Genomic DNA, 144,179 nt, shown 5'->3' with positions numbered 1-144,179 from the left:
TGTGTGTGTGTGTGTGTGTGTGTGTGTGTGTGTGTGTGTGTGTCAGTGTGTGTGTGTGTGTGTGTGTGTCAGAGTGTGTGTGTGTGTGTGTGTGTCAGAGTGTGTGTGTCAGTGTGTGTGTGTCAGAGTGTGTGTGTGTGTGTGGGTGGGTGGGTGGGTGTGCTTGTTTGTGAGTGTTGTGTGGTTGTGTGAGTGTTGTGTGTACATGGCAGCAGTGGGCTGTTCCCCAGCAGGACTGGTTACCGAGGATCGCGTCCCTTGTCGCCCCCCCCCCTACATCTCAGCCAGCGAGGCTGCACATCACTGAGTCCGTATCAGCATGGAGGACACGGGCTGGCTCGGCCCACACAGGGCTGGGTCCACACACAGGGCTGGGTCCACACACAGGGCCAGCTCCGCCCACACAGGGCCAGCTCCGCCCACACAGGACTGGGTCCACACACAGGGCCGGCTCGGCCCACACAGGGCTGGATCCACACACAGGGCTGGATCCACACACAGGGCCAGCTCCACCCACACAGGGCCGGCTCCGCCCACACAGGACTGGGTCCACACACAGGGCTGGCTCCACACACAGGGCCGGCTCCACCCACACAGGGCCGGCTCCGCCCACACAGGACTGGGTCCACACACAGGGCCGGCTCGGCCCACACAGGGCTGGATCCACACACAGGGCTGGCTCGGCCCACACAGGGCTGGATCCACACACAGGGCTGGCTCCACACACAGGGCTGGCTCCACACACAGGGCTGGCTCCGCCCACACAGGACTGGGTCCACACACAGGGCCGGCTCCACCCACACAGGACTGGGTCCACACACAGGGCCGGCTCGGCCCACACAGGGCTGGATCCACACACAGGGCTGGCTCGGCCCACACAGGGCTGGCTCTACACACAGGGCCGGCTCGGCCCCTACAGGGTTGGGTCCACACACAGGGCTGGCTCCGCCCACACAGGGCCGGCTCGGCCCCCACAGGGCCGGCTCCACACATGGGGCCGGCTCAGCCCACACAGGGCCGGCTCGGCCCCTACAGGGTTGGATCCACACACAGGGCTGGCTCCACACACAGGGCTGGCTCCGCCCACACAGGACTGGGTCCACACACAGGGCCGGCTCCACCCACACAGGACTGGGTCCACACACAGGGCCGGCTCGGCCCACACAGGGCTGGATCCACACACAGGGCCGGCTCGGCCCCTACAGGGTTGGGTCCACACACAGGGCTGGCTCCGCCCACACAGGGCCGGCTCAGCCCACACAGGGCCGGCTCCACACATGGGGCCTGTGAAGCTGGGAAGTCCGTCATCTTGAGCTGTCAAAACTCTTGTGTGTGAACAAGGATACCCCTGACAAAGTAAATGAGATGATGGATGGGGTAATGATGGATGGGGTAAGTGACTCTAAGTTGAGCTGAACTTTTGGATCCTTTCTTAATTGGCCATGGGCTTGATCATGTGTTCTTGTCACATCCTGTAATCACATCAGCACAAGTTACAGCAACACCCCACTTTCATCCGATTCTGCAGAATGTTTCCATGCTGCACAACCTCCTTCTCCTGACGCCCCACGCTGACACACAAACACAAAACCCGATCTGAGCGCAGTGTCACGTTGACATGAATTACACTGGCATCGCTCGGGCGTCCGGGGTGGCGTGGTGGTCTATTCCTTTGTCTACCAATACAGGGATCCTTTTCCCGGGCAAAATAACCACAAAAATATGGTGCCCAAAATCACAAAACTTGCTCCCATTGCTGGCTAACCATGAGTTTGGTAAACCCAGCCATATCATCATCCATACTGGCACCAGTGACCTCCAACAGGAGCAAGAGAGAGCGGGAGGACTGGTCTGCAGAGTGGCAGAGAGAGCCACTGAGGTCTTCCCCAATGCAAACATCACCATCTCTACTCTTCTGCCACGCATGGACTGCCACCCTGCCACCATCCAGAGAGTCAACGTGGACATTTCCAGAGGATGTGCACTCCTGCCCAACGTGCACTTGGCTCACCTCTCCACCATCGCACCACAGCACCTGTATGACCATGTGCACCTGAGCAAACATGCAGTGAATGTATTTGCTAAAACTATAAAAGATGTGGCACTGGGAAGACATCCTGACACAGGAAGAAACGACAGCAGACAGTATCCAAGACCTCAGTACTACCATGGCCACACAACCAGCAGGGGCCCACCTGACCACAAACCCTGCTGGGGACCCAGGCCCCACCAGGCCTTCACCCAAGACAACACGGCCATGCCAGACCAGACCAGCGCACCCAGCAACCCAGACCAGCTGCCTGGACACACCCCCAGCCAACAGGACCTGCTCACCGCCCCCAGCTGGCTGGTCCTGCTCGCTGTCCCCAGCCAACTAGACCTGCCCACCGTCCCCAGCCAACTGGACCTGCTCGCTGTCCCCGGCCAACTAGACCTGCCCACCGTCCCCAGCCAACAGGACCTGCTCACCGCCCCCAGCTGGCTGGTCCTGCTCGCTGTCCCCAGCCAACTAGACCTGCCCACCGTCCCCAGCCAACTGGACCTGCTCGCTGTCCCCAGCCAACTAGACCTGCCCACCGTCCCCAGCCAACTAGACCTGCTCACCGCCCCCAGCCGGCTGGTCCAGCTCGCTGTCCCCAGCCAACTAGACCTGCCCACCGTCCCCAGCCAACTGGACCTGCTCGCTGTCCCCGGCCAACTGGACCCCAGCCAACTAGACCAGTCGGTAGGCCCCAGTCAGCCAGTGCACCCAGAGCCGCCCAGCTGCCCCAGCAGCCCAGTCTACAGGGCCCCAGCTATGCAGGCACCCCCAGAAGACCACAGAACTTCATGGGTACCAGTATGGGTGAAATCAAAGAACTACTGCAGTACATCTGTACCAAACTCATATAATATCAGTACAAACAAGGTTAAGGTTTTCCTCTAAGTAAACACATGCATGAATACATAAATTAAGATTAGCCCAATTATGCATCAACAGTTTAATAGTAATTAAAAAAGAAGTTCAGCCAAAGTTCAGTCATTCTCTTTTCAATATCTGATGTATATGTATATGTATGCATGTGTATACGTATGTGTGTGTGTGTGTGTGTGTGTGTGTGCACAAGTACTGTATTTGTATGCGTACATACATGGATGCAAGTAAGTGCGCCTGTATGTGTACATGGATATGTGCTGTATATTTATATGTTGTGGCAGGATGAGGAAAAACACAGGAGACGAAGGCGAGTTTGATGTTTATTCCTCAGCTCCAAAACCAACTACAGCAGGAACAACCCTGCACCAGCGAGCCCGGGAACATAAACCACGCCCCCAGCTCACAGTCCTGCTGGGTGAGAGGCATAGCCCCTAGTGTCTGCCACACAGCCCCCCCCCCTGAACACCCAGAAGGGACTCCTGGAAAGAAAATCAGTGTCTCACTGGAGGCTTAAGCAGCCTGCCATAACGGCTGCGCCGTCCCTCAGCCGAAACAGTAGGGGAAACACAGTCCAAAGCCGGCTGAGAAGCAGAACGCTGAACCTGTGAAGACACTGCCGGGGTCCTGGAAGGAGGACGACCCCGACGGGGAACCTGGGCCGGAAACACAACTTCATCTGCCACCCTGTGCGCCGGTTTAAGCCTATCAAGCGTGACACGCTCCCTACGCCCACCCATATCCAGCACAAAACCCTTAGGACCCGTCTCAAGAACCCGAAATGGGCCATCGTATGGGGGTTGGAGGGGCGAGCGGTGAGCATCATGCCGGACAAAAACAAAACGAGCCGACATGAGCTCCGCAGGCACGAACGACCGCGGAAAACAGTGGTGAAGGGGGCCTGGAACCCGAGTGCTGTCGGACAGAAAAGGATAGACGGCCGGACGGGGTCGAGGAGCGGAACTCCCAGGCAAAAATTCCCCAGGGACGCGGAGCGGCTGACTGAGCACCAGCTCAGCGGGCGAAGCGTCGAGGTCCTCCTTAGGAGCCGAAAGCAACCCGAGCATAACCCAAGGTAAACGGTCCACCCAGTTACCATCCGAGAGCGCAGCGCTGCCTTGAGCGACCGGTGAAAAGTCATCTTACTGGGAGAGGAGAAGACAAACTAGCCATCCTACTGGGAGAGGAGAAGACAAACTAGCCATCCTACTGGGAGAGGAGAAGACAAACTAGCCATCTTACTGGGAGAGGAGAAGACAAACTAGCCATCCTACTGGGAGAGGAGAAGACAAACTAGCCATCCTACTGGGAGAGGAGAAGACAAACTAGCCATCCTACTGGGAGAGGAGAAGACAAACTAGCCATCCTACTGGGAGAGGAGAAGACAAACCAGCCATCCTACTGGGAGAGGAGAAGACAAACCAGCCATCCTACTGGGAGAGGAGAAGACAAACTAGCCATCCTACTGGGAGAGGAGAAGACAAAGTAGCCATCCTACTGGGAGAGGAGAAGACAAACTAGTCATCCTACTGGGAGAGGAGAAGACAAACTAGTCATCCTACTGGGAGATGAGAAAACAAACTAGTCATCCTACTGGGAGAGGAGAAGACAAACTAGTCATCCTACTGGGAGAGGAGAAGACAAACTAGTCATCCTACTGGGAGAGGAGAAGACAAGCTAGCCATCCTACTGGGAGATGAGAAAACAAACTAGTCATCCTACTGGGAGAGGAGAAGACAAACTAGTCATCCTACTGGGAGAGGAGATGACAAACTAGCCATCCTACTGGGAGAGGAGAAGGCAAACTAGCCATCCTACTGGGAGAGGAGAAGACAAACTAGCCATCCTACTGGGAGAGGAGAAGACAAACTAGCCATCCTACTGGGAGAGGAGATGGCAAACTAGCCATCCTACTGGGAGAGGAGAAGGCAAACTAGCCATCCTACTGGGAGAGGAGAAGGCAAACTAGCCATCCTACTGGGAGAGGAGAAGACAAACTAGCCATCCTACTGGGAGAGGAGAAGACAAACTAGCCATCCTACTGGGAGAGGAGAAGACAAACTAGCCATCCTACTGGGAGAGGAGAAGACAAACTAGCCATCCTACTGGGAGAGGGGAAGACAAACTAGCCATCCTACTGGGAGAGGAGAAGACAAACTAGCCATCCTACTGGGAGATGAGAAAAAAAACTAGCCATCCTGCTGGGAGAGGAGAAGACAAACTAGCCATCCTACTGGGAGATGAGAAAACAAACTAGCCATCCTACTGGGAGAGGAGATGACAAACTAGCCATCCTACTGGGAGAGGAGAAGGCAAACTAGCCATCCTACTGGGAGAGGAGAAGGCAAACTAGCCATCCTACTGGGAGAGGAGAAGACAAACTAGCCATCCTACTGGGAGAGGAGAAGACAAACTAGCCATCCTACTGGGAGAGGAGAAGACAAACTAGCCATCCTACTGGGAGAGGAGAAGACAAACTAGCCATCCTACTGGGAGAGGAGAAGACAAGCTAGCCATCCTACTGGGAGATGAGAAAACAAACTAGTCATCCTACTGGGAGAGGAGAAGACAAACTAGTCATCCTACTGGGAGAGGAGATGACAAACTAGCCATCCTACTGGGAGAGGAGAAGGCAAACTAGCCATCCTACTGGGAGAGGAGAAGACAAACTAGCCATCCTACTGGGAGAGGAGAAGACAAACTAGCCATCCTACTGGGAGAGGAGATGGCAAACTAGCCATCCTACTGGGAGAGGAGAAGGCAAACTAGCCATCCTACTGGGAGAGGAGAAGGCAAACTAGCCATCCTACTGGGAGAGGAGAAGACAAACTAGCCATCCTACTGGGAGAGGAGAAGACAAACTAGCCATCCTACTGGGAGAGGAGAAGACAAACTAGCCATCCTACTGGGAGAGGAGAAGACAAACTAGCCATCCTACTGGGAGAGGGGAAGACAAACTAGCCATCCTACTGGGAGAGGAGAAGACAAACTAGCCATCCTACTGGGAGATGAGAAAAAAAACTAGCCATCCTGCTGGGAGAGGAGAAGACAAACTAGCCATCCTACTGGGAGATGAGAAAACAAACTAGCCATCCTACTGGGAGAGGAGATGACAAACTAGCCATCCTACTGGGAGAGGAGAAGGCAAACTAGCCATCCTACTGGGAGAGGAGAAGGCAAACTAGCCATCCTACTGGGAGAGGAGAAGACAAACTAGCCATCCTACTGGGAGAGGAGAAGACAAACTAGCCATCCTACTGGGAGAGGAGAAGACAAACTAGCCATCCTACTGGGAGAGGAGAAGACAAACTAGCCATCCTACTGGGAGAGGAGAAGACAAACCAGCCATCCTACTGGGAGAGGAGAAGACAAACTAGCCATCCTACTGGGAGAGGAGAAGACAAACTAGCCATCCTACTGGGAGAGGAGAAGACAAACTAGCCATCCTACTGGGAGAGGAGAAGACAAACTAGCCATCCTACTGGGAGAGGAGAAGACAAACTAGCCATCCTACTGGGAGAGGAGAAGACAAACTAGCCATCCTACTGGGAGAGGAGAAGACAAACTAGCCATCCTACTGGGAGAGGAGAAGACAAACCAGCCATCCTACTGGGAGAGGAGAAGACAAACCAGCCATCCTACTGGGAGAGGAGAAGACAAACTAGCCATCCTACTGGGAGATGAGAAAACAAACTAGCCATCCTACTGGGAGAGGAGAAGACAAACTAGTCATCCTACTGGGAGAGGAGATGACAAACTAGCCATCCTACTGGGAGAGGAGAAGGCAAACTAGCCATCCAACTGGGAGAGGAGAAGGCAAACTAGCCATCCTACTGGGAGAGGAGAAGACAAACTAGCCATCCTACTGGGAGAGGAGAAGACAAACTAGCCATCCTACTGGGAGAGGAGAAGACAAACTAGCCATCCTACTGGGAGAGGAGAAGACAAACTAGCCATCCTACTGGGAGAGGAGAAGACAAACTAGCCATCCTACTGGGAGAGGAGAAGACAAACTAGCCATCCTACTGGGAGAGGAGAAGACAAACTAGCCATCCTACTGGGAGAGGAGAAGACAAACCAGCCATCCTACTGGGAGAGGAGAAGACAAACCAGCCATCCTACTGGGAGAGGAGAAGACAAACTAGCCATCCTACTGGGAGAGGAGAAGACAAAGTAGCCATCCTACTGGGAGAGGAGAAGACAAAGTAGCCATCCTACTGGGAGAGGAGAAGACAAACTAGCCATCCTACTGGGAGAGGAGAAGACAAACTAGCCATCCTACTGGGAGAGGAGAAGACAAACTAGCCATCCTACTGGGAGAGGAGAAGACAAACCAGCCATCCTACTGGGAGAGGAGAAGACAAACCAGCCATCCTACTGGGAGAGGAGAAGACAAACTAGTCATCCTACTGGGAGAGGAGAAGACAAACTAGCCATCCTACTGGGAGAGGAGAAGACAAACCAGCCATCCTACTGGGAGAGGAGAAGACAAACCACCCATCCTACTGGGAGAGGAGAAGACAAACCAGCCATCCTACTGGGAGAGGAGAAGACAAACCAGCCATCCTACTGGGAGAGGAGAAGACATGCTGCAACACAGCAGCCAAATATATGTTGCATGTCACAATCTGAGGGACAGTGAGTGAGCACCCCGTCCACACACACACACACACACACACACACACACACACACATGCACCCACACAGGTTTCTTCCTTTTCTATTTTTTGTTCTTCTGCTCTTTAGGTTAACGTTTGCACTATTACATTTATTGTTAAATTGGTTGTTTTTAACAATACAGCAACTTTTTTCTATCATAGTTTGTGTGTTATAAACTGTACTGTACTGTGTTGTATCACACTGTGCTTTGGCAACACTGTGTAACAGAACATGGGCATGCCAATAAAGCCCTGTTGAATTGAATTGAATTGATAGAGAAAGAGAGAGAGCGAGAAAGAGAGAGAGAGAGAGAGAGATTGTTCAACTGCTCCATCAATTCAGGGTATCTCCATGAAATGCCAGTCTATCACCCTGACAGTGGAGTTGAAGTGAGAGCGCAGGACTTTACCTGCTCCTTTTCCGACTCACACCTCCAGCCAGACCCAGCCGGACCCAGCCGGACCCAGCCGGACACATTTGCACGGCAGAGGAACTATTGCCAAGTCACTTTATAAGGATCTGTTATCACTGACTTATTGAAGTTGTTTGTCCATGCGATTTGAAATCTGTAGAATGGTAGTATGTGTGCGCACGTGCATGTGCGTGTGTCTGTGCACGCACGCACAACTCCAAGTAAGTGATGCACAGCCATCGATGAGTGTGTAGTCTCCGCTTCACTTTTCTATTTTGTCTTGAATCAATCCCCAGAGTGTAACAATACGTACTGCTGGGTGTGTAATTGGACTGGATGACAGCACATCTGAAGCCAGCGGATGAAAGCCTCCCCTGACAATGTAGTGTCTGGCCTGTGACATGACTTGAATGGGGAAGAGATAATGCTGCCATATGCTGCCACGCCACACACACACACACACACACACACACACACACACACACACACACACACACACACACACACACACACACACACACACACACACACATGCATTTCAGGTACTGAGCACAAAGAAAACAGATTTGCAGATGAGATGATGTTCTATCATATAGATGAAGTTCTATCATAAGATGTTCCATCATATAGCTGAAGTTCTATCCTATAGATGAAGTGCTATCATAACATGTTCTATCATATAGATGTTCTATCATATGGATGAAGTTCTACCATATAGATGTTCTATCATATAGATGAAGTTCTATCATATAGATGAAGTTCTATCATATAGATGAAGTTCTATCTTAAGATGTTCTATCATATAGATGAAGTTCTATCATATAGATGTTCTACCATATAGATGTTCTATCGTAAAGATTAAGTTCTACCATATAGATGTTCTATCATATAGATGAAGTTCTATCATATAGATGTTCTATCATATAGATGAAGTTCTATCATATAGATGTTCTATCATATAGATGTTCTATCATATAGATGAAGTTCTATCATATAGATGTTCTATCATATAGATGAAGTTTTATCATAAGATGTTCTATCATATAGATGAAGTTCTATCATATAGATGTTCTACCATATAGATGTTCTACCATATAGATGTTCTATCGTAAAGATTAAGTTCTACCATATAGATGTTCTATCATATAGATGAGGTTCTATCATATAGATGTTCTATCATAAGATGTTCTATCATATAGATGTTCTATCATATAGATGAAGTTCTATCATATAGATGTTCTATCATATAGATGAAGTTTTATCATAAGATGTTCTATCATATATATGTTCTATCATATAGATGAAGTTCTATCATAAGATGTTCTATCATAAGATGTTCTATCATATAGATGAAGTTCTATCATAAGATGTTCTATCATAAGATGTTCTATCATATAGATGAAGTTCTATCATATAGATGTTCTATCATATAGATGAAGTTCTATCATAAGATGTTCTATCATATAGATGAAGTTCTATCATAAGATGAAGTTCTATCATATACACTCACTGGCCACTTTATTAGGTACACCTTGCTAGTACCGGGTTGGACCCCCTTTTGCCTTCAGAACTGCCTTAATCCTTCGTGGCATAGATTCAACAAGGTACTGGAAACATTCCTCAGAGAGTTTGGTCCATATTGACATGATAGCATCACGCAGTTGCTGCAGATTTGTCGGCTGCACATCCATGATGCGAATCTCCCGGTCCACCACATCCCAAAGGTGCTCTATTGGATTAAGATCTGGTGACTGTGGAGGTCATTTGAGTACAGTGAACTCATTGTCATGTTCAAGAAACCAGTCTGAGATAATTCGAGCTTTATGACATGGCGCGTTATCCTGCTGGAAGTAGCCATCAGAAGATGGGAACACTGTCGTCATAAAGGGATGGACATGGTCAGCAACAATACTCAGGTAGGCTGTGGCTTTGACACGATGCTCAATTGGTACTAAGGGGCCCAAAGTGTGCCAAGAAAATATCCCCCACACCATTACACCACCAGCAGCAGCCTGAACCGTTGATACAAGGCAGGATGGATCCATGCTTTCATGTTGTTGATGCCAAATTCTGACCCTACCATCCGAATGTCGCAGCAGAAATCAAGACTCATCAGACCAGACTATTGTCCAATTTGGTGCGCCTGTGCGAATTGTAGCCTCAGTTTCCTGTTCTTAGCTGACAGGAGTGGCACCCGGTGTGGTCTTCTGCTGCTGTAGCCCATCTGCCTCAAGGTTCGACGTGTTGTGCGTTCAGAGATGCTCTTCTGCATACCTCGGTTGTAATGAGTGGTTATTTGAGTTACTGTTGCCTTTCTATCAGCTCGAACCAGTCTGGCCATTCTCCTCTGACCTCTGGCATCAACAAGGCATTTTCGCCCACAGAACTGCCGCTCACTGGATATTTTCTCTTTTTCGGACCATTCTCTGTAAACCCTAGAGATGGTTGTGCGTGAAAATCCCAGTAGATCAGCAGTTTCTGAAATACTCAGACCAGCCCGTCTGGCACCAACAACCATGCCACGTTCAAAGTCACTTAAATCACCTTTCTTCCCCATTCTGATGCTCGGTTTGAACTGCAGCAGATCGTCTTGACCATGTCTACATGCCTAAATGCATTGAGTTGCTACCATGTGATTGGCTGATTAGAAATTTGCGTTAACGAGCAGTTGGACAGGTGTGCCTAATAAAGTGGCCGGTGAGTGTAGATGTTCTATCATATAGATGAAGTTCTATCATAAGATGTTCTATCATAAGATGTTCTATCATGTAGATGAAGTTCTATCATAAGATGTTCTATCATAAGATGTTCTATCATGTAGATGAAGTTCTATCATAAGATGTTCTATCATAAGATGTTCTATCATATAGATGGTCTATCATATAGACGTTCTATCATAAGATGATCTATCATATAGATGAAGTTCTATCATATAGCTGTTCTATCTCACGATGTTCTATCATATAGATGAAGTTCTATCATATAGATGTTCTATCATAAGATGTTCTATCATATAGATGAAGTTCTATCATATAGATGTTCTATCATATAGATGAAGTTCTATCATAAGATGTTCTATCATAAGATTTTCTATCATATAGATGAAGTTCTATCATATAGATGTTTTATCATATAGATGAAGTTCTATCATAAGATGTTCTCTCATAAGATGTTCTATCATGTAGATGAAGTTCTATCATAAGATGTTCTATCATAAGATGTTCTATCATGTAGATGAAGTTCTATCATAAGATGTTCTATCATAAGATGTTCTATCATATAGATGGTCTATCATATAGATGTTCTATCATAAGATGATCTATCATATAGATGAAGTTCTATCATATAGCTGTTCTATCACACGATGTTCTATCATATAGATGAAGTTCTATCATATAGATGTTCTATCATAAGATGTTCTATCATATAGATGAAGTTCTATCATATGAATGACAATCTCAAATCTGTCCCAACAAGCTGATGCATCTGGTGTGCTCAGTAAATTGTGAGGTGAGCTTCAGATGAAACTCGCTGCAGCGGTGCGCTCCAGATGTGCTATTTGTTAACATCTTCATTCTGCTAGCTCTGCATAACGCTGGTGTAGTGGGCCACCAGCTCGTGCAGTTGTGTTGCACAGTAAATTCTTATTCAATTTCCCAGTATTCTGCCTGACTATTTATATCTACATGTAATAATATGCACCCTCATCCATACAACGCCACAGGCAACAATACACGGATACAAAGGCCCCCAGCCAGACACACACACACACACACACAAACACACACACACACACGAAAAACAAATTAAGGACGAGGCCCAGTGAATTCATCTCCAAATAACACCGAAGAGGCCATTTGTAAAGCAAAAAATATATAAAATACGACAATCTCTGCAGACACAGTGAACCTACCCACTACTCCAGAAGCACAACACGTCTCCCTTAGTGTCACCGTTCACTTATTCCCTGCAAACAGGGAAGTCATGATTACCCCAACATCTCCACACTGACACACACTTATTCAGTGTCCTCTCTGCCCCTCTTCACTGCATCCCTCTATCTTCTTATCCTCTCTCTCAATTCAATTCAATATGTGCTTTATTGGCATGACATACGTTTGTGTACATATTGCCAAAGCATGTAAAACAACACAACACAATACAACAATGATTATTATAATAACAGCAACAACAACAATGATTATAATAATAACAGCAACAACAACAATGATTATGATATTAAACAACAACAGTAGCAATAGGTGCCGTCCCCCACTGTCTCTCAGGTGGTGGCAAGATAATATAAATCTGGCTGCAATGTTCGCCGCTGCCCCCCTCCCAGGACCCCCCGCAGCTTACCTGCGTCCTCCATTTCCTGCTACTCTGGAGTCACATGTTCCAGCTCCTGGACAAAAGCCCGGCGCTGTTTTTCACATGTGTCACATTTAAGGAGGAAGTGCCCCTCTGTCTCCACCTCATCTGTCATGCACTGACCACATGTTCGATGCTCTTTTGGCCCCCACGTCTTTTTGTGTCTCCCCTTTTCAATGGCTAGACTGTGGTCACTGAGCCTGTATTTGGTGAGGATCTGTCGCTGCTTCCTGTCTCTGACAGTTAAGAGGTGTTCTTCCAGATCATAGTTTGTTTTTAAGGCCCGAAAGACTTCTAGTTTGTTTTGATTTCAGCTTTCCAATGATTCAGATAATTGTTCTTGCTTTGTTTTATAGCCCGATTTGTCCTCATGTTGGTTTGTTTTATAGTCTGATTTATCCTCATGTTGCTTTGTTTTATGTCTGATTTATCCTCATGTTGGTTTGTTTTATAGTCTGATTTATCCTCATGTTGCTTTGTTTTATAGCTGATTTATCCTCATGTGGGTTTGTTTTATAGCTGATTTATCCTCATGTTGGTTTGTTTTATAGCTGATTTATCCTCATGTTGGTTTGTTTTATGTCTGATTTATCCTCATGTTGGTTTGTTTTATAGCTGATTTATCCTCATGTTGGTTTGTTTTATAGCTGATTTATCCTCATGTTGGTTTGTTTTATAGCTGATTTATGCTCATGTTGGTTTGTTTTATAGCTGATTTATCCTCATGTTGGTTTGTTTTATAGTCTGATTTATCCTCATGTTGGTTTGTTTTATAGCTGATCTATCCTCATGTTGGTTTGTTTTATAGCTGATTTATCCTCATGTTGGTTTGTTTTATAGTCTGATTTATCCTCATGTTGGTTTGTTTTATAGCTGATTTATCCTCATGTTGGTTTGTTTTATGTCTGATTTATCCTCATGTTGGTTTGTTTTATAGTCTGATTTATCCTCATGTTGGTTTGTTTTATAGCTGATTTATCCTCATGTTGGTTTGTTTTATAGCTGATTTATCCTCATGTTGGTTTGTTTTATAGCTGATTTATGCTCATGTTGGTTTGTTTTATAGCTGATTTATCCTCATGTTGGTTTGTTTTATAGTCTGATTTATCCTCATGTTGGTTTGTTTTATAGCTGATCTATCCTCATGTTGGTTTGTTTTATAGCTGATTTATCCTCATGTTTGTTTGTTTTATAGCTGATTTATCCTCATGTTGGTTTGTTTTATAGTCTGATTTATCCTCATGTTGGTTTGTTTTATAGCTGATCTATCCTCATGTTGGTTTGTTTTATAGCTGATTTATCCTCATGTTGGTTTGTTTTATAGTCTGATTTATCCTCATGTTGGTTTGTTTTATAGCTGATTTATCCTCATGTTGGTTTGTTTTATAGTCTGATTTATCCTCATGTTGGTTTGTTTTATAGCTGATTTATCCTCATGTTGGTTTGTTTTATAGCTGATTTATCCTCATGTTGGTTTGTTTTATAGCTGATTTATGCTCATGTTGGTTTGTTTTATAGCTGATTTATCCTCATGTTGGTTTGTTTTATAGTCTGATTTATCCTCATGTTGGTTTGTTTTATAGCTGATCTATCCTCATGTTGGTTTGTTTTATAGCTGATTTATCCTCATGTTGGTTTGTTTTATAGTCTGATTTATCCTCATGTTGGTTTGTTTTATAGCTGATTTATGCTCATGTTGGTTTGTTTTATAGCTGATTTATCCTCATGTTGGTTTGTTTTATAGTCTGATTTATCCTCATGTTGGTTTGTTTTATAGTCTGATTTATCCTCATGTTGGTTTGTTTTATAGTCTGATTTATCCTCATGTTGGTTTGTTTTATAGCTGATTTATCCTCATGTTGGTTTGTTTTATAGCTGATTTATGCTCATGTTGGTTTGTTTTATAGCTGATTTATCCTCATGTTGGTTTGTTTTATAGCTGATTTATCCTCATGTTGCTTTGTTTTATAGTCTGATTTATCCTCATGTTGGTTTGTTTTATAGCTGATTTATCCTCATGTTGGTTTGTTTTATAGTCTGATTTATCCTCATGTTGGTTTGTTTTATAGCTGATTTATCCTCATGTTGGTTTGTTTTATAGCTGATTTATCCTCATGTTGGTTTGTTTTATAGCTGATTTATGCTCATGTTGCTTTGTTTTATAGCTGATTATCCTCATGTTGGTTTGTTTTATAGCTGATTTATCCTCATGTTGGTTTGTTTTATAGCTGATTTATCCTCATGTTGGTTTGTTTTATAGTCTGATTTATCCTCATGTTGGTTTGTTTTACAGCTGATTTATCCTCATGTTGGTTTGTTTTATAGTCTGATTTATCCTCATGTTGGTTTGTTTTATAGCTGATTTATCCTCATGTTGGTTTGTTTTATAGTCTGATTTATCCTCATGTTGGTTTGTTTTATAGCTGATTTATCCTCATGTTGGTTTGTTTTATAGTCTGATTTATCCTCATGTTGGTTTGTTTTATAGCTGATTTATGCTCATGTTGGTTTGTTTTATAGCTGATTTATCCTCATGTTGGTTTGTTTTATAGCTGATTTATCCTCATGTTGGTTTGTTTTATAGCTGATTTATGCTCATGTTGGTTTGTTTTATAGCTGATTTATCCTCATGTTGGTTTGTTTTATAGCTGATTTATCCTCATGTTGGTTTGTTTTATAGCTGATTTATGCTCATGTTGGTTTGTTTTATAGCTGATTTATCCTCATGTTGGTTTGTTTTATAGTCTGATTTATCCTCATGTTGGTTTGTTTTATAGCTGATCTATCCTCATGTTGGTTTGTTTTATAGCTGATTTATCCTCATGTTGGTTTGTTTTATAGTCTGATTTATCCTCATGTTGGTTTGTTTTATAGCTGATTTATGCTCATGTTGGTTTGTTTTATAGCTGATTTATCCTCATGTTGGTTTGTTTTATAGCTGATTTATCCTCATGTTGGTTTGTTTTATAGCTGATTTATGCTCATGTTGGTTTGTTTTATAGCTGATTTATCCTCATGTTGGTTTGTTTTATAGTCTGATTTATCCTCATGTTGGTTTGTTTTATAGTCTGATTTATCCTCATGTTGGTTTGTTTTATAGTCTGATTTATCCTCATGTTGGTTTGTTTTATAGCTGATTTATCCTCATGTTGGTTTGTTTTATGTCTGATTTATCCTCATGTTGGTTTGTTTTATAGCTGATTTATCCTCATGTTGGTTTGTTTTATAGCTGATTTATCCTCATGTTGGTTTGTTTTATAGCTGATTTATCCTCATGTTGGTTTGTTTTATAGCTGATTTATCCTCATGTTGGTTTGTTTTATAGCTGATTTATCCTCATGTTGGTTTGTTTTATAGCTGATTTATCCTCATGTTGGTTTGTTTTATAGCTGATTTATGCTCATGTTGGTTTGTTTTATAGTCTGATTTATCCTCATGTTGGTTTGTTTTATAGCCGATTTATCCTCATGTTGGTTTGTTTTACAGCCGATTTATCCTCATGTTGGTTTGTTTTATAGCTGATTTATCCTCATGTTGGTTTGTTTTATAGTCTGATTTATCCTCATGTTGGTTTGTTTTATAGTCTGATTTATCCTCATGTTGGTTTGTTTTATAGCTGATTTATGCTCATGTTGGTTTGTTTTATAGCTGATTTATCCTCATGTTGGTTTGTTTTATAGCTGATTTATCCTCATGTTGGTTTGTTTTATAGCTGATTTATGCTCATGTTGGTTTGTTTTATAGCTGATTTATCCTCATGTTGGTTTGTTTTATAGTCTGATTTATCCTCATGTTGGTTTGTTTTATAGCTGATTTATGCTCATGTTGGTTTGTTTTATAGTCTGATTTATCCTCATGTTGGTTTGTTTTATAGCCGATTTATCCTCATGTTGGTTTGTTTTATAGCTGATTTATCCTCATGTTGGTTTGTTTTATAGCTGATTTATCCTCATGTTGGTTTGTTTTATGTCTGATTTATCCTCATGTTGGTTTGTTTTATAGCTGATTTATCCTCATGTTGGTTTGTTTTATAGCTGATTTATCCTCATGTTGGTTTGTTTTATAGCTGATTTATCCTCATGTTGGTTTGTTTTATAGCTGATTTATCCTCATGTTGGTTTGTTTTATAGCTGATTTATGCTCATGTTGGTTTGTTTTATAGTCTGATTTATCCTCATGTTGGTTTGTTTTATAGCCGATTTATCCTCATGTTGGTTTGTTTTACAGCCGATTTATCCTCATGTTGGTTTGTTTTATAGCTGATTTATCCTCATGTTGGTTTGTTTTATAGTCTGATTTATCCTCATGTTGGTTTGTTTTATAGCTGATTTATGCTCATGTTGGTTTGTTTTATAGCTGATTTATCCTCATGTTGGTTTGTTTTATAGCTGATTTATGCTCATGTTGGTTTGTTTTATAGCTGATTTATCCTCATGTTGGTTTGTTTTATAGCTGATTTATCCTCATGTTGGTTTGTTTTATAGTCTGATTTATCCTCATGTTGGTTTGTTTTATAGCTGATTTATCCTCATGTTGGTTTGTTTTACAGCTGATTTATCCTCATGTTGGTTTGTTTTATAGCTGATTTATCCTCATGTTGGTTTGTTTTATAGCTGATTTATCCTCATGTTGGTTTGTTTTATAGCTGATTTATCCTCATGTTGGTTTGTTTTATAGCTGATTTATGCTCATGTTGGTTTGTTTTATAGCTGATTTATCCTCATGTTGGTTTGTTTTATAGCTGATTTATCCTCATGTTGGTTTGTTTTATAGCTGATTTATCCTCATGTTGGTTTGTTTTATAGCTGATTTATCCTCATGTTGGTTTGTTTTATAGCTGATTTATCCTCATGTTGCTTTGTTTTATAGCTGATTTATCCTCATGTTTGTTTGTTTTATAGCTGATTTATCCTCATGTTGGTTTTTTTTTATAGCCTGATTTATTGTAATGTTTGTATGGAGTGCAGTGCTGGCCTGAGGATGGTTGGTCATAGTATTTGTTAAAGGGTTAGTGATTCTCAGAACCAGCTGATTCAGGGGACTCTTTTCAGGGTTCAGTTCTTGGGTTTTCAGAGCTTTAAAGTGCAATGTATTTGTTGGGCTTGTATTTAAGTGCATCCAGAAATTTAGAGATCTTTTTTGTACATTCATCAATAGTGGAAACCGGCCTAATTCTGCCCTACATGCATTGTTTGGTGTTTTCCTTTGTGTTTTCAGAATCATTCTACAGAATTCAGCATGTAGGGTTTCTGCTGGATGCTTGTCCCATCTAGTGTAGCTGGAAAGACTGAGTGGACCCCATACCTCACTTCCATATAGCACAATGGGCAGAATTACACTATCAACCAGTCTGCACCAGATGGAGATTGGTATATCAATGTTAAGGAATGTATTTTTAATTGCATATAGAGCTCTGCCAGCTTTTTGTTTTAGGTTATTCACTGCCCTACTGAAACTCCCCGATGCTGTAATAATTAGACCAAGGTAAGTATACTGCATCGTATGCTCTAAGGTGATGCTACCTAGAGTCAACTGGTATCTATTTTCCTGACATCTGGGCTTCTTCTGGAAGATCATTACTTTTGTCTTTTTTGGATTTATTGCCAGGGCCCAGTGCTGGCAGTAGTCCTCAAGCAGGTCTAGTAGTTGTTGCAGCCCAGCTGAGGTTGGTGACAATAAAACTAGATCATCTGCATAAAGCAAAAATTTTACTTCCATGTCATACAGGGGGAGACCTGGGGCTGCAGACTGTTCCAGCTGCACCGCCAGTTCATTAATATATATATTAAACAGTGTTGGGCTAAGTCGACAGCCCTGTCTCCCCCCTCTATTCTGAGTGAAGAACTCAGTGTGTTTGTCTCCAATTTTAACTGCACATTTGTTGTCCGAATACACTGACTTTATTGTGTCACTAGAAGAACCCCGCTACAATGTAGCGGTTTGGTTATCCACCCGTCTAAATCTCCCTCCTCTTCATCCTGCCAGCTAACCGCCTTCCCCCTGCCCTTAAACCTCCCTCCCACTCCAACTCCCTCCCCCCAAATGCTCAGAATCATCTGAAATGCCGAGAAAAGTGGTTTTTAGCCATTTTAGGAAATGCATATTTTGCATAATTATGCATAATTACTATAATTATATTTTAATGTTCTGCTATTTTTCTGGTCCTCTCTGGAACAATACCTACCACCTCCCAAAAAGATTAGGATCATAAGTGCATTTTTGCAAAAATGCGTATATATTTTGCATAATGCCAAAACATTTTAAGTCCCAGAAATTTTTTTTTATAGGTGAAAAAATCAAAGATGCTCAGAATCATCTGAAATGCCGAGAAAAGTGGTTTTTAGCCATTTTTAGAAAAATGCATATTTTACATATTTATGCATAATTATGCATAATTTTAATTTTCTGGGATATTTCCCTTACTCTCTGAGACAATACCTACCACCTCCAAAAAGAATTAGGATCATAAATGCTTTAGTTTTCGGTCCCGCTATCTACACTAACACCACACACACACATTACGAAAATATATGAGTAGATACACTTTACCCCCTACAGCACTTTGTAAAAGTTTATAGTATAGTCCTTCATGCCAAATAGAGGCGAAAGCTTTTTTGAAGTCAATAAAACAAGCAAATATTTTTCCATTTTTGGTTTGATTCACATTTTCATTTATGAGGGTGTGTAGGGTGTAAATATGGTCCGTAGTCCGGTGATTGGGAGGAAGCCAATTTGACCTTTGCTCAGGACATTGTGTTCGTTAAGGAGGGTTAGAATTCGATTGTTCAAAATGCTATTAAACACCTTCCCCAGACTACTGCTCACACAAATGCCTCTCAAATTATTAGGATCCAATTTGTCTACATTTTTATGAATAGGAGTTATAAGCCCTTTGCTCCAGGTGTCAGGAAAATATCCCGAACTTAGAACAATGTTGAACAATTTGAGTATTGCCCTTTGCAGCTCAGGTGTTCTGTTTTTAAGCATCTCGCTTCTGGTGCTGTCAAGGCCACAAGCTTTAATGGGTTTTAAGGATTTGAGCTTCTGTGCCAATTCTTCTTGTGTTATTGGAAAATCCAGTGGGTTTTGGTTGTCTTTTATAGTGCATTCGAGCAACCGTAATTTCTGTTTGATCAGATTGTAACTGGAATTTGAGTGTTCTTGTTGGATTTCCGAATAGATATGTTCAAAATGACTTTTCCAAATTTCTCCATTTTGGATAGGCAGGTCTTGTGGTTTTGTAGCGCTCAAATTATTCCACATTTCCCAGAATTGGTTTTGATTCAGGTAATGTTCTATTTCCTGTAGGGTTCTATCTACATGGCTTTGTTTTTTCATTCTTAATGTGTGTTTATATAGTTTTAATGTTTCGCTATATTTCTTTCTTATATCCATATCTTGAGGTTGGCAGTGTTTCAGGTTTGACAATTTACGCAGTTCCTTTCTTATATTTTTACAATCGTCGTCAAACCATTTTTCATGTTTAGGTTGTTTTTTTTTCTGTTGTGGGTCCTTGGTAGGACCATGTTTGCTGCCGTCTGAAAGATGCAATTGATTTCATTGACAGCTTGGTTGGTACTGTCCTTATTAGTTTCAAACGGTTTGTTAATGAAGCTAGTAATCATATTAAGTAATTTAGATGAATTCAGGATATTGATAAATTTTTCTGCTCTGTCTGGAGCCCATCTGTAGGTCTTATTAATTTTGAACAGCTTGCTGGGCTCCTCTATAGGCATTTGAGTCAGGTTAATAGTTTTGAAGAAAATCATAATTTGGTTATGGTCAGAAAGAGGAGTTTGTTGTCTGACAGTGAATGTGTTGAAGGAGGTGGGGTCCATGCCAGTTATTGCGTAGTCAACTACACTAGCTCCAAGACCTGAACAACATGTGAACCTTCCCAAAGAGTCTCCTCTGATCCTACCGTTAAGTGTGTACAGGCCAGAAGCGCGACAGAGGTGCACTGGCTCCTTACCAGCCTTGTTCACAGTACAGTCGAGGGAGCTCCTTTTAATGAGGCTTGGTGAGATCAGAATTCTTTGATGTTTTCAAGTTGGACAGCCACAGTTCTCCTTACCATCTAAAAACCTGTGCAGGTGTGGCAGAGACAAGTGGGAGATGAGCGCATGGCTTTCAAGTAAGTTCCATAGATGGACATGTCACTCTTTCTCTTCCGACCTTAATAGAGTGTATCAACATTCCAAATAACCAGTTGGAGATCCATACACCACAAGCTGCTCTTCATCACCCACACTTACAGCCTATAGCAGGCCAGATCCCAGAGCTCGACCATGATGCTCCAATCATGATACTACTTGGCAGAGATATCATCAGAATACACAAGGCGAGAGAACAGATAAATGGACCACATGACGCACCATATGCCCAAAAACTAGACCTTGGGTGGGTCCTAGTCAGTAACGTTTGTTTAGACAGAGTCCATAAGCCACTTAGCATCAACGTCTTCTTTACCAACACTCTGGAAAATGGTAGACAGTCACTCTTTAAACCATGCCCTAACACTTTTCATGTGAAGGAAAGTGTCTGTAAAGTGAAGGCCCGAGGACTGCACACTAATGTCTGAGCTAAGAAACCGATGCGAGACAAGGGCAGATTTCATACGGGAGATGACGTCTTCAAGAGAACGGAAGATGATGAAACGCTAGCCCCTTCCATCGAAGACCTGACCTTCCTTCATATCATGAAACAAAGATTCTACAAAGATAAAGGAAACAGTTGGGTAGCCCCCCTCCCCTTCAAGCCTCAGAGACAGCATCTACCCAATAACAGAGAACAGGCCCTGAATCGTTTCAGGTCATTAGAGCGGTCTTTCTCAAGGAAACCTGACATGAAGAAACACTTCTTTGGCTTTATGGAGAAGCTACTGGAGCAAGGCCATGCCGAAGTGGCTCCTCCACTCAAGAAGCTGGAGTCGCCTGGGACTTTGAGAGCGACACATTTACATTCCAGGTGTCAAGCGACCGGGAGCCATTCACCCGCCGTGGAGTCCTGTCTGTCTGTCTCTCTCTCTGTTCTGTCTGTCTGTCTGTCTCTCGCCTCTCTGTCTCTCTGTCTCTCTCCTCTTTTGACTTTTATTTTTAAATATCTATTTATTTGCTTGTGGTTTGAATATGATTGTTTTTTTTAAATAAAAGTTACTTTTTAAAATCAAAAATCTCCTCTTTCTGTGTTGCTCTGTCTCTGTCTCTCTGTTTCTCTCTCTCTTCCTCCTCTCCGTCTCTCTGTAGTTCGTGTAGTTCAGCTTGCAGGCCCAGACTTGGACAATCCAGATCCTCTTGCCTCCCGCTTAGAGCTGAGATCAACTCGCGTCCTCACTCTGCTGCTTACCAAATGGAGAGAAGCTCTCACAAGTGGTGAGCGGACGCTGTTGGTCCAGCATCATAATGGTTCTGTTAGACCTGACGAGAAGGATGTTTTCCCTTCAATGAACATTTCCCCAGATTTGAAGGACTGTACAGGACCTCTTTTAAAACGTGAGAATCCCTCTGTGTTTTCTTTTCGGGGTCCAAATGGAAGGTCAGTGTACAAAATGTACATTAAAGTTCTGCACAGGCACAAATTGAACGGTAAACCTGACACCCCATGGAGGGCTCACCTAGGTCTGAGGGACAGTGTTGGTCCTGAGTGGAGAGCACTGTACAAACCACCATTGGTCTCTCTCTCGGTCTCTCGCTCTCCCCGCTCTGTCTCTCTCCCTCTCTCTCTCTCTCTCTCTCTCAGTCTCTCTCTCTCCAGTCAGGCTACAATCATGCAGTGGAGCAAGTAAACATCTCTGGGACATTGTGTAAATCTCACAGCCAGTGTTTTCCTCTCCTGAGGAGGGGCTCTAGCAATCGAGCATGCACACGACGGAAGCTCAAGTTCTGACTTTAATACACACAGACACACACACACCAAAAAAAAGGCATTCAGCAAGTTGACATTTGCACAAATACATTAAATCCACAGGTGAAGTGTGATGTGGTGCTTAAAACCACAGCATGGCGTGTCCCAGAGAGAATCATGTGTGAGAAGTATGTCTTATACATATTACCCCATATTCATGTCCTGTCACGTCTTCTACTGAGCGTTAGAAATAGGACAAAGCATTGTAATAAACAAATATATCAACACAACACAGTGTCCCAGAGTGACTCGTTAAACTCCCTTTATGAAAATCATATGTGACTTCACGGGGTATGTATTCCTTACACAAAGCCTAACTCTGGCAATGATTAATTCATGTGAGAAGGCTCTGCAGCTCAAAGTGCATCTTGCAAACCGACTTCTGGGCAGATAAACAGCAACCCATCATTCAGCCACCAGTTACTGTGCTAAGAAACTGGTGACTGTGCAGCATATCAATTCTGCTCAAAGGGAACCACTCTTACTTGTTAAAGGATACACTTCAGGTTTAGTTTACCATTTTGCGACAACAGCAATGACACAGAGCTCCATGTGTTACAATCTGCAGGCCTCGATGGGGGCAAGAGCAGTGGAAGTTAACGCCACCACAGCAGAGTAGTGGTGTTAACTTCATCCTCATCATCATCATCGGGTGCTTCCCGACACGCTGGTCAGCAGCAGCAGCAGTAGGTGGTATGATGTGTCCAAAGTGTAAGTGGCTCTCGGGATGCAGGATAGCCTGTCAGCTAAAGAGAGGCCCTCTGGGGCCAGCTTCACACCATGTGTGACTCCAGAATGGCCTTTACACACACACACACACACACACACACACACACACACACACACACACACGGAATGAATGAGAGAGTGTGTGTGTGTGTGTGTGTGTCCGTCCATAGCCTACAGAATGGCTCATCTGTCTTGTTTTGTGTGTTTCCGTGTGTGCTTGTGTTTGTGTATGTAAAAAGAGAGGGAGAGAGACAGGGAGACAGAGAGGAGAGAAAGAGAGGGAGAAAGAGGGAGAGAGACAGGGAGACAGAGAGGAGAGAAAGAGAGAGAGAAAGAGGGAGAGAGACAGGGAGACAGAGAGGAGAGAAAGAGAGGGAGAGAGACAGGGAGACAGAGAGGAGAGAAAGAGAGGGAGAAAGAGGGAGAGAGACAGGGAGACAGAGAGGAGAGAAAGAGAGAGAGAAAGAGGGAGAGAGACAGGGAGACAGAGAGGAGAGAAAGAGAGGGAGAGAGACAGGGAGACAGAGAGGAGAGAGAGAGAGAAAGAGGGAGAGAGACAGGGAGACAGAGAGGAGAGAAAGAGAGAGAGAAAGAAGGAGAGAGACAGGTAGACAGAGAGGAGAGAAAGAGAGAGAGAAAGAAGGAGAGAGACAGGGAGACAGAGAGGAGAGAAAGAGAGGGAGAGAGACAGGGAGACAGAGAGGAGAGAAAGAGAGGGAGAAAGAGGGAGAGAGACAGGGAGACAGAGAGGAGAGAAAGAGAGGGAGAAAGAGGGAGAGAGACAGGGAGACAGAGAGGAGAGAAAGAGAGAGAGAAAGAGGGAGAGAGACAGGGAGACAGAGAGGAGAGAAAGAGAGGGAGAAAGAGGGAGAGAGACAGGGAGACAGAGAGGAGAGAAAGAGAGGGAGAAAGAGGGAGAGAGACAGGGAGACAGAGAGGAGAGAAAGAGAGAGAGAAAGAGGGAGAGAGACAGGGAGACAGAGAGGAGAGAAAGAGAGGGAGAAAGAGGGAGAGAGACAGGGAGACAGAGAGGAGAGAAAGAGAGAGAGAAAGAGGGAGAGAGACAGGGAGACAGAGAGGAGAGAAAGAGAGGGAGAGGGAGAAAAAGGGCGTTAGTGGGCGGGTGTAAATCTCTGGCCGACAGCACGTTTGGATGGGTGTTTTGGGACCAGTTGGAGAGCTGGCTCACAGCAGCCCAGATTGATGAAGTGATGGTGATGGATGGAGGTAATAAAGGCCTGGATGTCCTGTCTGTTGCCAGTGATGAGGCTGGTATGAATCACCAGACTGGGGCTCCTGAACATGACACTGCTCAATCCCCAGGCCTTCTTCCTTCCTCCCATCCCTCTACCTGCTGAGCCTCCATCCCTCCATATTTATAGCTCTCCACCTCCTGTCCTCCTATCATGAGATCGCTGCCTGAATGAAGCAAAGTCTTAACGTTGTGCAGCGTGCCATTTCCCTGTCGATGTGTGCTGAGCCATGCTGTGAAAGATATTGTGAAGCCGGGTTCATACAATCTGAAATGCAGCGTGCACAGTTCAAAGCACTTCATGCTGTTCATTAATTTTGTGTCCAAACATCACATGTTGAGTGACTGCGAAGCAGGCGGAAAAAAAATCCAATCAACTCAGTCGGCCAGCCTTCCTGAATAGGGTCATTTGAATAAAGAAGGGCATCTGAAATTGCAGTGTTTGTGTCGACATAACAAGTTAATGATCTTAGATGATAATTGGTAGCTGGATGCTGGGGATGCTGTGTTGTGGCCTATGGGGTTGAGCAGCAAAGACCTCCTGAGATAAAAGAAGCAGCACGAGGACTTTCAAAGTGCCACAACGCTGTGGGCAACGCAATTCATCACAGTTACATGAATATTCATCCGGCCCTGTATTTCCTCCAGGGTTTGTGGAAACACATCTGTATTAAGTCTCCTCTGTGTGCTGCTGCATGAAAACACCTGAACCTGCTGGCCTCTCATTACCAACCTGCACTCTGGCTGCCCCGCACTCCGTAAACTGGCAAGGAAGGAAGGCCATACTTCATTAAAACACAGGGGCAATGCTCTTACTCCCTGCAGTAGCGAGGCAGAGGTCAGACAGTCAGATGATTGTGAATTCACCACCCCTGCACACGTTCATCGGGGCCAGGCGGGGTAATATTGATTGAGTTTGTTCTTCATAGTGGGAATGGGGGGTGGGGGTGGGGCAGACAGATGGAGTTACCAATCTGAGTTAGTTGGGGTTTTTATGAAACCAGCCAAAAGTGTGTTGTTATCAATCTGGGAACATTTGCAGTAACCCCCCCTGTGGTAACTCCCCACTACCACCACCACCACCACCATTTTCCTCCTGTTGGGGGCCCAGCGTGCCACAGATTGGTTTCTGGGGCATCTTTTTGGTGCTTTGTCAGAGTGCCTCCAGATTGCTGCTGGGGGGTGCGTGATTGACAGGTCCTGGCCCAAGCTGTCCCTGGGGGAGGGAGAAGAGGGGGTGAATCTGTGATGGCTGCACTGACTTGTACTTCTTCCACAATTTTCTCCAGGCTGGTTTCAGACTGTCAGATCGAGAGAAAGCTCTGGCTACATAATTCATTAGACGTCTTCTCTCCTCCAACTCCTGGCTACTGCGTGGTACGTGTCACAGCCCTACTGTTTAAGAGAAAGGACTAGGAGGCTTTTTTAATGATGCGTTAACACCGTTTACTTTCCTCATCGACAGTTTGGAAACAACTTATCTTCCTTTCAGATAGAATACTTCGGGCTAACCAACATAGCCAAAGTGAGCATTAGGGAAATGAACTCTAAAGATCCCGATAAAAATCTCAGCAATACTGTTCAGCTGAACTTCAACAAGGTTCAATTCAACAAGACCACGTAACCCAACAGGGATGTGAAGGTTGTCAACATGATGACGACGCCATAAAAATGTCTGTGCTCATAAGTCGCTAGTATATAGGAAGAGGCAAGTAAACAGAACATACTACACCAAGTCATGGCCTCCAACCAATTTCCTGAGCATCACACATCGCCTTTAACACAGCCCTGTCCTCTAGAAGCTCGCGTGTCTGTGCTTAGGGCCTCTCTGGCATTTAGTTTTCAACAAAATGCACAGGAAATATGAAATTGTTGATGTCACGCGACATCTCCTTTCACAGAATATCACTTAACAAGCATGCCCAAGCACCCCCTCTCTCTCACACACACACACACACACACACACACACACACACACACACACACACACACACACACACACACACACACACACACACACACACACACATATACAAACACACACACTTGCTTGCTGGTTGTCCGTCGTGTCCAATGATGACCATCTTCTCCTATTTGTGGGTCCTTTGGTGGCTGAATAGTCCGATCCTGGATCCACAGTTGCAGTTGCAGACTGGGCATGTAAAAGTGGTGCTGGAGGGGGTAGGGGTAGCTTTGCGAGCATGCCTCTTCACATGCTTTGCTACACGGTGTTGTGTGTGCTGGTTTTCCATGTACTTCACTCCATCTGAGATGTGAGAGCGCCAGGTTGTGCGGCAGAAAGCAAGTTCCTCCAAAGAAGAGGGGTTGATCTGACATCTTTTCAGTGTGGTCTTCATTTGGTCTTTGAGCCGCTTCTTCTGCCCACCAGCAGTGCGTTGACCAAGGCGTAGTTGGCCGTAGAGGACTTTACGTGGGAGTCCTCTACACACACACACACACACACACACACACACACACACACACACACACACACACACACACACACACGCACACTCCTGTGGAAGTATATAAGGAACACGATAGTGAAACCATGCTGAATGAAGTGCAGGTGACCTCAAAAACATCTTGTTTAAGTTCATAATGTATCAAAGTAAAGTATTCATTACGCATTCGAAAAATGATTAATATCAAATCAAAATAAGATACCTTTGTAACGAGAAGACGAGTATCCTGCTCTTAATAATCTCGTCTTCATCTTGTGAGAAACACAGCATCTATTATTTTAAGCTTGTTGAACTCTGACCTGTGTCTCTTAACCATCATCACGACCCAATCCACCCACCCACCCATCCTCTCCCTGGGGGGGGTGGGGGGTGAGTGGACCAACTGACAACACATTATGTGGAATTAAAAGTGTAATTTTTTAAGAATAGAAGAATGAGAAATGTGTGATATGGTGCCGTCCCATCTGTAAAGTTTATTTCTGGATTATGCTGTTAACTCACACGCTGAGTGTTTAGAGGCAAATAACAACTGAATCGACATTTTCATCATTTTTATCCAAGAGAGCCAAAATCTTATTTCTCAGGAGGGCAATTTGAGAAATATAAGGATATGATCTCAAGCTCACAGTGGTGTTTAACAGACGTCAGAAGAGCTTGAGGGAAAACGCAGTATGAAGATAAGACCTTCTTTTCCTTTCCTCTGGGTGTGCTTGTATCCCTCTGGATGTCAAACGATATGCTGACTGTGACTTTAATGTGCAACGAATCTGCTTCTGTTGGAGGGCAGCGATGATGAAGGAAACATGAAGCATGAACTGCAGCTCAGCAACATGAACTGCAGTTCAGAATCTGCTTCTGTTGGAGGGCAGCGATGATGAAGGAAACATGAAGTATGAACTGCAGTTTGGCAGCATGAACTGCAGTTCAGAATCTGCTTCTGTTGGAGGGCAGCAATGATGAAGGAAACATGAAGCATGAACTGCAGCTCAGTAACATGAACTGCAGTTCAGAATCTGCTTCTGTTGGAGGGCAGCAATGATGAAGGAAACATGAAGCATGAACTGCAGTTCAGTAACATGAACTGCAGTTCAGAATCTGCTTCTGTTGGAGGGCAGCGATGATGAAGGCAACATGAAGCATGAACTGCAGCTCAGCAACATGAACTGCAGTTCAGAATCTGCTTCTGTTGGAGGGCAGCGATGATGAAGGAAACATGAAGCATGAACTGCAGCTCAGCAACATGAACTGCAGTTCAGAATCTGCTTCTGTTGGAGGGCAGCGATGATGAAGGAAACATGAAGTATGAACTGCAGTTTGGCAGCATGAACTGCAGTTCAGAATCTGCTTCTGTTGGAGGGCAGCAATGATGAAGGAAACATGAAGCATGAACTGCAGCTCAGTAACATGAACTGCAGTTCAGAATCTGCTTCTGTTGGAGGGCAGCGATGATGAAGGAAACATGAAGCATGAACTGCAGCTCAGTAACATGAACTGCAGTTCAGAATCTGCTTCTGTTGGAGGGCAGCGATGATGAAGGAAACATGAAGCATGAACTGCAGCTCAGCAACATGAACTGCAGTTCAGAATCTGCTTCTGTTGGAGGGCAGCGATGATGAAGGAAACATGAAGCATGAACTGCAGCTCAGCAACATGAACTGCAGTTCAGAATCTGCTTCTGTTGGAGGGCAGTGATGATGAAGGCAACATGAAGTATGAACTGCAGTTTGGCAGCATGAACTGCAGTTCAGAATCTGCTTCTGGTGGAGGGCAGCAATGATGAAGGCAACATGAAGTATGAACTGCAGCTCAGTAACATGAACTGCAGTTCAGAATCCTCTTCTGTTGGAGGGCAGCAATGATGAAGGCAACATGAAGCATGAACTGCAGCTCAGTAACATGAACTGCAGTTCAGAATCTGCTTCTGTTGGAGGGCAGCAATGATGAAGGAAACATGAAGTATGAACTGCAGTTTGGCAGCATGAACTGCAGTTCAGAATCTGCTTCTGTTGGAGGGCAGCAATGATGAAGGCAACATGAAGTATGAACTGCAGCTCAGTAACATGAACTGCAGTTCAGAATCTTCTTCTGTTGGAGGGCAGCGATGATGAAGGCAACATGAAGCATGAACTGCAGTTCAGAATCTTCTTCTGTTGGAGGGCAGCGATGATGAAGGCAACATGAAGCATGAACTGCAGTTCAGAATCTGATTCTCTTGGAGGGCAGCAATGATGAAGGCAACATGAAGCATGAACTGCAGTTCAGAATCTTCTTCTGTTGGAGGGCAGCGATGATGAAGGCAACATGAAGCATGAACTGCAGTTCAGAATCTTCTTCTGTTGGAGGGCAGCGATGATGAAGGGAACATGAAGCATGAACTGCAGTTCAGAATCTGATTTTGTTGGAGGACAGTGATGAAGAAGGCAACATGAAGCAGGAATTGCAGCTCAGCAGCATTCAGCAGTATGAACTGCAATTCAAAATCTGCTTCTGTTGGAGAGCAGCGATGATGAAGGCAACATGAGGCATGAACTGCAGTTCAAAATCTGCTTCTGTTGGAGAGCAGCGATGATTAAGGCAACATGAAGCATGAACTGCAGTTCAGCAGCATTCATGACCGCTGAAAATGAGGCATCATGTGTCACACAACATAAACACAAAGAGAAGATCGAGAACAAGCACATCACTAATGTGTGTGTGTGGGGGGGGGGTGTATATGTATGTGTATATGTGTGTGGGGGGGGTAGCTGTTGCCGACATCCTGCAGGGAGGCAAACAGCAGTGTCTGGTAAAGTGCAGTCCAGTAGAAGTGTGAATTATAACAAATAAGGTGTGTGTTTATTGATTTAATAACTTCAGAAGTGTCTGATTACTTAATCAGAGCAGATTATAAGATGACACGAAGATAATTTCACATCTCAAAGTTATCTACGCAGCTAAAGACCAATGTGACTTCATGTGGTTCTTTGCGGTCAACCAAACTTTGCAAACTTTTATTTTTTTAATTTTTGCATGAGCTTGCATAGCAACGTGAGCTAAAGGCCTCATTAATGACACGAGCCAATAGTTTATTAAGTGAGCAAGTACAGCTGACAGCTATCCTATGAGGCTGTTGAACAGGAACTGTCCAAAAGTCACATCTACAAAAAGGGCCAAAATATACGCAGAAATATACATAAAAATACACAGTAAGGTCCCAAATACAAAGGGATGGTGCATATGATGAAAGCTAGCGGAGGATAAACAGACATTTTTAAAACAGCTTTAAAACACAAATATACACCAATCAGCTAAAACATTAAAACCACTGACAGGTAAGTGAATAACATTGATTATGTGGTTACAGTGGCACCTGTCAAGGGGTGGGGTGTATCAGGCAGCACGTGAACAGTCAGTTCTTGAAGTTGATGTGTTGGAAGCAGGAAAAATGGGCAAGCATAAGGATCTGGACGACTTTGAGAGGGCCAAATTGTGATGGCTAGACAACTGGGTCGGAGCATCTCCAAAACGACAGGTCTTGTGGGGTGTTCCCAGTATGCAGTGGTCTGCACCTACCAAAAGTGGTCTTACAACCGGTGAACTGGTGACAGGGTCATGGGTGCCCACGGCTCATTGATGCGCGTGGGGAGCGTAGGCTAGCCCGTCTGGTCTGATCCCACAGAAGAGCTACTGGAGCTCAAACTGCTGAAAAAGTTCATGCTGGCTATGACAGACAGGTGTCAGGACACAGTGCATCACAGCCTGCTGAGTATGGGGCTGCATAGCCACAGACCAGTTAGAGTGCCCATGATGACCCCTGTCCACTGCCGAAAGCACCTACAATAGGCACGTGAGTGTCAGACTTGGACCACAGAGCAGTGGAAGGTGGTGACCTGGTCTGATGAATCACGTTTTTTTTACATCATGTGCATGGCCATGTGCGTTGCAGTAGCACTTTGCAATAACACCAACTTAACAAAAGGTTTATAAGTAGTTACTAATTACTTCATTAACCGTTAACTCATTCCTGCATTATGAATCAGTAGTAAAATGTTATAACGCATCGATGAAAAGACTTTTTGGGTTGCCAGGTTTGGAGCCCACGTGGGGAGAGTCTCTATCAGAAACAATGTAACTAGACGAAGTTAGCTTAACCATTGTATGGCAGCTCTACTAACCACTACCCAGTAGCGAACCATGAGGTTTCAGTCAGGGCCTTCAGTAACGAACTGCACCCCCCCCCACACACACACACACACACACACAAATGTCTCATATTGTTGCCGTTACCACCAACACAGCCACATATAAAATACACTATCGCACTATATGCACTACTGGATCAGCACCGTCAAGACAGCTGATCTTCAACAACCACAACACACACTACTGTGCACTATAACAGCTACTGCAGCATCATCATCACATCTTCCTTTACGTCACCCACCAACCAGACGGCACACGTACACCATCCATCCATCCAGCCAGCCATTATCCAAGCCACTTATCCCAATCGGAGTCTCGGGATGCCGGAGCCTATCCCAGCAGTCATTGGGCGGCAGGCGGGGAGACACAGGCCGCCAGTCCATCACAGGGCTCTCTCTCACACACACACACACACACACACACACACACACACACACACACACACCTAGCGACAATTAAGTTTGGCCGATTCACCTGACCTACATGTCTACACATGCACCACATGGCACAAAAACAACTAGTGCAGCTCTCCTCCAGGCGTCTCTCCCCTTGATACAAAACACATGTAATCGAATGACTTGTTCATTTTAACGCAATAAAACAACAGTAAGAAAACACAGCTTGTTTTAGTGTAGCTACGGAGACTATTTCCGGTTGTGACTGTTGTTGTGTATAAGTCACAACAGTGTGACTGTAGTCTAGGACACTGCAGCTTTAAGTTTTACTACAGCCGGTTTACGGCAGTCGGTTTACGGCAGTAACACAAGACCTGGTTGATACTATACTGTACGTGTACATAACGTTTACTGTGGCAGCAATAAACACAGTTTGATTTAAAGTCGTGGTCCGAGTTTTGCTGGACACAACATTGGCGACGAGGATGGGATTTTCACTCACGCCTCTCTCTCCCTTCCTGGCTGTACCTGGCGAACCAACAGTTCCTTGGACTCGCCGGCATGAATCGTTCGAGACATTCATCGCGGCTGCGGGTTTGGTGGACACAGAAGACTCACGGCAGAGAGCCCTGCTGATACACCACTTGGGCAGCGAGGGTCAGCGGCTCTTTAGGACGCTCGGATCCACTCCTACATACGCGGCTTGTGTTGCTAAGCTTGCTGGACATGTTGCCGCTCCACAGAGCGTCCTGCTCCGGCGCCTTGTTTTCCGTCAGCGCCAGCAGCGCGCGGGTGAGTCAGTACATCACTACATAGCTGACTTGAGGGGTCTGGCTAGCCTCTGTAAATTCGGGGCTCTGGAAGATGAACTAATAAGGGACCAGCTGGTAGAACACATCAATAACTATAAAGTCAGAGAGAAACTGCTCATGTCCCCGGATGATTTGACTCTGTCGAAGGCAGTGGAAATAGCATTCCAGGTGGAGTCTGCCACTGGATTAGCATCTCAATTAGCATGTTCCCCACTATCCATGCTGGCAACACAGACTGTACAGCCCGCCTCGACTCCACCCGAACCCGAGGTGAGCAACGCAGAGGTGAATTTTGCTGGGCGCCAGAGAGCGCCAACACGCGCAGCATGTCGTAACCGCGGCTCTTCAAATCACCCCACCCGTAGCCCTACCTGCCCGGCCAAAGGACAGACATGTTCACGTTGCGGCAAGTTAAACCACTTTGCAAGGGTTTGTTGTTCCAACCCTGCTGCTTCCCCTCAAACGCAAAGTGTTTCCTGCCCACCGGCGCCAACGACCATCCATTCAGTAAGCTCCCAGGCCCGGCCCTTCAAGTGGTGCACTGTGGAATTGGACGGGGTGTGTTTGCCACTCCTGCTAGACACAGGGGCTTCAAAGTCGTTACTGAACGTGTCCACAGTCCGACGGTTTTTTCCCCTGCGGCACATCAGGACTGATGCGGAGGACCTGTACGGCTATGCCAATTCCAAGATTGGTATGATGGGTACCGTAGACTTTTCAATTCGGTATGGGACCAAAGCCCTCACCTCATTCACTCCCCAGGTGTCCCATCATGGAGCTAACCTTATGGGTCTGGATTTGTTCTGTGACTTAGGGTTCTCTCTCATGGACAATGCTGGCTGTACCATCCTGGCTGTGGGCCTGTCATGGCAGCAGCGCTGGCCTTCTCTGTTCAGCGGCCTGGGCTGCCTAACTGCTTTTAACCACCAGCCCCTCCTGAATCCTGAGGTGCGCGCAGTCATCCAGCCTCTGCACCACCTACCTCTTGCCCTGCGTGACGACGTAACTGCTGAACTGGGGAAGCTGCTAGACGCAGGCATAATGGAGCGCGTGGATGCATCGCCCTGGAGCTCCAACCTGGCGGTGGCAAAGAAAAAGTCAGGAGGGCTGCGTCCATGCATCGATCTCAGGTCGGTGAACAAGGCGGTGATTCCAGATAAGTACCCACTACTGACAGTAGAGGAGTTGACGGCCCTGGCAGGTGGCCCTGGCGACCTCCGCCAGGGCCACCTGCAGGTCCCACTACACCCAGACAGCCGTGACCTCACTGCCTTTGTGACACACACTGGGGTTTACCGCTACACACGTATGCCATTCGGCCTCAGCTCTGCCCCCAGTTGCTTTCAGAAAATTATGTCCACCATATTTGCCGGCATTCCTGGGGTGATCATCTACCTGGATGACATTGTGGTGCACGGCCCGACTGCAGCCGTCCATGATGAGCGCCTCACTAGGGTGCTCAATGTCCTCGCCAGCCACAATCTCACGCTGAATGGCGAGAAGTGCACCTTCTCAGTACCCGCCATCGAGTTTGTGGGTTTCCGCCTGACTGCTGATGGCGTCAGCCCGCTCCTTTCTAATGTGGAGGCAGGCACGTAGCCAGGTAGGTGGTTTTCGTGTCTGAACCCCCCCCCCCGAAACCCCACAGCCCGTCTGAAATGGCACCAATAATTATTTAGTTATCGTTTTGATTATTTGTCACCGCCCCTCTAGCCTACTCATACACTGCATCTATCGTGACTGACAGGCGTTAAACCTGTCAGTTAATTTGTTTCCAAACATGATGTATCTTATTGGTCTGTTTCGTAAAACAAATAAAATCACAGGCTTTTGATTGGCTCAGGGGTCTGACGAGTCAGCTAAGCAACCTGCCACTGGCTATGCTAGCTAAATGGTCGATCTATAGTTTGCTTTTCAAAAGCAATGGAGCCGCCGAAAGCTACCTGTAAACCAGGCAAGAGCAGTCAAGTTAATATTTGTAAAATCAGTGATTTTTTTGTTTCAACGTGTCCCGACTCAAAAAAGAAAAAAAGAACATTACAGATGATCTGGTCACTAAGGTTACCGATTTCCCGGAGCAAGTGTTAGCCGACCCACTGCCCTCCTCCTCGGAGACGGAGCCAGAGTTAGCAGACCCGCCCGCCGTCCTCTACCTCGGAAACGTTTTCACACGACTTTGTGGATTATATTGGTGGGAAAATATCAGACGAACAGAGAAGAGAAATATACTCACTGGACTGGACGGCCAATATCGGACAAACATTCCCTACAAAACTAGGAGGTAAACTACCTTTCCAACGTCATGGGATTGACCAGTTTAGCTGGCTAGTATACTCAACAAGGGCCGACGGTTGTTTCTGTAAGCACTGCGTTGCGTTTGCAGTCGAGCATGTGGGCAAGGGAGGGCACAGACAAGCTGGCAAGCTAATTAATGTCCACTTCTCAGACTGGAAACATGCTTTAGAGACGTTCAAAGACCATGCACAAAAGGCACATCACAAGGATGCATGTTTGAAAGCGGACAATTTCCAAATGGTTCTCAACAATAAAATGGATGCAATTTCACTGAGGCTCGATTCTGAGAGAAAAAAGCGAGTCCAAGAAAACAGAGAAAAACTCAAAAGCATCATGGCAACGTTGATTTTTTGCGGTCACCAAGAACTCGCCCTGAGAGGTGATATTGATTCAGGACCAGTGACATTGAATGAGCCAACTCACAATGACGGAAATGTCAGGGCTTTACTCAGGTTTAGGGCGACATCTGGCGACACAGTACTATTACAACACTGGAGTAAATGTGCAGCAAACGCTAGCTACCGCAGTCCTGATGTGCAAAATGAAATAATCAGCATAATTGGAGATATGATAACAAACAAACTGGTGCAGAAAGTAAACTCCGCGCAGTGTTTCGCTGTGTTGGCAGATGAAATGAAAGATGTTTCAGGGCGGGAGCAGCTTTCTGTCTGTGTCAGATACGTGAACCAGCATGACAGCCAATATAGCATCAGAGAGGAGTTTTGTCCTTTGTTGATATCGAGAAGTTAACAGGGGAGGCAATTGCCAATTCAACCGAAAGTCAGTTGACAAATGCAGGCATTGATTTACAGTTTTTACGTGGCCAGGGATACGACGGCGCATCTGCCATGAGTGGCCGTTTAAATGGTGCCCAAGCTAAAATCAAAGAGAAGCACAAGCAAGCGGTTTATGTGCACTGTGCCAACCACAGTTTGAATTTGGTCCTAAACAAGTGCTGCACTGTACAAATGGTGTGAAATTGCTTTGGAATTGTCTCGGAAATCTGCACTTTTTTCCATGATTGGGCTTTGCGGTCTGCATGCAGTCTGCGACACGAGACGGAGCGTCTTTTACCCGACTGCAAGAAAACGTGACTGACGAAGTTGTGTGAAACGAGATGGGTCGAACGCCACGACGCAATATTTACATTCAACGAGCTTTTAGACCCTGTGCGATCCAGCCTGCAGAAAATTAGTGAAACCTTCACAGGAGACACATCTGTCAAAGCCACTCAGCTCTTTAATTCAATTGACAATGCAGAACTCATGCTGTCCATGAATGTGAGTGAGAAGATGCTTGCAAAAACCTACCACCTGTCCACCTTCCTTCAGAAGGAAAATTGTGACTTGGTGAGTTGCGTTTCAGCTGCTGATGCTGTTATTAAGCAGGTAGATGAGATGAGGGCTAACTCTGAGATGGAGTTCAGGCAGATTTTCCAAAAGACCTCTTCCCAAGCAGCCAAGTATGGGGTTGAATTTCGACCACCAAGAGGCGCGGACTGCAATGAGGATCCATTGAAGGCCTGTGAAAATCACTACCGGCAAAAGCTTTTCATAGTCATGCTTGACTTTTATTCATCACAGATGAAGGAACGCTTCAGCAAACACAGAAATGTGATCTCCAACCTCTGCTCCTTACTGCCATCTAAGGTCAGCATGCTGAACGACAGCTCAGCTCAAGCGCTCTCCAACCTGTATCCTGATGAAGTGTCACCGCATCTGGAAGTTGTAAAGTCAGAAATTGACACCTGGCGGGATAAATGGAAAGATGCAACTTATGTTCCACAAAATGCCATTGAGGCATTAAATGCCTGTAGCAGTGAGTTGTTTCCAAGCTTCTTCAAGCTTCTCTGCGTTTTGACCACGCTTCCTGTCACCAGTGCCCATGTCGAGAGAAGTTTTTCCCGTCTGGGAAGGATCAAGGACAAAATGCGCAGTACGATGACGGAAAGACGGCTTAATGGACTGACATTGCTCTCGGAGCACAGAGACATTGTGGTGACGCCGGAAGAGGTACTGGACATCTTTTGCAGACAAAAAAGACGATTGGACCTGCTTTTATAAGGTAAGACCCACTTTTATTTATTAATGCATTGATGATTATCTATGGGCCATTAATACGTTGACATTTACCATACGGTTGGGTATTAGGCTATAGTATATAGTGTGGGAATTTTATTTACCGGTAGCTTTCGGCAGTGTTGCCCAACCCCCCAAAATATGTTTCTGGCTACGGGCCTGTGTGGAGGCAATACAACGCCTCCCTGAACCCACATGCTCGACCCAGCTCGCTTCCTTCCTGGGTATGACGGCCGGTTACTTGCGCTTCCTGCCTCAGTATTCTTCAACCACAACCCCACTACGGGAACTCCTAAAAAAGGATGTGGCCTGGACATGAACTCCGGCCTGCTCTGCAGCTGTGCGCCAGCTTAAGGAACAGCTTACATCTCCCCCGGTGCTGGCACATTTTGACATCAACAGCCCCACTATAGTGACCTGTGACGCCTCCAACACAGCAGTGGGCGCTGTGCTGTCCCAGCTCCAGGACGACACCGAGCGCCCTGTTGCATTCGCCTCTCGCTCACTCACTGCGGCTGAACAGAAATACTCCGTGGGGGAGCGGGAAGCATTGGCATGTGTGTGGGCGTGTGAGCGTTGGCACATGTACCTGTATGGGAGGCACTTCACGCTGCGGACTGACCACCAGGCCCTTACGTCCCTACTAACTTCGTCGGGGTCAGGACACAAACCGCTGCGGGTCCACCGCTGGTCCGAAAGGCTCCAGCAATACGACTTCTCCCCTCAGTTCACCCCAGGTCGGGATAACGTAGTGGCGGACCTTCTTTCCAGAGCTAGCCCTGGCCCCGCACCAGACTCAGGCCCAGACCTAACGGAGCCAGACCTCATTCAGATGTTGCACGCCCCACTCCAAGCTGCAGGTTCTCTCCAGGACCTCCAGCTTGCCTCGGAGGCGGACCCCCTCCTCTCCCAACTGCGTACCTTCATCCGGGAGGGCTGGCCCCTGAGGAGCTGGTACCGTACAGGAGGGTCAGGGAGGAGCTGTCCTGTTGGCATGATGTCTGCGTGGCTCGGGGGCTCTGCACAGTGGTCCCTGTCGGCCTGCGGGCACGTATCCTGGCCATGGCCCGCGAAGGTCATTTGGGCATTGTGAAGGTGAAGCAGTGTTGCAGGAGCCTTGTGTTGTGGCCGGGCATTGACAGGGACATCGAGGCCATGGTAAAAGACTGCACAGCCTGCCTCGTCAGTGGGAAGACCGGCCCGCTTGCCCCACCCCCACTACAACCAGTACACTGGCCTGCCACTGCCTGGGAGCACATCCAGGTGGATATCTGTGGAGAGCTCCACGGTGTCCCGCATAGTCAGCGCTTCCTTGTGGTGGCATACGACCTCCACTCTAAGTGGCCGGAAGTGATCGCTGCGGGTTCGGTCACGACCCAGGTGGTCACTGCCTTCCTCGCCTCTCTGTTCGCCAGATGGGGGATCCCTAACAGAATCACTACGGATAACGGCCCACAGTTTATCTCAGCTGAGTTTGCAGCTTTCCTGGCAGACAAAGGGATCAACCACATTCGCACTGCCTTTTACCACCCAGAAGCCAATGGGGGTGTGGAAAGGTTCAACCAAACACTAAAAAACGGCATCAGGGCACATCTGGCTGACGGTCTACCTTTCTCAGCTGCTTTACTTCACACCATGCTGCACTACCGGGCGACACCACACTCAACCACAGGCAGCTCACCAGCCCACCTCATGATAGGCCGGGAGCTCCAACTTCCTCTGGATCGCCTGCGAGCACAGTTGGCTACCGCACCTGCATCGGTAACGCCGGTCCAGCACAGCAGCAGGGTCACTGGCTGTCAACGTCAGATGAAACAGCGGTTTGACAGGAGGCGTAAAGTGCGTGCGCCACAGTTCACAGTTCTGGACTGGGTCCGGATCCGTCGGCCGCACCGGGGTCACAAATTGCTCTCCTTCTGGTCGGCACCACTGCAGGTCACCAGTCAGCTAGGTGCAGCGACATTCTGCCTCTCTGATGGGTCACGGTGGCATGCCAGCCGACTTCACAAGGTAACTCCACCTAACACCACACACCCCGATGCCTCGGAGAAGTGGGGTTCCACGGTAGCAGACTGTGACTTTCCCATAGCACAGCCAGAACACGCAGAGGGACACCCAGCTGAGGGTGGGGGCCCCGCAGCTGATCATGAGGCCCGGCCAGCTCGAGCCCGGGCTCCACCAGGCTATCTGAAAGACTATGTTACGGACTTCTGACGTTTAGGTTAGTTAGAGCGTGGCCTGTCACGTGGCAGAATAATCCACATGGCTACGCTGGTAACTGGTAGACCACCCAGTTTACCTAGTTGTGATACAGTTCATTCATGTTCACTCTTCTAGTGATTTCTGTAGAGGGGGGGAGAAAATGTTGTGTATAAGTCACAACAGTGTGACTGTAGTCTAGGACACTGCAGCTTTAAGTTTTACTACAGCCGGTTTACGGCAGTCGGTTTACGGCAGTAACACAAAACGTGGTTGATACTATACTGTACGTGTATATAACGTTTACTGTGGCAGCAGGCCGACGGTTGGCCGCTGGCCAGTCGGGCCGTCTGTGGCCCTAGTTTTTGGGGCGTATCCCGCACCGTTGGCACTAGCCGATTATTTTTCTCTCTCTCGTGGCTAGATGGGGTACAGCCGTGTACGGAAGTGACGCAAAATCTCGCCGGGCGTATTTCGTTGCTATGGCGCTAGCTAGCCTAGCTAACCTCCTGAGAGACATGGCGGCAAATTCAGAAGAAGCCGACGAAGGCCATTTTCACAGTTTCCCTTCGCGTAGATCCTTTGAGAGGATTTTTAAAAAAATATGACGAGGACACAGTGACGAAATTCGTTGTCAACCATGCAAGATATGGCAGTATGTGCAGATAACGGATGGTAATCAATGTAGGACTGTTCTACTTGGAAAGACCACATTGGGCATGTAACTTTAGCAGGCCAAATGTTTGGTTATACGGTGTCCATGCACTGGCGATGAATCTGATACATTGTAGTTTATCTCACTCCTGGCGGAGTTTGGCAAACGCAATTACTTAATAAGGATAAATGCACAGAATTAACATGTTAAATGTTATCCCTATGGATAAATAGCTGCAGTGTTGCTGACACTAGCTAACGTTAGCTACCGTTTTATATAGACTTAGCTGGCTTGCTAGCATTGGGAAGCAGTATCTACACACAAGCAACAGTAATATAAATATTAAAAGTAATAATGCACAATTACCAGTTTTTATTAAGTGTAATTGTAGTTATTTTAAGTAAAACACTCATCATGCATCTGGTTTTAAAAACCAAAGTCCAAACTCGCGGTAGCTCAGGAGGCTAGCTAGGCTAGGTATCGCCATAGCAACGAAATACGCTCGTCGAGATTTTGAGTCACTTCCGTCCGTGGCTGTATCCCATCTAGCAACAACCCCCAGCGCCCGGGTAGCATAGCGGTCTATTCCGTTGCCTACCAATATGGGGGTCGGCGGCTCGAATCCCCGTGTTACCTCCGGCTTGGTCGGGCGTCTCTGCAGACACAATTGGCCGTGTCTGCGGGTGGGAAGTTGGGTGTGGGTATTTGTCCTGGTCGCTGCACTAGCGCCTCCTCTGGTCGGTCGGGGTGCCCCCCGGATCGGCAGAGAGGGGGTGCGGCAGCGACTGGGGCGGCTCAAAAAGAGCGGGGTAATTGCCCAGATACAATTGGGGCGAAAACGGGTTTATCCCACCCTTACCCACATCCGGCTTCCCACCCACAGACACAGCCAGTTGTGTCTGCAGGGACGCCCGGCCAAGCCGGCGACAACACGGGGATTCGAACCGGAGATCCCGTGTTGGTAGACAACGGAATAAACCGCTACGCTACCCGGACGCCCTGCCTTCCGTAGGAAGCGGTAAGAGAGAGCACTCTGATTGGCTATTCAGATTAGCGAATCGGTGCACGAGAAGAGAAACGGAAGTTACGAAAGCAAGCAAACGACGGAGTCAAGAGGCCACACACACAGAAGGCTCTTCTCATTTTTCGTGTTCATCTCACCTGAACATTTCAAGAAGCTAATATTTTCACAACGACGACATGGCCATCCGGAATAAAGAAACTGAAGACCAGCTGATCGCCGTGATAAAGGAGCAGTTACGACACCATCTGTAGTGAGCGAGAGTTGAGTGAAAATGGCTCGCAAACGCTGCTTCGTTTGCGGTTTGTATATCCGCAGTCCTGGGTTTTCCGGTTTCACATTTTGAATGACGAATACAGACTAGCGCCGCCTGCTGGTATGGAGAGTTATGTCCTCTCCTCGTGATGTCTGTTAAATAAACACGGCGGCTAGGCGCTTCGGTCGCCTAGCCGCCGTGTTTATTTTGGTTCATCCAGTGTTCCTCCAGTTCTGCTGTGCCGAGGTCAGCACTGAATGATTTGCTGATTTGCGAAATAGGATCGTTTACTTTCAACACTCATGCTCGAATACATAATGGGCACTTTCGCTACCCGAGCTAAATAAACAGTGCGCATGCGTACAACGACAGGCAGCAGCGTTGGTCAAGCAAGGTAGAGAGTGAATGAAGCGGGGGAGTGGCGGTAGTGAGAACCAACTTTTTCCAAAGGTTTTAATCACCGCAGCCAAGAGAGCTTTGTGATCATACAGTCATAGCTGTGCACAAAAAAAACACAAAAAATGGTGAGGTGGCCAGTGATAGAGAGAAATTGCAAAAAAAGTCAGTGAGGCGAGGATCCTTCAAAATAAGACTTTTACTGACGTATCAACAAAGTCTGAGTCAGGTCTGCAGACTGACTGAAAATCAGACAAAAGCGTCCCTGTCTTTATACCATTTACAAATCTAGTGAACAAACTACTTGCGTCAGTCAATGTCCTGCTGTTAATCAGGGACCTTGTTGATCAGGACATGTTGGCGAAGCAGGAGCCTCTCTATCAACACAAGGATGACGTTAGGATGTCTTCAGTCCTCCCCCTTTGACAGTCTAATGGTTGTCTTGATATGCTGCTGCTACTACTGCTGCTACTGTTTTCTGCATAATAATGGTTACACTTACATGATGGAATGTCACTTATCATACTTTTGGACATAAACAAGTTTATCTTCTACTGACGTTATGTCCTGGTTATATGGCCTTGTGCTACTTGCCACACTTGTTTGTCACTCTAGTCACATGAAGTCTGTGAATGTTCTCATTCATCCAGGCCATGGTTATCCTCATTGTATTACAATGAGGATTGTAATACAATGCAATGAGGACTGCACTGACCTATACATAGGAGAAACCAAACAACCACTACACAAACGGATGGCCCAACACAGAAGGCCAAACTCCTCAGGACAAGACTCAGCAGTCTATCTACACCTAAAGGAGAAGACACACTCCTTCCAGGACAGCAACGTACACATTTTGGACAGGGAAGATAGATGGTTTGAAAGAGGGGTGAAGGAAGCCATCTATGTGAAACTGGAAAAACCATCCCTCAACAGAGGAGGAGGTCTGCGACACCACCTATCTCCCACTTACAATGCCGTCCTTTCATCTCTACCCAGGAGACTCAAGAAGCCTAGCCTCCAAGAACAACAGTCGCTCACTAACGGCTCCAACCACTCTCATGACCACTGAACAATGAAGCCGAGACTAACACCCCCAACCACCGTCGCTGCTAAACAAATGCAAATCAACAGCTCCGATGGCGACGGGCGCGGCCAAACATCGGTACACAAAAGAGCCACTCGTATCTGTGGCTCCGTTAGCGACGGGCGTTGGTAAACATCGGATCACAAAGAGCCACGCATATCAATATCTCTGATAACCACTCCTAGAGGATAAATGCTGAGTCTCATCAGCAGCCAGTCAGACTAGCTTGGTCTAGTCAGAAAGGCACGAACTGAGGAAGCCTCTTGGATGAGAGGCGAAACGTCTTCACGGATACATACCAAGTCCAGTTGCACTTGATTCAACTCCTTTGGATAGTCACATGAAATGACAGATACTCACATGTGCCCTTACGTACTACCATAATGGCTGATAGGTCCAGTAGTTTCCGAGATTAGCCACGGACAGACAGACATGCTCGACCAAACGCATAATCCTCTCCAACAAACAAGTTCCACAGTTCATCTACTGTACACCAGTCGCTCGCCAAACTTCAGCAAATGCAATAAAGTATAGCCACAATATTGTTACGACCACGAATGAGTAGACTGCTAGCCCTTGGCTAACGGGTCGGACCCTTTAGCGACTGGTTAACGTAGTCGCGCCTGTGGTGCGGTAGACCCGGGTTCGCGTCCCGGCTGCGGCAGTTCCCGGCTCGCCCCCAATTCGCTACAATATTATCCGTGCACTGCCCTCAATTCAATAAGAGAAATGTGCACACCAACCTGGAGGTGAAGCTCCACCTCACTTAAGAGACACGTGGCAGCTTTCTCTCGCAAAATGCATCCAGTAATTTAGTCTGTTTGGGAAAACTTGTAAGAAATGCAGATGATCCTACCAGATTCGCAGAAGAAGAAAAAAACCGAAGTAGATCAGCAACAAGATCGTCAGTAGCTGTGAATGCGGCGGCCATTGCGCTTAGTTTGATCACAACCTGCCGAAGGCTCAAATAAAGTTGATGAAGACGTCGGGGCTAGCGACACGTCACAGGGCCCTGGGACTGTCTGTCACTACACATCAACATTTGATTGGCTGATGATACTGACACTCAAAGTTGTGATCAGTTTGCAGCTTCGGGCTTCAACGAAAGGCTAGCGATGGGTTATTCTCAATCACGTGACTTGGTTGAGAATAACATTGACAACAGACAGCTCCGCCATGTTGGAGGACAGCTAGTCCATAGCAACCACTGTTTACACTGAATTTCTCATTGTAGATCTGTGTTTACGAGAATGAAATTTTAAGCGAAAATCAAAAATATTGTAGCAAATTAGGGGGGCAACCACTGGAACTGCCGCGGCGCGAACCCGTACCGCCCGCACCGCAGGAGACGGCGCTAACCGCTGGTTAACGTTGTCGCTTGCGGAGCGGGAGACACGGGTTCGCGTCCCGTCTGTGGCGTTGCTCCCGAGTGCCCCTCCCCCCGAATTCGCTACAATATCGAACCACGACAGCTGTTCTGTATGAATCAAAAAAAAACAAATTCTGTTTAGAAAACGTTTAGCATCGCGCAGTGACAGCAACAAACTATCCTATGGATTCAAGATTCGTTAGTTGTTACGTCTCAATATACAAGTACAGAGAGTCCATTTGTTGTGTTTCGGCTCCTAAACACTGCAGCAACAACGGTAAATTGAGCCGTTGTCCTCCATCATGGCGGATGTGACGCCGTCACGTGATATATGATGTAATATGAGAACTAGTGCTGGTCCAAGGAGCTGTGATGCGGTTAGATAACGTAGGAAATCCCTCCAGGAGAAAACAAGTCATTGAATTCAGACATGTTGCAGGCACACTTTAACCTTGAAAAACATCATGCTTTTGATTTTGACAGAGCTAGCAGAGAAGGCCCTGACAGCCACTACCGCTGCCACTACCTGGCTTTCATTTTAAACTGTGCCACTGTCTCTACTTGCCACTGCTACCGTGTGAAAATGGACTTCTGTTTACGGATTGCACGATATTTTCAAGTCGTGCTACTTGTGTATGCTGTTCACCGAGAAAGTGAATTGGTAGTTCTCACTAGTCATGTTGTTTCCAAGAGAATGTCTGTGGAGACTCTCGTATTGATGCGACGTTAGCTTCCAGAGTCGTTTGATTGATGCCTTATATAACATTTTGTTACTGATTTATACTCCATCAACAAATTAGTTATCAACCGTTGTGAAAATGTATTAACCACTCATAAACCCTTTATAAAGTATGCCCATTGTAAAGTGGTGCCTCCGGATTTTATCCTCTGTAAACTGAACACACAGTTGTATTGTCATGTCAGTGCCTGGGGTCCAGCTTTATGTTCCCTATAGTAAACTTGTAATGATGTATTTATGTGATATACTACAGCGAGGGGTGCGGAGGGACTGAGTAGTAGAGACCGGGGATGTTTGTCTCAGCACCTATGACCTGCAGAACTTTTGCGTTAGAGCTCTCAAATGTTGACACAAAGTACCCTTATTTGTCAACTACAAATAGCAACGTTACACACTTTTCCATCTAGATCACAGAATTCATAAACTGATGTCAAATACAAGGAGATCCACTGTTACAACCCACCCCACTATCGGGGTAAATTGTGACAGTAAGGGTGAAGAATTAAAAATGGAGACCACGCCACAAAATATGCATCTAAATAAGTTTATTGCGCATGTGGCAACACTTCAACATCTTCCTGTGGTTCTCCAAGAACAAAAGGAACTCACCACTGACTTTTAAATCACTTTAAGAATGACAATAAACCATAATAATGAGCTGTTGCTGATACTTTTAAAACTTTAGAGGAACTTTCTTCTAGAACATATTTTTTTGCATTAGGCTAAACGAGGAACAGAGTCATTGTGTTTGTATTTGACCTCGACATTGGTGCTGAGCTGTCTTGGAGAACATCGGCTGTGTGTGTGTGTGTGTGTGTGTGTGTGTGTGTGTGTGTGTGTGTGTGTGTGTGTGTGTGTGTGTGTGTGTGTGTGTGTGTGTGTGTGTGTGTTTAATCAGTTGCAGTGGTGACAGATGTATGTAGGTCTGCCAGGGGTGCAGTCTTCGTGGGGCCATAACTTACAATTTACACATCTGATCCACTTTTCTTTGGGTTTGGGATTGCCAAAGGGCTCCGTGCACACACAATGCAGATCCCCGCCCCTGTCAGCCATTGTTTGGCTAGCTGTAGCAGCATGGTCGTTTGAAATTAGCATAGATGGAACGCTCACATTTTACCCAGGAGACTACTCTCTAATCTAATACAAGTTACATAATTCTAACGTCAACAGTATCAGAACTAATCCAACTATAGACTGGGTCCAAAATTTACTTTCTTACCTGAAAATGAGTTTTTTGGCTGTAAAATCTGTACACTTCTTCACACTGTTATGCAATTTCCCACACAAGGTCGGGAAGGAAGTGGTCATCCATGCATGCCATCGATCACATGATTCTTAGATCATCCCTTCTTGATCCAAAGGAGTTGAATCAAGTGCAACTGTTGCACTTGATTCAACTCCTTTGGATAACCATGACCTGGATGAATGAGAACATTCGCAGACATCCCTTCTTGATGAAAGCGACGCTATTACAACCGTCCCCGCTCTCCCCTATTACTCAATTACTGACCCTCAACATGCTTCAGTTGGTTGATTAACATTTTCAGTTTAATATACAAAAGCAGTTTCATTTGTGGGAACTTTGTCTCTCTGTTTGATCATCACTGTCTTACTTTCAACTCTACTCTTCACTCCGTCTAAACTGTATGTAACTACTATCTACATTAAAAAGGGGATTTTGCATGCAAAAACCTTAACAGTTCATGAAAAGTTGATGCATTTGCCTATAAAACATAGGCCCAACTTGTTAGCCATAAAAGTTTGTACATTATTGTATATCTTTAATGTTGATACTTGGGTGAACTCTTCAGCAAATACTCGAAGCCTCACCTGCATATTCTGAATTTTGGAAGAGGGATAGTTATTTTGTCCCGATAACTATTCTTTTGCAGTATTTTCTCTTTAAAAACACTGCACCTCCCCCAGCATGGTTAGGCTAAACTCAATGATATGCAACACAATATATTTTAGGATTTCCAATGGCTTGGTCTTTCTCCCTCCTCCCCTCTGATGCACAGATTTTTTAACATTCTAAAACAATATTTTACAAAACTGCGACCATTAAAAGGGCCGTTTCATGAACTCATGATTGCAGCGTTACAAATATCATCTATCAACCTTAACACCTTCAAATAAGCCATAAAAACCAACAGTAATGTGCTGCCCCTCCATAGACGTATAGTGATATCAAATTTGATGGATTAAATTAAAACGCCCCCTCTGAGAATCACCACCGTAATGTGGTGGAGGGGTTTGTGTGCCCTGGTGATCCTGGGAGCTGTGTTGTCGGGGGCAATAGCCTCTGGTAGGGTCTCCCAATGCAAATTGGTCCCATTGGAGGGGTCAGACTAAGAGCAATTCCCAAAAACCCCAATGAAATTACACCAGCAGAGTTGCAGCACCTCCCCCAGAAAAGGGAAACCGGGGCCCCCTCCTGGAGCCAAACCTGGAAAGGGAGCTTGCCAGCAAACATCTGGTGGCCGGGCCATGGCCCATGGGGCCCAGTCGGGCCCGGTCGGAAAAAACAACATGGAGCTACCACCCCGTGGACCCACCACACGTGGGGATGAGTATTGGGGTAGGGTGCAATGCAGGCTGGGCGGCAGGCAAAGGCGGGGACCGGGGTGTGCCGACTTCTGGCATCACAGATTGGTGCTTGGGATGTGGAATGTCACCTCTCTGGCAGGGAAGGAATCTGAGTTGGTGCGGGAGGTGGAGCAGTACCAACTTGATATAGTTGGGCTCACCTCCACACATAGCATGGGCTCTGGTACCCAACTCCTGGAGAGGGGATGGACTCATTACTTTTCCGGAGTTGGCCAAGGTGACAGACGCTGGGCGGGTGTGGGGATACTCATAAGTCCCCGGTTGAGCATCGCTGTGTTGGAGTTCTCTCCGAGGAATGAGAGGGTCACCTCTATACAACTGCAAGTCGCTGGGGGGAAGGCTCTGACTGTTGTGCGTGCTTATGCACCGAATAGCAGTTTGGAGTATCTGGCCTTCTTGGAGTCTCTGGGTGGTGTCCTGGATAGGGCTCCGCCTTGGGACTCTATAGTTCTGCTGGGGGACTTATCCCCTCCCACCAAAAAAAGACAGGCTAGAGTAGCAAGGACTCGGGACACCCAGCTTGAAACCGGGACAATCCCGGACAAACCAGGACATCTGGTCACCCTATTCAACGCTCACGTGGGCAACGATGGAGAAACCTGGAGGGGCGTGATTGGGAGCAACGGCCTCCCCGATCTGAACCTGAGCGGTGCCTTGTTATTGGACTTCTGTGCGAGTCATGGATTGGCCATAACAAACACCATGTTCAAACATAAGGTAGTTCTTAAGTGTACTTGGTACCAGAACACCTTAGGCCGAAGATCGATGATAGACTTTGTGGTCGTATCATCAGATCTGTGGCTGTATGTTTTGGAAACTCGGGTGAAGAGAGGAGCAGAGCTGTCAACTGACCACCACCTGTTGGTGAGTTGGATCAGATGGCAGGGAAGGCTGCCGGACAGACCTAGCAAACCCAACCGTGTAGTGAGGGTGAACTGGGAACGTCTGGCGGAGGCTCCTGTCCGTGAGGTCTTCAACTCTCACCTCCGCAAGAAGTTCTCATGTATCCCGAGGGAGGCTGGGGACATGGAGTCTTGAGTAGGCCATGTTCAAAGCCTCTATTGCAGTGGTCATAAGGTCATCGGTGCCTGTCGAGGTGGCAACTTAAGAACCCGCTGGTGGACACCGGTGGTGAGGGAAGCCATCAGGCTGAAGAAGGAGGCCTTTTGGACTTGGTTGGCCCAGGGGTTTCCTGAAGCAGCAGACAGGTACTGGCAGGCCAGAAGGGCTGCCGCTTCGGTGGTCGCGGAAGCAAAAACTGTGGGAGGAGTTCGGCGAGGCTATGGAAGAGGACTTTCGGTTGGCCTCAAGGAAGTTCTGGCAAACCATCCGGCGACTCGGGAGGGGGAAGCAGGGCTTGACTCAGGCTGTGTTCAGCCGGGGAGGGGAACTGTTGACCCAGACTGGGGATGTTGTCGAGCGGTGGAACGAACACTTTGAGGAGCTCCTGAACCCGGCTAACACGTCCTCAGTGGAGGAGGTAGAGTCTGAAGACTCAGGGGAAGCACCACCCATATCCCTGGCAGAGGTCTCTGTGGCAGTTAAAAAGCTCCTCGGTGGAACGGCGCCGGGTGTGGATGAGATTTGTCCTGAGATGCTGAAGGCTCTGGATATTGTTGGGCTGTCTTGGTTGACACACCTCTTCAGTGCCACGTGGAGGTTGGGGACAGTACCTGTGGGGTGGCAAACTGGGGTGGTGGTTCCCATATTTAAAAAGGGGGATCGGAGGGTGTGCTCCAATTATTGGGGCATCACATTGCTCAGCCTCCCTGGGAAAGTCTACTCTAGAGTGCTGGAAAGGAGGCTCTGACCAATACTCGAACCTCGGATCCAGGAGGAACAATGCGGATTCTGTCCTGGCCGTGGAACAATGGACCAATTCTTTACCCTTGCGGAAGAGCTGAGGGGGGCATGGGAGTTTGACCAGCCAGTCTACATGTGTTTTGTGGACTTGGAGAAGGCGTACGACCGTGTACCCCAGGTGGGGGGTACTGCGGGAATATGGGGTACCGGGGCAGTTGCCATCCGGTCCTTGTATAACCGAAGTGAGAGCTGTGTCCGCATTCTCGGCATAAAGTCAAACACATTTTCGTTAGGTGTCGGACTCCACCAAGGTTGTCCCTTGTCTCGGACTTAGAGAAGGCGTACGACCGTGTACCCCGGGTGGGGGGTACTTGTTATGTATGCACACATCGACAGTGCTGCATTTGATTTGGTGCTGTTCTATTGTGCTGGGATCGATTGGTGATGCCTGCGGGCTCTGGGTTGTTTGATCGGGTCTGCCTTTGATGCTGTGTCAGTCTAAATAAAGAATGCCACGGAGAGGTTGTGTCGAGCGACAGCGCTGTGTCCTGAAGTGATTTCTAAACTTAATAGTTCTGCGGGAATATGGGGTACCGGGGCAGTTGCTACAAGCCACCCGGTCCTTGTATAACCGAAGTGAGAGCTGTGTCCGCATTCTCGGCATAAAGTCAAACACATTTTTGGTAGGTGTCGGACTCCACCAAGGTTGTCCCTTGTCTCCGATTCTGTATGTGATATTCATGGACAGGATCTCAAGGCGTAGCCAAGGTGAGGAGTGTGTCCGTTTTGGGAACCTCAGAATTGCATCTCTGCTCTTTGCAAATGATGTGGTTTTGTTGGCTTCATCAGAACGCACTGGGGCGGTTTGCAGCTGAGTGTGAAATGGCCGGGATGAGAGTCAGCACCTTCAAGTCTGAGGTCATGGTTCTGTACCGGGAAATTGTGGACTGCTCCCTCCGGGTCGGGGATGAGTTGTTGCCTCAAGGGAAGGAGTTCAAGTATCTCGGGGTCTTGTTCACGAGTGAGGGTAGGATGGAGCGGGAGATTGACAGGCGGACTGGTGCAGCATCAGCAGTAATGCGGACGTTTTACCGGACCATTTTGGTGAAGAAGGAGCTGAGCCGGAAGGCAAAGCTCTCAGTTTACCAGTCAATCTTCGTTCAAACCCTCACCTATGGTCATGAGCTTTGGGTAGTGACCGAAAGGGTGAGATCGCGGATACAAGCGGCTGAAATGAGTTTCCTCCGTAGGGTGTCTGGGCTCAGTCTTAAGAGATAGGGTGAGGATCTCGGACATCCTGAGGAAGCTCGGGTTAGAGCCGCTGCTTCTTCGTGTCGAAAGGAGTCAGTTGAGGGGGTTCGGGCATCTGATCAGGATGCCTCCTGGACGCCTTCCTTTGGAGGTTTATCGGGCACGGCCAACTGGGTGGAGACCCTGGGGTAGACCCAGAACGCGCTAGAGGGACTACATGTCCAATCTGGCCTGGGAACGCCTTGGGATCCCCCAGGAGGGGCTTGAGGGCATTGCTGAGGGGAGGGACGTCTGGAGTGCCCTACTTAGCTTGCTGCCACCGTGACCCGACCCCGGAGAAGCGGCTTAAGATGAATGAATGAAGTAAAACACTGGTCATTAAAATGTTTTCGGCTTTTCAACTCCCTCGTTTTTATAATATCTTGGTTTATACCTTTGGAAATTAATCCCAAATTAGAATCTATTTTCAGCAGCGGCTTTCCTTGACATCACATTATACAGACAAGGCAATGGCGTATCTCAGGTTGGCTGGTGTGGATAAAACGTCTTCAAAACCTAATCTAATTTTGAAGCATGAGGCCTTTTGAATGAATTTGTGCATTGTATGGCAAATTGATGTCCGACTTAATCACATCTTGAGACCAACCTTCGTCGTTCACCAAACATGTTTACTTATTTTCCACATCGATTCCTCTATTACTTCTCTGGTCAAACTCTTGAAAGGCTGGGTTTCTTTGGACTCGAGCTACACTCACTTCCTCTGGGAAAATGAGCCCCGTTTAACTGAGCGGTTGGCTTGCCAGGGTGAGAAAACAGCGCCCTCTTCCGGTGAGATGTACGTTCTGCACGGGGGGGCTATAACGGTAAATCTTGGTAAGTAAATTATTGAATCTGAGGGAACTTTAATTGTATGATTTCTGCTGTTACATACATCGAGATGAACGCTAGAATTACCATTACCATGCATCTCCTGCTTGGGGTGTTGCACAGATAACACGACAGACAACTAATTCAGCATTTCACAGAGTTAGTCCCCAAACAGCTTGCACTAAACAAAAACAAGCAAACAAACAAAAAGCCCTTTAAAATAGGGAAACCAAGTGGCTGGGGATTCTTTGAATAACAGCGCCAGAACCACCAAGAAATTGCCAGCTGGATAAATCAACACAAGATGAGTTCCTTTTTATTTTGTTCTTTATTACACATTAAATAGGAGTGGTGAGATTCATGGCAAAAATAGACTCATTTGAGATCAGATTACCACTCTACACTGCCCCAAATTGGTTTGTTGTAAAGTGGTCATTCATTCACCCCCCTAGACCTGGACCGAGTCACACTCCCTAGTCACATACACAAAGAGTGAAACTCCATTACAGCAACATTCATTTAGACACACCAATGAAATGAAGCACAATTTACAAAATATGCACCTTTCAGTATCACAACTATACAAAGGTTGTTAAAATACGATCCGGGTATAAATGATACAGTTCAGAAATCAGCTGTTGGCACACAATACAAGGAGGAGGAATATTTCCGGTACAACAATTTTTTATTTTTTTTATTTTTTTTTTTATTTTTTTTTTTTGGATACAGTATTGTCAACATGTGGGGTCTATAATTAAACTACACAGTTATCCAATTCATGAAGAAGAGGCAACACTAATTTGGGTCAAAATTAATCAATCCTGAAAGCAAATCTAAAATTATTTTAAGCGTCTCTTGAGCCATTCATGACAAGCTGAGCATCGTCATGCCTCGTTTTTAATCGACTAAATCAAATACAGGTAACCATGTGCCTCTGAGTGCAACGCATATGCAGGTTTCCTTTCCAACCAATCCCGACACTGGACAATTTCACCAATCAAGACACCTTCACCCCAAGAGGACAAACTAAAAATCACCTGGTGTGGTGATTGGTTGGAAAGAAATCCTACGTCCTCCTGGCACCTCCATGGCACATGGTTGCCTATGTGCAGCCTGAACGTAGCACCTAATGCACACAGGAGACGACAGAACGCACACAACAAAACAAGCCCCAGGGCAGTGAGAGGGAACTAGGCTGGGGGGGAAAGATGCAATTTGTGCACGGACCCAGGGCTTTTTGTGTTAAATGCGGACAATATTCTCTAAAAACTAATTTTATGGCAATTATTGCCTCATTTACAAACATCAGTTCCAGTTACATCACTCTGATACACAAGTTTTATTAGAGAAAATGTGAGAGAATAACTTCACTGGACAATAGTCTCTGTTGAAAGGCAGCCCAGCAAACAATTCAACATCTTAGCAAATAAATCAAGGGGGTGGGGGGCTTTTAAAACAGAGGAATTTGAAAATCCACTTAAACTACACCTTTCTGAACACTCTCCGTGACATTGTACTAATAAGTATCCCTGGTAGGCGCGGGGAGGGGTAAGATGGAGGCTCCAAGAACATTTGAGAGGAAGGTTCCTACGGAGTAGATGCTTCATGTTAACAACCAAACCAGGAGACACAAGGTTGAAGAAGCAGCAGCATCGCAACAGCGTGACAAAGCATCGGAGGCACACTATTAGGACCCTATGACAGCTTTTACTGCGGCTGTTGGGAATTCATGACTACACAAATCAGACTTTCTATAGCACCTACAACAATGGGATGGCAAACGAGCAAAACGGTTAAATCAAGTATTCTCGAGCGCGTTTTCGAAGGAAGACTCCACCGTTGTAATTGCTTTGCAAAGAATCACTATACAAGCAAACAATCCTGCATCCAACCCCAAACTCATCCACCTTCAGCAGGCGATGCATTCCTACAGTAAAGCCATCCAGGAGACAGCGACTTGTGACGAGGTGAGAACAGGGAACATGAAGTTGCCTAACCAACAAAATACTTGGCTGCTGGTCCCACGCGGTCACAGTTAAGGGGGGAAAAACAGAAACATGGTTTTTGTGGTCTGCAAGACAGATTTTGTTTGCCATGTATCATCATGGAAACTTTTTTTTCAACACATAGCTGATTTCCTCTTCAGATGTGGGGCATACTAGCTAACTAAGTACTTAAAAAAGCCTAAAAAAGAAGAAAAAAACTAACGCCGTGTGATATCAACAGAGATCAGAGTTGCTCAGTTCAGGCTCCGTGACCTGTATCACACAGTGTTAGGAACAGTTTGCTATTCACACATCATCAAGGACACAATGCATGCAAACAAAAAAAACAAAACAAAAAAAAGGTTTTGTAGGCAAGAAATCACAACCCACATGATAGGAAGCATCGACAAACTGCAAATGAATTAACCCATTATGGTGAGAAACATTCTTGGAAGAAGGGACTTCACAGGAATACGCTTATCAATGACAGAACGGAGTCACATGAGGGCGTTCTACGGATCAGCAACATATACAGTGGCTACGACGTGGATTTCATCCTTGTAAATGTTGGTCCTTGCTCCGTGTCTTTTGTTTTTCTCTAATTGAATGGGATGGAAATGAACTCTTTGGCATCCCATACTTAAAAGGGCATCACAGAACTTTATTAAGCCATGGCCTTTCAGGAAAAAAAGTTTTTACTACATAGATTTATCCAAAATGAGTCGAGACATTATCAACTCATATTTATAGAAAAATCCAACAACTCAACAGATCTTCCTATAAAATCAAACTATCTGTTGGACCAACACACGTGGGCAACTGGCACTAAACAGAAAATAAAGCTTATTGGTTTCCAAGTAGCAAATAAATGAAAAGGCAGAAGAAAAAAAATCAGGTTCATTTTAGTATTAATATGGTGTGTATTGAGAAAGAGGCTAATAATTTAGTGTAATGTACAAAACGTATTACTTAAACTGTTCGACGTGTTTGCTTTTTAGACTGTCTCAAAAAAGGGGATGATTATTCACATAAGTGTACACTTTGTCTTGGACTTCTTTTTCTTCTTCTTGCCCTCCTTGCTCATCTTCTCCTTGTGTTTTCGGATTTCCCGCACTAATGTATAAAAGGCATCATCAACGCCCTGGGGACAACAGAAACAAAGGTCGCAGTTATTTTGACAGTGAATTACAAAGCACAATAGACAGGAAATAAAACAAGCGAATGCTAAATAACCTGGCTCAGTGTATTGATCTGGTCTTGATTTTGAAGTGGCATTCAGATAAGACTTTAAATTAACTGAAAAATCCTAAATGTTTATTCTGGAATAAGACTGACTTCTCAAGTCTGTGAATAATTCTGTCCCAAAGCGAGAAGTGGATTAACCACGGCTCCTCTCCATAATCTAATAATGATGGACAGCCTGAAGCTGTTCTGTCTCCAGTGACAAACTTCATGGACTCTTGCAGTGTTTTGTCTGATTCCTTTATCTGTATTAGCTATGAAATATAGCTGGTCTGCACACTAATAACCAGGAAGCATGCTCTGATCTAAAAATAAATAAATAATAAATCTTGAATAGGGTTCAAGTCCATTCCACAACTCCGGCAAATCATTCTCAATGGGTCTGTATGCCACAGTGAGAGCAGACCACTCCCAGCTATTCACCTGTGTCTGTGTGTCATCAAATGTCCTGTCATAGCTGTGAGACATCTACAAAAAAGTGAAAGTGACAAGGTATCTCTTTCATAACAAGAGACGGCGAATCCGTCCATCGTGTGACGGTGACACTCAAACGGGTTAGGACAAAAATCAACACCATGTGATCAAGCTACCTTGAGATACGGGGCGCCAACTACAGAGCAAAGGCCTACAAAGTCACTTCAGGGTGTGACAAAAACAGCAAGAAAAGACACACAGTGGAGAGACAGAGATTTGATGCCTGCACAGAAAACGCTCACGCAACCACGCACATATCCACACACAACTGTCATTCACAGCACAGCCAATCACACCTCCGCATAGACATTTTAGTACTTTATTTTGCACCCACATTACCCAGATTACTGTGCGAGTCAGTTTCCCAGCTCGTACTTTTCTCTCAACCATTATTTCAGAAGTTTAGAGAGTGATCAGGCATGGTACACAAAAACACCAACAGAGGGAGGGAGAAAATAAATAAATAAATAAAATCGAACGCCGTGCCAGCTTCCAGGGAGAACCTCGCCACGATCACAGGAGAAACCAGAGGGTTAGCTTGGAGAGGCCTTGAAACACCGGTTCTCTCTGCACGCCCTCTTGTCTGCATCCCCCACCATCCCCACCAACACACACACCTGGCGGGGACAACGGCTGTACACTTACCCCGTTCACATCACAACACACTTTTTAAGCTTGACACAGCGCGGAGTCTTTTCTTCCTTGCTGAGCTTATTGAGCCGGTACAGCCTGATCTCCCGTACCAGAGTGTAAAAGGCATCCTCCACTCTCTGCAGTGTGAGACACAACCTCCCTCAATGTTAGGGAATACAGGGGGGACATACGGCTGCATTTGTTACAGACAACGGCTGCATCTGGAAATGATCAAGTAGGCAGAGGGGGCATGGATATGTTCTAGTGCAAAGGAGCCAAGCAGGTTAGTGGTCTGACATAAGTTTGCCTGCAAACGTCTGGCCAGCTAATACTATATTTGTTTGTATTATGGGCAGACACCATTTAAGAGTAAGATGTGAGATTTTCACTTGTGACGCCTGGGGGGGGGGGGGGGGGAGAAAAAAGGATAAGACTCAAATTTACCGAGTGACTACCAACGTCACCTGTAGTCATGACAGCACTATGTGGATGGTGGCTTACAAGTACACCCAGATAGAGATTGGTAGAGAGAACTGTAAGAAATGAATCATTGTGTCATCATGTCCCCAGCACCAGGAGGAGCTGTAATTGCCCATATACAGACACATCAGGAAAGGGTATGCGTACAAAACAGCCATCCAGTCAAACTAGGCCATGCTCACAAGCACACACAACTTGATGTCACTACGCCGAGGCACATCCCTCAATAATTTGTCACAGTCACAATAGCCAATAAGGAGAATCATTAACGCTCGTGGTAATTACCGACAATACTACCATGCAGATTCCATGACGTTTGCTGATTTGATTAATTAAAATGCAGGATCCATTACAGATGGCCCTAATGATGAAATCATTTCATATATTCCCGTTAAAGCAGCATGCAGTAATTCCACTATCCCCCATTAATAAAAAATTCCATGTATCAAAGACGTTGCATTGCACATTGCCCGAGACATTTCCAAGCAGCATTATAAAAAAGGGGGAGAAGAGGGGGGGAAAAAAAGACCAGAGGCACTGAATGCGACACAAATCAAAAGCACCACCTGAAAGATTTTCATGTGATTCAAATGCTGAGATTATCAAGCCATTGAAAGGACACCTGCCACAGATGCTGTGAGCTTATCACGCTTGTATAATGACAATTGATTCTGCAGTGAAATGTTTCAGAGTGGCTGCTGTATCTATTCAGCCAATACCAAGGCGACCCAAATGCAACTTCTCTGCACCCAAAATCTTCAATGGAATTGTGCTACAACAGGTTTTTGGTGAACTAATGAGTTAAGTAACAGAGTCTTGAGGGTGTGCTGACTAAGGTGTGGTCAATCTGTGGTTGGACTCTCACTTGTCTTGTTTTGGCTGAGGTCTCGATGAAGGGGATGCCATAGCTGCGTGCTAAGTCCTGAGCCTGTTTGGTGTCCACCGTCCGGGATGGAAGGTCACACTTGTTCCCTACCAATACCATGGGGACATCCTCTGAGTCCTTCACCCGCTTGATCTGTTCTCTGGATATGGACAGAGTGGTTAGGAAAAAAGAATTACAAAATAAGCTTAGAATAATGGAAACGTTGGATCTGTACAATTTTAGAGAAGTCATAAATGGTAGTGTGGACATATATACAGAAGAAGGTATTTTGATAAGCTATACAATCTACAGACATTTCAGAACAGTTATTTACCTGCATATTAGAATAGACCTTTAACAAGAAATACTTTACATGTTCCTCCATTTCTCTTTGCTCACAACTATCTTACCATCTTAAGCAGGCCTTTTAAGACCATTTATTGGGCAGCCAGGCCTCAGAGAGACTCTACTAATCACAGCCCTTAGCTCACCTATAGTGGTGAATGTCCTCAAAGGACTTGGTGTTGTTAATGGCAAAGACACAGAGGAAGCCCTCCCCTGTCCTCATGTACTGGTCCCTCATGGCGCTGTACTCCTCCTGACCTGCAGTGTCCAGGATGTCCAATAGACATGTCTCCCCATCAATTACAACCTGCTTTCTGTAAGAGTCCTGAAAGAGGAATGGATGAGAGACCGATCAGGACTCCAGTTTTCACCTAAATCAAGCTGCCAACTGATTTAGCACTGGCTGTGGCTCATATATTCTGGAATTGTAAGTGTGCCCCTACGACAATAATCTAAGGTAAAGTATTATTGTGCAGGAATATGAGACAACGAAAGACTTCACAGATTGCAATTGCTCAGGTTCAGCATGAGGGTGTCACAGTTGTTATTCCTCTTTTTTTTTTAACTCAATTTTCCAAGCTGACAGCCTTAATAAAATACAACAGGGGCTTAGCGTCATGTATATAAGCACTCAAGCACATTATGGCAGGACTTTATAATCTTTTTGTCCAAACACACATAATTGCTGTCTAATGGAATGAATTAGCACTAGTTCATGCTCTATAATGCAAATATAATGCAAACAATCAATCAATTTTCGTTTTTAAACATTTGACTTTTTAAAAATAATTTATCAAAATTTCTAAAATCAGACTGCTGTTATAGTTGCTCAGCTTTGTGTGCCCCCCTGAAAGCATAGCCACCCAGATAGTCTCTGAAAATAATAAAAAACCTGTTTGGTGTCTTCCAAGACTAAAACTTGAAAAACCTGCTAGAACTCTACTTTTAAGCGTTTCTCCTTTTCCCCCTCATACCAAAATACACAAAGAACCATGAACACAGTCTATCTCAGAAACACACACGAGCACACAAGCGGGGAGAGTTCTTTACCTCAATGGTGGGGTCATATTCATCCACGAAGTGGTTCTGGATGAGCTGAATAGTGAGTGCACTCTTGCCGACACCACCAGCTCCCACCACTACCAGCTTATATTCTGTCATGATTCACCTGAGAAACAGAAAAGATGCAAAAAAAGAAGAGAGTTCAAATAATGATTTTCCACACAGCAATACATCACAGTGGCAAATTATTATAGTTAGTTATAGTTTCCCTCATTACACATCTCATCTGGTGAAAATTAGATTTGATGATTTTGATTTTCAAAGTAAAAATTTCTGTTGTATAAATAGCCGTTGGTTTCCATAAAAACTTGAGAAGAAACTCCAATCACTGCAAACAGAGGGGTATTTGTTTTCCAACTTCACCAACAACAGATTATGAGCACACAAGGGAATGAAAACTGAGGAAAACTGCAACAAAATTCTGTAAAGCAGCCCAACTAAATAAATAGCATACTTTTAGGTAGAGGGCAATTAACTAGCAATCGATCTTTCAAACAAAACAAAAAAAGATTTACAAACCGATTTGACCTGCGAAACAAAATAAACAAACTTCAAAATCACTACTGACACTATTAGTTGAATAACAATATCTAAATCTGGCCCACATCCAATGATGTTTGGAGCAACAGCTACTAGATAGGAAACAACCCCAGGCAGAAATCTGTACCATTTCATTAAGGCTCCAAAACTGACGAGCAACTGCTGCCTGCTTGTCTCGACTGCTTTCTGAATTAACAGTTCCTAGCACTGCTGGCAGCAGCAGCAGCAGCAGCAGCAGCAGCAGCAGCAGCCTTTGCCCAAGCTACAGTGTACAGTGTGCTTACTGTACATTGTGCTTACTGTACAGTGCTCACTGTACATTGTGCTCACTGTACATTGTGCTTACTGTACAGTGCTCACTGTACATTGTGCTTACTGTACAGTGCTCACTGTACATTGTGCTTACTGTACAGTGCTCACTGTACATTGTGCTTACTGTACAGTGCTTACTGTACATTGTGCTTACTGTACATTGTGCTTACTGTACAGTGCTTACTGTACAGTGTGCTTACTGTACATTGTGCTTACTGTACATTGTGCTTACTGTGTTGCCCTGGGGTCAGGCAGTAGAGATTGTTACGCCTTTGTCTAGACACACAAACAAACAAACACACAAACAAACAAACAAAAGAGAGACCCTGCACTGAAAGTATTCAACTCACAACGGTACACATTTACTACCACAGTTTGCAGTATTGGGGTATGTTTTTATACATGCAAGCTAAAAGGCGTGTGTGTAAGGTAACGTCGCGGCCCAGCGCGGGCGAGATGATGATGATGATGATGATGATGCAGCAGTACTGAGGCCGTCCTGTGCAAGCACGGCACCAAGTAGGCCTGCTTGCCTGCCGGCCTGCCTGCCCGCCTGCCTGCCGGCCTACCTGCCGGCCTACCTGCCTGCAAGACAAGTTACCAGTGACTTGGTCTTTAAGTGAATGGACAGGACTGTCCGTGGCTCTGTCTCGAGGGTGTCCACAAGTAACACCGGCCCCAAATATTGTCAATTGTTTCTATTATAAGGAACAATGCTGAAACCCCAGTGATTGACAAGTCAGTACACCTGTACCGTCAGCTGCTAGGTACCAACAGCAGCAAGGATGTAGGCCTACCTAATAGTAATGTCGTTACACATTCACACACTCTCACACACACACACAAACGTTCCATCAGTTGTACAAGAACTACAAGTTTGTGTACAAAGACTACACTTTTAGCTTGCGTCCCAACATGTACACAGCACTTCAACAGTCCATTCCCCCGTTGGGTTGCCAGGTTGGTTCTACAGAAAGTCTGGAAGCTGTGAAGGCTTACGAGCATTGTGGTTAGCGAATGTTTATGGCTAGGCTAGGCTAGGCTAGGCTAGCCTTGGAGCACACAGCCAGCAGTGGTTAGCCCTTACGGAATAAAGCTCATGTTGTTTCACCTGCAGATTCAACAATGATAACTTGACTTTCCTGTGTGCCAGACACACCGAGCACCGTTCACTGACAGCGGAGCGAGGCCGCCTGAGCCGCCATAAACAAGCTACCGCCCAGCTCTGCGGCGCAGGGCCACACGTCAGGCTCACAACTGGGCGTAGTTTGCACTAACAACGATACGTTCCCCCGGACGCTCGGCGGCTAATGTCGCCGGGAGAAGACTCGGGTTCCCTCCCGGACCTGCTCACACCACGGACACGGAGGGTGGTGCTGCTGTACCAGCCCGTCCCGAGCGAGCGGGCACGGGCACACACACACACACACACACGGGCGGGCGGGCGGGCGGACCGACGCCACCCGTTTGTTTTACCTTTAGCGTGAGGAGTTCCGCGTCCGAAGTAGCGACCGAATAAGTCAAACAGATAATCCTGCTTTTTCACACGATCTCCGCATTTCCCGGCTCCCGCTGAAACGCCCGCATTTACGCCGCTCCGCCGTGTCGGGAAAGCCAGCAGGCACGGCCGAGTCGAGTCAAATTAATCGATTAAACTTCCCATCTGATCCGGCGGGCGCTCGGCCTAGCTGCTCAGGTTGGCCTGTACGCCAATATGGGCGGATACCGGGCGCAGCGCGGCGCAGCGCAGCTCGGCTCGGCTCAGCTCGGCTCGGCTCAGCTCAGCTCGGCTCGGCTCAGCTCGGCTCGCTTTACCCACAAAGCATCGCTGGCCTTCAGCCGGGTCCGCTCTTACCGTTTGACTTATGTGGCAATATAAGCGACGATGTACACTCCCCCTCCCCCCCTCCCTACACGCCGTATCGACAACATTTTGTGGACTTTGACAGATGAGCGATGCGTGAGGAGGTGGGACTGACCCTGACCAAGTCAGGTTGACATGGTGCGTAACGGTTATGCGTTTTCATCTTTATTCGCAGTGAGGTTGGAAGTTTATGGAAAGCCTGCACAAAGCAGCCAGGCACCGATCTAAATGTTCATAATGAAGGCATTTCACTATATAGGCCACACGACGGGCACGCTCCGGACACTTCCCTCCATATCACCTCCTCCCCCCGCGTCTGCAGCCGAGTCAACGACGCATAGAGGGCGACTCTGCTTTATATAGGCTCTAAATATAACCGGGAGGGACGTCATTCCCAAACTAGGAAATGATTCGGCCATCGCCTGCCGGGTTTCCCCGTGTTTTCACCAGGATACTGTCTGCGCTCGTGTGCGCATCACTGGGTCCTGCAGGAGGCAAACGGACAGAAATTGGGAATGGAGATGACGGACAACAAGGACAACAGAGAGACGAAACGATGCTTCAATGACCTTTAAAACATTCAGCTACAACCAAAAGATGAAGTCTAGACATGTGTTTCAATCAATGCTGGCCATTATATATTGTTGATGTCAAATGGACTCCATGTTGTCTGGGGCAAATCGTGTCCAAAACCAATCGATGTCTCCAGGCTCTATCACCTTTATTTGAACATGTCTGGACGGTTGTGTCTGAGAAGTGATGGGAGGCATTGTACTTTGTCTTTTCTCCAGATACAGCCCAGGCCGACTACAGGTTGTAAATGCTTAGCTCATTTTGCTGTTGCTATTGGCTCTTGTGTTGAGCTTCTGGTACCCAGGGGCTGCCCATCAGCTGCCTGATAGAAGAGTTACTGCCAAGAAGCATCGTTACAACCAAGACATCATCTACCAAACACACTTGTCCTTACTTTTGTACTAAGTTTATATATACACTACCGTTCAAAAGTTTGGGATCACCCAAACAATTTCGTGTTTTCCATGAAAAGTCACACTTATTCACCACCATATGTTGTGAAATGAATAGAAAATAGAGTCAAGACATTGACAAGGTTAGAAATAATGATTTGTATTTGAAATAAGATTTTTTTTACATCAAACTTTGCTTTCGTCAAAGAATCCTCCATTTGCAGCAATTACAGCATTGCAGACCTTTGGCATTCTAGCTGTTAATTTGTTGAGGTAATCTGGAGAAATTGCACCCCACACTTCCAGAAGCAGCTCCCACAAGTTGGATTGGTTGGATGGGCACTTCTTTGAGCAGATTGAGTTTCTGGAGCATCACATTTGTGGGGTCAATTAAACGCTCAAAATGGCCAGAAAAAGAGAACTTTCATCTGAAACTCGACAGTCTATTCTTGTTCTTAGAAATGAAGGCTATTCCATGCGAGAAATTGCTAAGAAATTGAAGATTTCCTACACCGGTGTGTACTACTCCCTTCAGAGGACAGCACAAACAGGCTCTAACAGGTACTATTTAATGAAGATGCCAGTTGGGGACCTGTGAGGCGTCTGTTTCTCAAACTAGAGACTCTAATGTACTTATCTTCTTGCTCAGTTGTGCAACGCGGCCTCCCACTTCTTTTTCTACTCTGGTTAGAGCCTGTTTGTGCTGTCCTCTGAAGGGAGTAGTACACACCGGTGTAGGAAATCTTCAATTTCTTAGCAATTTCTCGCATGGAATAGCCTTCATTTCTAAGAACAAGAATAGACTGTCGAGTTTCAGATGAAAGTTCTCTTTTTCTGGCCATTTTGAGCGTTTAATTGACCCCACAAATGTGATGCTCCAGAAACTCAATCTGCTCAAAGAAGTGCCCATCCAACCAATCCAACTTGTGGGAGCTGCTTCTGGAAGTGTGGGGTGCAATTTCTCCAGATTACCTCAACAAATTAACAGCTAGAATGCCAAAGGTCTGCAATGCTGTAATTGCTGCAAATGGAGGATTCTTTGACGAAAGCAAAGTTTGATGTAAAAAAAATCTTATTTCAAATACAAATCATTATTTCTAACCTTGTCAATGTCTTGACTCTATTTTCTATTCATTTCACAACATATGGTGGTGAATAAGTGTGACTTTTCATGGAAAACACAAAATTGTTTGGGTGATCCCAAACTTTTGAACGGTAGTGTATATAAATTTTATTTTTTACAAAATAAATTAATGCGTGGGGGGGGGGTGCGGGGATAGGCTCCAGCATCCCCGCGACCCTGAGAGCAGGATAAGCGGTTTGGATAATGGATGGATGGATGTTAATTCAAATTAATTTAATCCTAGTTTTAATTTTTGACAAGACTTTTGAATAAACGTGTCGGTGCTTTTGAATTCCTATAGTCAGTCTTTTTCCATTATATACGAAAATTATTTGACAAATTTGTTGGGGGACATAAACGAGGATTGTCTCACGAAGGGCACATGTTGCGAAGAGGAAGGAAAGGGCCCTGTATCTGCTGTAGGTAGCTCAGAATAAAAGACCAAGGCAGCCACTCTGAGCATTACTCACAGTCTTTGTGGCGGGTTTGTAGTTCAAATTGTTGTGTTTCAGGAATTTCCTGCAAACAAAATTTTAAAGTGAAATAATATTCACTCATTTAATCTGTTGCGTCAGCTTGGGCCAGTAGTCAATCACAGTTTCATTCTCTGGGGCTTTTAAATCCCCGCAGTGAGTATGGGTGGCTGCGGTTCTTGGATCCACAGATGAGGACAACGCCCCAGGAAAGCCGTTAGGCAACAGGAAACGTGTGAGAGAAGGGAAGAGTGTCGAACGGGGGGGGGGGGGTATTTTTGCTATTGGTGCGCAATAAGTGCTAGAAATGGCTACAACTGTGCTCATCTAGCCTACTAACTACTGCAGTAACAGACCTACAGTCAGTTGGTTTCTTTCTTTAATAAGTAGGGATGCAGTCCAGCTGTTGACAGTGTTTCCGTTTTGAAAAGGGTTGCAACAAAAACTTGATTTGTTATAAAGTATGTAGGCTATCTAGCCTTGACGTTCATGTTGTAAGAAATTTCAAATTTTATTCTCTATGAAATGACAGAAAATGACTAAGAAAACGACCGTTCATCAACTTGACCGCCATGTCATTGTCACGAATTTCAAGCACCGTCCTCATCTGACGGCTGGAAATCCACTTCACCCAGTGAGGACAACCTCAGCTGCCAGTCGAGCCACTAGAGGGCAGTAAGTATACGTTTATAAAGCCACATCTTTTCATCAACTTGTTCAAGTGCCCACACGATCTTATATATATATATATATATATATATATATATATACTTTTTTTACATCTTTATTGACAATAACATTCACATACACACCCACACGACATCATAATAAATGCTGCTCCAGGCCCGTCATTGCAACGGACCAATCACGTTGTTGTGCTGTCGCGCCTTTGCGACATTCGGGAAAACCATCGGGAAAAATACCAAAGCTAACCTAACAGAACCTCAACCTAACACTTACCTTACCCAAACATAACCGATAGCTAACATTAACTTAACCTAGCCGATAGCTAACCTTAACCTAGCCGATAGCAAACCTTAACCGGTAGCTAACATTAACTTAAGCTAACCTTAACCGATAGCTAACCTTAACCGATAGCTAACATTAACTTAACCTAACCGATAGCTAACCTTACCCTAGCCTTAACCAATAGCTAACTTTAACCTAGCCGATAGCAAACCTTAACCGATAGCTAACATTAATTTAACCTAACCGATAGCTAACCTTACCCTAACCTTAACCGATAGCTAACCTTACCCTAACTTTAACCAATAGGTAACCTTAACCTAGCCGATAGCAAACGTTAACTGACAGCTTACATTAACTTAAGCTAACTTTACCCTAGCCTTAACCGATAGCTAACCTTAACCTAACAGATAGCAAACCTTAAACGATAGCTAACATTAACTTAACCTAACCAATAGCTAACCTTATCCTAACCTAACCGATAGCTAAGCCACCACAACAATGTTTTACTCCGAGTCGCCTAGGCACGACACACAACAACAAGATTAGTATGTTACAATGGTGATCCTGGAGCAACATTAATTATGATGTCGTAGGAACAACAATAACAATGAGGATCCTGGAGCAACATTAATTATGATGTCGTAGGAACAACAATAACAATGGTGATCCTGGAGCAACATTAATTATGATGTCGTAGGAACAACAATAACAATGATGATCCTGGAGCAACATTAATTATGATGTCGTAGGAACAACAATTACAATGGTGATCCTGGAGCAACATTAATTATGATGTCGTAGGAACAACAATAACAATGATGATCCTGGAGCAACATTAATTATGATGTCGTAGGAACAACAATAACAATGGTGATCCTGGAGCAACATTAATTATGATGTCGTAGGAACAACAATAACAATGGTGATCCTGGAGCAACATTAATTATGATGTCGTAGGACAACAATAACAATGATGATCCTGGAGCAACATTAATTATGATGTCGTAGGAACAACAATTACAATGGTGATCCTGGAGCAACATTAATTATGATGTCGTAGGAACAACAATAACAATGGTCATCCTGGAGCAACATTAATTATGATGTCGTAGGAACAACAATAACAATGCTGATCCTGGAGCAACATTAATTATGATGTCGTAGGAACAACAATAACAATGCTGATCCTGGAGCAACATTAATTATGATGTCGTAGGAACAACAATTACAATGGTGATCCTGGAGCAACATTAATTATGATGTCGTAGGAACAACAATAACAATGAGGATCCTGGAGCAACATTAATTATGATGTCGTAGGAACAACAATAACAATGGTGATCCTGGAGCAACATTAATTATGATGTCGTAGGAACAACAATAACAATGATGATCCTGGAGCAACATTAATTATGATGTCGTAGGAACAACAATTACAATGGTGATCCTGGAGCAACATTAATTATGATGTCGTAGGAACAACAATAACAATGATGATCCTGGAGCAACATTAATTATGATGTCGTAGGAACAACAATAACAATGGTGATCCTGGAGCAACATTAATTATGATGTCGTAGGAACAACAATAACAATGGTGATCCTGGAGCAACATTAATTATGATGTCGTAGGACAACAATAACAATGATGATCCTGGAGCAACATTAATTATGATGTCGTAGGAACAACAATTACAATGGTGATCCTGGAGCAACATTAATTATGATGTCGTAGGAACAACAATAACAATGGTCATCCTGGAGCAACATTAATTATGATGTCGTAGGAACAACAATAACAATGCTGATCCTGGAGCAACATTAATTATGATGTCGTAGGAACAACAATAACAATGCTGATCCTGGAGCAACATTAATTATGATGTCGTAGGAACAACAATAACAATGGTGATCCTGGAGCAACATTAATTATGATGTCGTAGGAACAACAATAACAATGGTGATCCTGGACCAACATTAATTATGATGTCGTAGGAACAACAATAACAACAACACGGCAATAGCAGATACACCTAAAGTGCTCTGTCAGTGAATGCCTAGTCAAATAAGTTAACTGGATTTTTTCTCAACTCTAATAATTAAAATCCCTTCAAATGCAAATTATGATACAATGGTATTGTCCGTCTTTGTAATCCTTTCGGTCCTTCTTGTTTTTTTCTTCAGTAAAACAACTGAAGTCGTTTGGTATGAAGTAGAAGTATTGAATTGACAAAGGAGTTCCAATATTTGGGGCCACAATCAAATAAAAAATGGGCGTTAGCCGCATTATTTCAAAGTTAGGTCACTTCCGGAGTCAGTGCTAAACACTTCCTGTCCCTTCACTGTGTCGATAAGCAGGCTGTTCTATAAGTCACTGTTCATCCAGCGAACGAGAAGCAGCCTTTGATGAGATGACGTAAGGAGGCTCTACTAGTCCTGTTCTGCGAGATTACCCACTAAAACTGATCTTCGGGATTTTTCCTCTTAACAACAAAATTACTACAATAAAATGACTCCAAACTCAACGTTAAGTTTATAGCCATTGATTTAACCACACAATGTGTCCTTTCACGGATTTATGCGCCTCCCAAGCGATCCTTCACCTCCTTGACTTGTCTTTCTGTTCGCCAAACCCCGACTGAGTCTGCGATCCCGGATCCCGGGGCAGGTGAGGTGCCCCCGCCTTGTAGATAGCTAGGCGCCCCGTCCTCACCCCACCACGGCCACCTTCGTGCATTGCAGCTTTAAAATGGTCCACAATGCTTTGCGGTGTCCCAGTTCCGACGCAGGGGTAATGAAATGGGGAGAGGGTGATTTTCCGCAGCTCATTGGTTCAGACCGCAAAGACTGGCGCAACGATAGCGGTTCGAAAACTTTGAGACAGCGGCCCCGAGAGGTGTCCCCCTGCCGCTTCTGCCCGTCGGCGTCCCCGCATCCTCCGGAACCAGGCGGTCCGGTCCGCACGTCTGTCGCAGTTCGCCGAAGTGATTTATTTGGACATCGGCGGAAAGAGGACGACTCAGCCAGAGGTAGGCTGTTCATCCTCCTACCTGTTCCCACCAAGTTCGGATAAGCAGCGTTGAGTCCGGTTAACGGGACGGTGGGCTGAGGACCGACTCGTGTGTCGAGCCATCAGCCGCAGCCGAGCTCTTGACTCTCCGATGCTCAGATAACGGAAACGCTATTCTGACGCCAAATACTACTGCAAATACTACTGCAATACTAGTACAAATACTACTGCAATACTACTACAAATACTACAGGCAACTCAACATGGCTGTACTAGCGATTCGCGCTCCCTCCCTCGCCGTTAACAGTTAACGGTAGGCTGCGTCTAAATGACGGTTGTTCGTCTCACGTCTTGTTAGTTTTTAATGTAGCTGGCATGTTCGGCCCGTTTTCTTTCTTTTTTTTTACACCTGGGGCGTTAATTTTCTGACTGCGGAAGTTTTCTGGCAGTGCTAATATTGCTTTAGTGGTGTGTGAGTAGGCCCACATGTTATTTGCTAAAACCACACATTTCATCCGCATGTGCCGAACTTGTCCCTCCGAGCAGCGTCCCGAAGCCCGCCCGTCGCTGCAGACCAGCGCTGGCCGCCGGGGGACTTCTTCTTCTTCGTCTCTCTCAACATCTCAGCAGGGCGGGCGACTTCTTCTCTCGCAACATCTCAGCAGGGCGGGCGAGCCTCGGTCCGCCTGTCCACCCTGAACAACCCCAGCTCATCGGCCCAGCAAAACCACTCTTTTTATTGAATACTTGATATCTGCATCTCAGAAGCCTTAGTCACATATGGTGTCGCCACACGTCGGTAATTAAGCACCTTTTTTGAATACGAAAGTACTGGCGCACATGTACAAGCACAGGTTTGAAGGCAAGTCCAAAAGCAGGCATGCTGTTTCAAATAGGTGAGGGCAGTCCTCGATGCTGTTCACCTCAGTCTTAAATGTTCACTTTATCTGCAGCGAAACTACCAGGTGAGTCAATTCAAAATATTATCTGTCTCTCAAAGGGCATCTTGAGGCAAGCAAGTTTGCAAACAAGCACACATACTATTCACACTCATTTATATAACAATCTCAAAAAATGAAACAAATATGACAGTGTCAGAGTTGAAGAAGCCAGTCTACAGCTGGCCAAAAATATTTTAACACCACAAAAGTCAGCGTGTGAATGCATGAATTTATCAGTCTGTACAAAAGATAAATTGACCATTCCTTGTACTGTGACACTTTACAAAGTCTAATGGCTTATGGAATAAAACAGTTTCCTTCTGTTTGTTTTACATACAGGCAATCTGAAACACATTCCTGATGGCATTAGGTTAAAGCAGTCGTAGAGGACATGTGGGGTCGTTCATAATCTTGCATGCTTTCTTGAGGACTTGTGCAATATTAAGCTGTACTAGAGATCTTTGTGTTTTGCCAGTAATTTTAGAGTTAAGGGTAAACAACACTTTGCAGTTGGTTGTTGTCCTTTTGACAAAGGGATGTAAACCAGCAGATAAATGAAATCTGACCATCTGGTGATATCAGACAAACTTGTTTCAGGACTAACAAACATCCAAGTTGGACCCTCTGTTGCACCATTGATTGTTGCTGCTTGCCTCTGCCCTGCTGCAGTAGCCTGCCGGCTCTTTCAAAGCTGGCTTGTGAGTAGTGAATATGGCAAGGGAACAAAGGCGGCATTATGGCTGGCTAAACATGCCGTCCAGATGTTCAAAATCCTCCCGGCGCTGACCTCCCGATTTGGGGGAGGCTGCACCAGGGCCTAATAGTCCAACATCAGCCAGACTCCTTGGTTCACCGAGGAGTCTACTACACGAGCCCAGGGTGCTGCCTCTAGCGTGACTGGACATGGATTTAATCCCATGCTTCCAGATCTTCAGATTGAAGTAGTAACCTAAACTTTTTGCAAGCACTAGGCTACCTTTGGGCAATGCGCCGCCCTACTTATGTTCTGGGGGGCCTCCCCAGGTACTTTCATATCAAGGATTTAAAATGGAGCGAGAGCAGACTTTGTTTTCGAAAGCTTTACACGTTACAGACATCTGGGTTGGCTTCCCTTCTTTTGGAAAACTCTGGTATAGTTTTCATTTTTGGAAATGAAGCAAAACCTGTAGATTTTGTAGTGATTTACAGATATAGTAGATATAATTTATATTATTTTCTGTTGGCTCCCAGATCTAATTCTCCATTTTTACTTACCATAAGCAAAATTCTGGATGGCTACGAAATAACTTGATTTGTCTTCATTATCGACAACCTTTATTTGAGGGTGTATGTTTTATGATGTGGTTATCTTATGATGGTGTGGGTATTCATTTAACTGTGCCACTGATTAAATGAGAGCAGATGTGCATTGCTTAAGAGCGGCTTTTAGAAGGTGAAATTGCATAACCTGGTAACTATCGAGCATGTTACCATTTTGAGAAATATGAACTTTATTTGTTTTGATTCACTTCACATTTGATATAGCCTACGTGAGTTTACTGAAACGGAATTTTTGGTTCTGCTATGCAGTAAAGTCCATTGTTTACATGCTACAGGTGTCATTGACTAGCTGATCCAGAGTAGTCCTTTTAATAGAGTGGCTTCACTGTGTAGACATGTTGAAGTGCACTCCTGGATCAGACGGTAGAGGAACCCATAGCGTGCTTATCTCTAAGTTACAGCCCATTGCTTTCTCAGTGCCCAGGAATGCATACCCTGCATGTTATCAGTTCCCACACTACAGGATCAAGGCCCATCTCTGGTGATAGCCTTGCTCTAGAAAGTTCACACTTGAAAGAGGTATTGCATACAGATTGAGAGTAAAAACACTAGCGCCCGAGGAACTAGGAACTAATTGTTCTGGCTTCCACCTCCAGTTCCTCCATACTCTGCCGGAGAGACCGATATACCAGCCTGTTTTACATTATGGTTTGCCATCGCTGCCCCAGAAATTACCCTGGGTTATTGTGTGAGGGCAGCGCTTCATGGCAGTTTAGGGGGAATTTGAATGGAAGGGGAAAAAAGTTCTCTAGTTTGTTCCAAGAGAGTCACCACCAGCACGACCACAATAAACCAGCATCTGTCTGGCTACTCACAGAGATCTGCTTCACATGAGATCTGCTACCAATTACAGCAGAGTATAAATTGCTAGTAATTACATGTTACTCTACAGGAAGTGCAATTTGAATTTAAGTTGGTTTGAAATAGACAAGGGAAGTTTTAAAAGCATCAGAAAGATTTCTATCATCCACTCTTATGCAAAAATTACCCATTATCTTTCATTCAGAGGCTCATGGAATAGTGATTCAGGTCAGAAACTTTCTATAATTTGCTTTTTCTTTGCTTGTGCTGAATTTATGCCTCTTAAACTTTCATTGCCTTGAACTTATCCTTTGCAAAATGATTGTGTTGTTTTCCACCTCAGTGAACAATGGTTAGCAAATTGCAGGAGGAAGGGGGGTAATTGTGTCTATTCATGGCGGTATCAGCTTGGTAGAACATTAGTGTTTTCCTGCTAGATCATTGTTCTCAACTCAGTCCTGTGGTGGGGGCTTTTTAGTGAGCAGTACTGTTTTTGTTTAAACGTAAGCAATGCCCATTCTGTTCTTTTCAAACACCTTTTTTTTTTAGGAAATTGTTCAGCGCTCAAACCAAATCATGAAACAGATTTTATTTTATTTATTTATTTATTTTTACACCAGTGGGCTGTAAATCGGCCAAACAAACTGTGTGCCATTATATGCAACAACCCTCTGGTGTGCTATGATAGAGTGGGAGAGCATGTGCATGAGTGTGTGTGGGGGGTGTTTGCATACATGTGTGTGTGTGTTTTAGCACATGCATATGCAAGCAAGGGTGTATTATTCATATATATGTGTAGGAAGACCCAGAAGAGCATATGGTAGGTAGTTTACACCAGCAGCCAAAACTTGATACTCTGTCCCTGCCAAACCCACCAGACTGCTGTACGTACGGTCCTTCAGCTGAGGTAGTAGAGGCAGTGCCTCCATAAGACAGGATCACAGCAGACAGACAGACAGATCAGTGCTGCTCACACACCTGACTGCTCAGAGAGGAACATCGTGGGACACAAAGCCGGAGATGATTCTCTACCAAAACTGGTTGAAATAAACCGCACATGGCTCTGAAGTCATTTTGTTTCAAGGTTTTCCTTGCATTTGACTATCCCTCATCTCCACTGAAATGGAAGCCCTCCCCTATCTCACGGAATGCCTTCCTGGCATAACGCATAGCTGCACAAGATCAGGGAATGGGCATCTCCCCAGGCTGGCACTGGCAGAGCAAAAGCAATGGAGCATGCAGAGTTAGGGATGGCACTGTGCCGCACGACACTGCTGGCACGAACCTGTATCATCAAAATGGGGAAGAGCTGCTGGTATTTTTGTTTGTTGTCTCAGTGTTAAGGAATATAATGAACCATAAAAGGAAACTTTATTTAAATATCAATTTGATAAGCCTGGATCATTATGTGTGGCACTTGCAAATGCGTCATTGAGTCTTCTCAAATTGGTGTGTGAGGCAAGAGCATTTGTGTAGTTTTGGTTTTGTCTTTATTGCCACCAAAAGGCTTTGGGTTTTGCCTGCAGGTTTTCTTCTTACTTGAATTTTGATAAAAACACATTCCACCTGGAAAATTAGTAGTTGAGCAGCCTTGTTTCTATGTCCTGTACTCTGTGGTACACCCCCCCCCCCCCATTGAATCGCAACCTTCCCTCTGGCTAATCTACCATGCCTGCTTTGCATCAGAACCCATTCAGCCCCTACTTCTCTTTTCAAACCCCCTTGGAAAAAAGGTTCAACAAAATGGTGGCAGTGTTTCGGGTCACTGCAGAAAAATCCTGCAGAGTCTGCTTTGTGCGTGACTCGTCACTTGTTCCCTTCCATCCCTCAGTCCTTACTGCCATTTAAGGACAGTGTGGATGAAGGACAAAATCCCTTTCTGACCAGCTGAAAATGTGCCAAGAGTAGAGAGGTGACACTTTCAAACATCTGTCTACACATATAGTGTCCTGAAATACACAAAATTAAAAGTGGACACGCATGCAGTCATGCATTGCAAATACTATACCACACATACAATACAATCACATTTAAAGTGGAGTCCTTAAATATCTGAAAACAAAGGCTATTCTTTGAAAGCCCTGCCTAGGGTTCTGCTTTGGCCTTTCAAATTATATCCTGCTGAACTGCTTTATGTCTCTGATCTGCCATATTTAGCAAATCGTTGGGTGGTGTGCAGGACATGCTAGGTTGTGGTGGATGACATTGAGAATGTGGATAGGAAATATGAGCGGTGGGATGAGGTGAGATGAGATGGTGATGGGGTACTTAGGGGGTTAACAGAAAATTGAGACCTTTTGCCTCAGAATTACACTGTGAAGGTTGAAACCCTAGTGGGCAATAGAGACCTGGACAGATGCCTATGACTATTAGTTTTCAAGAAGGGTGACAGTGTGTTGCCTACATTTGTGATGACAAATGTTTTTTCTTGGTGAACAATACAGTCCACCTTACTTTGAATATTGTTGTTGGTTTTTTTTTGTTTTGTTTTTTTGTGGAATTCATCATGTTTGGCTGGATGCTAGATATTCATTTGGGGCAAAATATTTCTCCATAGTATGTTTATTGTAGGGCGCATGGTGACGCAGTGGTTAGCACGGTCGCCTTACAGCAAGAAGGTCCTGGGTTCGAGCCCCGGGGTGGTCCCAGGTTGTCCTCTGTGTGGAGTTTGCATGTTCTCCCCGTGTCTGCGTGGGTTTCCTCTGGGTGCTCCGGTTTCCTCCCACTGTCCAAAGACATGTAGGTCAGGTGAATTGGCCATACTAAATTGTCCCAAAGTGTGTGTGTGTGTGTGTGTGTGTGTGTGTGTGTGTGTGTGTGTGTGTGTGTGTGTGTGTGTGTGTGAGTGTGATGGCCTGGCGGCCTGTCCAGGGTGTCTCCCCGCCTGCTGCCCAATGACTGCTGGGATAGGCTCCAGCATCCCCGTGACCCTGAGAGCAGGATAAGCAGTTTGGATGATGGATGGATGGATGTTTATTGTATGCAGGTACATTGTGTTTGATCAATGCCTCTGCATTTTATACAAAATGACAGTTGCACAAAATGTCATCTTAACGATAATAATAGCTAAGAGCCATACCGTGAAGTGCCTTAAAAGTAATAATTAAAATCTTAAAACCAATTCTAAAATAGGCAACCGATGAATGAAAGCTAAAATAGGGGTGAAATGTTCCCGCTCCATGGTTCTTGTTAAAAGCTTTACAGCAGAGTGTAAAAGGAGCTAATGAAAGGTGAGATAAAACTATGTATTTAGTTCCACTTTCTGTAAAATTCAGATGCTATGATGACAAATTATGTGGCTGAGGGGAAGCATGTGAAAGAGAATAACATTTTCCCCAAAATGTAACCTTGAGGGACACCACCCTTAGTCAGAGATAAAGTGGCGGCAGGGTCATCAATAGACAAAAATATTTGGTGGGTTTGAACAGAACCAGTTTAAAGCAGACCCAGAACCTACTTGGTTGGAGACTATGCTGTTTCAATAGATAAAGTCTCACCCCAAATATATCCAAATCACTCACATAGCGAATGTGAGTGGTGATCCACAGGTATTTGAACAAAGTGTGATTCAGGGGAAAAGCCCAGCCCATGACTTAATGCCTCTCTGGTAGGTTCAGAGGGGGCCAGAGACCATGATCTTTTACGAAGGGTTAATTTACAAGCACCAATTATCCTGACAGCTTAGTTTAAGTCATGTTCACAAACCTGGTGAATGCATTCATTAATTTAAAAAAAGCCTCTAGAAAGTTTTTGTCATCTTCATGACCTGCTGACCTAACATGTCCATCACTCATTTTGTCGTATGTCAGCACAGCATGTAGACTGTTTACTGCACACTGGAGCAAACACTCTAAAGCCAGTCTGTCCAAGCTTGACTAAATAAAACACCAATACAACAAACTGCAGTCAATGCAGTAAGATAATTTCAAGTAAGGGAAGAAGCACCTCCAATATGCTGAAGCAGAAGCACCTCTGATATGCTGAAGCATGTACTGCAGTATGCACTGTTTTCTATGTTCTCAGTATCATAAAGCCCCAGATTCAGTTAGTGTTAACAGCAGACGTCCTACTTTTATATGTCAAGATGGGGAATGATGTCTAAATTCTATATTTCTCTTCGATTATTGTTCATAGTGCAATATTCACGCCTCCTTAAGTTTATCTCCAGAGATATGTGGGTAGCGATACTCCGTTCATCATTATAATGAAGAGACAGATGAGTACAGAGACTGAATGAATATCACAGTGGTGACAAGATTTGCTTCTCAACAGTTAGGTCACTGTCATTGAGGTAGGAAAAACTAATGATTGATACCCTGCTCTTTACAGAATATTTTGGCTGTTTATATCCTGCTGTTATTTATGTAAATATTTTACCAAAATGAAGGAACTGACCTTATGTCACTTGCAGCATAAAAAGAGTAAGAGTAAAGAATAAGAGCAAAAGTAGTTTTTGCTTCTGAAACATTTTGGTTTCTTTCTCTCCAAAAATATGTTGTGAATTGGAACCAGGATTCAGTAACAAATGCATTCAATAAGCAGAACCGGAACCGGACTGCGATCAGAATTGATGCAATTCAAACACCCAGCCCTATCTGTGCCAGTACAGAAAATGATGTGTCGATTAGTTGAGTGCTTGTCCACAATGGTAGGCAATATCCACTGCAAGTCCACAACCCAAGCACCAAGGAGATATTACACGTGGCAAAAAAACAGGGCATGGAGACATTCATCACCATAGAGCTACCAATGATCAGAGCACAGTTGATATAATTAGTAATGTTGATGGAGGGAATGTAGGAGTTAAAGCCAGGTCAGGGACAAGAGGGGCATGGAGATGAGCGTTAGCTGGCAGAGAGTTAGGAAAAGCACGGGAAGATAGGACTTTGGAAGACAGATCTGTTTCCAAGGAGCACAGGACAAAGGCTGCAAGGAGGAGGGTAGGTTTAATTCCCTCTGTGGTGCTGGGCTTCAAGCTGTAGCAAAGTACTACAGGCAACCACTGTCAAGCAATCATCATCCAGACCTTCAAGAGCTAGAAATGCAGCTAGCTATTTCAAGTTGGGGTACATCCGGAACAGCAGCCTGATGGGTCACACCTTCAATAAATGGTTGTTGGGCAGGGGAGTACCATTCTCTTCCTTGATTGAGCTCCACCTCAGGGCAGCCTGTTGCTGCGTGATCACTGGGACTCTCCCAGCAAAGAACTGACTGCCGATGCTACCCCACTATGGAGTCAGGAAGTGTTTTGATCAAGTTCATACTTGCGTTGAAAAGAGGCAGGAAATGGGTTAAAGCTGGCAACAGCAACATGCCGAGTATAAGCTGAGTAACCCCAATTAAACTCCGGTGAAAGCACTCGCACAAAATCCATAACCAGCCCTATTCAGGTAATAGCAGCATGGATGAGATGATGAAGTTTCCTTGATGTGAAATTTTAATAACTGTACAAAGACCAGCATCAGCGACAGAATACCAGTTGCACTGAGCAGAAACAGTCTAGTAGAACAGTGATCCAATATCAGTCTATGACTCGTTTGCTTCATAGCAAATAGTGACAAAATCCTGTCATCTGCAGACCTCGATCATGTGGATTCAAGGAATATCCCTCTAAGGTTCACATATGTACGTTTTTGAAACAACCTTTAGGCTTTAGAGGTCTGCGATTTATGAAATATTGACGTTTTGAAACTGGCGGCACTGTGGCGCAGTGGTTAGTGCGGTCACCTCACAGCAAGAAGGTCCTGGGTTCAAGCCCTGGGGTAGGCCAACCTTGGGGGTCGTCCCAGGTCGTCCTCTGTGTGGAGTTTGCATGTTCTCCCCGTGTCTGCGTGGGTTTCCTCTGGGTGCTCCGGTTTCCCCTACCATCAAAAAGACATGTAGGTCGGGTGAATCGGCCACACTAAAGTCCCTAGGTGTGAATGTGTCAGCCTTGTGATGGCCTGGCGGCTTGTCCAGGGTGTCTCCCTGCCTGCCGCCCAATGAATGCTGGGATAGGCTCCAGCATCCAGTGACCCTAATTAGGATAAGTGGCTTGGATAATGGATGGATGGATGCTAAACGCACCAAAGTAAGAAAATCACTGCAAATAATGATATAGTTGAGCAGTAAAATACTAGCTGACTGCTTGACAAGATGAGTAGAGAAGTTTTGGACATTTTAAGATATTTTCTGATGGGTTGTGCCTTTAATTAACCACATTTGACTTACAAAAGAAAAGCAGAACTACCTATTCTTTTTTTTTCTTTTTTCTTTTTTTTCACAGATTCTGTGTATCGCCCCTAAATGCCTTTGGACAGAATATATTCTTTAGAGGGCCATTTCAGTGATGACATTTCTGCCTTGTCTTTGGTTTTCACACAAGTCTCCACATTTACCACACAACAGGAGAATGATAGACATCAACAATCTCTAGTCCACTCCCCCTTATCATGATCCTTTCCTGTTCTCTTTCTGTTCTACTAACTTGTCCTTCTTTCTGTGTTTCCTTCGTTTTCCTGTCCTCTTCTCTGTTTAACTTACTCAATTTTCCTGCTCTCTCCTCACTATCTTCGTGAGATTCTCCACACAAAAACAGGAACTTGGCTCAAGAATAACTGCTGGCAGACTCTTCCTGCCCCCCTAACAGACATGTACCTATCCAGAGAAGAGACAGAAAAACAGTGTTATAGCCAGCTGGTCCTGGTATGCATGGCTGGACTAGTTCTTTCTCAACTGAGTTGTCCTTTTCTTTCAACTACTTGCTGAAAATATCAGTTGCATTTTCTTTCCATAGGATTTGCAGTTGCTATATCTGGTAATGAATTTGCATGTTTCCGTTTTAGTTGGCTACGTGTGTTAGTAGGCCTCCTCACAGGTTTAGATTGTCTGTCTTTCTACATATAAAGACATAAGCTCTCAAAGCACAGTAACACCGGCCTTGAGTGAATGCCCCTCCTGGCTAACATTTTCCTGTTTTTTCCCCCCCATCTTTTCCTCCTTAGTGAGGTAGCCAAAGAGACTGCAGCTGTCCTGCACCACTGGAGCCTTCAGGAATGATGGGACCACCACAGCACAAAGGGCTTCCTCGTACCTGACCCAAAATGGAGCTCAAGGTCTGGGTGGATGGAGTCCAGAGGGTTGTTTGTGGGGTCACTGAGGCTACCACCTGCCAGGAAGTGGTCATAGCTTTGGCCCAGGCAATAGGTACGTCATCTTCCACAGGGAAGCCTCAACCAGAACCCTTGAGGTGAAAACAGTTTGCAGACATGTAAGGGATTTATGCTGATAGTTATATATTCTCCAGTTGCATGAGGACGTGGCAAACAACTAAAAATAAATCACAGTATACTCCCAGAATAGAAGTATAGTGTCAAAAATTAACAGGTTAGCTTCAGTTATTTAGCAACAATCATGAGGAAATCTGAATAAATAAATTGCTAATGATAAGATGTTGGTATTTGATGGTTGTCAGCATTCCCTATTGTGTGTGAGGAAATGTTATGCCTACTGAAAGCAGCCATTTTTTGTTCCCTTGCAGGTTTAATTTTTTTATTCCGTTGCAAATCAACTTCCATCTTTATAACCGAAATTCTTGCAACAACTAAACAAGAACAACAGTGACCTTCTTTCTGCCCATTGGCTTTTATCAAATTAAATATACTCATTGGGTTATTTTAGGGTGGCGCAGTGGTTAGTGCGGTTGCCTCACAGCAAGAAGGTCCTGGGTTTTGAGCTCTGGGGTAGTCCAATCTTGGGGGTCATCCTGGGTTGTCCTCTGTGTAGAGTTTGCATGTTCTTCCCGTGACTACATGGGTTTCCTCCGGGTGCTCCGGTTTCCTCCCACAATCCAAAGACATGTAGGTCAGGTGACTCAGCTGTACTAAATTGTCCCTAGGTATGAATGTGTGTGTGTGTGTGTGTGTGTGTGTGTGTGTGTGTGTGTGTGTGTGTGTGTGTGTGTGTGTGTGTGTGTGTGTGTGTGTGTGTACCTAATGTTGTATGTAATATTCAAAAATCATGGCTTAAGTTTCACACTGTGGTCTATAGAACACCCACTGTGTCTCTATACAGATGTTGAAGGCTACTTTCCACGTCGATATATTGACACTTTGTCAATAGCGTCAATATATGGTGCTGTTGGTTGGATATTTTTATACCAAAGGAGGATGCAGTGGGGATTTGACAGTTTAGACCTACTTGTATTCTTAGTGTGGAAGGGAAGGTCTTCATTAGAGTAATATCAAGGAGGTTGGTGGCATATCTAAAGGTAAATAAGTTAATAGACACCTCGGTGCAGACAGCAGGAATTCCAGAGTTCTCAGGGAGAGATATTTCCTTGTTTTGTTTTTGTATCTTGCAAATGCCATTAGCTCTGTGCCACATAACCTTTTGTGGAAGGCATTCAGTTTCTTTCAGGTCCCTGACACCATTAGTCAGAGCATATCTTCATCATATTAAGTTTTGCTTTACCACGAGAGAGTACATGGCAGCAGCTAGTGATAGGGAAAATGGTAAATTGCACTATTTCACCTCTAGCTTTTACCATGGCCATGGAGGTGAAAATTAGAGCATCCAAGTGGGTTGTTGGTGTTGAGAAGTTGCAGAGGGGTGCATCTCTCTCTGTGATGGCCCCACACCATCAGAGAGTACATGGATGACATGACCAAAGGTACAACTACAACTCCATGTACACACAGGCTATTGGCAAAGTTGAATTACAACCTAAGATGGGCAATGATGAAAGTCAGCCTAGTAAATCTAGGAGTAAAAAGGTCATTGGAGAGTGAGTAGTGCATTCAGCTTTCAGCCTGATGAAATCATCCCCTCTATAATAGAGAAACCTGTCAAGAGTCTAGGTAGCTGGTGTAGTTCGTCCTTAAGCAATAAGAGGCAAGGCTGCAGGATGAGAAAGGTCTTTATGCAAGGTATCAAGCTTTGGTGGGTAATTTTTGCCTGGCAAATTGAAATTGTGCTTGCAATTTGGATTGTTACCATGCACCATGTGACTGTTGACAGTATATGAGATTACTGGTGAGGGATTTTTGGAATTGCCATTGACTAGTTTGTTGACAGAGGAATTCAAGCTTGCTAAGATGAGGCTGGAGGTGGCTGTCTTACTCTAGGGACTTGGTGGTTAAGGCTACAGCATCGCAGGTGAAAGCAGGGAGGAAATGGAAACTGAAAGAGGAGTCCAGTGTGCCCAGGGGGCACTTGAACGAAGTGAAAACATAGCAAGTTAAAATGGGAAGAGCAGGGTTTGGGTCAGGAGATGCATGGAAGTCTTGGAGTAAGTGTACATTGTTGGACAGAGGGCAAATGTTTGTTGTTCAGATTTGGTGGCAGGAGGATGCTGATAGGCATGCAAGGGCAGCTTCACAGGCAAAGCAAGGTCAGTGAATGGATTTGAATGATATAGAGAGGAGGAAGGATTGGCTGGTGCGAACTGTGGACCATGGCGGCAACTCTCATTAAATCCATTATCGGAGCAATGTATGATGTACTACCAACACAGCAAAACCTTTTAGAGTGGCAAGGTAAAGATGCAAGTTGTCAACTGTGTGCAGACACAGCTACTCTGAAGTATATCTTGTCAGGCTTAGTTTAGCGCAGGGTATTATTGGTTTGAATTTTCATCATTAATCTGTCAGCCATTAATCAAACTGGCGCCTGTTTTGGCTGACAGATGTCTGAAATGTCACCACATTCTTGATACAAATAAGCATCGAGCTTCTGTCCCTGCAGGTTGTTTCTGTCCCTTCAGGTTTTTTCACTAGCCAGCATACATACATGTAATATCAGACAAATACTCAGCATACAATATTCAAGTTTTCACTTAAGTTGCTGGTTTTTACTAAACACATATTTTCTTCTGACTTGTTCAGTTATGTCACAAAGCTGTCAGAAATGAGATTTACATTCAGTAGATGCCAAACAGAAGTGCATAGGTTAAATGTAAGCACATGTTTCTTGTTTCATCAACCTGCTTTTGAAATGGAGGGCTGGAGTAACACGTTCCACAATACCGGTTTAATAAAATTACCCCCATATGAGGCGAGCAAATATCTGTCCTCCCTGCTTTACATATGGGATGTGGGGGCATGGTGTCTACAGAGGTTCAGTCCCAAGCCAGTTTGTAGTGCTTGGTTGGGATCTAAGCTCGCCCCCTTTCCATATGACTCCTTGGGTGACGGCAGTAGTGGAGCAGACTGTATTTACATCACTTCCCACAACGTGAACAGCAGCAGGGAAAGTCTGACTCATCCCCCTTTCCTTTTCCGAGTAAAAAAAAAAATATTGCCACTGAACCGCTTCCTCTCATTTTTTTTTTCTATAGTGAAAAATGCAGTGTTTGATGACCATAAGTCACGACCAATGCTTTTGTTTTTCTCAGTCTTGTGCATACAGGCGTTGGTGTGTTAGAAGTGCCAGATAGTTGTTCGGTCTGCATGTTCCTACTGAAGAGCTAGTTAGAGTTCCTTCAAATAAGAGGCCATTCTATAAAGAGCAAGATTTCATAGTGCGTATAATGGAATATCTTTTTTTTTTTTCAGGTCGTACTGGGAGATACACTCTGGTAGAAAAATGGCGGGACACAGAGCGCCACCTAGCCCCCCATGAGAGCCCTGTGGTTTCCCTTAACACCTGGGGCCAGTATGCCGGTGACGTCCAGCTGATCCTTCATCGCACAGGCCCCTCCCTGACTGAACGGCCCCCTTCAGAAGGACCCCCTCTCAGGGGCCCCGAACGTGGGCTGCACCGGCAGAGCCTTCCACCCCTCGCAAAGCTCCGTCACCCCAACGACCGTTCCCTACGCCGCCGTGAGCCGCGACGCAAGTCTCTAACCTTTACTGGTGGACCCCGGGGCCTCAGGGACATCCTGAGTGGCGGAAGGGTAGGAGAGGTAGAGACCAAACGAAGACTGCTCCTGGGCAATGGGGGAAACCTACACCGTGTGGCAGTTTCCACAGGGGCCGTCTCTCCTGGGCTGTGGGCTTGTCGCATGGAAGACCTGGTCAGGCTGGTTGGTCTGCAGAGAGAGACTCTCAACGTGCTGGAGAAAAGGCTGGAGGCCTATGAGGCTGAGCTGCAGACCTGGGGTAACGGACGAGGGGGGAGAGGTGGAGCAGACACAGGTGGAGGAGAAGGAGCTCTCGTGGAGGAGATATTAAGGCTGGAGAGACGTCTGAGAAAGAATGAGGTGGAGATGGAGGAAGAGGAGTTCTGGGCTAGTGAGTTGCAGATTGAGCTAGAAAGTGAAAGGCAGCTGGAGGAGAGGCTGCAGGAGCTCCGTGGTCGTCTGCAGGGCTGTGAAATGGAGATCGAGGAGAAAATTGCTCGCGTGCAGGTGTGTTATATTATATTTTGTCAGTTTGAAGACTCTTAAAGGTTTAGAATGAGGAGGTAAGACTCCTAGGAAAAAAACTTTTGTAGGCTTTATCAGGAAAAGTAAAATATGATTACCTGAGAGAAAATTACTTAAGGCTACAACCCTGAAGATTGTTGTTTGTCTTTTAACATTCTTATACCTATGGTAAAATTGGTAATTGTATCCGGGTAGCATATCAGTCTATTCCCTTGCCTACCAACACGGGGCTTGCCGGTTCGAATCCCCGTGTTACCTCTGGCTTGGTCGGGTGTCCCTACAGACACAATTGGCCGTGTCTGCGGGTGGGAAGCTGGATGTGGGTATGTGTCCTGGTTGCTGCACTAGCACCTCCTCTGGTCGGTCGTGGCGCCTGTTTGGGGGGGAGGGGGAACTGGGAGGATCAAGACTCAAGAACAATTTATTGTCATTTCTGTCGTGTACTTGACACAAAAGAAACGAAATTTTGTTTCTTTTTAGCGTGATTCTCTGTAGGAAAAGCGTGATCCTCCCACGCACTACGTCCTGCTGGTGAAACTCCTCACTGTCAGGTGAAAAGAAGCGGCTGGTGACTCCACATGTATCGGAGGAGATATGTGGTAGTCTGCAGCCCTCCCTGGATCAGCAGAGGGGGTGGAGCAGCGACTGGGACGGCTCGGAAGAGTGGGGTAATTGGCTGGATACAATTGAGGAGAAAAAGGGGGAACCCCCCCCCCAAAAAAAAGACTAGTAATATCAGTTGTGTTTGAGCTCCAAATCCTAAAGGTCCATTTGAAACTAAACTGAGTCACCTGTTCTGTTTTGCCAGTACTTTCCCCACCAAGAAGAATAAATAGTTAAAGCTGAGACTTTTCTATTGATACTGCAGCATCTGTTGATGGAAAGTATGAAGAAGGACCCGAATCAAGTGCAACTGGACTTGGTTATATATCCGTGAAGGCGTTTCACCTCTCATCCAAGAGGCTTCATCAGTTCGTGCCTTTCTGACTAGACCAAGCTAGTCTGACTGGCTGGTGATGAGACTCAGATATTTATCCTCTTTGTAGTCGTTATCAGAGCTATTGATGTCAATGGCTCTTTTGTGTTCCGATGTTTAGCAATGACAGTCGTTGGAGGTGTTAGTTTCGACTTCGTTAGTGCTCCATTCAGTGGTCATGAGTCGTTGGAGCCGTTAGTGACCGACTGTTGTTCTTGGAGGCTAAGCTTTTGAGTCTCCTGGGTAGAGATGAAAGGACGGCATTGTAAGTTGGAGATAGGTGGAGTTTCATCACCAGCCAGTCAGACTAGCTTGGTCTAGCCAGAAAGGCACGAACTGAGGAAGCCTCTTGGATGAGAGGCGAAACGTCTTCACGGATATATACCAAGTCCAGTTGCACTTGATTCAACTCGTTTGGATAACTATGACCTGAATGAATGAGAACATTCACAGATATGAAGGACATTTCTTTGCATGTAACTCTTCAGAGCTGTAGCTTTTTGTTGTCAGTTCTTTAAGGGCATTTATACTAATAAGATAATGATAATGATAATAATGATAATGGTAATATTATAATAATAATGACGATCATGATAGTAATGATAATGATAATAATGATGATAATAATAACAATAATGATAATAGTAATAATGATAATAAGGAAAAGTTCACCAACTGTATCCCAGGTAACATCAACATCTGTGCAGTCCAAAAGATCGCCCTACTCAGAACAGCCCACATATTACGACGAGTACTGTCAATCAAGTGACATCTGCTCTATAGTGCTTCAGGTCCATAGTTTAGACCCGGCTCTACAGGATGTAAAACAGGAAACGTGAAAGAAATAATAATAATTCTAATGATAATAATAATGATGATAATAATGATGACAGGTTTTATTAATAACACTTCTGGTTACAAATACATCTCAAAGTGAAAGCATCGGGAAGGAACATTAAAAGCCAAACAGACACTGCAGGGTAGTTCGGAGGGCGTGGAGAGGGTCAGGGTTTCATGTTTGGAGGACGTGGAGAGAATCAGGGTTTCATGTTTGGAGGGAGTGGAGAGAATCAGGGTTTCGTTTTTGGAGGGCATGGAGAGGGTCAGGGTTTCGTGTTTGGAGAGGGTCAGGGTTTTGTGCTTGGAGGGCATGGAGAGAAACAGGGTTTCGTGTTTGGAGGGCATGGAAAGGGTCAGGGTTTCGTGTTTGGAGGGCGTGGAGAGGGTCAGTGTTTTGTGTTTGCAGGGCATGGAGAGGGTCAGGGTTTCATGTTTGGAGGGCATGGAGAGGGTCAGGGTTTTCTTGTTTGGAGAGCGTGGAGAGGGTCAGGGTTTTGTGTTTGGAGGACATGGAGAGGGTCAGGGTTTCATGTTTGGAGGGCATGGAGAGGATCAGGGTTTCATGTTTGGAGGGCATGGAGAGGATCCGGGTTTCGTGTTTGGAGGGCATGGAGAGGGTCAGGGTTTTGTGTTTGCAGGGCATGGAGAGGGTCAGGGTTTCGTGTTTGGAGAGCGTGGAGAGGGTCAGGGTTTTGTGTTTGGAGGGCATGGAGAGGGTCAGGGTTTCATGTTTGGAGGGCATGGAGAGGATCAGGGTTTCATGTTTGGAGGGCATGGAGAGGATCCGGGTTTCGTGTTTGGAGGGCATGGAGAGGGTCAGGGTTTTGTGTTTGCAGGGCATGGAGAGGGTCAGGGTTTTGTGTTTGGAGGGCATGGAGAGGATCAGGGTTTCGTGTTTGGAGGGCGTGGAGAGGGTAAGGGTTTGGTGTTTGGAGGGCGTGGAGAGGGTCAGGGTTTCATGTTTGGAGAACATGGAGAGGGTCAGGGTTTCGTGTTTGGAGGGCATGGAGAGGATCAGGGTTTCATGTTTGGAGGGCATGGAGAGGATCAGGGTTTCATGTTTGGAGGGCATGGAGAGGATCAGGGTTTCGTGTTTGGAGGGCATGGAGAGGGTCAGGGTTTCATGTTTGGAGGGCATGGAGAGGATCAGGGTTTACTGTTTGGAGGGCATGGAGAGGATCAGGGTTTCGTGTTTGGAGGGCGTGGAGAGGGTAAGGGTTTGGTGTTTGGAGGGCGTGGAGAGGGTCAGGGTTTCATGTTTTGAGGACATGGAGAGGGTCAGGGTTTCGTGTTTGGAGGGCATGGAGAGGATCAGGGTTTCATGTTTGGAGGGCATGGAGAGGGTAAGGGTTTGGTGTTTGGAGGGCGTGGAGAGGGTCAGGGTTTCATGTTTGGAGAACATGGAGAGGGTCAGGGTTTCGTGTTTGGAGGGCATGGAGAGGATCAGGGTTTCATGTTTGGAGGGCATAGAGAGGATCAGGGTTTCATGTTTGGAGGGCATGGAGAGGATCAGGGTTTCGTGTTTGGAGGGCATGGAGAGGGTCAGGGTTTCATGTTTGGAGGGCATGGAGAGGATCAGGGTTTACTGTTTGGAGGGCATGGAGAGGATCAGGGTTTCGTGTTTGGAGGGCGTGGAGAGGGTAAGGGTTTGGTGTTTGGAGGGCGTGGAGAGGGTCAGGGTTTCATGTTTTGAGGACATGGAGAGGGTCAGGGTTTCGTGTTTGGAGGGCATGGAGAGGATCAGGGTTTCATGTTTGGAGGGCATGGAGAGGGTAAGGGTTTGGTGTTTGGAGGGCGTGGAGAGGGTCAGGGTTTCGTGTTTGGAGGGCATGGAGAGGGTCAGGGTTTCGTGTTTGGAGAGCGTGGAGAGGGTCAGGGTTTTGTGTTTGGAGGGCATGGACAGGGTAAGGGTTTGGTGTTTGGAGGGCGTGGAGAGGGTCAGGGTTTCGTGTTTGGAGGGCATGGAGAGGATCAGGGTTTCGTGTTTGGAGGGCGTGGAGAGGATCAGGGTTTCGTGTTTGGAGGGCATGGAGAGAAACAGGGTTTCGTGTTTGGAGGGCATGGAACGGTCAGGGTTTCGTGTTTGGAGGGCGTGGAGAGGGTCAGGGTTTTGTGTTTGCAGGGCGTGGAGAGGGTCAGGGTTTCGTGTTTGGAGGGCGTGGAGAGGATCAGGGTTTTGTGTTTGGAGGGCGTGGAGAGGATCAGGGTTTCGTGTTTGGAGGGCATGGAGAGGGTAAGGGTTTGGTGTTTGGAGGGCGTGGAGAGGGTCAGGGTTTCATGTTTGGAGGGCATGGAGAGGGTCAGGGTTTCGTGTTTGGAGGGCGTGGAGAGGATCTGGGTTTCGTGTTTGTAGGGCATGGAGAGGATCAGGGTTTCGTGTTTGTAGGGCATGGAGAGAAACAGGGTTTCGTGTTTGGAGGGCATGGAAAGGGTCAGGGTTTCGTGTTTGGAGGGCGTGGAGAGGGTCAGGGTTTTGTGTTTGCAGGGCATGGAGAGGGTCAGGGTTTCATGTTTGGAGGGCATGGAGAGGATTAGGGTTTCATGTTTGGAGGGCATGGAGAGGATCAGGGTTTCATGTTTGGAGGGCATGGAGAGGATCAGGGTTTGGTGTTTGGAGGGCGTGGAGAGGGTCAGGGTTTCATGTTTGGAGGGCGTGGAGAGGGTCAGGGTTTCATGTTTGGAGGGCATGGAGAGGATTAGGGTTTCATGTTTGGAGGGCATGGAGAGGATCAGGGTTTCATGTTTGGAGGGCATGGAGAGGATCAGGGTTTGGTGTTTGGAGGGCGTGGAGAGGGTCAGGGTTTCATGTTTGGAGGGCGTGGAGAGGGTAAGGGTTTGGTGTTTGGAGGGCGTGGAGAGGGTCAGGGTTTCGTGTTTGGAGGACATGGAGAGGGTCAGGGTTTCGAGTTTGGAGGGCGTGGAGAGGGTCAGAGTTTTGTGTTGGAAGGGCATGGAGAGGGTCAGGGTTTCATGTTTGGAGGCGTGGAGGGGATCAGGGTCGCGTTTGGAGGGCATGGAGAGGATCAGGGTTTCGCGTTTGGAGGCGTGGAGGGGATCAGGGTTTCGCGTTTCGAGGGCATGGAGAGGATCAGGGTTTCATGTTTGGAGGGCGTGGAGAGGATCAAGGTTTCATGTTTGGAGGGTGTGGAGAGGGTAAGGGTTTCGTGTTTGCAGGGCGTGGAGAGGGTCAGGGTTTCGTGTTTGGAGGGCGTGGAGAGGGTCAGGGTTTCGTGTTTGGAGGGCATGGAGAGGGTCAGGGTTTCGTGTTTGGAGGGTGTGGAGAGGGTCAGGGTTTCGTGTTTGGAGGGCGTGGAGAGGGTCATGGTTTCGTGTTTGGAGGGTGTGGAGAGGGTAAGGGTTTCGTGTTTGCAGGGCGTGGAGAGGGTCAGGGTTTCGTGTTTGGAGGGTATGGAGAAGGTCAGGGTTTCGTGTTTGGAGGGCGTGGAGAGGGTCAGGGTTTTGTGTTTGGAGGATCCAGGTTTCGTTTTCGGGAAGGAAAGGAAAGCCTTTCTGAACCGTGATGTTTTATGACCCGTTTTAAGAGGCCAACGTTTGTGCAGCATTCCAGTGGTTGCAAAGCAAAGGGCAGTCGTATGGTTTATATAAAAGATATGCCCTTGTGTTTGGTGACAGTATGTCATTACATGTCTGACTTGGATATCCCTGTACTTGGAAGGGATGCCAACAGATTCTGTATGTCAAGGCTCGGGCTTGTGGTTTTTTGTTTGTTTATTTATTCTAAAGGTTGTAGGAGGTGATATTAGTGCTATGTTATGTTTGGAGAACAGTCAGGTTGCATGGGCACACTGTGTGCCACACTTTAAATGCTGACTAGGTTTGTTCATGTGGAATTAATGTGTATGTATGGTCTGCACACATGACGTGGAGTATCTGGTCTCAACCTTTCCTCCAACTTCCTGTCTTCTCGGTCAGGGTGTAGAGGCTGGCCTAGAGGAAGAGAGGTTGCAGAGGGAGAGGCAGGAGACCCAGTGGGTCAGTGAGGCAGAGGCTCGAACTCAGGCCCTGAGGGCCAAAGCGGAGCTGAAGGCCCAGGAGAGGCAAGCTGTTCAGCTGGAGAGCAGCTGCAGAGCTGTGGACAGGTCGCTGGGACAGAGCAGCAAAAGACTGCAGGTGAAGCAGTTTTCCTCTGACAAATAAAGCTCTTTGATGGTCTGTTTTTCTGATAGTTCAACTGCATTGAAAGGGTGACGTGTGCGATAGAAATTCAGTCGAAGCTACAGTCTGTTTGTGACAGTCTTAATTGTTGTTGTTTTTTGAACCAAGGACATGCAGCATGAGTTGGAGCAGCTGACGAAGGAGCTGAGGCAAGTGAACCTGAAGCAGTTCATTCAGCAAACCGGCACCAAGGTCACCGTGCTGCCCGCTAACCCAGCTGAGGAAGATGGCAACCACGTCAGTCAGGCTACGGGTAATTTCATGTTAGTAAATGTTAAACAGGTGCATTTTGCAGCTTCTGTCTGTCCTAACAAATTGGCTGTGGTCATATATGATTTGGCCTTTAGTCGAAGTACATGTGCTATTGGGAGTTAGTGTCATATTTGTGGTGTCAAATGTTCAATGCTCCTTACTTTAGTGTTGGCATAAATGATAAACAGGATGTTGACCTTCGAGAGGGCATGTATGGATGGCTACCGTGCGCGGAGTTTGCGGTGGGGGGGGGGGGGCAGGGGGAGCACTGCCCCCTGGTTGCTGAAACGGGTAATTGCACTGTTTCAAAAAAGAGTGGAATAATTACGTTTGGCATGACCAGATATTTTATCAATATTTTAAATAACACAAAACAACTAAATGGTACTAGGTAATACATCTGAGTTCATATACTGCTTTAGTAAAAAAAAAAAAAAAGTTCAGGGCTCTGGGTCATGTGACGAGTGACACGTACGCTAACGTAAATCGAACCAGCGATTCTCACGTAGCATACATGGGTAATAACGTTGTAGTTATCTAGTCGGCATGAAAATATGGACATAAGGAGATTTTTAAAACGTCGAGCTCCAGACGACACACATGGTCAGCCATCGGGATCTAACAAGGATACAACACAAACATCAATAACCGATGATGACGATGGGCAAAACGATACTGTTGTGAACTTGGAGGAAACTTGGAGCAGCTCTGGATTAGCAGCAACTGCTAGCAGTCCTGACGGTCCCCCCGCAGATGCACTAGCTAGCCCAACTAGGTACCACAGCTGCACTAGCTAGCCCAACTAGGTACCGCAGATGCACTAGCTAGCCCAACTAGGTACCACAGATGATCCTGGAGAAAACACGGCCGTCCTAAGCAACCTACTCTGCCCCAATTCCCCTCAAAAGGTTTTGGAAGTACAAAGCGATCGTTTTCCACTTAAGTTGAACACTTTCTTAATTCCCTGGAGATGCCCCTTTGATTTAGGACTTTATTTACGTTGGGGCTGTTGCATTTAGTTTAATTTTTAAGTGTCGGGGCATTCCGCCACCTTGTGTCTATTGCGTTCCAAGACAGCCGTGCCGTGATTGGATTTCATAAAGGCGAATTGTTAAATTGTTACGATGTAATTTCAAATCTGCTTTAAAAATGAACATATATGTTTAATTAACATGTTTGTTTTGTCCATATCTGCTCGTGCTGTGTTCCCAGGGTGGTAGGCCAGGTCTCAGCTGTTACAATTAGTTTTTGTTTTTTTTGTCCCCCCTGGCTCGAATGTCAAACTCCGCCTATGATCGCTACATCCGTACATGCCCTCTTAATTAATAGAATAAAAGCCTCACCCCAGACATGTACATTACAGTTTAATCACGTTTAGCCCTGCACTTGGCAGTGTGTAGTAGGCACTGCACAGTGTCAGTGGATAAATATCACTCTTTAACTGTTAAATATGACTCTTTAACTGTTAAATAATACGTTTTAAACTGTTAAATATGACGCTTTAACTACTGAATATGACTTTTTAACTGTTAAATAATACTCTAACTGTTAAATATGACTCTTTAACTGTTAAATAATACTCTTTAACTATTAAATATGACGCTTTAACTGTTAAATATGACTCTAACTTAAATATGACTCTAACTGTTAAATAATGCTTTTTAACTGTTAGATATGACTCTTTAACTGTTAAATAACACTCTTTAACTGTTCAATAATACTTTTTAACTGTTAAATAATACTCTTTAACTGTAACTGTTAAATAATACTCTGTTAAATATGACTCTTTAAATGTTAAATATTACTCTTTAACTGTTAAATATGACTAACTGTTAAATATGACCCTTTAACTGTTAAATATTATTCTTGAACTGTTAAATATGATTAACTGTTAAATATGACTCTTTAACTGTTAAATATGAATCTAACTGTTAAATACTTTTTAACTGTTAAATATGACTGTAACTGAAATATTATTCTAACTTAAATATTAATCTTTAAATGTTAAATATTACCCTTTAACTGTTAAATATTACTCTTTAACTGTTAAATATGACTTTTAACTGTTAAATAATACATTTTAACTGATAAATAATGCTCTTTAACTGTTAGATATGACTCTTTAACTGTTAAATATGACTCTTAGCTGTTAAATATGACTAACTATTAGATATGACTCTTTAACTGTTAAATATGACTTAACTGTTAAATAATACTCTTTAACTGTTAGATATGATTCTTTAACTGTTACATGTGACTAACTGTTAAACAATACTTTTTAACTGGTAAATAATACTCTTTAACTGTTAGATATGTCTCTTTAACTGTTAAATATGACTCTTAACTGTTAAATAATACTCTTTAACTGTTAAATATGACTCTTTAACTGTTAAATAATACTTTTTAACTGGTAAATAATACTCTTTAAATGTTAGATATGTCTCTAACTGTTGAATATGACTCTTAACTGTTAAATAATACTCTTTAACTGTTAGATATGACTCTTAACTGTTAAATAATACTCTTTAACTGTTAGATAATACTCTTTAACTGTTAGATATGACTCTTAACTGTTAAATATGACTAACTGTTAGATATGACTCTTCAACTGTTAAATAGGACTCTTAACTGTTAAACAATACTCTTTAACTGTTAAATATGACTCTGAGCTGTTAGATATGAATCTTAACTGTTAAATAATGCTCTTTAACTGTTAAATATGACTCTTTAACTGTTAAATATGACTCTTAACTGTTAAATAATACTCTTTAACTGTTAGATATGATGCTTTAACTGTTAAATATGGCTCTTAACTGTTAGATATGACTCTTTAACTGTTAGATATGACTCTTAACTGTTAAATATGACTAACTGTTAGATATGACTCTTTAACTGTTAAATATGACTCTTAACTGTTAGATAATACTCTTTAACTGTTAGATATGACTCTTAACTGTTAAATATGACCAACTGTTAGATATGACTCTTTAACTGTTAAATATGACTCTTAACTGTTAAACAATACTCTTTAACTGTTAGATATGAATCTTAACTGTTAAATAATGCTCTTTAACTGTTAAATATGACTCTTTAACTGTTAAATATGACTCTTAACTTTTAAATAATACTCTTTAACTGTTAAATAATACTCTTTAACTGTTAGATATGACTCTTAACTGTTAAATAAGACTCTTTAACTGTTAGATATGACGCTTTAACTGTTAAATATGACTCTTAACTGTTAAATAATACTCTTTAACTGTTAGATATGACTCTTAACTGTTAAATAAGACTCTTTAACTGTTAGATATGACGCTTTAACTGTTAAATAATACTCTTTAACTGTTAAATATGACTCTTAACTGTTAAATAAGACTCTTTAACTATTAGATATGACTCTTTAACTGTTAAATATGAATCTTAACTGTTAGATATGACTCTTAACTTTTAAATAAGACTCTTTAACTGTTAGATATGACTAACTGTTAGATATGACTCTTTAACTGTTAAATATGACTCTTAACTGTTAGATATGACTAACTGTTAGATATGACTCTTAACTGTTAAATAATACTCTGTTAGATATGACTCTTAACTGTTAAATAATACTCTTTAACTGTTAAATATGACTCTTTAACTGTTAAATATTACTCTTAACTGTTAAATAAGACTCTTTAACTGTTAGATATGACTCTTTAACTGTTAAATAATACTTTTTAACTGGTAAATAATACTCTTTAACTGTTAGATATGTCTCTAACTGTTAAATATGACTCTTAACTGTTAAATAATACTCTTTAACTGTTAGATATGACTCTTTAACTGTTAGATATGACTCTTAACTGTTAAATATGACCAACTGTTAGATATGACTCTTTAACTGTTAAATATGACTCTTAACTGTTAACTATGACTCTTAACTTTAAATAATACTCTTTAACTGTTAAATAATACTCTTTAACTGTTAGATATGAATCTTAACCGTTAAATAATGCTCTTTAACTGTTAAATATGACTCTTTAACTGTTAGATATGACGCTTTAACTGTTAAATATGGCTCTTAACTGTTAAATAATACTCTTTAACTGTTAGATATGACTCTTTAACTGTTAAATATGACTCTTAACTTTTAAATAAGACTCTTTAACTATTAGATATGACACTTTAACTGTTAAATATGACTCTTAACTGTTAAATAATACTCTTTAACTATTAGATATGACTCTTTCTTCTGTTAAATAAGACTCTTAACTGTTAAATAAGACTCTTTAACTATTAGATATGACTCTTTAACTGTTAAATATGGCTCTTAACTGTTAAATAATACTCTTTAACTGTTAGATATGACTCAACTGTTAAATATGACTAACTGTTAGATATTACTCTTTAACTGTTAGATATGACTCTTTAACTGTTAGATAATACTCTTTAACTGTTAGATATGACTCTTAACTGTTAAATATGACTAACTGTTAGATATGACTCTTTAACTGTTAAATATGACTCTTAACTGTTAAATATGACTTTTAACTGTTAAATATGACTCTTAACTGTTAGATATGAATCTTAACTGTTAAATAATGCTCTTTAACTGTTAAATATGACTCTTAACTGTTAAATATGACTCTTAACTGTTAATTATGACTTTTAACTGTTAAATATGACTCTTAAATGTTAGATATGACTCTTTGACTGTTAAATATGACTCTTAACTGTTAGATAATACTCTTTAACTGTTAGATATGACTCAACTGTTAAATATGACTAACTGTTAGATATGACTCTTTAACTGTTAAATATGACTCTTAACTGTTAAATATGACTTTTAACTGTTAAATATGACTCTTAACTGTTAGATATGAATCTTAACTGTTAAATAATGCTCTTTAACTGTTAAATATGACTCTTAACTGTTAAATATGACTCTTAACTGTTAAATATGACTTTTAACTATTAAATATGACTCTTTAACTGTTAAATATGGCTCTTTAACTGTTAAATATGACTCTTTAATTGTTAGATATGACTCAACTGTTAAATAATACCCTTTAATTGTTAGATATGACTAACTGTTAAATAATACTTTATAACTGATAAATAATACTCTTTAACTGTTAAATATGACTCTTAACTGTTAAATATGACTCTTAGATATGACTCTTAACTGTTAAATATGACTCTAACTATTAAATAATACTTTTTAACTGATAAATAATACTCTTTAACTGTTAGGTATGACTCTTAACTGTTAAATATGACTCTTTAACTGTTAGATATGACTTAACTGTTAAATAAGACTCTTCTGTTAAATAAGACTTTAACTGTTAAATATGACTCTTTAACTGTTAGATATGACTCTTAACTGTTAAATAAGACTCTTTAACTGTTAGATATGACTTAACTGTTAAATAAGACTCTTCTGTTAAATAAGACTTTAACTGTTAAATATGACTCTTTAACTGTTAGATATGACTCTTTCACTGTTAGATATGACTCTTTAACTGTAAAATAAGACTCTTTAACTGTTAAATATGACTCTTTAACTGTTAGATATGACTCTTTAACTGTAAAATAAGACTCTTTAACTGTTAAATATGACTCTTTCACTGTTAGATATGACTCTTTAACTGTTAGATATGACTCTTAACTGTTAGATATGACTCTTTAACTGTCAGATATGACTCTTTAACTGTAAAATAAGACTCTTTAACTGTTAAATATGACTCTTTCACTGTTAGATATGACTCTTTAACTGTTAAATATGACTCTTTCACTGTTAGATATGACTCTAACTTTTAAATATGATTCTTAACTTAAATACGACTCTTTAACTGTTAGATATGACTCTTTAATTTTTAAATGACTCTTAACTGTAAAATAAGACTCTTTAACTGTTAAATAAGACTTTAACTGTTAGATATGACTCTTTAACTGTTAGATATGACTCTTAACTGTTAAATATGACTAACTGTTAGATATGACTCTTTAACTGTTAAATATGACTCTTAACTGTTAGATAATACTCTTTAACTGTTAGATATGACTCTTAACTGTTAAATATGACCAACTGTTAAATATGACTCTTAACTGTTAAATATGACTCTTAACTGTTAAATATGACTTTTAACTGTTAAATATGACTCTTTAACTGTTAAATATGGCTCTTTAACTGTTAAATATGACTCTTTAATTGTTAGATATGACTCAACTGTTAAATAATACTTTATAACTGATAAATAATATTCTTTAACTGTTAAATATGACTCTTAACTGTTAAATATGACTCTTAGATATGACTCTTAACTGTTAAATATGACTCTAACTATTAAATAATACTTTTTAACTGATAAATAATACTCTTTAACTGTTAGGTATGACTCTTAACTGTTAAATATGACTCTTTGACTGTTAGATATGACTTAACTGTTAAATAAGACTCTTCTGTTAAATAAGACTTTAACTGTTAAATATGACTCTTTAACTGTTAGATATGACTCTTAACTGTTAAATAAGACTCTTTAACTGTTAGATATGACTTAACTGTTAAATAAGACTCTTCTGTTAAATAAGACTTTAACTGTTAAATATGACTCTTTAACTGTTAGATATGACTCTTTCACTGTTAGATATGACTCTTTAACTGTAAAATAAGACTCTTTAACTGTTAAATATGACTCTTTAACTGTTAGATATGACTCTTTAACTGTAAAATAAGACTCTTTAACTGTTAAATATGACTCTTTCACTGTTAGATATGACTCTTTAACTGTTAGATATGACTCTTAACTGTTAGATATGACTCTTTAACTGTCAGATATGACTCTTTAACTGTAAAATAAGACTCTTTAACTGTTAAATATGACTCTTTCACTGTTAGATATGACTCTTTAACTGTTAAATATGACTCTTTCACTGTTAGATATGACTCTAACTTTTAAATATGATTCTTAACTTAAATACGACTCTTTAACTGTTAGATATGACTCTTTAATTTTTAAATGACTCTTAACTGTAAAATAAGACTCTTTAACTGTTAAATAAGACTTTAACTGTTAGATATGACTCTAACTGTTAGATATGACTCTTAACTGTTAAATATGACTAACTGTTAGATATGACTCTTTAACTGTTAAATATGACTCTTAACTGTTAGATAATACTCTTTAACTGTTAGATATGACTCTTAACTGTTAAATATGACCAACTGTTAAATATGACTCTTAACTGTTAAATATGACTCTTAACTGTTAAATATGACTTTTAACTGTTAAATATGACTCTTTAACTGTTAAATATGGCTCTTTAACTGTTAAATATGACTCTTTAATTGTTAGATATGACTCAACTGTTAAATAATACTTTATAACTGATAAATAATATTCTTTAACTGTTAAATATGACTCTTAACTGTTAAATATGACTCTTAGATATGACTCTTAACTGTTAAATATGACTCTAACTATTAAATAATACTTTTTAACTGATAAATAATACTCTTTAACTGTTAGGTATGACTCTTAACTGTTAAATATGACTCTTTGACTGTTAGATATGACTTAACTGTTAAATAAGACTCTTCTGTTAAATAAGACTTTAACTGTTAAATATGACTCTTTAACTGTTAGATATGACTCTTAACTGTTAAATAAGACTCTTTAACTGTTAGATATGACTTAACTGTTAAATAAGACTCTTCTGTTAAATAAGACTTTAACTGTTAAATATGACTCTTTAACTGTTAGATATGACTCTTTCACTGTTAGATATGACTCTTTAACTGTAAAATAAGACTCTTTAACTGTTAAATATGACTCTTTAACTGTTAGATATGACTCTTTAACTGTAAAATAAGACTCTTTAACTGTTAAATATGACTCTTTCACTGTTAGATATGACTCTTTAACTGTTAAATATGACTCTTTCACTGTTAGATATGACTCTTTAACTGTTAGATATGACTCTTAACTGTTAAATAAGACTCTTTAACTGTTAGGTATGACTCTTAACTGTTAGATATGACTCTAACTTTTAAATATGATTCTTAACTTAAATACGACTCTTTAACTGTTAGATATGACTCTTTAATTTTTAAATGACTCTTAACTGTTAGATATGACTCTTTAACTGTCAGATATGACTCTTTAACTGTAAAATAAGACTCTTTAACTGTTAAATATGACTTTTTCACTGTTAGATATGACTCTTTAACTGTTAAATATGACTCTTTCACTGTTAGATATGACTCTTTAACTGTTAGATATGACTCTTAACTGTTAAATAAGACTCTTTAACTGTTAGGTATGACTCTTAACTGTTAGATATGACTCTAACTTTTAAATATGATTCTTAACTTAAATACGACTCTTTAACTGTTAGATATGACTCTTTAATTTTTAAATGACTCTTAACTGTAAAATAAGACTCTTTAACTGTTAAATAAGACTTTAACTGTTAGATATGACTCTTTAATTTTTAAATGACTCTTAACTGTAAAATAAGACTCTTTAACTGTTAAATATGACTCTTAACTGTAAAATATGACTCTTTCACTGTTAGATATGACTCTTTAACTGTTAGCCACACAGGTGACGTGTGACATATTTTAATTGAAAGACCATTTACCTGTGCGTTTGTCCACCCATTCAATTTGAACAAGGCTTTCAAATCATTTTTTTTACTCATAATGTTGATGGCTTGCTGGTAGAATATGACTCAGCCTACTGTGTGTGTGTGTGTGTGTGTGTGTGTGTGTGTTTGAGTGTGAAGATGTGTGTGTCTGTCTGTATTCATGCGTGCGTGTGTGAGGAAAAGGGGGATCAGACAAAGGGGGAGAGGAAATCTTTTGCCCACCTTCAGTGCCACGTATGGTCTTCATGCCAATGGCTGCCTGGTTTCAGGCAGGCCGGGTGCCATTCAGTCAGCCAGGCTGTCCGTCCATCGCTCTCCTCCCTCCATCATTCTGTCCTTCCATCACGTGCTCAGCAGTTTCTGTGATGAGCCCTGTGGACTAGAGCTTTGTCATCTAAACACAGAATGGCCCAGAAAGCTGACACAGGACTAAACACATTAGAGAATGGGGCAGCCGTTAGTTTTAGAAGCCATCTAAAGCAAACCATTTTGCACCTACCAGCTGGTCATTAAGAACCAATCAACTTGGAAAACAGCGATGGACTTGGGTCAAGAAATGTGCTTCTTGTCTCAAAGTTAGATATTTTCAGCTGCACACAGTTAAAATGTGTTTATATCCAAACTGTCCTTTGTCTGCATCTTTAACACATCAACCTACACATTAATTCACCTTTAAATGCGGCATCGCTCACACAGTCTTTCTAAGTCGCTTTATCCGCAGCAGTTTTATGGTTGTGTTACCATGTGCGGCCACATGACATCACTCCCAGTTGTCTTTTCAGGAGACTAGATGCAGACTGGCTCCCATAATGAAAGGTCATAATAACCTACCAGGACGTGTGTCGAAGCCTTAGAAGAGTTTGCCCAGAATGGCCGGCTCACTACACAAGTCAACACTGACCCCTGGTGGCTTAATGCCACATAGCAGAAGTGTCAAAAGGTCGGTTTATTTCAGATAATCACCATCCATCCATCCATCCTATCCAAGCCACTTATCCTAATTGGGGTCGTGGGGATGCTGGAGCCTATCCCAGCAGTCATTGGGCGGCAGGCGGGGAGACACCAGGCGGGGAGACACCAGATGATCACCAAACACTGTTAAATGCACCTTTGAAGACCATGCAGCTCATTGGGAGAGATATTCGTGTAGAGTTAAGTCTCTCTCTCTCTCTCTCTCTCTCTCTCTCTCTCTCTCTCTCTTTGTCCCTGTTCAAATGTAGATACCCTCTGTGGTTCATTGAAGCGTCCGGTTTCCACCCAGCCAATGTCGGGTCACCTTCGGGTTCTCCACAGCCCTCTAAGGTCAAGCCTAAACCCGGAAGGGATCTACGTCTGAGGCCTGCCAGTACAGGAGTGGGTTGAGCGAACATCCATCTCTCCTTGTGTCTTGATCCCCAACTTCACGCCACAGCTTCTTTTTTTTTCTTTTTCTTTTTTTCCCCCCCAGGCGGTCTTAGTACAGGATACCTCAGCAGCAGCACTCTCCTATGCACTGTTTACTCATCACTTGGGCTTATTAATGGGGGTTTTCTAAATGCTGGCAGCAGCCTATATGAACCAGGTGTCCTGAAAGCAGCTCCTCGCACCTGAAGGCTCAGACAATGAAGGAAAGCGTTTACTGTTGGATGTATGTTATGAAGCACTTGGTTAGGTTGAAGGGTGGCAGCGGCATCATGGGTGCTGATCGCTGAATCGCCACACCATCAGTGACATCACATTTAAGTATATCCACTTACTGTACTTTTATTCTCACGTTACCTGCTGAGTGACTGGCGTTGTTTTAATGGTGAGCGTTACCGAGTCAAAGCCATTGCCTTGTGAAAAGTATTTCTGTCGGTGTAGAGCGTCTGAACCGCCTCTCTGAAAACCTGTGGGTTCTGCGACGAGCACATGCATCCCAAGTAATGACGTGTGTCCGGGAGGAAGGATGCACTCTGCTCTCTGACACCTCCCAGAGTGTCGTGCTGTACATCACGCTAGTCCTTTGGCTCTGAATCTCTCCGTGTTTTAACTATGCACAGACGGCAAACCGTTTTGTTACTGAGGAATGTTACTGTGTACAAGTACCAAACTGGTAGCATCTTGTAAATGTTTTCTTACTCTCCCGTTTTGTTTGGTGAATATTATATTTTATTATGACCGGTGAGTTTGCAGTCGCAGGGCAGCAACGTGTCCAGTCCAGCAGTATTGCCTGCGTAATGAAACAGTGTTGTTTGTTTTGTATGTTTGTTTTAAGATGACTGTGCGATATATTTTTTGCCAAATTGTTTATGCTTGTTCATCTGCAAGGATGGGTGGCCAAAGATTATAAGGTCTTGCTGCATGTTTGTCTTTCATATAGCCATATCTGGATGTCCAGAGCATGTATGTAATGTGACACTAAGACCGTTGTTTGCTCGATCTGAAGGCCTTTCATATGAACTTTGATAGGAAGAGCTACATTGGGGGGTATATGTTTTTTTTTTAATTTAAAGTCAAATACTAAAAGGGACATCATGTTAGTGGAGTCTTAATAGCCCTGGAATAAACTCCCCCATTGGTTCTGTAATTAGCTGCTAATTATATTAAAACAAGTGCCTTATACTCGAGCTTGTGGGAACAGCAGTCGGTGACACAAACAGCGTTACAGTGCAGAGAAGCTTTACGAGCCGTAGGAAGTATTGGTCATAATGATCAAGGATCGATTTCGAGTGTCAGTATATATAATCAGCATATCTCTTCGACACAGAGAAAATAGCAACAAACAGGAAACAGTCACAGGTATCATCAGTATCACTAGGCGCTGTAAAGTGCTTTGACCTGTTGCTAAAGATATACTTCACATCATGCAGCACAAAATAGTTATCATTTGAATAAATGTATTACCCAGGATGAATTTGGAAGTTGATCTGTCGTTGATAAAAGTGTGCATATATCACAACTGTACGTGTGTGTGTGTGTGTATGTATGTATGTATGTATATATATATATATATATATATATATATATATATATATACACAGTGCATCCGGAAAGTATTCACACCCCTTCACTTTCCCCACATTTTGTTATGTTACAGCCTTATTCCAAAATGGATTAAATTCCTTTTTTCCCTCATCAATCTACATACAATACCCCATAATGACAAAGCGAAAAAGGTTTTGTAGAAATTTTTGCAAATGTATTAAAAATAAAAAACTGAAATATTGCATGTACATAAGTATTCACACCCTTTACTCAGTACTTGGTTGAGGCACCCTTGGCAGCGATTACAAACTCAAGTCGTCTTGGGTATGAAGCTACAAGCTTGGCACACCTATATTTGGGGTATTTCTCCAATCCTTCTCTGCAGATCCTCTCCAGCTCTGTAAGGTCAGATGGGGAGTGTCGCTGCACAGCTATTTTCAGGTCTTTCCAGAGATGTTCAATGGGGTTCAAGTCTGGGCTCTGGCTGGGCCACTCAAGGACATTCACAGACTTGTCCCGAAGCCACTCCTTCATTGTCTTGGCTGTGTGCTTAGGGTCGTTGTCATGTTGAAAGGTAAACCTTCACCCCAGTCTGAGGTCCTGAGCGCTCTGGAGCAGGTTTTCATCAAGGATCTCTCTGTACTTTGCTCCATTCATCTTTCCCTCGATCCTGACTAGTCTCCCAGTTCCTGCCGCTGAAGAACATCCCCACAGCATGATGCTGCCACCACCATGCTTCACTGTAGGGATGGTATTAGCAAGGTGATGAGAGGTGCCTGGTTTCCTCCAGACGGGACGTTTGGCATTCAGGCCAAAGAGTTCAATCTTGGTTTCATCAGACCAGAGAATCTTGTTTCTCATGGTCTGAGAGTCCTTTAGGTGCTTTCTGGCAAACTCCAAGCGGGCTGTCATGTGCCTTTTACTGAGCAGAGGCTTCCGCCTGGCCACTCTACCATAAAGACCTGATTGGTAGAGTGCTGCAGAGATGGTTGTCCTTCTGGAAGGTTCTCCCATCTCCACAGAGGAACGCTGGAGCTCTGTCAGAGTGACCATCGGGTTCTTGGTCACCTCCTTGACCAAGGCCCTTCTCCCCCGATTGCTCAGTTTGGCAGGGCGGCCAGCTCTAGGAAGAGTCCTGGTGGATCCAAACTTCTTCCATTTACGAATGATGGAGACCACTGTGCTCTTCGGGACCTTCAAAGCTGTAGAAATGTTTTTGTACCCTTCCCCAGATCTGTGTCTTGATACAATCCTGTCTCGGAGGTCCACAGACAATTCCTTTGACTTCATGGCTTGGTTTCTGCTCTGACATGCACTGTCAACAGTGGGACCTTATATAGACAGGTGTGGGCCTTTCCAAATCATGTCCAATCCATTGAATTTACTACAGGTGGACTCCAATCAAGATGTAGAAACATCTCAAGGATGATCAGTGGAAACAGGATGAACCTGGGCTCAATTTTGAGTATCATAGTAAAGGGTGTGAATACTTATGTACATGCAATATTTCAGTTTTTTATTTTGAATAAATTTGCAAAAATTTCTACAAAACCTTTTTCACTTTGTCATTATGGGGTATTGTGTGTAGATTGATGAGAAAAAAAAGAATTTAATCCATTTTGGAATAAGGCTGTAACATAACAAAATGTGGGGAAAGTGAAGGGGTGTGAATACTTTCAGGATGCACTGTATGTATATATGTATATATATATATATATATATATATATATATATATATATATATATGTATATTTAAATATATCCTGTGCACTCCTGTAAGATGTCAACTGTACATACCGATTTTATTTCTGCCTTGATATAAGCAAAGTGTGGACAGGGGTATGTGTGGCTGTAAGTGGCTGCTTGTATGACGTGGACTGCATGATTCAATAAACCAGTTGACAAAAACGGGACGCTGTTGCACCGCGCATGTGGCGAGAGAGAATTCATGTTGAGCTTTTGTTGTGAAGCTCCTGCGCGCCTGTTGAGCCAGTTCCCATGTTTCACCAGCAGATGGCGACATGGATCCAGTAAGGATGTCACCGTCAGCGGCGGCGGACCAGGGTTGTGACGTGTGAGGGGAGTAGGAAGGTTTCAAGCGAGGAGGGGCTGATGAGAGGAATCCCCTCGCTCAGCGACATTGGCAGGCAGCGTTGGAGTGACCTTGTCCTTTGGCTCGGGGACTGAACGTCTGTCTGCGTCTGGCAGGGGCAGCGTCTTGAATATTATGGACACAAAACTGCAACTTGGACCACCTTCTGCTCTTATGGTGCCGGCACCATAAGAGCAGAGGCATCTCTGTGTACAAGCACTGCTGGTAAAAGGTGCAACTTCTGTTACTTTCTAACACGGAAAAGCACAAGTCGGCACTAATTGCACCGCTTAAATCAGCAATCAAGGTCAGTAATCGCATTAATCACGGAGACTCTAATAACATCACGGTTAATGGCAACAACAAAGACTGAGTTGATCCTGCCTAAAGCCTCTGACAAGTCTGAGGTAGGCCCCCTTTGCCCTGCATCAGTCTGTACAGGGTGAAAGTAATCTTCCTCCATCATCTTTCCTCACATGACGTTGGCATAACGCCCTGGCTTACTGTACATTCCTGTGTTGTACTGTGTCAGCTGACGGGACGCTGCAAAGGCCAGGCTTCTGGCTTCCAGCACTGTGCTCCCTCCCATGAGAGCTAGGAATTCTGGCTAGTGCTGACCCGTTTGCTGTGTCTTGTGCACACGCACACTCTCTTCCTGTAATGCTCAGAAACACTGTGTGTGTAATTGTTCAGACGTGTTGAAGGCAAAAAGAAAATGATTTATTGGTGCTCTGATGTGACATGCGCCCCAAGTTCATGTTGAGTAAGGAGTGAACTTGTTTGGTTTTGATATTTATTTTACAACTCATCAGCAATAATTTAGGACAGCATAAGTGTAAAGCATTAACGAAATGTGCAACAGTTTGCTCAGTTAAATCTTAAAAAAACAGGCTTCTACAACATTGACATACATTTCATCGTATATTCACAAAAACTATTTACAGAAACACATGCCACCTAAAACCAACTGAGAACATGGCGGATCAGAGGACCAACTAAAAGCAGTGGCATGTACGCGACATAAGAGAAGTACTTATCTACGCAGGCACACACAACTTAAAACGACATAGTTGCAGAAAAAAGGGGACAAGTTTTTTTTTTAACACATCCTAGAACATCTGCAGTGGTCACGTGACCACAGCTTCCTGTCTACCTTGGTGGAAGGTTGCAGGTGCTGCATGTGACCATGGCCTGACACAGAGTCGGTGGGGCATGTGTCATGAGAGTGCAGGGTTTATGAAAGCTTAAAAAGACTGGAATTATCTCCCCCTCTTAAAAAAAAAAGAAAGAAAAAGAAACTGACAGTGGTTTACCCAACTGGAAGAAACAGCGAATCGCTGCTTCAGACTGCATGAAATCACTGCAAAAAGCATATTTCTTCTGGACATGATGTAGGTGTAGACATGATGTAAGTGGTGTAGACATGGATGTAGGTGTAGACATGATGTAAGTGGTGTAGACATGGATGTAGGTGTAGACATGATGTAAGTGGTATAGACATGGATGTAGGTGTAGACATGATGTAAGTGGTATAGACATGGGTGTAGGTGTAGACATGATGTAGGTGGTGTAGACATGGATGTAGGTGTAGACATGATGTAAGTGGTATAGACATGGGTGTAGGTGTAGACATGATGTAGGTGGTGTAGACATGATGTAGGTGGTGTAGACAAGCTGTTCTGTCTGAAGTGACATGATGGTTTTCTCTCAAGAAGGCTGCACGATTCATCAGCAGTGGTTGATCATATGGTGATTGAAAGGGTGAGACTGTCTAAGGGGTGGCACGTGGGGCGGGGGGGGGGGGTGAAGTTGTTTCCAAAAGCAGAAAAAAGTGCACTTTACGTCTCAAAGAGCAAAGATCGTCCTACGTACAAACTTCATTAGCTTGGAAAATATGATACATTCATTATCAAAGATGTATAAGGTGCTGTCCTACCACCCGTGGTACTGGTCACCGGAGGTACAAGTCTGTCCTACAGCCCGTGGTACTGGTCACCGGAGGTACAAGTCTGTCCTACAGCCCGTGGTACTGGTCACCGGAGGTACAAGTCTGTCCTACCACCCGTGGTACTGGTCACCGGAGGTACAAGTCTGTCCTACCGCCCCTGGTACTGGTCACCGGAGGTACAAGTCTGTCCTACAGCCCGTGGTATTGGTCACCGGAGGTACAAGTCTGTCCTACCACCCGTGGTACTGGTCACCGGAGGTACAAGTCTGTCCTACCGCCCCTGGTACTGGTCACCGGAGGTACAAGTCTGTCCTAAAGCCCGTGGTGCTGGTCACCGGAGGTACAAGTCTGTCCTACCACCCGTGGTACTGGTCACCGGAGGTACAAGTCTGTCCTACCGCCCCTGGTACTGGTCACCGGAGGTACAAGTCTGTCCTAAAGCCCGTGGTGCTGGTCACCGGAGGTACAAGTCTGTCCTACCACCCGTGGTACTGGTCACCGGAGGTACAAGTCTGTCCTACCGCCCCTGGTACTGGTCACCGGAGGTACAAGTCTGTCCTACAGCCCGTGGTACTGGTCACCGGAGGTACAAGTCTGTCCTACCACCCGTGGTACTGGTCACCGGAGGTACAAGTCTGTCCTACCGCCCCTGGTACTGGTCACCGGAGGTACAAGTCTGTCCTACAGCCCGTGGTACTGGTCACCGGAGGTACAAGTCTGTCCTACCACCCGTGGTACTGGTCACCGGAGGTACAAGTCTGTCCTACCGCCCCTGGTACTGGTCACCGGAGGTACAAGTCTGTCCTACCGCCCGTGGTACTGGTCACCGGAGGTACAAGTCTGTCCTACCGCCCCTGGTACTGGTCACCGGAGGTACAAGTCTGTCCTACAGCCCGTGGTACTGGTCACCGGAGGTACAAGTCTGTCCTACCGCCCCTGGTACTGGTCACCGGAGGTACAAGTCTGTCCTACCGCCCGTGGTACTGGTCACCGGAGGTACAAGTCTGTCCTACCGCCCCTGGTACTGGTCACCGGAGGTACAAGTCTGTCCTACCACCCGTGGTACTGGTCACCGGAGGTACAAGTCTGTCCTACCGCCCTTGGTACTGGTCACCGTAGGTACAAGTCTGTCCTACCGCCCGTGGTGTCAGTGGAGGTACAAGTCTGTCCTACCGCCCGTGGTACTGGTCACCGGAGGTACAAGTCTGTCCTACCGCCCGTGGTACTGGGCACCGGAGGTACAAGTCTGTCCTACCGCCCGTGGTACTGGTCACCGGAGGTACAAGTCTGTCCTACCGCCCGTGGTACTGGTCACCGGAGGTACAAGTCTGTCCTACCACCCGTGGTACTGGTCACCGGAGGTACAAGTCTGTCCTACCGCCCGTGGTACTGGTCACCGGAGGTACAAGTCTGTCCTACAGCCCGTGGTACTGGGCACCGGAGGTACAAGTCTGTCCTACAGCCCGTGGTACTAGTCACCGGAGGTACAAGTCTGTCCTACCGCCCTTGGTACTGGTCACCGTAGGTACAAGTCTGTCCTACCGCCCCTGGTACTGGTCACCGGAGGTACAAGTCTGTCCTACCGCCCGTGGTACTGGTCACCGGAGGTACAAGTCTGTCCTACCGCCCGTGGTACTGGTCACCGGAGGTACAAGTCTGTCCTACCGCCCGTGGTACTGGTCTCCGGAGGTACAAATCTGTCCTACCGCCCGTGGTACTGGTCTCCGGAGGTACAAGTCTGTCCTACCGCCCGTGGTACTGGGCACCGGAGGTACAAGTCTGTCCTACAGCCCGTGGTACTGGTCACCGGAGGTACAAGTCTGTCCTACCGCCCTTGGTACTGGTCACCGGAGGTACAAGTCTGTCCTACCGCCCGTGGTACTGGTCACCGGAGGTACAAGTCTGTCCTATCGCCCGTGGTACTGGTCACCGGAGGTACAAGTCTGTCCTACCGCCCGTGGTACTGGTCACCGGAGGTACAAGTCTGTCCTACCGCCCGTGGTACTGGTCACCGGAGATACAAGTCTATCCTACCGCCCGTGGTACTGGTCACCGGAGGTACAAGTCTGTCCTACCGCCCGTGGTACTGGTCACCGGAGGTACAAGTCTGTCCTACCGCCCGTGGTACTGGTCACCGGAGGTACAAGCCTGCCCTACCGCCCCTGGTACTGGTCACCATAGGTACAAGTCTGTCCTACCGCCCGTGGTACTAGTCACCAGAGGTACAAGTCTGTCCTACCGCCCGTGGTACTGGTCACCGGAGGTACAAGTCTGTCCTACCGCCCTTGGTACTGGTCACCGTAGGTACAAGTCTGTCCTACCGCCCGTGGTACTGGTCACCGGAGGTACAAGTCTGTCCTACCGCCCGTGGTACTGGTCACTGGAGGTACAAGTCTGTCCTACCGCCCGTGGTACTGGTCACCGGAGGTACAAGTCTGTCCTACCGCCCGTGGTGTCAGTGGAGGTACAAGTCAGGTACAAGTCTGCATCTCAGGGTCCGGAAATACTCATTATTCAGGGGCGTACAAAATGCTGGTCACGCAGTCCCGTACACTCATGAAAAGGGCGTCACATTAACAAACCGTCAGAATTCTATCAACTGTTCACTGGCGGGGCTTTTTTTCCTTCATAAACAGCCTGACAAATAACCCCTGGGAGGGGGGGGGGGTCGAGGCAGATCTGCAGGAACCAGAGTGGTCACTGAGGGAGAACCACTCCTGTCAGGTCTGCAGGATCAGTGTGTTGGGTAGAGGTGGGGGACTCTTATTTATGTCTAATCTCAAGAGGAACAGTAATGAGCTTCCCAGTGAGTGTACCCGGAGGAGAGTCTGCAAGGGGAGGAGGTACATCTCACACCTCCTCACGTCGGCCCGTGCAGTGCACATTTACATGGAAATGAAACATCTTCCAGGCCTTTTATTTACAGACAGTCATCCAGGCTGATGATAACCTTGGCAGAGGTCAGTTAAACGACGTACATCCAGAGACTCGCTGATTGGGGTAGGGGGTCTTGACTGGGATAGGGGGTCTTGATTGGGATGGGGGCCTTGCGCACTACGTTGGTACCCAAAGTTCTGGCACCAATACTGCCATCTCAAAACATTTTATCAAAGGTGATTTAAAAAACTAAGTTCAGCGCAGTATTCCCTATACAGACAAGATACAGACGTGAGTTAGTGTCAATCATTGTCGATAATCATTCAAACGATCTGTTTCTAGTAGAGGTGCAAAAGGCACACAGTCAGTCACAACTGTCCCGTTTTGGCCAACATACTGTACATGAGAAATTCTTCTTGGAAACTCTTGTAGTGAAATCAGCCTCATAAAACCCGAGAATGCAGCATTCCTCTAGCAGAACGCACGGGGGAAATAACATAAAGGCTACACGCGCGCGCGCGCGCGCGCGCGCGCACGCACTCACAGAGACAGGTTCGCCCGTTTTGCAGCTGAACGCAGTGGTTTGCCAGCTGGTTAGGTGTTGGGGTTCTCCTGAGATGTGACCACATCACCGTCAGCTCCAGCGTCTTCCTCCCCGGGATCTTCCTCCGGCGAGCCCGACTCGGCCTCGTGTGACGCGACACTGTCAGGGGACGGAGAGCCGTGTGACTCAGAGGAAGGTCCAAAGTTCGGGCTCCTCTCCGCGGACGGAGCGGCGCACGCGGCCGCCGCCGCGGCGGCGGCGGCCGCGTGCGCCGACAGCCCGGGGTACAGCCAGGGGAACGGAGACGTCAGAGCCGCTGCCGCGGGGTACACGTACTTATCGAGGTTACCTTTATCGAAGAGGGGCATGTAGGACGATGCCGCCGCCGCCGCCGCCGCCGCCGCCGAGGGGTTGATGAAGTAGAAAGGCATGCAAAAGGGCGTCTGCTGTCCCACGCCAGTTATTCCCATCAGAGAGTTCATAAACGCCAGGTCCGGTCTGGCAGGATCTGCGCCAGCTAAGCCATTACCGGTCCAGTTCATCTTTGGTTTTTTGGCAGCGCGATCATCTCCAAATTCTTGTTTAATCTTAACCGCCTTGGATCCCTGCTCCTGGCTGCGCTCGCACGCTTTCTCTCTGCCGTCACTCTTTTCAGCCTCGCCCCCGTACCCGCTGTCCGTGTCCGTGTCGTTCTCGTTCAGCTCCCCGGTCTGGGTCCTCTGTATGACGGGTACGCAGTTGGGCTGACTGTCGGCTTTCGGCGCGTCCTGCGCGTCAGCGCCAGGTAGCTGTTGCTGGAGTGATGGCTCTGCTCCGGGCTGAAACTGCGCTAAAACCTTGTGCAGATGGCCGATGAGGTGCGCGCACTTCTGCTCGCGTGTCGTCCAGTTCTCCACCTTGTTCAGGTACTGCAGAACCTCCTTGGCACACGCTTGAAAGCCGGAGTGGAAGGCATCCAAGTCTGCGTGAATGGAAGCTTTCATCGATCGGTCCCCTGTATGAGGCATGGCATGAAACAACAAGCTGTAATTTGCAACACACAGACAGATCTCCTCCAAGAAAAGTTTCCCCGGGTAAAATGTTACCGGGACGCGTGTTAAAATGTTACCGGGAACCGTGTTAAAATGTTACCGGGACGCGTGTTAAAATGTTACCGGGACGCGTGTTAAACTGTTACCGGGAACCGTGTTAAAATGTTACCGGGAACCGTGTTAAAATGTTACCGGGAACCGTGTTAAAATGTTACCGGGACGCGTGTTAAACTGTTACCGGGAACCGTGTTAAAATGTTACCGGGACGCGTGTTAAAATGTTACCGGGACGCGTGTTAAACTGTTACCGGGAACCGTGTTAAAATGTTACCGGGAACCGTGTTAAAATGTTACCGGGAACCGTGTTAAACTGTTACCGGGACGCGTGTTAAAATGTTACCGGGACGCGTGTTAAAATGTTACCGGGAACCGTGTTAAAATGTTACCGGGAACCGTGTTAAAATGTTACCGGGACGCGTGTTAAAATGTTACCGGGACGCGTGTTAAAATGTTACCGGGACGCGTGTTAAAATGTTACCGGGAACCGTGTTAAAATGTTACCGGGAACCGTGTTAAAATGTTACCGGGAACCGTGTTAAAATGTTACCGGGACGCGTGTTAAAATGTTACCGGCACGCGTGTTAAAATGTTACCGGGACGCGTGTTAAAATGTTACCGGCACGCGTGTTAAAATGTTACCGGGACGCGTGTTAAAATGTTACCGGGACGCGTGTTAAAATGTTACCGGGACGCGTGTTAAAATGTTACCGGCACGCGTGTTGCAGCACTGGGCTGTGTGTGAGCTGTGCCTTCGCAACTTACCGTTCTGCAGAGCGACGATCTTCTGGTGCTGCTGCTCGGTGACGGCAGTGAGAGCGTTCAAGTGCTTCAGCGTCAACTCCAGGACAACCGCCTTCTCCAGGTGTCCCAGCGTCTGCGGAGAGGAACACCGGCGCCATTAGCGAGTCGCAACATCACACATCGCCCGTAAACGGACGCAGCACGTTCACCTTTATCAGCGCACTTGTCAAAGTGTCGTCTCACCGTCAGCTTCAGGTGCTCGGGTAACAAGTCCTTCAGCTGGCCGATACATTCATTGATTCTGTCCCTCCTCTTCTTCTCTATCAGCCGGTGTGGTAACTTGTATGCGTCCTGTTGGCAAACACACAAACGCTCACTAGACGCGCACGTCAGAGCCAACAAAAAGCACAAGTGCAAATAACGGCATCAAGTTTTCCCGTCTGCTAAATGTGTTATGAAAGTTATCGTGTCGTCTGCAGCCATGCGCACCTTGCCTCCATCTTCGCGCTTCATTCCTCTTTTGGATTTGCACATGTAAAGAGACGGGTAATCCACCCTAAAGTGGACGGAGAGATTGAAGATCAGCCCTCCCGGTGTGATAACAGTTTAGGAGAAAACAGTTTGCCCAAAAAGTCACACTTACCCTAGGAACTCGGGGTGCTCCAGAAATTGCCTGTCCTGCAAATGCGGTAATCTTTCATCCATAGCGGCCCCGTCTGAGCGTCTCTGGGTGGTGCGTTATTCCAGGCTCGAGATGTCGCGCACACAGCACGAGTGTCCTCCGGTGGAGCTGCGCTGTGGAATGATGTTTCCTGGGCTGCCACTTTGCGAAGCGTTGGAAGCAGAGCGAGGGCGCAGGCGCGTTTCCGGCAGCTTCCGGCAGCTTCAGACTCACGTGTAGCCTGCACCAGCGCACAGTCCGGTAATTAGACCTCCTCTGCGCGTCGCACAGCAGCCAGCGCCGCTGCTCGGGTTACATGCGATGTTACGTGGCTCGGCTGGCTGCGGCGGTGTGCGGATGTGATGAGCGGATGTGATGAGCGGATGTGTGAGCGGATGTGCGCCGTGCGGCGCAGAACAGTTTAGTCCAAACACGGATCATAAAACGCATGGCTCGTATGCGGAGGGGGAAAATGTGAAGTCACCCTAAATTCTGATCCAAAGTACGCCCCCCCCTTCTTTATGAAGTTGTCTAGATGTGTCTATAAACGCGCGTGCGCGCGCCCGCGCGCGTGACTTTGGGCTCCTCCCGTGCTGGCCTCCCTCCAGACGCCATACGCCGTGTTGTCAGTATCCATGGCACTGGCTCAGCTGCGTGCGCAAACACGTGCGTGGCGGCTCCACAACAGGAGCCGGCCGCCTGTGGGAGGACGGACGTGTTTGTCAGTCTGCCTTCCGGTGCAAAGACTCAAAGCAGCACAAACTGATGTGACGAGGATTTTGGGAGACCGGAGGACGTGCGTGTGCGTGTGCGTGTGTGTGTGTGTGTGTACACACCCTTTAATTTAGCCTTTTTATTCTTCTCTTTAAGATGCGTTTGCATGTGTTTATGACTCCCAAAATCCATAAAGGAACAAATTATTAGCCGTGTGTCAGTCTCGATAGATCATTAACGAATCAGCCATTAAATGGCGCAGACCTGTGCAGATACACAAGAGGTCTGAATGTTGTGGCATAGCAGCCAGCAGGATGGCTGGTCCATTCAGACGCCATTTATATGCATATTATTATTATTATACAAATTTCCTTTAACTTCATGATTATTATTATTAACTTCATTTAACTTAATTACTTCATTTATTATTTATTATTAACTTTTTATATTTTAAGTTTTTAACATATTTTAACATATTTATATTTTAAGTTTTTATATTAAACGTTTTTAACATTTATATGTGTTATTAAGTTATTAACTTGATGTAACGTCTTTATTATTATTATTACGAATGTGCTATCTAACGTCAGGAGGCGGAGGGATGCTGGGTCCCCTGGCGCGTACTCCTCTATTCTCCTCTATGTGGGAAGTCCAGCTGCTGGCCTTCCTCTGCCGGGGGACGGCACGCCTGTCCCGCCCCATGGTGTTTTAAGCCCCCGACGTCCTCTTCCAGGCAGCGCTGCGTGGAAGGCCCGCCCCGCCCCGCCCCCTACAGTGACAGCCAATCACAGCACTGGCGCTAACCCTAACCTAACCCTAACCAGTGCTGTGATTGGATGAAACTGTTGGGGGCGGGGCGGGGCGGGCCTTCCATGCAGCGCGGCCTGGAAGAGGACGTCGGGGGCTTAAAACACCATGGAAGGCCTGTCCCCGTGACCAGCATCCGTCCTTCTCCCAGTACTCTGTTGCTCGTGCATGGGCGTCTCTTAGGCTTTGCTGATGAACAGCCAACCAGTCAAGTTTCTTGAGCCGGTGGGGCAGTGCCCCACTAAAAAACTCATCCACTCAAAAACATAGTTCCTCCTCGTAAACCATTTTCCACGTTAATACGTCATAATTTACATTGCAATAAATATCGCATAGTTTTTGTGCAATAAATGAATCAAACTAGTCAACAACTTTTGATCTTTGAAAGTTAAAATCGCCATTTCAGTGATTCGGTCACAATGTAGTGCGTTGCGCAATATTGGGGCAGGAGACCTCAGCGCCCCGCTTTCGCTGGCAGATTTATTATAGCGCCTTGTGGTCAAAGTGGGAACTGCAATAACGAGATTCAGATGGCGGGCAGGAAGTGAGAAGCAGAATGGACGAGATGGAGCTCGTTTAGCCCGAACTGTGCTAGTTTAGGCGATACTATGAGAGAAAGGTGTAAACAGAAAGTAAGACATGTTGGACATGGTCCTTATGTGAGGAAGAGGGATGGTTTTGACCAGTGGTCACTGCACACATGCGCGTTATCCGACTCCGCTCCTCCCGGCCGCAGACGACGGTTCTCAAGCCATTTTTTTTGCGGCGTTTTCGGTCAATTTCTTGCATTTCCCCCTCATGAACAACAACTTTTGGTACGCAATAAAAACTCCTTGTGGTTTCTCAGTTAATGACGCCAAACATAGGCATTTTGAAAGTTTGTGATAGTGCGGCCTATGCAGTTCGTGACGTCATACGCAAACATAGAGGCTCATTGGGGCAGAAATAAGAAACATGGCTATGTGGTTGCTCAACACGGAATACAGTCTTCTGTATTCTGTAGCAGGGTCATAACAAGGGGATTTCGGTCTTTAGGACTTGGGCCGTTTCCAAGGGCAACGCGACGCCGGGCGCCATCTTCCAAGGATCAGAGCCATTGACTTGGCCACATATTAACGTTACATTTGCCTTTGCCCTCACCTTTACTTCACTGAGATGTTTAAAGAACGTGAGGCCATCCTGCGCCTCTCGCTTACGTCCTCTATGTTCTTTCCTTCCTTTTTTCTTCCAAGAAGGGAAAGAAAAAAGTGTAACCCATTCTCAAGTTTAATACCGGCGCGATCGTGGGATTTGCCGTGGCAATCCTTCACACAACAGGAACGCCCAACCATCTCGCCTGCATGCACTATCTAATATGACATATAGCTATATATCCAATCTAACCGAAAATTTTACCTCAAAAAAAAAATCCATCCATCATCCAAACCGCTTATCCTGCTCTCAGGGTCGTTAGGTCCCAGCAGTCGTTAGGCAGCAGGCGGGGAGACACCCCGGACAGGCCGCCAGTTCATATATACCTAACCTAAAATCTTACCAGAGAAAATCTGTGATCTTAACGTTAATTTGAAAAAATATTTGATGTACTGATAGAGTTAGTAAGAAAAATCTGCACTAACAGCTAACAACAATGATTAACTTTACTTGGAAGATGGCGGCGTGTGACATCACGACCGAAAGACTGATATGTCCCGATCACCTGTAGCAGGGTCGGGACAAGGGGATATGTGGACTAACACAGGGCTGAGTGAGCTGAAGCACTATGGACTAACACAGGGCTGAGTGAGCTGAAGCACTGTGGACTAACACAGGGCTGAGTGAGCTGAAGCACTATGGACTAACACAGGGCTGAGTGAGCTGAAGCACTATGGACTAACACAGGGCTGAGTGAGCTGAAGCACTATGGACTAACACAGTGCTGAGTGAGCTGAAGCACTATGGACTAACAGGGCTGAGTGAGCTGAAGCACTATGGACTAACAGGGCTGAGTGAGCTGAAGCACTATGGACTAACAGGGCTGAGTGAGCTGAAGCACTATGGACTAACACAGGGCTGAGTGAGCTGAAGCACTGTGGACTAACACAGGGCTGAGTGAGCTGAAGCACTATGGTCTAACACAGGGCTGAGTGAGCTGAAGCACTATGGACTAACACAGGGCTGAGTGAGCTGAAGCACTATGGACTAACAAAGTGCTGAGTGAGCTGAAGCACTATGGACTAACAGGGCTGAGTGAGCTGAAGCACTATGGACTAACAGGGCTGAGTGAGCTGAAGCACTATGGACTAACAGGGCTGAGTGAGCTGAAGCACTATGGACTAACACAGGGCTGAGTGAGCTGAAGCACTGTGGACTAACACAGGGCTGAGTGAGCTGAAGCACTATGGACTAACACAGGGCTGAGTGAGCTGAAGCACTATGGACTAACACAGGGCTGAGTGAGCTGAAGCACTATGGACTAACACAGGGCTGAGTGAGCTGAAGCACTATGGACTAAAAGGGCTGAGTGAGCTGAAGCACTATGGACTAACACAGGGCTGAGTGAGCTGAAGCACTATGGACTAACAGGGCTGAGTGAGCTGAAGCACTATGGACTAACAGGGCTGAGTGAGCTGAAGCACTATGGACTAACACAGGGCTGAGTGAGCTGAAGCACTATGGACTAACACAGTGCTGAGTGAGCTGAAGCACTATGGACTAACACAGGGCTGAGTGAGCTGAAGCACTATGGACTAACACAGGGCTGAGTGAGCTGAAGCACTATGGACTAACACAGTGCTGAGTGAGCTGAAGCACTATGGACTAACACAGGGCTGAGTGAGCTGAAGCACTATGGACTAACAGGGCTGAGTGAGCTGAAGCACTATGGACTAACAGGGCTGAGTGAGCTGAAGCACTATGGACTAACACAGGGCTGAGTGAGCTGAAGCACTATGGACTAACACAGGGCTGAGTGAGCTGAAGCACTATGGACTAACACAGTGCTGAGTGAGCTGAAGCACTATGGACTAACAGGGCTGAGTGAGCTGAAGCACTATGGACTAACAGGGCTGAGTGAGCTGAAGCACTATGGACTAACACAGTGCTGAGTGAGCTGAAGCACTATGGACTAACACAGGGCTGAGTGAGCTGAAGCACTATGGACTAACACAGGGCTGAGTGAGCTGAAGCACTATGGACTAACACAGGGCTGAGTGGGCTGAAGCACTATGGACTAACACAGGGCTGAGTGAGCTGAGGCACTATGGACTAACACAGGGCTGAGTGAGCTGAAGCACTATGGACTAACACAGGGCTGAGTGAGCTGAAGCACTATAGACTAACACAGGGCTGAGTGAGCTGAAGCACTATGGACTAACACAGGGCTGAGTGAGCTGAAGCACTATGGACTAACACAGGGCTGAGTGAGCTGAAGCACTATGGACTAACACAGGGCTGAGTGAGCTGAAGCACTATGGACTAACAGGGCTGAGTGAGCTGAAGCACTATGGACTAACACAGGGCTGAGTGAGCTGAAGCACTATGGACTAACACAGGGCTGAGTGAGCTGAGGCACTATGGACTAACACAGGGCTGAGTGAGCTGAAGCACTATGGACTAACACAGGGCTGAGTGAGCTGAAGCACTATGGACTAACACAGGGCTGAGTGAGCTGAAGCACTATGGACTAACACAGGGCTGAGTGGGCTGAAGCACTATGGACTAACAGGGCTGAGTGAGCTGAAGCACTATGGACTAACAGGGCTGAGTGAGCTGAAGCACTATGGACTAACACAGGGCTGAGTGAGCTGAAGCACTATGGACTAACAGGGCTGAGTGAGCTGAAGCACTATGGACTAACACAGGGCTGAGTGAGCTGAAGCACTATGGACTAACACAGGGCTGAGTGAGCTGAGGCACTATGGACTAACACAGGGCTGAGTGAGCTGAAGCACTATGGACTAACACAGGGCTGAGTGAGCTGAAGCACTATGGACTAACACAGGGCTGAGTGAGCTGAAGCACTATGGACTAACAGGGCTGAGTGAGCTGAAGCACTATGGACTAACACAGGGCTGAGTGAGCTGAAGCACTATGGACTAACACAGGGCTGAGTGAGCTGAAGCACTATGGACTAACACAGGGCTGAGTGAGCTGAAGCACTATGGACTAACACAGGGCTGAGTGAGCTGAAGCACTATGGAGTAACACAGGGCTGAGTGAGCTGAAGCACTATGGACTAACAGGGCTGAGTGAGCTGAAGCACTATGGACTAACACAGTGCTGAGTGAGCTGAAGCACTATGGACTAACACAGGGCTGAGTGAGCTGAAGCACTATGGACTAACAGGGCTGAGTGAGCTGAAGCACTATGGACTAACACAGGGCTGAGTGAGCTGAAGCACTATGGACTAACAGGGCTGAGTGAGCTGAAGCACTATGGACTAACACAGGGCTGAGTGAGCTGAAGCACTATGGACTAACAGGGCTGAGTGAGCTGAAGCACTATGGACTAACACAGGGCTGAGTGAGCTGAAGCACTATGGACTAACAGGGCTGAGTGAGCTGAAGCACTTTCAGGGCGGGCTAAGAAACACACGTCAGGCAGAGCCCGTGTACATTGTGCAAGGAAACTGGCCGTGCTCGGTCAAGCTAGCTAGCATAGTAGCACAGCTGGGCGAGAGCTGCCATGTGAGTGTGCGGAACCACAGTAAGGAGGCTGACAAAAACCGGCACAGTCAAAGCTTATAGACTGCATAGAATTCTGCGGAGCATTTGAGCTAGTCCTTAGAAGACAGGACGAGACCGAGTCATCCGACAACCTGGCATCTTCCGAGGCCTGGTGGCTTTAGTTTGGTCGTGGGATACTGCAGTGCAGGAGCGGTTTTCAGAGGTACGTTCAGCAGTATCCAGAACGAGCTACTCGATAGCGTGCTAGACGTAGTGCAGCTGTCAGGTCCTTCTCATAATCATGAAAAGTCGGACTGAGCCATCTTTAGACATGCTTTACTTTACCGTGGGTGGTTTGTTGTTGCTTAAAGGACACACAGCCTGTTGTTCGAAATGTGTGGGCTACTGCGGCGTTACGTGGGCTGCTGGCTGGTATGTTTACAGGTATGTACTGTTGCTCTCTAATATGGTAATTATAATACTTAATACATTTGATATACTTCATTATCAAAATAACGGTATCACAAGTGGGCGTGGCTAGTGACTCAGGAGCTGGAACCAGTGTCCGCCCCACTAGTATTTAGGGCCACAGGCTGCTACTGCGCCAAACATAAACAATATATATATTATTTAATACATGTGCAACAGCAGACGGTATCCTATGTACTGCTGTGTGTACTGTGTGCTGTAGTTTACTTTGATTAAAAAAAATACCATTGTTTGTATTATAACTTGAGTTGCAGTTGCTGTCTCCCACATGCCTTCCACCTGTTTCCTTCATTCTCACAGTATTTCCACCAGCTATCACACATTTTCATAATTTCCATGGCTCGGAGCTGCAGTCATGTCCTCACGTGTCTCACATTACTGCTTTGTTATCATGACATGACTTCTACAAGGATCATGTGATCATTTCTGGCCTGCCGCATATGGTCATTTGTGCAAATGTGCACACAAAGAATGATCCAAAGCTTCCGCTGTAGAATAATGTATTTCACTCTGTGTATGCATGTAGAATAATGTATTTAGAATAATGTATTTCACTCTGTGTATGCATGTAGAATAATGTATTTAGAATAATGTATTTCACTCTGTGTATGCATGTAGAATAATGTATTTAGAATAATGTATTTCACTCTGTGTATGCATGTAGAATAATGTATTTAGAATAATGTATTTCACTCTGTGTATGCATGTAGAATAATGTATTTCACTCTGTGTATGCATGTAGAATAATGTATTTAGAATAATGTATTTCACTCTGTGTATGCATGTAGAATAATGTATTTAGAATAATGTATTTCACTCTGTGTATGCATGTAGAATAATGTATTTCACTCTGTGTATGCATGTAGAATAATGTATTTCACTCTCTGTATGCATGTAGAATAATGTATTTAGAATAATGTATTTCACTCTGTGTATGCATGTAGAATAATGTTATTCACTCTGTGTATGCATGTAGAATAATGTATTTCACTCTGTGTATGCATGTAGAATAATGTATTTAGAATAATGTATTTCACTCTGTGTATGCATGTAGAATAATGTATTTAGAATAATGTATTTCACTCTGTATGCATGTAGAATAATGTATTTCACTCTGTGTATGCATGTAGAATAATGTATTTCACTCTGTGTATGCATGTAGAATAATGTATTTCACTCTGTGTATGCATGTAGAATAATGTATTTAGAATAATGTATTTCACTCTGTGTATGCATGTAGAATAATGTATTTAGAATAATGTATTTCACTCTGTATGCATGTAGAATAATGTATTTCACTCTGTGTATGCATGTAGAATAATGTATTTCACTCTGTGTATGCATGTAGAATAATGTATTTCACTCTGTGTATGCATGTAGAATAATGTATTTAGAATAATGTATTTCACTCTGTGTATGCATGTAGAATAATGTATTTAGAATAATGTATTTCACTCTGTGTATGCATGTAGAATAATGTATTTCACTCTCTGTCTTCGTGGAACCTATATGTGCTGATTCACTTGCAAACTTTCACTTCACCTTTCTACAGAAATGATTAATTCCACTGGGGTTGTAAGTCGTCTGTTGGAGACACCCTTTTGCCCCCCCCCCTTCCCTGCTCTTCCTGTCCTCCACAGTATGCTACTGCTCTATATGTGGCACTGGTGCTGCTTGAGGAATCCTATCCAAATGTTTTCCATATTAGCTCAGAGCCTCCTCCAGTTCCACATAGCAGTTTGGCTGAGCTTGTGGGGAGAGGAGCTTCTCGGCTGGGAGGGGAGCAGAAAGGGGAGGTTAGAGCTTGTGGGGAGAGGAGTTTCTCGGCTGGGGGGGGCAGAAAGGGGAGGTTAGAGCTTGTGGTGAGAGGAGCTTCTCGGCTGGGAGGGGAGCAGAAAGGTCCCAGTTAGAGACAGACAGGCTTGTCGAGCCCAAACAGAACAAACGTTAAAGACGTAAGGACAGAGAGGGGGGAAACGAGGGGGGGACGTAATCTGGGGAGTTAAAGACAGGCTTGGTCTGAAGAACAGGAGAAGAGGTGGGACGGGGGCAGAAAGGGCTCCTGGAGCCAGAAGAAGAAAAAGATGGGTGTGTTCAAGAGCGACGACAGCCCGGTGCCAGGAGACGCTCATAAGTGTCATGGCTGTCGTTTCCCTCTGCTCATCGCCCTGCTGCAGCTGCTGCTGGGGGTGGCCATCACAGTGGTGGCCTTCCTCATGCTAGCCACCAGCCCCTCACTCCTGGCCAGGGAGACGCCGCACTGGGCCGGGATCATCGTAAGCTCCGTCCTTATGCTCTGCCTCCACCTTCTACGTCTCCTCATGTGTGCATTTGCATGGAGTCACAGCTGTGGCCTTTACATCTCTGCAAGTGTTGCATGACCTGTGCTACTGTGTGGCCCTTATCTTTTAGTTTTCTTTATCTTCATCTGACTGCATGGCAGCTTTGGCCCTGCCCCTCAGTATCTGGCCTGGGACTGAGAGCAGGAGATGTGTCTGGACTCATCCTGTCCCATAAGTCTAAATTCGCGGAATGAACTCATTGCCTCAATTTCCCATCCACCTCGGTCTCGGTCTCACCGCCCTGTTTTTGTTTTATGCCCTGCAAACTGAGAATTTGGGGGGAGGATGGAACAAACCGCTGGTTAGTTTCTACCACTGCGCCCCTCTTTTGACCAACATGCCACCTTCCAACAGGCCTTGTACAATCCAGACATACAGAGTCTTTAGATACCCATCAAATGCTATGGCCTTCTAAACAAACCTGCTCTCTCTCACTCACTCACTCACTCACCCACACACACCCACACACACACACACACACACACACACACACACACACACACACACACACACACACACACACACGCACGCACGCACGCACACACACACACACACACACACACACACACACACACACACACACATACACACACACACACACACACACACACACGCAGTCCTCCAGCAGTCTTCCAACAGTCTTCCAGCAGTCCTCCAACAGTCCTCCAGCAGTCCTCCAACAGTCCTCCAGCAGTCCTCCAGCAGTCTTCCAACAGTCTTCCAGCAGTCCTCCAGCAGTCTTCGAACAGTCCTCCAGCAGTCCTCCAGCAGTCCTCCAGCAGTTTTCCAGCAGTCCCCCAGCAGTCTTCCAACAGTCTTCCAGCAGTCTTCCAGCAGTTTTCCAGCAGTCCTCCAGCAGTCTTTGAGCAGTCTTCCAGCAGTCTTCCAGCAGTCTTTGAGCAGTCTTCCAGCAGTCTTCCAGCAGTCTTCCAGCAGTTTTCCAGCAGTCCCCCAACAGTCTTCCAGCAGTCCTCCAGCAGTCTTTGAGCAGTCTTCCAGCAGTCCTCCAGCAGTCTTCCAGCAGTCTTCCAGCAGTCTTCCAGCAGTTTTCCAGCAGTCCCCCAACAGTCTTCCAACAGTCTTCCAGCAGTCCTCCAGCAGTCTTTGAGCAGTCTTCCAGCAGTCCTCCAGCAGTCTTTGAGCAGTCTTCCAGCAGTCCTCCAGTGTCCTCCGCCACAACACTGAGACGCAGAGCGTTAGTTCTGCAGATCCTCTGGTGGACCAGCCACTGCTGGCTGATGTAAAACATGTCACTGAATTTGCGACGCTTGGGGTTTTTGACGGTAACGTCACCACAGACACGTTTACATTTCTCTGTATTACCACAAATGCAAGAAGGGCCTTCATCACCTTCATCACCTTCATCACCTTCATCACCTTCATCGCCGGCTGATGAGTCGTCATTCTGGCGCTCGCTTCAGTGAAAGGTACTTAATGAACATTCTTTTTTTATTATTATTATTTCAGATTTTTGCCCCTTTTTCTCTCCAATCGCTAATGACCCCACTCTTCTGAGCCGTCCCGGTCTCTGCTCCACCCCCTCTGCTGATCCGGGGAGGGCTGCAGACTACCACATGCCTCCTCCCATACATGTGGAGTCACCAGCCGCTTCTTTTCACCTGACAGTGAGGAGTTTCACCAGGGGGACGTAGCGCGTGGGAGGATCACGCTATTCCCCCCAGTTCCCAGTTCCCGCTCCCCCTGAACAGGTGCCCCGACTGACCAGAAGAGGCGCTAGTGCAGTGACCAGGACACATACCCACATCCGGCTTCCCTCCTGCAGACATGGCCAATTGTGTCTGTAGGGACGCCCGACAAAGCCGGAGGCAACAGGATTCGAACCGCCGATCCCTGTGTTGGTAGGCAACGGAATAGACCGCTACACCACCCAGATGCCCCTAATGAACATTTAAGTAAGAATCGTCGAGATTGCCACTTTAAAGAGAAGATGTATGGAATACAAGAATGAAAGTTTTCCCCATCCCACATGATGTATATGGATACATATACATCATGCATACACCATACATGATGTATACATGTTTCATGTCTATGTATACATGATGTATACATGATGCATATGTATACATATACATCATGCATGTGTATATATGCATGATGCATACGTATACATGAAACATGTATACATATGCATGATGTATACGTATACAGAGGTGTAAAAACCAGGTCCAGAAAGTAAATGTCCAAACCGTGTATTTGCTCCAACCATGTTACTAAAGCAGCTGGTTCCATTAGCTAGTTTCCCCTACCCAGTTGAGGAGTGGGGTTGACTAGGACCTGCTAGCGTAGTGCCTGAGTGGAGCAAATACATGGTTTGGACTTTTACTTTCTGGACCTGGTTTTTACACCTCTGCGTATACATCACGTATACGTATACATGTATATGTATACATGAAACGTGTGCTTTCATCCAAACCATGTGGAAGACAGTCAGTAATGCAGTATGCAGCTTTAGCAGCAGTTACTCGTCTGTTGGCATGAAGCTCAAGATCCAGCAAGTCATCAAAAGTTTTACAACAACCGAGTAACCAAACACTTTAAATCACAATTGGAAATTCTCCAAATTCAAAACAACATTTCACCAACGAGCTGCTGCATGACGGTGCTAAAGGCAGCTACGGCATATTCGCGTGATCAAATGCCGTCGAGCAGTCTGTGACATAACACTGTTAACAGTGGTTCTTCCTGCATGGTCAGAGATCAGTATTCATTTTTAGGTCACCATTTGGTTAAAAAAATCATACAAACTGTTGTTTCTGCTTGGTCAGTCAACTTTACCAGCCTATCACAGATGCTGCTGTGGACGCTCGAGCATCCCGAGTGAGATCTGCACGAGTCTCAGCCGAGTGGAAAACACTGAGGTCACCAACAACAAGAACATCCAGACAAGCTTCTGTGCTCAGAAGCTGAGGAAAACATTTAAATAAGATGCTGCATGTTAGTCACAAGACTCCAATTGCACTGACACACAGAACGAGATAAGGGGCGTGTGTGTGTGTGTGTGTGTGTGTGTGGTGTGTTTGTTGTGGTGGGTGTGTTGCTACGTGAGAACGAGAGAATGAGAGAGTGATTTATCCCAAGAAAGGGAGCCGATATCTGACTGACCCTGCTGTGATGATGTGGTCAGATGACAGCTTGATGCTGGATGGAACAATACTGACAGAAGCCTCCATTTAGAAGCATACTACTTGTTTGCATGTTGGTTAAAATCGCTCATGGATGACTACAGTGTGACTGTGTCCACGTTTACATGATTGACCACCAATACCAGTGAATCTAAGCACGCCTAACCAAACGTCCTCTGTTGTGTTCTTCTAGCTGTGCTTGGTTTCCATCCTGGGTCTGACCTTGTACTGCATCACCCACCTCCCTGATGAGAGGTCTTCGCTGCAGTTCATTAGCAAGGTGAATCTAAAGGCCTCATCCTGCACATTTCCTGCAGAGGTAGAAGGAAACTAGCACTGCAGCCTGAGGGAATCACTCTTATGGTCAGGCTGTCATATGTTTGTATGTAGCAGAGTAACTTTATGACGTACACAGCCCTCTCGCTCATTCAGGTTGACATTACACAAGTTGCAGTCTTCCGGCGCAGGTTGAAAACTCACCTCTTCAAGAACTACTACTCTGCTAGTTCTTGTTCTTAGCACTTGCTGTATTCACTCATTTAAAAAAAAAAAAATCTCTTTCTTGCACTTTTACTTTAGCATGGGTGTTGCTCTTAGATGCTTGTTTAGATGCACTTATGACCTCTGATGACTAGTAGTTCTCCTGATTTCCTACGTTAAATGATGCACTTATTGTAAGTCGCTTTGGATACAAGCGTCGGCTAAATGACTGGAACGTCATGTACAGTATATGTCTTCAACATATGCATGCACTTTTAGAAGACAGCGGTTGTAAGCACGATTTATCTTTTTGCAGCTGTCGATGTGTAAAGTGGTGTTTGCAGTGGTGCATGAAGGTAAAGCCAATAAAAGGTTTCATGTCTTCTTCTGGAAATGAAACATTAGCATGACTCAAAGTTGGAAGCAGGAATAAATTGGGATTAGTCTGGGAAGGAGTACAGTGTGGTGCTGCAGTGGGTGAACAGACAAATACAATTACAAGTGCTGGATGTGGGTCCAAATGGTTTTATTTAATAATATCAAAAATGTAACCTACTTAGTCAGCCATTCATAAAATTGCCTTTGGGTGAGACCGTGTCTGGTGGACACAGTTTGTGCGCTATATGTTTCAAGAAACTGTCACCTTTATTGTAAAGATTTTTGTCTTTTAGATTTCCAATAGATGTTGCAAAGTAATCCATTACTTTGTAAGGTAAAGTAATGCATTACTTTGCAAGGTGAGGTTAAGTCAGACATTACTTTGTAATCCAAGGTGTTGTGGTAAATTATTAGGTAATCTGTCAAATCAGAATCAGAATCAGCTTTATTGGGGAAGTGCGTCTATGCACACCAGGAATTTGACTCGGGTCAAATACCCAAACGGCATCCTTGATGTTTTTTGAAGCACTTCACAGACAAGTGTTTTAGGACCGAGTGTCATCTGTTGACAACGTCAGTATGACTCCTTTGAGTTTGTGCCAGCTGAGTTTCCACATTTTGTGGCTTCATATCTTCTGGTAACCACACATTTTTTGGATTTCACAGCCCTGCGGAAATTAACATAAATAGATGCATTTTCAAATCAAGCAACGCTCCTTGCTTGCATAATCCCATAAGCAACATGCAGCTGAACCCAAACACACCAATGGATGAGGGCTCCTGCTGTGCACGGGGCGGATTAAGATAAAGGGGACGCGATACTGAGCTTTTGTAATTACATGAACTATACAAATCCCGTGCCACATATTGCCAGCAGTATTTTTAGACACGAGTTAATCATTCAGCATTACGTGAGCGCACACACAGGATGTGAACAGAAGTGGGAAGTGGCCCTGGTTACAGGAAACTCTGACATGTACGGTGTCTGTCATGTGCCACAGGATAAGACTCATAACAATACTAATGCATTTTATTTATATGACACCTTCCCCACGCACAGGGGCTGTACAACGGCAAATGAAAAGAGTATCGATGATAGAACATTCGGAGCGAGAGAGGTTCAGAAGGGGCTTTTGGTTTTGATTTACAGTCAGACAGCGTGGCAGATGTCCTCGGGGAGAGCGGCAGGTCCTTCCATAGTCTAGAAACCATAACAGACAAAGCCTTATCACCCGGTGTGTGCTGGCTGGTTGCTAGGGTGGTGGGAATAAGACCGGCCTCGGCGCAGCGGAGGGGGCGGTTGGGGGTGCGTGTGTGTAACTGGTCAGCTCAGACGGTGGAGCCGGGCCTTTTAGAGCCTCCAAGGTCAACAGCAAAATGCAGGTTTCAGGTTTTCTTCTCGCGCTACAGGGATGTGTGGTGTGTGTTGGGATCCGAGCAGCTGAGTTTTGACCATATCGTAACTTGATGAGTGTAGATGAGAGACCATGTGGAAAAAATGCTGTTTTTACCAGAATCAAAATGTACACCCCAAGCATCCGGGTGGCGTGGCGGTCTATTCCGTTGCCTACCAACACGGGGACTGCCGGTTCGAATCCCCACGTTACCTCCGGCTTGGTCGGGCGTCCCTACAGAAACAATTGGCAGTGTCTGTGGGTGGGAAGCCGGATGTGGGTATGTGTCCTGGTTGCTGCACTAGCGCCTCCTCTGGTCGGTCGGGGTGCCTGTTCAGGGGGGAGGGGGAACTGGGGTGGGGAGGGGGAACTGGGGGGGGGAGTAGCGTGATCCTCCCATGCGCTACGTCCCCCCTGGTGAAACTCCTCACTGTCAGGTGAAAAGAAGCGGCTGGTGACTCCACATGTATGGGAGGAGGTAGTCTGCAGCCTCCCCGGATCGGCAGAGGGGGAGGAGCAGAGACCGGGATGGCTCAGAAGAGTGGGGTAATTGGCGGATACAATAGGGGAGAAAAAGGGGGGGGGGGATCCAACCAAAAAAAAAAGCCCACCCCAGCGTGGTTACTACTCCGGAGTTCAGACCTAAGCAGTAACCGCTGGTCTGCGGGGGTTTATTGTCTCCCTGTGCAGGACGTGCTGTTGGCATCTTTTTTAGAACGGAGGCTGTGAAAAGCAGTGAGCAGTGTGTCTAAGCACTATGCAGTATCCAAGCCTTCACTTGTTCAGGCCACATAAGAAAACTCTTTTTCAGGAAGGCCTCCGTCAAGCTGCATGACCCACTCCATAGTGAAACATGGAATTCATGCAGTCCTACGTTTCTCTCTTTGCTTCTCTGTCTGCCCTCCAACAGCTGCTGTACTTTATCCTGTGTACAATTGGCCTGGTCATCTCTGTGTTGGTTATCGCGTTTGCTGGGCACCACTACTCACAGGCCAGCAACTTCGTTTGCGAGCAGACGGGAGAGGACTGCGTGTGCAGACTGGACCCAGAGGACCCAGTCACCCGCACCTTCACCTATAAAGAGGTCAGCGACTGCGAAGTAATCACCGGGACACTCACCATTTACTTCCTGCTCCAGATCGTGCTTAACCTGGTCCAAGCAGTGGTCTGTGCCATTGGGGCCTTCATCATGTGGCAGCACCGCTATCAGGTCTTCTTCGCTGGTCTTCAGATTGGGATGCCTTCCCCCCAGCAGTGGCAGAAGGTGTAACGGGATGAGAGATTCGATGACCGGTGACGTTACGGCGGACAGCTGACGAGAGCCTGCTATCATCACGCTCTTGTGAACATAGAGCGCTTAACAATTTAGTGTTTTTGCATAAATAGGCTTCCATTGATCTCAATTCATATTTACAAGGGGAATTGTGTTTTACGCTAATGGGTCTTTGCACACATTTTTTATAACCTTTTGATAACTCTCGGTGTATTTTGCCAGTTTTACATGAACTAAGTTCAATTAGTGCAGGAGAAACAACAGCCAGTGGTTTATTTTTTGGGGCGACACACAACTTTTTTTGCATTTTGAGATGTGATTGTTATTGTTATGATCTTTCAAATTAGTCACATTTGTTGTGTTGAAAAAAGTGTTGCTTTGTTGTCCCTGGTAAATGGACATTATGCAAATGTGATCGTCTACACGGACATTTAAAGGGCCGCTTTGTTGAAACCGAAATAGAGCTGATCTGTTGTGCGATTATTCCTGCAGCTATACCACCACCTGTAGACCGTCTCCTCACATTTCCTTTGGCTTAACAGCAACGTTTATCTCGCAACTCTCTCGCCAGTGATGCTTTAACACTAAATGAATAAAACGTAGGAACAAAGTTGAGAAAGAAAGATGGTAGCGATGGCTAACACTTTGCGTCAGTGGGATCCTGTGTGGAAAACGGTTTAAAGATGAGTGGCTTTTATATACTCTGTAAAGCAGATACAGCTTTTGCAAATTAAAATCGAAATAAAGTCATCAAATATACAACCATCATAATGCCGGAGGCAAGGTTTTTATTTAGTTCTCCCTGCACCAAACAAAACATGTGAATACGAGAAGACGAGCCGGGAGCTCCGAGGATTTTATCAGCGTTTATCAAGTATGCAGCAGTACTGTAAAGTTACGTAACCCTGACATTATCACCGTTGGCTTGAATATGGGAATATACATAAACACTTTAAATGCCAAGGTGGACAATTGCAGAAATAGTACACAACTGACATTTGGGTCAATAGGATCATGCGTGATGTGCGGTGGGCCTCCAACACAAGTGCCGGGGCCGGAGAGCAGTGACAGAAGCTGGGTAGGCCATGCAAAGACTGGCGTCAGGCTGGAGCACGGAGCTGGGCTGGGCTGGGCTGGGCTGGGCTGTGGGAAGGGGGATGCCAGGCCACCAGCCAGCAATAAACTATGACTCAAACAGCCAGCAGGAATCAAACTGCTGCAGTCACAAAGGCAGCGGGGGGGAGGGGAACTCGGACAGGCAGCTGGGCAACTTTTCCATTCAGGTCATTGCACTACATTTATAAGATTCATATATGCAGGAAGAAGCCAAAAAGAAAAAAGGATGGAAATACCTCCCCACGACCTTGTGTTTTCACTTTAACGTGGAGTCGAAGCACTTTGACCTAACTACAGGGCCAGCTTGGCCCCCGTCTCGGGCGACTACAGTGTTCCTCTGTGACGCATGCAGAGCAGAATGGGAGGGGTAAACAAGAGGCAGTTATTCTTGGACATTAGATAACACAAGTGGACAGCGCAAATGTGTAATTATTGTTCAATAATATAGCCTGCTATAAATGCTGAGGATATCCAAACTCCAATTTTCTCAGTCCCTAACATGCTAATATGTGCAGCTTCTCATTTTACAATGCTGTTTCTTATTTTGCATGTATGATTATATGTGCAAAAAACAAAAAGTCATATTCGGTTTCCTTTTGACTGTTCTGCCTCATATAGTAACAGATGAAATGAGCAAATTCAAACCTGCACTCCGGTTTTATTGTGAATAAATGCATTTGGTTTTCCAGTTTTCCCATCACAATTAGTAAAGACTAAATCCTTAAGTGAAAAAGAATCACTAAGCAAATAAGAATCCACAAAACCTCCAAACTCTTTTAAAAGGACCCACCATCACTTTGCTGCATGAAAAGCTAAGACGCATAGCAGGTTGAGGAGAAAAATCCAAGTAGGACTTCCTAAAAATCAACATAAAGGCTGGTACAAAAATAATCCCTCTCAGTCTTCACGTATGACCCACGGGACATGTGTGGCGGTGTCTGTATCTGCAGACCCTGCCCTCTGTCCTCTGCCTGTAGTTTCTCATTAGGGGTCCAAGCTGAGGGGTCTGGGGGCCACGCGGTGCAAAGCAACATGGCTCCCTGTTGTAATTGCTCAGATTTTTATCATTTTAAATCTAACCAAATTTGAATGTTGTGGTTATGCACCGTAGTCATATGATGCTTTAATCAATGACCTATTTGTGAAAAAATGAAACCAAAGGAACTATGACTAATATGCAAATAATATGACGAATATGACTAATATGAACCATGACTAATATGCAACTAATATGACTAATGTGACTAATGTGAACTATGACTGATATGCAACATCCAGTTCGTCCACATACATTCTCTGCAACTTGAGTTATCACTGGCTATCGTATACAGGTGAGCTGTGACTGTTATCCGTGCTTTACGGCAAGGCATCCTCATAACAAACACCACTATGGGGGCGTCCGGGTGGCGTAGCGGTCTATTCTGTTGCCTACCAACACAGGGATCGCTGGTTTGACTCCCCGTGTTACCTCCAGCTTGGTCAGGCATCCCTACAGACACAATTGGCTGTGTCTGCAGGTGAGAAGCCAGATGTGGGTATGTGTCCTAGTCGCTGCACTAGCGCCTCCTCTGCTCAGTCAGGGTGCCTGTTCAAGGGGGAACTGGGGGGAATAGTGTGATCCTCCCACGCGCTACGTCCCCCTGGTGAAACCCCTCACTGTCAGGTGAAAAGAAGTGGCTGATGACTCCACATGTATGGGAGGAGGCATGTGGAGTCAGCAGAGGGGGGTGGAGCAGAGACCGGGACAGCTCAGAAGAGTGGGGTAATTGGCCAAATGCAATCGGGGAGAAAAAAAAGGGGGGGGCATCACTAAGTTTTGGCGACCTATTCAACTATAGTGGTGACATGTTCAATCTCACCCATTGAAATGTATTCTGACCTTGAAGTAAATACCCAAACTATTAAATGTTTTCAAAGAAACCGTATTAAGCCCACTGCTGGATAACAGACTTGAGATCAGCTTCTGTCTGTGATGGCCATGGATCCAAAATCTGCTGGTGTAGCATCCATGTGCTGTATTAAAAGTAATGTGACAGCTGGAGAGACTGAAATCAAGTCTCAGCAGATTACAGTGTGTACATGTGGAAAGGGGATTGTCCAAGTTCACAATGATAACTCCCATGAGCTCGGGTTTGCGGCGGATCTTGCATCTGGGCTCATGTATGTGTGTGGTTGAGGACCGGGATGTTGGCAGTGTTTTGTGTGTGTGCTCGTGGGGTGTGAGGATGCTGATGCAACATGTGACCACAAAGGCGAAACCTCACAGCTCGACACAGACGCAGCGAAGTCGCATGCCAGTCACATGCCAGTCATCAGGAGGTGATATTTATTTATCCGTTAGTAAATCATGGGAAAAAGCTGAGCTATATTAAGTTTGGTGTCCACTGAAAAATAGAAAACATTTTTAAGCGCATGGGAAATAAAAAAGCAAAAGATCAATATCTCTATTGAAGATACTTTTAATATCTTCGGTTATCTAGTCAACAATATGGTGATTGTTACCTCAGAGTTAATGTAACCCATGATCTCTCTTCGGTCATCATGATCCACCAAGTGCTTCAAAATCAACATAGCCATTATCCAAGTACACTAAGGGGAGGGAATAACGACAAAATGAGCTCAGCCATGACATGCTGGCACATAATATGGCATTCATCGTGTTTCTCCGAGTGTGTTCACACTTTGTCTGCTACTGAATCAACACAGGCTGCATGAGTGACTATAGTCAGGTTATTGCTAAGAGGTGCCAAAATTGCCCTGAACCAGTTGTGCCGAGTACATGAGTTATACTCAGCTCATGTGCAGTAAACATGTGCTTCAGGCAGCCTGAAATAAAGCAGATCGTCTTGTGTATCTTACTAATTAGAAGAGCCGATCTTCTCCTAAATAATAATAATAACTGACCAATTTCCTGACAAAAACTGACATTATGGAGGGATGGAAAAGTTATTTGTATCTGTGTGTGCAGCAAGTTTAATGTTTCCCCAACAGCACACTGCAAACCAGAAAAATAAAGTCAGCTGGCCTGAAGGGCCTGTCTTGGTAATATTGAGTAAGCCTGTTTGTTTGTTTATCGGGCCGTGACAAGAGAATCGGCCAGACAAGGCAGATGAACTCAGTATCATCTTCCTTCCTTCCCTCTCTGAGCCTGTGACGTTCCAGTAATACCGGACTTTCCCCTACTACTCGACAACCCGGCGACAGCTGCTCACCACTATGGCATGGAGCGAGGCTAATTTTAATGGCCAGTCACAGGCGGCGGGAGTGAGCACAGCCCTACCAGCTGGAACAAGCTGAGGTCTACTTGACAGGAGAGGGGAGACGGGTGGTCAGCCATAAGGAGGTAAGGACAGGACTGGTCTTATGAAGAACAATGTGACTGAGACAAAATGTTCTCAGGATACCCATCAACTCAGAACATAGCAAGAAGACTCAGAACATAGCAGAAAGACTCAGAACATAGCAGCAAGACTCAGAACATAGCAGCAAGCCTCAGAACATAGCAGAAAGACTCAGAACATAGCAGCAAGACTCAAAACATAGCAGCAAGCCTCAGAACATAGCAGCAAGACTCAGAACATAGCAGAAAGACTCAGAACATAGCAGCAAGACTCAGAACATAGCAGGAAGACTCAGAACATAGCAGCAAGACTCAGAACATAGCAAGAAGACTCAGAACATAGCAGAAAGACTCAGAACATAGCAGAAAGACTCAGAACATAGCAGAAAGACTCAGAACATAGCAGAAAGACTCAGAACATAGCAGGAAGACTCAGAACATAGCAGAAAGACTCAGAACATAGCAGGAAGACTCAGACATAGCAGGAAGACTCAGAACATAGCAGCAAGCCTCAGAACATAGCAGCAAGACTCAGAACATAGCAGAAAGACTCAGAACATAGCAGCAAGACTCAGAACATAGCAAGAAGACTCAGAACATAGCAGAAAGACTCAGAACATAGCAGAAAGACTCAGAACATAGCAGAAAGACTCAGAACATAGCAGGAAAACTCAGAACATAGCAGCAAGACTCAGAACATAGCAGCAAGACTCAGAACATAGCAGCAAGACTCAGACATAGCAGGAAGACTCAAACATAGCAGGAAGACTTAGAACATAGCAGCAAGATTCAAAACATAGCAAGAAGACTCAGAACATAGCAGGAAGACTCAGAAAATAGCAGCAAGACCAAAAACAGCAGCAAGACTCAGAACATAGCAGGAAGACTCAGAACATAGCAGAAAGACTCAGAACATAGCAGTAAGACTCAGAACATAGCAGCAAGCCTCAGAACATAGCAGCAAGCCTCAGAACATAGCAGCAAGCCTCAGAACATAGCAGCAAGACTCAAAACAACAGCAAGACTAAGAACACAGCAGCAAGACTCAAAACATAGCAGCAAGACTCAGAACATAGCAGGAAGACTCAGAACATAGCAGCAAGCCTCAGAACATAGCAGCAAGACTCAAAACATAGCAGCAAGACTCAGAACATAGCAGGAAGACTCAGAACATGGCAGCAAGCCTCAGAACATAGCAGCAAGCCTCAGAACATAGCAGCAAGACTCAGAACATAGCAGCAAGCCTCAGAACATAGCAGCAAGACTCAAAACAACAGCAAGACTAAGAACATAGCAAGACTCAGAACATAGCACCAAGACTCAGAACATAGCAGGAAGACTCAGAACATAGCAGGAAGACCCAAACATAGCAGGAAGACTCGAACATAGCAAGAAGACTCAGAACATAGCAGCAAGCCTCAGAACATAGCAGCAAGACTCAAAACAACAGCAAACCTAAGAACACAGCAGCAAGACTCAAAACATAGCAGCAAGACTCAGAACATATCAGGAAGACTCAGAACATAGCAGGAAGACTCAGAACATAGCAGCAAGACCAAAAACAGCAGCAAGACTCAGAACATAGCAGCAAGCCTCAGAACATAGCAGCAAGCCTCATAACATAGCAGCAAGACTCAGAACATAGCAGGAAGACTCGGAACATAGCAGGAAGACTCGGAACATAGCAGCAAGCCTCAGAACATAGCAGCAAGCCTCGGAACATAGCAAGACTCAAAACATAGCAGCAAGACTCAGAACCTAGCAGGAAGACTCAGAACATGGCAGCAAGCCTCAGAACATAGCAGCAAGCCTCAGAACATAGCAGCAAGACTCAAAACAGCAAGACTAAGAACATAGCAGGAAGACTCAGAACATAGCAGCAAGACCAAAAACAGCAGCAAGACTCAGAACATAGCAGCAAGCCTCAGAACATAGCAGCAAGCCTCAGAACATAGCAGCATGACTCAGAACATAGCAGGAAGACTCAGAACATAGCAGCAAGACCAAAAACAGCAGTAAGACTCGGAACATAGCAGCAACACTCAGAACATAGCAGGAAGACTCAGAACATAGCAGCAAGACCAAAAACAGCAGCAAGCCTCAGAACATAGCAGCAAGCCTCAGAACATAGCAGCAAGCCTCAGAACATAGCAGCATGACTCAGAACATAGCAGGAAGACTCAGAACATAGCAGCAAGACCAAAAACAGCAGTAAGACTTGGAACATAGCAGCAACACTCAGAACATAGCAGGAAGACTCAGAACATAGCAGCAAGCCTCAGAACATAGCAGCAAGACTCGGAACATAGCAGCAAGACTCAGAACACAGCAGCAAGACTCGGAACATAGCAGGAAGACTCGGAACATAGCAGCAAGACTCGGAACATAGCAGCAAGACTCGGAACATAGCAGGAAGACTCAAACATAGCAGGAAGACTCAAACATAGCAGGAAGACTGTCTTGTCATAGGTTTATTACAATGCAACATCTGGCAACATAAAATGAGCCATCTATACACTTGTTTTTCCTAACAGTGTGTGAAGAACGGCTCTCACTGAGCGCAGACACTCCTAATTGGCCATGAGATTGTGCAAGATTAAAACGCGCTTTCAGATTAACAACTAACTGCAGTCTAAGAGACAAATCACTGTAATGGGTTTGTAAATTAAAAAGCGACTGTCAAAAACAGAGACAGTGGAAGATGAAGACTGGTAACTGGTATCTCTGTAAGCAATACAATCTTATACACTGTAACGAAAAAAGTTTTTTGTAAAAAGTAACCAGGTCATTTTAGGTCATCTCTACACATACAGAGTTTAGACCCAAAGGCCTTTCAAGTAAATTCCATACAGGTAATCAGATTATCTTTACACATATATCTGTTATTGATATACTTTGTACAGCTCCTCAGAAAAGGCATATAAAATGGTGCAGCGGATGCATTCTCTAAAAGGATATTGTGCAGACGCACAAAATAATGTCCAGACCAATCAATGCCTCTGTTTGCGTATAACTTTTAATATTTTTACATTTTTTTAAAAGGTGCACCATCACTAATTGCATTTTATCTTAAAGTTTACAAATAAGGCAGCAAGATATAAAAAAATCCATTTCCATAATGAAATAATACTCAAGTTATGCCCTCCTTTTTTCACACAAAAAAACGAATAGAAATCTAAAAGGCCAGGGGAACACTTGACAAGCGTGTACACACACTTCCCTTCCAGCCAATCAGCTGAGCAAGAGAGCAGCGTCCTGACTCCTCATCCCGTAGCTAGAATGCAACGCATCAGACTGACGAGGCTTCCATTGACTGACAACAAATACCCATTAACCTTAACTTAACATTTTCCTCGGCCTGTTTGCTACACTAACACTACATTGGCAAGTGTGTGCTGTGCCAAGCAAACCATTCACAGCGATGGATAGTTAAAAAATAACAACTACCATCTTAAAGTACACTGGTCATACTTTTGAGAGTCCCTCCAATGTGAAGTGTTGTTTTCGTCTTCAAGACACTGTTGGTCTTTAAGGAAAGGCCCTGCTGGACTCTGCATGCGTGTTCAACTCTGCAGGCTCTTTGCAAACTGTCATCACTAAATGTGAGTTGATGCCCTCTGCTTGAGTACTGATTCTGTGTAGTAGCCGTTGTGAGCCTGCAGTGCTGGTCCCTGTGGGCAGGGGCCCTCGCCCCGAGTCCTTCAGTGGGCTGGGATGTGGTGGTTGGCCTGAGGAGGACCCAAGAATCCAAGCCTCTGTTTATTCTTCCTCTGCTCCGTCATCTGTGGAGAAGAGGGGGGAAAAGGGTAAATGGTAAACTGAAGACAGCCAAGGCCGTATTTTAAGTTGTGAGGCACCTCATGAACCTGGCTTCCCTCTTATTCACTCACAGCTGACATTTAGTCTCATATTTTGGAGAGGGGGGGCTACTCAGATTTAACCTGACATTACGAGTGTCAGAGGAAAAGACCGTCTGAGAGGAACTGAACTGGGTGGAACTCTGGTAAAAAGAAAATTAGCAAAACTGAATTCTACTTTTTACACTTGCACATATTCTAGAGCGGCAGAACAGAAAGTGCGTGACAGTTAAAGTCACAAGTTATGTCACAAAACACCCGCAAGTCCGTTTAGCTACTCCAGACAAACCATATAGTCCAGTCAAGGCTTACTTCCAATTACAAACTCAAGAATATGATCCTATATCATTCTGTCCACAACAAAGTCACACAACAGCATCCGGGGGGCATAGCGGTCTATTCTGTTGCCTACCAACACGGGGATCGCCGGTTTGAATCCCCGTGTTACCTCCGGCTTGGTCGGGCGTCTCTACAGACACAATTGGCCGTGTCTGTGGGTGGGAAGCCGGACGTGGGTATGTGTCCTGGTTGCTGCACTAGCGCCTCCTCTGGTAGGTTGGGGTGCCTGTTCAGGGGGGAGGGGGAACTGGGGGGAATAGCGTGATCCTCCCACGTGCTACGTCCCCCTGGTGAAACTCCTCACTGTCAGGTGAGAAGAAGTGGCTGGTGACTCCACATGTATGGAGGAGGCATGTGGTAGTCTGCAGCCCTCCCTGGTTCAGCAGAGGGGGGTGGAGCAGAGACCGGGACGGCTCGGAAGAGTGGGGTAATTGGCCAAGTACAACTGGGGAGAAAAGGGGGGGGGGGGAGAAAAAAAAGGTCACACAGCATCTGTGGTTTTATCTGCGGTGTCCTTGGTGGTTGTTGGTGCACGTGACATGAAAAGGTGCGTTGCTAGAACAACGTTGCTGTTGTGGGTGTGTGTTCTGTGAGTAGGGGACATGCTGTCCTCACCGTGCTCGTAAGCCAGCGCTTTAGCCCAGGCCGGCAGGGACATGCTGTCCTCACCGTGCTCGTAAGCCAGCGCTTTAGCCCAGGCCGGCGGGGACATGCCGTCCTCACCGTGCTCGTAAGCCAGCGCTTTAGCCCAGGCCGGCGGGGACATGCTGTCCTCACCGTGCTCGTAAGCCAGCGCTTTAGCCCAGGCCGGCGGGGACATGCCGTCCTCACCGTGCTCGTAAGCCAGCGCTTTAGCCCAGGCCGGCAGGGACATGCTGTCCTCACCGTGCTCGTAAGCCAGCGCTTTAGCTCAGAATGGCGGGGACATGCTGTCCTCGTCGTGCTCGTAAGCCAGCGCTTTAGCCCAGAATGGCGGGGACATGCTGTCCTCACCGTGCTCGTAAGCCAGCGCTTTAGCCCAGGCCGGCGGGGACATGCTGTCCTCACCGTGCTCGTAAGCCAGCGCTTTACCCCAGGCCGGCGGGGACATGCCGTCCTCGTCCTGCTCGTAAGCCAGCGCTTTAGCCCAGAATGGCGGGGACATGCTGTCCTCACCGTGCTCGTAAGCCAGCGCTTTAGCCCAGGCCGGCGGGGACATGCTGTCCTCACCGTGCTTGTAAGGCAGCGCTTTACCCCAGGCCGGCGGGGACATGCTGTCCTCACCGTGCTCGTAAGCCAGCGCTTTAGCCCAGGCCGGCGGGGACATGCTGTCCTCACCGTGCTCGTAAGCCAGCGCTTTAGCCCAGAATGGCGGGGACATGCTGTCCTCACCGTGCTCGTAAGCCAGCGCTTTAGCCCAGAATGGCGGGGACATGCCGTCCTCGTCGTGCTCGTAAGCCAGCGCTTTAGCCCAGAATGGCGGGGACATGCCGTCCTCGTCGCGCTCGTAAGCCAGCGCTTTAGCCCAGGCCGGCGGGGACATGCCGTCCTCGTCCTGCTCGTAAGCCAGCGCTTTAGCTCAGAATGGCGGGGACATGCCGTCCTCGTCGTGCTCGTAAGCCAGCGCTTTAGCCCAGGCCGGCGGGGACATGCCGTCCTCGTCGTGCTCGTAAGCCAGCGCTTTAGCCCAGAATGGCGGGGACATGCCGTCCTCACTGTGCTCGTAAGCCAGCGCTTTAGCCCAGAATGGCGGGGACATGCCGTCCTCACTGTGCTCGTAAGCCAGCGCTTTAGCCCAGAATGGCGGGGACATGCCGTCCTCGTCCTGCTCGTAAGCCAGCGCTTTACCCCAGGCCGGCGGGGACATGCCGTCCTCGTCGTGCTTGTAAGCCAGCGCTTTACCCCAGGCCGGCGGGGACATGCTGTCCTCACCGTGCTCGTAAGCCAGCGCTTTAGCCCAGAATGGCGGGGACATGCCGTCCTCGTCGTGCTCGTAAGCCAGCGCTTTAGCCCAGAATGGCGGGGACATGCCGTCCTCGTCGCGCTCGTAAGCCAGCGCTTTAGCCCAGAATGGCGGGGACATGCCGTCCTCACCGTGCTCGTAAGCCAGCGCTTTAGCCCAGGCCGGCAGGGACATGCTGTCCTCACCGTGCTCGTAAGCCAGCGCTTTAGCTCAGAATGGCGGGGACATGCTGTCCTCGTCGTGCTCGTAAGCCAGCGCTTTAGCCCAGAATGGCGGGGACATGCTGTCCTCACCGTGCTCGTAAGCCAGCGCTTTAGCCCAGGCCGGCGGGGACATGCTGTCCTCACCGTGCTCGTAAGCCAGCGCTTTACCCCAGGCCGGCGGGGACATGCCGTCCTCGTCCTGCTCGTAAGCCAGCGCTTTAGCCCAGAATGGCGGGGACATGCTGTCCTCACCGTGCTCGTAAGCCAGCGCTTTAGCCCAGGCCGGCGGGGACATGCTGTCCTCACCGTGCTTGTAAGGCAGCGCTTTACCCCAGGCCGGCGGGGACATGCTGTCCTCACCGTGCTCGTAAGCCAGCGCTTTAGCCCAGGCCGGCGGGGACATGCTGTCCTCACCGTGCTCGTAAGCCAGCGCTTTAGCCCAGAATGGCGGGGACATGCTGTCCTCACCGTGCTCGTAAGCCAGCGCTTTAGCCCAGAATGGCGGGGACATGCCGTCCTCGTCGTGCTCGTAAGCCAGCGCTTTAGCCCAGAATGGCGGGGACATGCCGTCCTCGTCGCGCTCGTAAGCCAGCGCTTTAGCCCAGGCCGGCGGGGACATGCCGTCCTCGTCCTGCTCGTAAGCCAGCGCTTTAGCTCAGAATGGCGGGGACATGCCGTCCTCGTCGTGCTCGTAAGCCAGCGCTTTAGCCCAGGCCGGCGGGGACATGCCGTCCTCGTCGTGCTCGTAAGCCAGCGCTTTAGCCCAGAATGGCGGGGACATGCCGTCCTCACTGTGCTCGTAAGCCAGCGCTTTAGCCCAGAATGGCGGGGACATGCCGTCCTCACTGTGCTCGTAAGCCAGCGCTTTAGCCCAGAATGGCGGGGACATGCCGTCCTCGTCCTGCTCGTAAGCCAGCGCTTTACCCCAGGCCGGCGGGGACATGCCGTCCTCGTCGTGCTTGTAAGCCAGCGCTTTACCCCAGGCCGGCGGGGACATGCCGTCCTCACCGTGCTCGTAAGCCAGCGCTTTAGCCCAGAATGGCGGGGACATGCCGTCCTCGTCGTGCTCGTAAGCCAGCGCTTTAGCCCAGAATGGCGGGGACATGCCGTCCTCGTCGCGCTCGTAAGCCAGCGCTTTAGCCCAGGCCGGCGGGGACATGCCGTCCTCACCATGCTCGTAAGCCAGCGCTTTAGCCCAGGCCGGCGGGGACATGCCGTGCTCGTAAGCCAGCGCTTTAGCCCAGAATAGCGGGGACATGCCGTCCTCGCCGTGCTCGTAAGCCAGCGCTTTAGCCCAGGCCGGCGGGGACATGCCGTCCTCGTCGTGCTCGTAAGCCAGCGCTTTAGCCCAGAATGGCGGGGACATGCCGTCCTCGTCGTGCTCGTAAGCCAGCGCTTTAGCCCAGGCCGGCGGGGACATGCTGTCCTCACCGTGCTCGTAAGGCAGCGCTTTAGCCCAGAATGGCGGGGACATGCCGTCCTCACCGTGCTCGTAAGCCAGTGCTTTAGCCCAGAATGGCGGGGACATGCCGTCCTCGCCGTGCTCGTAAGCCAGCGCTTTAGCCCAGAATGGCGGGGACATGCCGTCCTCGTCGTGCTCGTAAGCCAGCGCTTTAGCCCAGAATGGCGGGGACATGCCGTCCTCGTCGTGCTCGTAAGCCAGCGCTTTAGCCCAGAATGGCGGGGACATGCCGTCCTCACTGTGCTCGTAAGCCAGCGCTTTAGCCCAGAATGGCGGGGACATGCCGTCCTCACTGTGCTCGTAAGCCAGCGCTTTAGCCCAGAATGGCGGGGACATGCCGTCCTCGCCGTGCTCGTAAGCCAGCGCTTTAGCCCAGACCGGCGGGGACATGCTGTCCTCGTCGTGCTCGTAAGCCAGCGCTTTAGCCCAGAATGGCGGGGACATGCCGTCCTCGTCGCGCTCGTAAGCCAGCGCTTTAGCCCAGGCCGGCGGGGACATGCCGTCCTCGTCCTGCTCGTAAGCCAGCGCTTTAGCTCAGAATGGCGGGGACATGCCGTCCTCGTCGTGCTCGTAAGCCAGCGCTTTAGCCCAGGCCGGCGGGGACATGCCGTCCTCGTCGTGCTCGTAAGCCAGCGCTTTAGCCCAGAATGGCGGGGACATGCCGTCCTCACTGTGCTCGTAAGCCAGCGCTTTAGCCCAGAATGGCGGGGACATGCCGTCCTCGTCCTGCTCGTAAGCCAGCGCTTTACCCCAGGCCGGCGGGGACATGCTGTCCTCACCGTGCTCGTAAGCCAGCGCTTTAGCCCAGAATGGCGGGGACATGCCGTCCTCGTCGTGCTCGTAAGCCAGCGCTTTAGCCCAGGCCGGCGGGGACATGCCGTCCTCGTCGTGCTTGTAAGCCAGCGCTTTAGCCCAGAATGGCGGGGACATGCCGTCCTCGTCGCGCTCGTAAGCCAGCGCTTTAGCCCAGGCCGGCGGGGACATGCCGTCCTCACCATGCTCGTAAGCCAGCGCTTTAGCCCAGGCCGGCGGGGACATGCCGTGCTCGTAAGCCAGCGCTTTAGCCCAGAATGGCGGGGACATGCCGTCCTCGCCGTGCTCGTAAGCCAGCGCTTTAGCCCAGGCCGGCGGGGACATGCTGTCCTCGTCGTGCTCGTAAGCCAGCGCTTTAGCCCAGAATGGCGGGGACATGCCGTCCTCGCCGTGCTCGTAAGCCAGCGCTTTAGCCCAGAATGGCGGGGACATGCCGTCCTCGTCGTGCTCGTAAGCCAGCGCTTTAGCCCAGAATGGCGGGGACATGCTGTCCTCACCGTGCTCGTAAGCCAGCGCTTTAGCCCAGGCCGGCGGGGACATGCCGTCCTCGTCGTGCTCGTAAGCCAGCGCTTTAGCCCAGAATGGCGGGGACATGCCGTCCTCGCCGTGCTCGTAAGCCAGCGCTTTAGCCCAGGCCGGCGGGGACATGCCGTCCTCGTCGTGCTCGTAAGCCAGCGCTTTAGCCCAGAATGGCGGGGACATGCCGTCCTCGTCGTGCTCGTAAGCCAGCGCTTTACCCCAGAATGGCGGGGACATGCCGTCCTCGTCGTGCTCGTAAGCCAGCGCTTTAGCCCAGAATGGCGGGGACATGCTGTCCTCACCGTGCTCGTAAGCCAGCGCTTTAGCCCAGGCCGGCGGGGACATGCCGTCCTCGTCGTGCTCGTAAGCCAGCGCTTTAGCCCAGAATGGCGGGGACATGCCGTCCTCGCCGTGCTCGTAAGCCAGCGCTTTAGCCCAGGCCGGCGGGGACATGCCGTCCTCGTCGTGCTCGTAAGCCAGCGCTTTAGCCCAGAATGGCGGGGACATGCCGTCCTCACTGTGCTCGTAAGCCAGCGCTTTAGCCCAGAATGGCGGGGACATGCTGTCCTCACCGTGCTCGTAAGCCAGCGCTTTAGCCCAGAATGGCGGGGACATGCCGTCCTCGCCGTGCTCGTAAGCCAGCGCTTTAGCCCAGAATGGCGGGGACATGCCGTCCTCACCGTGCTCGTAAGCCAGCGCTTTAGCCCAGAATGGCGGGGACATGCCGTCCTCGCCGTGCTCGTAAGCCAGCGCTTTAGCCCAGAATGGCGGGGACATGCCGTCCTCGCCGTGCTCGTAAGCCAGCGCTTTAGCCCAGAATGGCGGGGACATGCCGTCCTCGCCGTGCTCGTAAGCCAGCGCTTTAGCCCAGAATGGCGGGGACATGCCGTCCTCGTCCTGCTCGTAAGCCAGCGCTTTAGCCCAGAATGGCGGGGACATGCCGTCCTCGCCGTGCTCGTAAGCCAGCGCTTTAGCCCAGAATGGCGGGGACATGCCGTCCTCGCCGTGCTCGTAAGCCAGCGCTTTAGCCCAGAATGGCGGGGACATGCCGTCCTCGCCGTGCTCGTAAGCCAGCGCTTTAGCCCAGAATGGCGGGGACATGCCGTCCTCGTCCTGCTCGTAAGCCAGCGCTTTAGCCCAGAACGGCGGGGACACGCCGTCCTCGCCGTGCTCGTAAGCCAGCGCTTTAGCCCAGAATGGCGGGGACATGCCGTCCTCGCCGTGCTCGTAAGCCAGCGCTTTAGCCCAGAATGGCGGGGACATGCCGTCCTCGCCGTGCTCGTAAGCCAGCGCTTTAGCCCAGAATGGCGGGGACATGCCGTCCTCGCCGTGCTCGTAAGCCAGCGCTTTAGCCCAGAATGGCGGGGACATGCCGTCCTCGCCGTGCTCGTAAGCCAGCGCTTTAGCCCAGAATGGCGGGGACACGCCGTCCTCACTGTGCTCGTAAGCCAGCGCTTTAGCCCAGAATGGCGGGGACATGCCGTCCTCGTCCTGCTCGTAAGCCAGCGCTTTAGCCCAGAATGGCGGGGACATGCCGTCCTCGCCGTGCTCGTAAGCCAGCGCTTTAGCCCAGAATGGCGGGGACATGCCGTCCTCGCCGTGCTCGTAAGCCAGCGCTTTAGCCCAGAATGGCGGGGACATGCCGTCCTCGCCGTGCTCGTAAGCCAGCGCTTTAGCCCAGAATGGCGGGGACATGCCGTCCTCGTCCTGCTCGTAAGCCAGCGCTTTAGCCCAGAACGGCGGGGACACGCCGTCCTCGCCGTGCTCGTAAGCCAGCGCTTTAGCCCAGAATGGCGGGGACATGCCGTCCTCGCCGTGCTCGTAAGCCAGCGCTTTAGCCCAGAATGGCGGGGACATGCCGTCCTCGCCGTGCTCGTAAGCCAGCGCTTTAGCCCAGAATGGCGGGGACATGCCGTCCTCGCCGTGCTCGTAAGCCAGCGCTTTAGCCCAGAATGGCGGGGACATGCCGTCCTCGCCGTGCTCGTAAGCCAGCTGCGTTGTTTGGCTGCAGCAGTTGATTGGAAGCCAGCATGCCTCCTGATAAATTCCTTGGATGGTGCTGTCAGACGTGGGAATATCATTGGTTAGAAGTCTTTCTGCCCGCCTGACGCTGCCCCCGTATCAGCGTCGGGGAACTTCTCACATCAGATGAGAAGTTTTCCACGACTCCTCCGTGTGGACTGGTTTGTGTTGCCGAGGTGAATGAAGGCCACTGGCACCGTAAATAACAGTCCTGTACGTGCAGCTGTGTGTAAATCCTGTATTCTTTGGCGAGCACTTGGCCAAGCATCCCCTGCCCACACACACACAGACACACACACTTCCATACGATATATGCAAACCACACACATGCATGTACACACACACACACACACACACACACACACACACACACACACACACACACACACACACACAACCCCAGCTCTTACGCTGTGGTGCAAGCTGCTGAGGCCGGCAGAGGGTGTAGCGAGAGAAGCGCTGCAGTAGAGCTTCCTCTCCACACAGAAGCAGCATAGCTTGGGTGAGAGCTGCAGGGCAGCGGTCTCCCCTCGTGACTGCAGAGCTGTGAGACGGACCTCACGGGCCTCACGGGCCTCACGGGCCTCACACAGCAGCAGCAGCAGCAGCCTAGCTACATGATCCCGCTCAGCCACACTGCTGTGAGGCACAAGTTCTGTCTGACAACACAAGTGCAGAGATACCCTCGCTGCCCTGAGCCTCCAGCCTGCACTGGTGTGCTGCAAGTTACTAAATAATGGGATGGAAAAAGAACAAGCTGTATTTTGGCCATGTAGCTGATGGCCTTATGCCGAGTAACCGACACAGAGTGAGAAAGGAGAGGTTCTGTGCCATGCTCAGTAGCACATCAACTGTGCATGCACCTCTTGGTGGATATGTTATTGGGATTGAACGTGGGAGTTAACTGTTACATGACAGTCTCTGTGACCTTCAGGGAGCCTGGCTGCAAAAGCAACCAGCAGTGGAGGAGGGTTCTAGTTTTCTAAAATATACACTGCACGCTGCGAGATCATAGGATTTATTGTATTGTTTGCAGGAGCGTCATCCCCACTTTATCCACGGGAGCTGTTTTTACACATCTGGCAGAAGAGGAACAAGGACAGGCCTGTGACTGGGGATCACATGCGGGGGAGGCAGGTGATGAGAGCGATTGGTCACACTGCTGCAGCAGAACAAGTCATCCAAACAGCCGGGGGAGTGTGGGGGTGGGGCGGGGGCTTTCTAAGTCATGCTAACGGCTAGACACGATGATCGCCTGTCACATTAGTGATGCGCAGCAGAGCTGATAGCGACATCGGGGTGCTGTGTTCTGGTATCTGGACGCACAATTAACAGACCGCACTTACGGTTCATGGCATGAGATCGTTGGTGATTACTTCCCATGTGAGACCTGTGTTGGTGCTTTTTTTTCTTCCTCTTTTTCTCCCCAATTGTATCCGGCCAATTACCCCACTCTTCTGAGCTGTCCCGGTCTCTGCTCCACCCCCCTCTGCTGACCCGGCGAGGGCTGCAGACTACCACATGCCTCCTCCCATACATGTGGAGTCACCAGCCGCTTCTTTTCACCTGACAGTGAGGAGTTTCACCAGGGGGACGTAGCACATGGGAGGGTCACGCTATTCCCTCCAGTCCCCCCCCCCCCCAAACAGGCGCCCCAACCGACCAGAGGAGGCGCTAGTGCAGCGACCAGGACACATACCCACAGCCGGCTACCCACCCACAGACACGGCCAATTGTGTCTGTAGAATCAGAATACTTTATTCATCCCCAAGGGGAAATTGGGTTCTATTACAGACACTCACACTCAAGGAAGAAAAAACTAACAACAAGAAAACAGAAACAAATAGAAACGAGAAAACAGAAACAAGAAAATAGAAACAAGAAAACAGAAACAAATAGAAACAAGAAAACAGAAACAAATAGAAACAAGAAAACAAACAAATAGAAACGAGAAAACAAACAAATAGAAACGAGAAAACAAACAAATAGAAACAAGAAAACAAACAAATAGAAACAAGAAAACAGAAACAAACAGAAACGAGAAAACAGAAACAAACAGAAACGAGAAAACAGAAACAAATAGAAACGAGAAAACAGAAACAAATAGAAACAAGAAAACAAACAAATAGAAACGAGAAAACAGAAACAAATAGAAACGAGAAAACAGAAACAAACAGAAACGAGAAAACAGAAACAAACAGAAACGAGAAAACAGAAACAAATAGAAATAGTAGATAAAATAAGAAATAGAAATAAGAACAAAATATATAAACAAGCGTGGTGCACATAACACCCTAGCCATACGACGCCCAGCCAAGCCGGAGGTAACGCAGGGATTTGAACCGGTGACCCCCGGGTCGGTAGGCACTGGAATAGACCACCACGCCATCTGGACGGCCTGTGTTTGGGTTTTTATCCGTGTCGTAAGCTGGGAATGCTGCATGGGAAGTTATCTGAGGTAGCAGGTGAGTCCAGGCTTTGCCACATGCAATAAACATCACATGTGACAAGTACGTGAATGAATGTGAAAGATCAACACACAAGCAGGTGGGTGGAGTTTAACAAGTGGACAGGACGTGGGGCTCTGGGGGTGCCTTTTCTCTTTCGGGGGATCCTTGCCCTGTGTGTGACAATGTGAGGTCTGAAGAGGCGCGTCACCTGTTCCTTCAGCTCAGCCAGCTGGCCAGAGAGCTGGGCCACCAGAGTGACGGTGTTGTCCAGTTTCTCCTGCAGAGAGCGCATCTCGTTCTGCTCGCCGTCCCCCTCGCTGCTCACCAGAGACATGGCTCTCATACGGGGGAACCAGTCCAAGTTCTTCTCCTGCAGGCACAGAGGGAGAGATGCAACCAGAAAAAGGGTGAGAAGAGAGCGGGAGCAGGAACTGCCGAGTCGGTGACAGCTGTAAGTTGGCACCGGGGAACGGCAAAGAGGATTTGCAGAGAGGAGGGAACATCAGGAATCACATGAAGAAAAACTAGACAGACTAGATGTCCACCGCCAGACAGACACTGAAGTTAAATATATATTCTCCTGTCTGCGGACACTGGTCCACACCTTAAAGACTGTCGCTGTCTCCTGGACACTGTGGACAACAGCTCTACACTAATGTGAAAGGCAGCAGGCATCCCAGTCCTCACCCGCCCCATGAAGCAGGCTGCTGATGTGGGTGTGAGTCACCGTCACATAACAGACCTGCATCAGGAGAGTCCTTTCACGTTTGTTGGTGACCACGTGTGAGTATGTGTGCGCACGTGCAATTAATACTTATTTTGTTCATCAGATTTGTCTTTGTATAAAACTGCGGTGGCGAGAGCAAACCCCCGTGATGAGGAAACACGACAGTGAGCAGCGTGTGCATCATGTACATGAAGCATTACGTAATGAACCTGCGGGGGGGGGGGGGGTCTGTGTTTGTACATGTGTGGGTGTGTGTAACAAGAGAATGGATCTGCATGGACTGGAATGATGTGTGTGTGTGTGTGTGTGTGTGTGTGTGTGTGTGTTTCCCAGTGCAGAGTGTGAGATGCGGTTCAGCGAGATGGACGCCATCAGCTGATCTTATGTAACAGCCCTTGGCAGCGCGGCTGATAAGACGTGTTTAAAGGTGCTGAGGGCTGGGTACGACTGGCACCGCACTAGCTGCAGCAGCGGGAGGTGTTCTGCC

The 144,179-nt window shown here is 46.1% G+C and overlaps 5 protein-coding genes across 8 annotated transcripts in view; 2 read left to right on the top strand and 3 right to left on the bottom strand.

Moving 5' to 3' along the window:
• Positions 1–51,031: 51,031 nt before the first annotated feature.
• Positions 51,032–60,531, bottom strand: kras (v-Ki-ras2 Kirsten rat sarcoma viral oncogene homolog). Of its 2 annotated transcripts, none has more exons than XM_056282725.1 (5): positions 60,132–60,531; positions 57,792–57,909; positions 56,888–57,066; positions 56,397–56,556; positions 51,032–53,843 (listed from the first exon to the last, which is right to left on the bottom strand). In XM_056282725.1, the coding sequence occupies exons 2-5, from the start codon at positions 57,900–57,902 to the stop codon at positions 53,727–53,729; spliced, it is 567 nt and encodes a 188-aa protein (XP_056138700.1). In that variant the 5' UTR covers positions 57,903–57,909; positions 60,132–60,531; the 3' UTR covers positions 51,032–53,726. The 2 variants fall into 2 exon arrangements, with proteins under 2 accessions (XP_056138700.1, XP_056138699.1); XM_056282724.1 differs by lacking the exon at positions 51,032–53,843 and adding an exon at positions 55,069–55,188.
• Positions 60,532–66,797: 6,266 nt separating this feature from the next.
• LOC130113920 (ras association domain-containing protein 8) lies at positions 66,798–99,212 on the top strand. Of its 3 annotated transcripts, none has more exons than XM_056281624.1 (6): positions 66,798–67,078; positions 77,105–77,306; positions 80,654–81,447; positions 87,215–87,412; positions 87,566–87,710; positions 97,558–99,212. In XM_056281624.1, the coding sequence occupies exons 2-6, from the start codon at positions 77,204–77,206 to the stop codon at positions 97,671–97,673; spliced, it is 1,356 nt and encodes a 451-aa protein (XP_056137599.1). In that variant the 5' UTR covers positions 66,798–67,078; positions 77,105–77,203; the 3' UTR covers positions 97,674–99,212. The 3 variants fall into 3 exon arrangements, with proteins under 3 accessions (XP_056137599.1, XP_056137598.1, XP_056137600.1); XM_056281623.1 differs by having other exon boundaries at positions 87,566–87,720; XM_056281625.1 differs by lacking the exon at positions 87,215–87,412 and having other exon boundaries at positions 87,566–87,720.
• A 6,279-nt stretch (positions 99,213–105,491) lies between these two features.
• On the bottom strand, positions 105,492–109,495 carry bhlhe41 (basic helix-loop-helix family, member e41). Its single transcript, XM_056282208.1, has 5 exons — positions 109,219–109,495; positions 109,065–109,131; positions 108,819–108,926; positions 108,597–108,708; positions 105,492–107,738 (listed from the first exon to the last, which is right to left on the bottom strand). Exons 1-5 carry the CDS (start codon positions 109,278–109,280, stop codon positions 106,795–106,797), a joined length of 1,293 nt encoding a protein of 430 aa, XP_056138183.1. The 5' UTR covers positions 109,281–109,495; the 3' UTR covers positions 105,492–106,794.
• An 8,368-nt stretch (positions 109,496–117,863) lies between these two features.
• Positions 117,864–125,664, top strand: sspn (sarcospan (Kras oncogene-associated gene)). The gene is made up of 3 exons (XM_056282267.1): positions 117,864–118,165; positions 121,571–121,657; positions 124,540–125,664. The coding sequence occupies exons 1-3, from the start codon at positions 117,974–117,976 to the stop codon at positions 124,897–124,899; spliced, it is 639 nt and encodes a 212-aa protein (XP_056138242.1). The 5' UTR covers positions 117,864–117,973; the 3' UTR covers positions 124,900–125,664.
• Positions 125,665–131,838: 6,174 nt separating this feature from the next.
• The window catches only part of itpr2 (inositol 1,4,5-trisphosphate receptor, type 2), a 159,517-nt gene continuing 147,176 nt past the window's right edge, over positions 131,839–144,179 (bottom strand). The window contains exons 55-56 of the mRNA XM_056281998.1: positions 143,174–143,335; positions 131,839–133,140 (exon numbers count right to left, since the gene is read on the bottom strand). Coding sequence (XP_056137973.1) covers positions 133,060–133,140; positions 143,174–143,335 — 243 coding nt within the window. The 3' untranslated portion in view covers positions 131,839–133,059. The remainder of the gene's footprint in view (positions 133,141–143,173; positions 143,336–144,179) is intronic.

Source organism: Lampris incognitus, chromosome 6, assembly GCF_029633865.1.
Source record: "Lampris incognitus isolate fLamInc1 chromosome 6, fLamInc1.hap2, whole genome shotgun sequence".
NCBI lineage: Eukaryota > Metazoa > Chordata > Actinopteri > Lampriformes > Lampridae > Lampris > Lampris incognitus.
Note: the sequence above shows the minus strand (reverse complement) of the source record. Positions and strands in the feature narration are given on the sequence as shown.

What these genes read in the sequence shown, in the direction of transcription:
- kras (XM_056282724.1), bottom strand. Translation starts at nt 57,902, where the DNA reads ATGACAGAATATAAGCTGGTAGTGGTGGGAGCTGGTGGTGTCGGCAAG. An exon ending in AATATGACCCCACCATTGAG is followed by an intron (nt 57,067 to 57,791) that starts GTAAAGAACTCT and finishes TTCCTCTTTCAG; the next exon opens with GACTCTTACAGAAAGCAGGT. An exon ending in CCTCAGCCAAAACAAGACAA is followed by an intron (nt 55,189 to 56,396) that starts GTGAGAGTCCAA and finishes CTCACACTGCAG; the next exon opens with AGAGTGGAGGATGCCTTTTA.
- bhlhe41 (XM_056282208.1), bottom strand. Translation starts at nt 109,280, where the DNA reads ATGGATGAAAGATTACCGCATTTGCAGGACAGGCAATTTCTGGAGCAC. An exon ending in GAGCACCCCGAGTTCCTAGG is followed by an intron (nt 109,132 to 109,218) that starts GTAAGTGTGACT and finishes CGTCCACTTTAG; the next exon opens with GGTGGATTACCCGTCTCTTT. An exon ending in GATCGTCGCTCTGCAGAACG is followed by an intron (nt 107,739 to 108,596) that starts GTAAGTTGCGAA and finishes TGCCTCATACAG; the next exon opens with GGGACCGATCGATGAAAGCT.
- sspn (XM_056282267.1), top strand. Translation starts at nt 117,974, where the DNA reads ATGGGTGTGTTCAAGAGCGACGACAGCCCGGTGCCAGGAGACGCTCAT. An exon ending in CGCACTGGGCCGGGATCATC is followed by an intron (nt 118,166 to 121,570) that starts GTAAGCTCCGTC and finishes GTGTTCTTCTAG; the next exon opens with CTGTGCTTGGTTTCCATCCT. An exon ending in CGCTGCAGTTCATTAGCAAG is followed by an intron (nt 121,658 to 124,539) that starts GTGAATCTAAAG and finishes GCCCTCCAACAG; the next exon opens with CTGCTGTACTTTATCCTGTG.
- LOC130113920 (XM_056281623.1), top strand. Translation starts at nt 77,204, where the DNA reads ATGGAGCTCAAGGTCTGGGTGGATGGAGTCCAGAGGGTTGTTTGTGGG. An exon ending in AGCTTTGGCCCAGGCAATAG is followed by an intron (nt 77,307 to 80,653) that starts GTACGTCATCTT and finishes TTTTTTTTTCAG; the next exon opens with GTCGTACTGGGAGATACACT. An exon ending in AGAGCAGCAAAAGACTGCAG is followed by an intron (nt 87,413 to 87,565) that starts GTGAAGCAGTTT and finishes TTTTGAACCAAG; the next exon opens with GACATGCAGCATGAGTTGGA.